Source organism: Nansenia antarctica (assembly GCF_963989245.1).
Source record: "Nansenia antarctica genome assembly, chromosome: 9".
Classification (NCBI taxonomy): Eukaryota; Metazoa; Chordata; class Actinopteri; order Argentiniformes; family Microstomatidae; genus Nansenia; species Nansenia antarctica.
The window spans coordinates 19648365-19749870 of NC_137679.1; the positions used below are offsets into that span (position 1 = coordinate 19648365).

General features: G+C 40.8%; 3 protein-coding genes and 1 long non-coding RNA gene across 5 annotated transcripts; 1 reads left to right on the forward strand and 3 right to left on the reverse strand.

Annotated features, from left to right (window-relative positions):
* Positions 1–22575: 22575 nt before the first annotated feature.
* rgma (repulsive guidance molecule BMP co-receptor a) lies at positions 22576–29567 on the forward strand (the record flags this gene model as incomplete). Its single annotated transcript, XM_080539602.1, has 4 exons — positions 22576–22691; positions 22871–22986; positions 25999–26516; positions 28866–29567. The coding sequence occupies 4 exons, from the start codon at positions 22576–22578 to the stop codon at positions 29565–29567; spliced, it is 1452 nt and encodes a 483-aa protein (XP_080395728.1).
* Positions 29568–33052: 3485 nt separating this feature from the next.
* Positions 33053–60439, reverse strand: chd2 (chromodomain helicase DNA binding protein 2). Of its 2 annotated transcripts, XM_080539045.1 has the most exons (38): positions 60360–60439; positions 55961–56195; positions 55369–55455; positions 54894–54955; positions 54045–54179; positions 53383–53568; positions 51272–51411; positions 50615–50840; positions 50432–50532; positions 50208–50249; positions 49927–50102; positions 49646–49770; positions 49281–49497; positions 49079–49168; positions 48790–48980; positions 48370–48558; positions 48093–48252; positions 46972–47124; positions 45335–45406; positions 43017–43166; positions 42657–42808; positions 42455–42551; positions 41882–41977; positions 41009–41182; positions 39906–40075; positions 39778–39819; positions 39481–39620; positions 39212–39350; positions 38886–39036; positions 38615–38737; positions 38167–38289; positions 37678–37818; positions 37312–37425; positions 36668–36846; positions 36057–36156; positions 35756–35945; positions 35395–35644; positions 33053–35249 (listed from the first exon to the last, which is right to left on the reverse strand). In XM_080539045.1, exons 1-38 carry the CDS (start codon positions 60419–60421, stop codon positions 34955–34957), a joined length of 5475 nt encoding a protein of 1824 aa, XP_080395171.1. In that variant the 5' UTR covers positions 60422–60439; the 3' UTR covers positions 33053–34954. The 2 variants fall into 2 exon arrangements, with proteins under 2 accessions (XP_080395171.1, XP_080395172.1); XM_080539046.1 differs by lacking the exon at positions 50208–50249.
* A 1334-nt stretch (positions 60440–61773) lies between these two features.
* On the reverse strand, positions 61774–69276 carry LOC308165729. Its single transcript, XR_013937674.1, has 5 exons — positions 69121–69276; positions 67470–67533; positions 67244–67303; positions 65053–65107; positions 61774–62454 (listed from the first exon to the last, which is right to left on the reverse strand). It is a non-coding gene; the product is annotated as an uncharacterized lncRNA (long non-coding RNA).
* An 11146-nt stretch (positions 69277–80422) lies between these two features.
* Positions 80423–99063, reverse strand: st8sia2 (ST8 alpha-N-acetyl-neuraminide alpha-2,8-sialyltransferase 2; the record flags this gene model as incomplete). The annotated part of the gene is made up of 6 exons (XM_080538999.1): positions 80423–80708; positions 88320–88613; positions 90164–90421; positions 90506–90649; positions 91170–91226; positions 98966–99063. 6 exons carry the CDS (start codon positions 99061–99063, stop codon positions 80423–80425), a joined length of 1137 nt encoding a protein of 378 aa, XP_080395125.1.
* Positions 99064–101506: the final 2443 nt, after the last annotated feature.

A 101506-nucleotide genomic window follows, 5' to 3' on the forward strand; every position in this document is an offset into this window, starting at 1 on the left:
ACAGAAGGTAAAGTAAAGACACAATATTGACTAACTGAGGGAGTGTGATCTCTACACCTACACTTGTAGGAGTCACCAGCAACTCTTTACTTTGATGTTTTTACAATTTCCCTCTCTCTCTCTCTCTCTCTCTCTCTCTCTCTCTCTCTCTCTCTCTCTCTCTCTCTCTCTCTCTCTCTCTCTCTCTCTCTCTCTCTCTCTCTCTCTCTCAAGGTTCTCTACACATCCCCTCCAGGTTTGGTGCCTGTGATGCAATACAAATTCAGCAGACAGAAGGAGGTCAGAGTTGAAACTTAAGCCCACAACTGTGAGGCACTGCTTCAGTTGGTTCAAACCTGTTAGGCTGTTTTGAATCTGTGATTCAAATGCCTTGATGCATCCAGTCATAAAATAAAAAATATATGGCAAACATTTACTCGAAAGTCGAAACTGAAACTGACACACTCATCAGAGTATATAGGCCATGCCATGGGCTATTGTGTTGTGTGTTGATGTATTCCTATCCCTCCTCAACCGGTATTACCATACCTCCGTGGTGTTGTAGATATCCTCCTTGTAACCTAAGATTCCATACCTGCCACAGTGTTGCTGCTGTGCAAAAGGTATTGAGCATGCCGGGGCTTGTTTCTTCAGTCTCCCATTCTGATACATACAAAGGTAGTGCTCATCCAGGCTTTGTGTTCAGGATTAAGAGAGCAGATATTCTGAAACCACAAAGAGTGCCACACTCAAATCACTGCTTCCGTTTTTTCCCCCCATACACTCTCACATTTACAGCCATTGCCTAAGTACTCTATTAGCACGGACATTATGACACACACCTACACACACCAAACTAGTCTGAGATCTGATAATGACAATGTTTAAAGTAGATACTGTATGGTGCAACCATTTACAACATAAGATCCCATGAAACTGTTATCAGAATCAGAATCGCTGAAGAGAGTTTACAAGAGTAAAATTATTTGGCTTTGGTTCGTCAACATTGACATTGCAGCATTCAGATACAAAAAAACACAATAATAATACAATAATAAGTAACGTAAGTAAGTACAAAAGTAACCATACATTGATAAGTAATAAAGTAATGGATTTTACAGTGGCTTCAATAGTGCAAAAATGCTGAACAGAGTACGATGCTATGAAATGCAATATAATACAATACAGTACTGTATATGTAGTAAATGAGTCCAATAGGGGTAGGAAAAGGACGCTTTGATTGGGGCTTTGTCTTGTTGGCATTGAGGGCGAGGTTATTGACCTGGCTGTACTGAGCCAGGGTCCATCACTTCTCTAGGCTATCTTGTTGCCGTTGCTGATCAGGCCAATCCCTGTCGCGTTGTCTGTGAACTTGATCACCGTGTTGGAGCAGTGAGTGGCCACGCAGTCGTGGGTATAGTGTTCATTTCGTTGAACGAACATTGTAACTAAATATATGCCTCAATGATCATTTTTAAATGTTTCCTTTTTCCAAATTCCAATCGTGCATGCATGTACCGGTATCATCTTTTATCTTGCAAAATCTAATCTAAGCAGAGCTGTGCATCCTTGTCATTGGTTGAATGCTGACCTGGTGTCCTAGCCCTCTCCCAAGCGAGAAAACAGTAGATAAAAGATAACTGTGTGTGTGTCTGTGTGTGTGTGTGTGTGTGTGTGTGTGTGTGTGTGTGTGTGTGTGTGTGTGTGTGTGTGTGTGTGTGTGTGTGTATTTTGGTGCTTCTCCACTACCGTCTGTACCAGAACTCGTGCGCCCGATTCGATTGCTTTCTCCACTGCCAACTGGGCCGTACCGGGCCGTAGTACCCTACCCGTACTGATTTTAGCTACCCTTCCTGACTCGGAGCGAAAGGTACTATCCGTGCTACGATGTGATGCTGCAGACCGTTGATTGGTTTGATTGATAAGTGACGCATCATACAGCTGGTGTTTACAATGGTCTGAGAGCCTTGAGACCAAAAGCTCACAATAAACATAGTTTTTTGCACAGATTTTAGTATGCAAACGCTGCTTTTTTGCACTCTATTTGATACTCTTCAGCTGCAGAACCCCAGCTAAGTCTGATCACGGATGAGCGGTGGTATTTTCACTATAATGGGAATTTACATGGTGAAATGCATTCTTAGACATGACTATGTCGTCATGATTACAAAGATGCCACTTGAAATGCAGTAAACCCAGGTTTATTTGTCTTACACACACGTTCACCTAGTATTTGACTGCCTGTAGCTTGCTGTAGCAAGCCCACGATATGTTATTGCTCATAAATATTTATTTTAATCCTGTTCTTTCTCCAACTGCTAAAACCACAATATAGTAAGCTAGTTACTTTAGCTAGCTAAAGATATTGGCCCCCCAAATCATTTTACAACTTCTTTAGCAATTATGTTACAACTGTTTCAGTTGAACCCCGCTGGCCTAAGTGGAAAACAAACGTCAGATCAGATATATACACAGGTTATTTCGATAAACTGGCCACATTTTGGGAATATGGTTACTTTCTCGCCTGAAAACATATTAAAACTTCATAAAATGTTTGTAAAGCCAAAATGACGGCTTTTAGCCAAAATCCCCGCTGCCGGCCGGTGCGAAAGGCATTCTGGGAGACAGGTCTGTTGTGTATAATGGAGAAGCGTTTTTGAAAATACGGTACAGGTAAGATACAAATGTCCTGTACCATCCCGGTCTGGTCAATGGAGAAGCGTCTCTCGAGAGGAAGAGGGGGATGGGGGGGATGAGTGTGTGTGTGGGGGTGGGGGGGGGTGGTGAGAGGGGTAACTAAGTTTAAGTGTTGAAGACCCCACTCACTATAACATTTTATGTTAAATAATAAAATTATGTTAACATTTTTAGGATAAAAAAACGAAATATTTCGAAATATTTTTAACATCATTTTATTATTTAACATAATTTTAACATAAGTTATGTTATAATTTGTCAGCAATGTTCAAACTCAGCTTGTTTTCGATTCACTGTATCGTCTGCCGTCCTGCATGGCACTAGGTGAGTAGGTGGGTCTCTTGTGAACAAAGTGACGTTTTAGGACTGTTCAATGTTTATGTGCTTTTAGCATGTTCATATTCAATCAGCTGGTTGTGATGTGATAAACACATGCAGCTGTTAGATGTTATGTACTTTGTTGTTAGCTGCTAGCTAGCTAGCAAGCACCATGGGGCAGTCTGTTTTGATGTAGAGCAATTTTCTCTGTTATTTAGTTTTAAGTGTACCAACATTCAAATACGCATATCTTCTTAAACCATTTTTGGATTTCAATGTATGACACATCATTTGAAAAAGCTTACAATCTCATAATATGTAAACTGAAATAACCTTGCCAACCTGGGAAACAAAACAACAGCTCCTGTCACATATATTGCCACACTTTACTTTCAATTCAGCAGAATTAAAGCAACATTCCACACTATCTGTGCAATATCCATAAAGGACAACACAGCAGTATCATATCGATGGGAGGGTACAGATGTCCAGCTAAGGTAAGGATATTACACACATAAAAGTGTTAACAGAGTGAAATTTAACAACTTGCATCCAATACCTGTATTAACCTAGTTGAATTAATTTGAATATAAAACATCAACTATAAAGCAGGGAGCCCCAGTGACAACTTCGTAGCTAAGACTAAGACTAGACTAAAATGTGTTTCTGTTGACTAAAACTAAGAAGGTAACTAAATGTGATTACAACTAATGTGCATTTTCATCTAAAGACTAGCCTTGGGGGGCTCCTGTGCTGATGGTCAGAGGGGCGGTGGTCTTAGAGCCTATCTTCACCACTTATGGTCAGACTTACGGGACGTCCAGGACCCATTTGCATAGGCTGGAGTCAATGCCTAGGTCCCTGAGCTTGCTGTTAAGTCTGGAGGGGACTATGGTGCTAAATGTAGTCTACAAACAGCCTCCTCCATAGGAGTTTCAAGGTGGGCGAGGGCTGAGTGGTCATTTTGATAATCTACATTGTGAGGAATACAAAAAACATATAATTGTCTCTGTCTCTGGGTTTGATCAGCATGTTCTCCAGCCACAGAACAGTACACGTCATCAAGTCCAATCAGTCCTAAACACTTAACACCACAACCTAGAAGACCATGAGACTAGGACTAAAGGCAGCTCTGGGGAGGATTAAAGGCTTGTTCCCTCCAGGTTACTGAGGGAGCAGGTTGTTGCATTTCACATCGCAAAGATCTAACTATTTTGTGTGGAATCTTGTTTCCCAAAATATCTAGCCCAGCTTTTGGCAGGAAGGAGCCGTTTCCCATTGTTTTGCTAGAGCAGTTTTCACACTTTATCTTATTGGTGGTCTACCTAAAAGAAAATGTCCAACATGAAGTACTAACAAAATTAATGCCATATGATTCGCAAGCACAGTTGTGTCTGTTTGGTTAATACCCTAATACTACTGATTCTCATGTTCTTTTATCCAAAATGCCTGTTTGCAAAAACAACATTCTAAATTGTTTTAGAAATACGACCATTTTGAATATCTTTTCTTGACCTTATTTTCAACTTGAGGATTTGATGTGCGTCTGGGAGACCTGACAAAACAAACTATTCAAGAGAACAGATTCAATCTATTGGGTTTAACCACGGCATGAAACCACTGCTGATGGTGGTGGGGGACTGTTGCTTTTGCTGCACACATGACTGTCATTTTAATGAATTATGTTCAATGTGTAAGCCAAATAAACTATTCTCTCAAAGGTTTTGCTTTGCTTTCAATTTTGTCAATGAAAGCAAGAAGAATACAGATGTAAGGATGTTAGCAGCTCTGTAGGTAGAAGCATGGCTTGTCTGTGCTCATCTCTGGATCCTCAACTCTCTCTCTCTCTCTTTCTCTCTGTCTTGTTCACTCTCCCTTCCCCTCCATTCTGTCTGTATCCATCTCACTCTTTCCTCTGACGCTCTCTTTTTATTTGAGCTGTTTGCCTCTGTGGTTCCAATTGGATGCCCTTAAAGAATTTATTTTACTCTCTCCATTGTGCTAAAACTACACTGGTTGACAGTTGCCTCACTGAAACTGAGGGCTTCAGTTCTTTGTTAGCCTGATGTATTCTGTCAGAGGATTTGCAGGTGCAAATCGGAGGACTTTGTAAATGAATAGAAAACATAGGGCGGGGGAGGTGTGTGTGTGTGTGTCGAGAGAGAGAGAAAAAACATCTAAATCTTCTAAATAAACAATCAAAATTCAAGATTGAGACAATCCCCAAAACAGAGGCAATCAAGTCTTGGCATGTACAGTAGGGATGGGTATTTTTACTGCTTAATGCTAGCGGAGTTAAAGACTAACAGCCAAACTTTCAGCAGTTAATATTTTCTCATTAGGTCTTTATTGGGAAAAGTAAAACAGATGTATTAGTCATAGGTTAAAAATGTGACAAGCAAGTGCATGAACTTGCATGAAGATGAGGGAATTTAGCACAAAGAGGGCAGACAATACTGCTGAGAGCAAAGGTTTGGAGGCCCCAATTCTTCAACAGCTCACTCAGTATCTTCTTCTGATTTAACACAAGAAAAACAGCCAACACCTTTATTCAATATTGATATAGATGCAACAAGCGGCAAGTATGGGCAGATACCCTGAGTGTCTCTTGCTGTAGAAGTCTTGGCTCTGGGATCTGACAGGAATTGAGTTTCTTATCTAAAACTGCTGTGTGATTTCAAATTTCCTCTGTGTGGGCTGTGCTGACTGAAATCTCTGGATTTATTTTCAGAGCTCCACACTGAGGGATATTGGCAGTAGTGTCAATGTGTCACAAATGCAGCTGTACACACACACGCACACACAAACACACACACTCACACACAGGTAAAATCTCAGCAGAATTACTCTCAAATGGTTTGCATACCAGCAGAACCCTTCTGCTTTCTCCCTGTTCTTCTTCCTGTAGCTTTGTATGTATACATCCACATGTCTGCATGTGTGTGTGTGTGTGTGTGTGTGTGTGTGTGTGTGTCCAATGCAACTAGGCCTTCATTGTATTCGTTCATTACTGACTCGCCTGGTCGAATAAAGGTTAGATAAATAGAATAGATGAATAAAAACTCTGCTGAGAAGTGTTTAAGCATTCTTTCTCCTGTCAGGGGTGTGGGAGGGGGACAGCCATGTGAGGTTTTGCCAAATGGGGTAAAGGTGGGTCTAGGAGAGGAGACATTGAGTTTAGATCGAGGCACTGGACTGCTGAAATAGTAGAATACACTGCAAATATACAGCTGGGATCACTGGTGCAGATCACTTTACTGTGAAAAAGAGACTGATCGCACCAGGAAGGCAAATGAACATGTGTCAGCCATCTGGAGAACTCACCCAAAACACAGTGCATCCTCCAAGCTGAGACAAAGGAGTCATTTTACTTAGTGAAAAGATCTTGACTTCTTGACTTTTTCGGAATAGTCAGCTGCACAATTTCCAAGCTGTTATTTTCCTTTCAGTGACTATACTCTACAATACTCTATAATATACTCTACAATCTGCGTGGAATTGGGTTTAGTTACATAATGGTGTTCTTCTTGTTCTGCTTTGCCTTACAATACAAAGGTCTTACATGGGCTGAGAATATTAGTGTTTAGACTGGCATTCTGTATTGGCTCTCAGGAAACAAATGATGGCCAGACACTTGTTTCTTAAAAAATAAAAGTGGCTCCTATAAGCGGTTTGTCATACTGTCGAATTTTTATTGGCCAAGGGGTTGTCTCTCCCACACTTTGCTTTGATTGGCCAATGAGGTGAAACAGGGATACTCTGAGTATTGTTTCCAATAGGACTGGCAGGGAGCTTTATCCACAGTGACAGAGAACCCTATATTCCAGTTAACACATTACACTTGTAGCTTCCATATCACTCAAGGGAAAACAAAAGCATGTGCACATCTGCTAATGTCATCTGAGTTGTATATATGTTTTTTTATTTTTTATTTATTTTTACCAGGGACAGAGTTCGATAAATGTTTTTACCAGTCAAGTATACAAGTAGATATATAACTCACAATACATTGCATGTACATAGTATGCCTAATACGTTGCACATATTTGGACATACTGTACAATGGAACATGAGGGGAATGAAAGACGACAAACACTTTCTCTTTTCTCACAGTGTACAGTCAGATAAAGGAGAATGGTGCGGCTGGGTATCTGGTGACGGCATATACCATGTTTAATTAAAGTTCCTGGTGAGAGGACCAGACTGCATGTTGAGACAAGGAAGATAATGGCAGCACGGCCTGAAGGTAAATATGAGTCACTGGTATTATTTTGTCATTGGAAGTTATATTGGGCTTGAGCCTCCTTCTGTTTCACAACTTTTGGCTGAAACAGTTTTACTGAAGGCCTGTCTGTCTGTATCAGGTGCTGCCGCGGTGTCACAAATATCTGTCGAAAACACATCAGCAGCTTTCACCATCATTCCTCTCTACCACCTGACTAAACACTGGCCTCAGTCTCCTGTCCCTCATATCAGTCATTATTGGACTGGTGCAGCCAGGCCGCAGGACTTTGAAACCATAGGATACGCCCACCACTGATTCTCATGAACCTAATTACATCTTAACTGTGACCCTGGCCCTGGAGAAAGCTGAATAACAAATCATCTTTGTGTACACGTACAGGTAGCTTGTTCCAATTCATCCTATTGTAATGGCTGAGTTGGAACAATTAATTAGTATCATCTTACAGAAAATGATCAATAACAGCCTCATTTAGCCCAGAGGAGAGATCTGTTGTCTCAGAGGACTGGGGATATCTGTAAGTCATGTTCCTGTAATCAGCTGTCCGTGGACTCTTTAATTAATCTGGACTCTTTAATTAATCTGGACCTGAGCACTGACATTTCCATGGTTCATTAGGGAGCTACAACATCCTTTATGGAGACAGAGTGGACGACACGGGTGCAGTGGGAAATGAACATGTATCACGGAGGGTTCCATCACATCCCTGTCTGGATAACAATACCTGCAGTCTTTCTAAATGGGATATACAGCTACTCCACCATACTGAGCTGATAGCACATGTCTTAATGAGTTTTAAATTAATCTGCTCTTCCAGCCACTGCACCATTCTACACTCCACTGGATTTAAGAAGATTATAAATATTTCAGTATGTAAATGATCTGGTTCCAAGATCTTAGACTTGCAAATTAATTTCCTTCTATTGACTAAGAGTAGAATTTCGCTCTACAGCAATTGACCCATGATATTAGCTTCAAGCTGAGTTAAATGATTTCACATCTACTGTGAAAGTGTACTGGTTAAAGGGCATGTGTGTAAGAATTGTAAGTTGCTTGATACAAGTATAAGAAATTAGAATATAAAGTATACCTTTTAGAATACATTTGTTAAGAGGCATCTGAATATTATCCCTGTGAATATTGAGATTAATAACATTGTGCATTCAGCTGACGAAAACATAGATTTGAAAGTAGGGATGTGTATAACTAAACATTTTCATGGTTGAATAATCGGTGGGTGGTATGAACGAATAATCGATTTTTCATTGTGTGCCAACATTCACAAAAGCAGCCATGGACCATCGGCAATGGCAACCATCTTAAACACACACAAAAAAACTTGAACTGTGAAAAGTATACTGTTTTCTGGTATTAATCTTCATGAATTTCGTCTTCTGAATACTTAAATTAGGCTAATATAACAATAATTGTAATGGAACCGTGTACTCTGGCTCTATGTATGCCATTAATTTTCGAAACCCCCTCCCCTGCTTTACTAATGGGCAGCATATCTTTAGCCACCATGTTGGCAATTAAGGCAGTCGTTTTTTCGTTGCGGCTTCTGTCACACTTGCGAGCTTGAATAAATGTTGCCATGCTTGATTGGGTTGGTCCATCACCTTCGTTTACTTTGACAGTTGGATGCAACTTTTTGAAATGTGATAGCATCGTTGACGTGGAGCCATGGTAAAATAATTTTGTTCCACATATCCCACACTGGACACGATTGTCTACTATTTTCTTGAAGTGTGCCCAGGCGGAGCTTTTGCAGGACTTCGACATTGTTAGCCTATTCCAACAGAATGCACTCTGTAAACTAACTAGAATACACAATGCGCAGTTAAATGATGTCAGACTCTCGCCCTGTTCCTCACTCAATAGTGTTACTGAACTATATTAATATTTATGCTTGTGTATTGTGTATATTGTTTTTGGGAAACAATGGGGTGGAAAATTTACGGTCCAAATGTTACAAATCGGCTTTGACCCTGGGGAACCAATTTGAAACCTAACCCTATTTGAAAGTCCACATTAAGGGGTAACATCCACACTGGCTAGTCTAAAGAATGAGATCAGTTTTTGGATGCAGGAGGCTCTGCCTCTCTCATTTACTTTGTAAGATGTCAACCTTGTGAGGTTATGAGTTCCCATATCATCATGAATGCCTCCCCACCAGGGTTCTGCATCGTAATGTCTGTGTGATGAAACATTGGAAGGCGTCTGTTCTATCTGAGGATTCAGAGTCGCCCTAGTAATTACACAAATACGATTTCAAAGCCCCGTTCTCCACTATTGCCAGAGCATGAAAGCTGCAAAAATGATTTGGGGTTGCCGATAATTGGCTTGCAGCTGCAATAACTTTAGCACTGGCTGCAGCCATTGTGACAGGATGCCACAAAAGGAAGGGCAAGACTTAGCCCCTGCAGCTGTGCACACAGCACAGCACTACAGGACCCTGGTAAAGTTCAACAGCCAAGGAGGAGAAACAAAGAAATAGACAGGCTCTGAAGAATTTCAGACCTATTGCTTATTTTCCATTGCCGGATTCCCAGATGTGGGTGGCTATAAAGGCAAATAAAAACAAATTGTTACAGGTTTACAGATTGAGGATGACACTGGAATTGATCTGCATTCCCTAGGTGCTTGTATCCTCGAGAGATGTGTTACAGCCTCATCACTCTGTATTTCCATTAGAGAGTGGATAGCTGTAGCTGAAGCATCAGAGAAGGCTGTGTGTTTTGAATAAGCCTTACAAACACATGGAGAACACTTTGGTCTCGCTTGTTAATGATTCTGCACACTTACAGCCCAGACGGCAATCACATAAAGAGACGGAACGGGTTGAAACGCTTTCAAACATAATGCATTATTCAGGCCCAGTGCTGTGATTTCAACAAAACAGTACAACATTTTCCACATTGAACATGAAAGTTTGGTCTAAATGTATAGCTTTTTCTTTTGGAGGGTATTTTGATGTGCATTATTGAAAGCATGGAGAAACACTGTTTACATGTGATTCTGAATATACACCAGGAACTCATATCCTTTGACTGGATGCAGTGACCAAAACAAGATGGTTTCTGTTTACGTAGTCTGTATTGCACAGTACTGTCACACCAGAGACAAATAGTTATCATTGCATCTTTCACCCTTTTGTATCATTTGTTTAATGTGTATCAACATTTGGGAGCTTGAGATATACATTTTGAAAAAATGCTAAATCTTTAATGGAAATACAAGCTGTTTCTATGACAACAAAGCCAAAGATGGGCATGGTGTACATTTCTGTGTTAACTTACATGAGTGTCTTCCCCTGTCAGGAGCAGAACATATTAATGTAATTTGTTATTTTCATGAATATGACAATAATGATGATGTTATGTGTACAGTAATATGTGAGGGTTAAAAAGTCCTCAAGTAGGGCATGGTAATTTTTTCACTTTTTTTCAGATTATGAAAGTGTAGATTGTAAGCTTTCAAATGATGTGTTATACATTGAAATCAGTTGAAGAAGATATGCTTATTTGAATGTTGGTACACCTCAAACCAAACAGCGGAGAAACGCGTTCTGAATCAAAACACATGGAAAACAGCTGCTAGCCCTAAAAAGGAACATTGATACGAACATCTAACTGCATGTTTAGCACATCACAACATGCTGATAGAACATGAATATGCTAAAAACCAGCCTGGTCTCACACGGCAGACGTCAGAATTCGACGTTTTCCATCGCATCCAAACGTCGAATTCCGACGTGAGCTCGTTTGAAAGCGCAGGGGTGCGCCTGTTATGTGCGCCTGTCGGGGCTTCTCTCGGGATTATTCCATTTTGAATTACATTTGCATTAATTAGTTAGGCCACATTTTGAGATACAACCAACGGAGAGGGTTAGGGTTACTTTTACTTTAGGCCTAACCCTAACCCTAACCCTAACCTTAACCCTAACCCTAACCCTAACCTTAACCCTAACCCTAACCCTAACCTTAACCCTAACCCTAAATGTGGCCTAACTAATTAATGCAAGTGCAATTCAAAATGGAATAATCCCGAGAGAAGCCCCGACAGGCGCACATAGCAGGCGCACCCCTGCGAGCTACACGTCGGAATTCGACGTTTGGAGTCTGCCGTGTGAGACCAGGTTGTAAAAACACATAACTACACATAATTAGGTGATCACACAGTCCTTGCTTTTGAACACGTGCTAAAACGTACGTTTGTTTACAAGCCATGTATCACTTATCCAGTAGCCAGGGGCAGACAAGACAGTGAATCCAATTCACAAATTATAAGTATTTAGTGATCCTAAGACTGTTGTTTGTTATTTCAAGTGGGCTCTTCAACTTTCGTAATATGCAAAAAAACAGAACACCATGTCAGATGATTGTTTTCCCCTTCTGACTATATCATTGTGAAACATGATTTTTAAAACTGGTTTAAAAGGGGCAGAACCACTAGCCTTCTCCCACCTCAAAAACATTGCCAGACTCCAACCGTCGTTCTCTGAATGTGGCCGAAACCCTCGTCCATGCCTTCGTCACCTCCCGCCTGGACTATTGCAATGGAGTCCTGTTTGGGGTACCCAGCAAAGCCCTGGACAGGCTCCAGTATGTGCAGAACTCAGCTGCTCGGGTTCTCATCCACACCAAGCCCTGGCAGCACATCACTCCCACCCTCATTCACCTCCACTGGCTTCCGGTCAAGTCACGCATCTTGTACAAAATCCTCCTCCTCACTTACAAATCCCTCCATGCCCGCGCCCCCCATTACCTATCTGACCTTCTTGGCCAACATACCCCATCCCGGAACCTGCAATCCTCAGACATGTGGATCCTCAGACATGTAGATGCTTTCCACCTCCCGGACCAACCTACAAACCTTTGGGGATAGAGCCTTCAGTGTGGCAGCCCCCACCCTTTGGAACTCTCCCCACAGTGATCCGCAACGCCCCTACCCTGGACACCTTCAAATCAGCCCTCAAAACCCACCTGTTCACCAAGGCCTTTTATTTGGCCCCTAGTTTAGTTTTTGGCATTGTCTCTGTGTTTTCTATTTTTGTCTGTCTGACTGTCTTTCTGTACATTTGTAAAGTGTCCTAGGGTTCCTTAAGAGGTACTATATAAATGTAAGATATTATTAGTGTTCCTACTACTACGTAGTAGTGGGAACAGTATTGTTATTGGTGGTTTACTTCTTCTTATTCTTTTCCTGGCTTTGGTCAAATAACTCAAAAAGTCCATGACCAAAAATGCTATGAATTTGCATGCCACAACTAGAGAGCAGCAGTAACTATGGTAGAAAGAATGACCATGATTAGACCATAAGTGGCGCTATAATAACAAAAAGTAAATAATTAACTTCAGAAAGCTGGCATTTCCACATGTGTCTTTCCTCATGGGGAACAAATTTGCCTCAAGAACCCCTTAAGTCTGCCATGATGGATTTTTCTGCAGGTGGAAATAAGAATTCACTTAAAATCAACACAGTCAGATTGGTCAGAAATTGTATATGAACATGCCGTGGTGCACGTCTTTCTCTAGGGTGTCAAAGGATAAGAGATCCATTTAAAGATATCTGAGAAAATGATATGAAAAGAAAAAAAATTGGCCCAGAATTTTCAAGTGCTCAGAGAATTTGCCCTGCTGCGTCAATATTTATGGCAGTCGACAGGCTGATAGAGGGCACTACAATGTGTTACTATGTTGAAGCATTTGAAGATATCTAAAAAAAACATTTTTGACATTTTCAATGTTTTACATTTTTGAAATGTTCGACACGTCTGTGACTGTGACGTAATGACGCTTCATTTGACGTGGGCACAACACGTGCCCACCCTCCTCCCCTCCTCCATCTTTTATTAATACGAGGGGACAGAGGTCACATGTCGCAATTAGCTAGCTATATTTTCTGTCCAACCTTTTCAATTTGAACCCGAGCGCAGAGAGGAGGACAGCAGAGAAGACATTACACAAAATGTCGATCAAAATGAAGATGATCCGAGAGGTGAGGAGGCGCGAGTGGGACATAATCGCTGGTGTCTGTGCAGCAACTGTCAACCAATGCCAACCGAGATGGAGAGTGTAAACAAACTTGTTGTAAAGAGCACAGATTTCTGTCCACAACTGTTCAAAGCAAGTTGACGTTATCAAACTATCGTTTTATGATAAAGTGTAGTCTTCTTACCTGTGAGCTCTTTCATTTAGCGGTGGTCGATTAACACTAGAAGAGCCGTGAGGGGTCATGGTGACCCCTGTGAGTAAAAAAAAAATCTATCTTTGCACTCGATCAAATTTCAGGGCCCTCCTTTCATGACTTTTCCTAGATATGTGGGTTCTACCACCCAGTATCCTTACATTTTCAAAATCACATCAGGATACGCTAGTATCTCTGTGTGTAAATAGCAGATTTACATTCTAAAAAGGGGGTCTATTTGACTAAGGCAGCTCTACTAGTAGGTAAAAAAGGCACGGCTGTTCTAGTGTTAAATGACTCCAATGCATCTTCGGAAAAGTGACGAGAACAAAGACGCGCATCTTTATGCAGTTGGATTCATCCACATGCATTTTCCCCACTGCTTTCTCCTCTTTTCTTCTCTCACTAACCTTGTCATTGCCTCTATGCTGTATATATTGATTCCATTCAGCTTAACATTATATATCCTTCACAAATAGCCTACACAGACAACTTTACTCTGGTTCATATCACTTAACATACTCTATAAATATATTGAAAACATATACCTCCCATGTCTGATTAACAATGCATCTTGGATCTACAAGGTGTTACCATGTTGAAGCATTTCTAGATATCTCAAAAAACAGGCCTTTGAAATTTGACCATTTTGGCTAAAGGCTAAGGCTAATGCTAATATAACACTTTAAAACTCATCTTCTCATGACCGCTTTACCTGATTCAGTCAGATGGGGGTGGCATACTATGCTAGGCTTGCAGAATATAGTGTAAGCACATTATATGTAGTGAAATGCTTGACATAAACTATACAACATGGTCATTAACTGGGGAAGGTTAATCCACAATGCATTTTCGTATTTATGCTTAGTGTATATTGTCATCATAGCATAGTAGCCTATGTATATCACACCATAATTAGGTGACCTTACAGGCCCGTGGTCCTAGGGTACTTCATAATATCATAGCTTATATACTATCATGAGTTCAACTTGGCCCATATTAGGTGAGTGGTCTACCCCTCTGTCTGTAGGTCTACCCCCTATCTGTCAATCTACAACCTGTCTGTAGGTCTACCCTGTGTCTGTCAATCTCACCTCATTTATGGTTATGGGGGCATATCTGTAGGAACACGCCCCATTGCCCATTGTTATTATTATTATTATATAACCAAAAGAGTTCACAAATGTATTTGTTTTGTAAATGGGCAGAACTTGGTGTATCCACAGTATTGACTCAGACAGCATCTAAGAGCCATTCCAAAATGTATGCCAGGTGGGAGCCCATCTACACATGAACTTTTCTACATCTTTTGAAATATCAGCTTCTGCCCTCATGCACATGCAAATGGTTGCAGAGCTGGTGTGTTGTTCCCTATATACACTTGCTATAGTGCAATGTTTTAACAAATCTTATCAGATTATTTCAATGGCCATTCTGTTCACTGCAATGACTATACATTTGTTCCTCATGGTCATTTAACTTGACGTGTAATCTCAGTCTGATCATCTCTATTTGGGGGCTAATTATACTTGCAGTCTATACACATCCGCTCCAGTTTGGAGCATGACTAGAATTAAACAGTGTGCATAATTCTCACAGGATCAGGCGCTGGGCTTTTGAAAAAAGATTCACCTTCCCGCTTTGACTGAGAAAAGGTTTTCAATAATGAGGGTTTAAGCATTCTAGCCCATTCCTCTGTGTGTATAGTATCTGCCAATGTACAACCTTCCTGCATTCACATTGTTACTGACTACATCTGAGCAATTCCATGTAGTGTCTGAACTCTACATATCACCAGCAAATGGATCTTTTGAATTCGCTCTCACACCACATCATGAATGACAATTATGCTAGACACCCACCCCTCATTTTAGATGTCATTCATGTATATATGCTTGATATCTTTGAGTCCAATCGTATTTGTGTTTCTACATCAGCTGTGAAGACATTGATCGTAGACCTGTACCTCTAATACATAATGTATATCTAATCATGCATTAATTCAATCTTTGCACACCATATCATTATGTATTTACACACTGTAAAGGGGTCCGGGTCAACCTTGCAATTAAATTATATTCCGCTTGGTATTCAGCTTGGTGGAATATGCACACCTCCTCCCACATCAGCCTATTCACATCTACTTCCGCAAAGCAAGTTTGTTTTCAGTATGCAAGCATTTCATCCCTGTCTAACAGTCATGCCTGTATTACCACTTCTGTCAATTCTGACTGGTAACATTTCTGATTTCTTGTTTGACTCATAACATTAGGCATTATGAGTTTGACTCATGGACAAAAAGACAAATAGGTACACTGCAAAGCATTGTCAGTGTTGATGGCTAAAGCACAAAACAGATGGTGCCTCACTAACTCTTATGGCAATGGCCTCTTTGTACAAATCCTGTTGGTGAATGCTGCATTTGGAAAGCTGCCTCCATCACCTCTACAGTATGTCCCTGTCCTGACACCATGATAGAGATGTTAGCTCAGATGTCAGCTTTGGGAAAAGTTGACCAGTGAAACCAGCGCCTGGTGCTGGTGCAATGTTTCATCTGTCAACTGAATGAATGACTACATTTTCTATTTTCCCCAGTATTGATAGAACATTAGATAATAATAATAATAATAATAATAATAATAATAATAGAGACATTATATATCAATTCATGTGAATGAATGAATGGACTTTATTGTCATTGCTACAGTACAGGTACCAAACAACGAAATTTAGGAGGGGTGGCTCCCCTGGTGTTAGGAAAGGGGAAAAAAAACACTTTTAGAAAAAGAAAAAAATCACAAGAAGGTAAGGAGCTGGTTTACATAAATAGAGGCTATGTACACAATCCACTGTACTATACTGCACAGATAGTCAACTAGGGTTGTCATATTGCACAATAGTATTTTTTCACGTTATTTAAAGTGTCACAGTTTGCAGGCTTGAAATGTACATGTTTGTGCCTCAGCACTACACCTGATTTTTTCAGTCCAGCAGCTGCCATACAATCCGTCCAGACTGTCCAGGGCCCCGAACTTAGGTCTTTGCTGTGTTCAGGGCCTGGACGGCCCTGTGGTAGATGTGTTATGGTTATGGTGTGTGAAGGTGAAACATCATCAGGTTTATTCATAGGTGTAGAGCACCATTTTATTGTTGTGCCTCATTTGTGAACAGAATAAACCTAAATAATTGCCATCACCTGTCAACAGATGCTGTGGATTAAATTTATGAATTTTCCATGAAATCCACAGGAGAAGGGATTATCTCATTACATGCTGTGTGAAAGAGAGATAAATGAACATTTATTTCAGTTGGCACAGCAATCACAGGAGGTGGTGTGCTTCTCAGACAGTCCTGACAAATTCGTCTGCTGCATGTCTGCAAAATGTTGTGGCATTTAGCAGATATTGTGACAACTCCCTGATTCACTATTGGCACCTAATTGTCATGACAGGTTATAAAACAGGTGAGTACAAGCCTTAGCACAATGACATCGTGCTAGATATGTGGGAGTTTGTATTGCATTAATTGTAATTGGTGAAATTAATACTGTTACTGTTCTGCATGGATTTGCTTTCCCATGCACACAAATCACAACCTGGAATGTCCCCCAAGCAAAAACAGAGCTAGGGTTGAGAATGTAAACAGACCTGTATCCAAACAGAGGCTGTCATCATAGGTTTGGTTTTATGAGAGGTAATGATCAGCAGATTAAATTAGTATTGCCTTTAAAGGGCCTGGTTTATTGTCATACACAATTATTTCTTATTAAGTCTAGTGAAAAATACTGTAACTCCTCATTCAGGGAGACATTTATATTCTACAATATGTTCTCAGTCACTTGTCACTTTCAACTTTCAAAACAAACTCAGATATACCCTGTCCTCGCAGCTGTCCTTTGGCTGATAGGAAGGTGGTTACTCTTTCCTGTAGTGCTCTCTTATGGCTCATACATCCTTTTTCACTCATAATGGGAAGAGGAAACATTCACTTAATAATGGCACTGAATTAATTATCCTGGTTTTTTAAACTGTCACCAGTATTAATTTATCTCTCATTGTCCATTTTATGACCCTAGTTTATTCTGCATTAATGATTATCAGCTACAGCCAAGGTGACATTCATGAACAAATGTTTTCTTAAAGATATGATTTACAGAGCTGTAACAACATCTATGATTAGTATATGATTATGTTGTAACCCATTCATCCTTTTGTGCTGTTATGTTGTCTGAGTTAGAAATGCAACAAAACACAACTCGTGCATTTTCTTCATGGACATTTGAGGGATATTTTTTAGGAATTGCAATTAGCCATTAGAAGGAGGATGTATAGGAAACACCATTAAATACACTCTATTATCAGGGATAATCAGCCACATACACTCTTATCAGGGATATTAGTCATAGGAAAAGATAGAACATGGCTTGTTTATCATGGTCTCACAGGGTCATAGATTAATTGAATAAACATTAGAGGACGTCTACTAGAAAGTATACAACCACTTGCTTCCTTACCCTGTTTTACATTGACAAATTGGAAAGTAAATGGTTTTGCCTGTATCAGAAACTCAGCATCTCTTGTAATTATTATGATTATTATTATTAATAATAATAATCATAATAATAATAATAATAGGAATATTCTGATCCATAGCCGTTTCAGCCTCAGAAAATCACATTTTCACCCTCAGTTTCTATTTCACTAGCTGGAGCTCTATGTGGGCCTGCTCTATGACATTCCTCCTGTCAGAGTTCAGTGGTAAAGGACAATTAAAGGAACTCACAGGGAGCCAAAGGCTCAACTTAACTGATCCTTTCTCTCATTGGTAATAGATAATAGTTACATGGCTGATTGTACCTGATTAGTACTACAACAACGGCTGTTGAAATGCAACAAGATTGACATCTTTATATCATCAACAAACAGTGTGTCTATCTATTATTATAAGTAAATTATTCAACAGTTCAAAATGCCATACTGGTGTCAACTGACTTCTGTTAACTGACCACACTGCTGCAGCAAGGCAGCCCCTCCACCAGCTGCGTTTGAGACAGGGGGCCAACATCCGGCACTTCTAAAGCCATTCTCTTCACACTGGGGTGGCAGCCTTTCATGTGTGAGCTGCTATATCAATGTAAAAATGCTGCTCCTCAATGGCCATTAGTGAAAGGCGGACCTTAGGTGTAACTGCAAATCACTGTGTGTTGCTATGTTCCCAGTATAGGTAAGGTTCGGATTGATGAATGTCATAGACAAATAAAGACTGTGATATCTATGGTGGCCTGTCTGTCTGTCTAGAAGCAATGCATAATCCTAGTCTAACATGCTCAAAATGTGTCTATAAAACCACATGAAGATTATAGTTCCTGTAACAGACATAGTGATTTATGCCCAGTACTGTTCCCAGAAACATCACTGTTTCTGCTGCCAGACTGCTGCATTGTGTGCTGTCCAGTTGAACTGGAAGAGGCGAGTGGAAAGGACAAACATCCCCAACACCCCCTGACTCAGTTAAATACAGTGGTTTGACTGCAATCACTTGTTTGATGGATTTTCCTGGTCAGAGCTGAAGGCTGAGGCAGTGAGCCATTTCTCTTCAGAGGGATGGGGGCTGTCCTTGTAATGGCTCGCTAGCAGGGGGTGGTAGTTTCCTTGAGTTTGATCCTAAAACACAGGTGCAGCCCAATGGTTCCATTTGGTGTCCCCCTCTGTATTTGAATCTTGTATACATGTTTGACTTCCTTATCTAATATTGGCTATTTATTCCAAACTAATTTGCTAATCACCATATGCATCTCCATGATGACATTTCAGGTCATTGCAGTCTCTCTTTCAATCCAAGCTTAAGACAGAGTTACTGTTAATGTAGGCTTTGATTAAAGAACTGTAAGCCAACTGCAATAGTATCTTCACCACTATAATGATAATATAATAACATAATTATACAGTAGTACTCGAGCAGCCAAATGGGAGGAACAAATTGTGGAGGAGGAGCATTCATCTTTTTTTATAAAGTAGTTTATTAAAATTAGTTGCAGGCAGCAGCTGTGAATAATATTTGGATTGTCATTTCCACCCCATACATTCCCCCGATTGTCTGAAACGGCGTGTGGGATTGAAGAGGGGTCCCAGCGGCGTCATGCAGAGCCGATCATTGTCTCTCTCACACTTTCTAACTAGCCATCTCACAACACAGAGGCGAGGAAAGGGGCCAGCTCTATCAGCAGTCCATGCAGAGCAGCAGCGGTGCCCTGAGGGCTCTTCCTCCCACCGTCAACTAAAACCAGCATTAGTGCAGGAATACAAACGCAAGGATGAGAACAGTTGGAGTTACAATGTATTCCTATTTTTCTTGATATGGTCATTTATTTCGAATGAATACAGTCTTATAGGTAACTGAATAAAGCAAAGGAAAGTGGCAGTGGCGGGGGTTCAGTGCGTTGATGAGACCAGGTAGCCTACTACACCATCTCAACTACTATCAGCGAATTATCGTGTTACTTTCATTTCTCACTCCTTATCTGAGACACCATCGAAGGAAACCATGCATGGAAGGACGCATTTGCCACCAAGTTAAACAACAGTGTTTGCGTTTACATTTGGATTATTGTACCACACTACACGTCTTTTGGCAAGATTTGGGAGGACGTCGTCTGCCCCTGGTCCTTGCGCTTTCCTCCGGTTCCGCAGCTCGACTGGAGCCACGTCGGAGAGCCCCATGCAGCCGCGAAGGTTGGTGCTGTTCTTGATATGATAAGGTGGACAATTATAGTGAGGGCTTAGATCTCGTTATTTATATATATATTTTTAAATGTAGCTTTTTTGAAAGTAGCTTTAGCCTTTCATGTTTTGTCAGTGGCATTATATTATCAAGCCTTTTGCTTTTGGTAATTCATGTTGTGTCGATTGCCCTCCTCTCCCCTAATTAAGTGTATGGGCAATAGACAATTAGTAAAAAAATAAAAAATATGTAAAAAATGATTTATTTTGTTGTGGTACAAGTACATTTTTGTTACAGCAACAACCAATTGCTTACAATATGACATTTGCAGAGGAAGTCTAGACTGAAAATATATTTTAGCCTCTTTTGATTAACATATGTTATTTAATGTTGTATTAATTTGATATGGCGTCACAGCAATACTTTGGATAAACATTTGGTCATTTCATTTACATGTTGATTAGCCCATCTGGCCATGCCTAGAATAGCTTAATGACTTACAATATAATTTTCTAGGCTTATACTCTTTCATCCATTTGCTTCTTTCAAACCAAATCCTCATCATGCAAATTACTCTAATAAGGTCTAACACTCAATAGCAACTTTAAACAGAAAGACATATTAGTAGGCCTATAGCCAATGAATACATACATTATTATATGTATTGAAAGACAGGCTACAGCATTACTGTGAGGTAAAGGACATGGGGAATTAGGAGGACCCAATATTGATGGTCGACTGTTGTAACACTGTAATTTCAACAGAGGCAATGAATAGGTCAGTGCACAACTTGCATATCTAATGATCAACTTGTCCCTAGAACCATTCTAATGCCATGTGCGTTTGTCATGATGTGAGGTTTCAGAGTTGATAGAAGCGCCATCTGTTGGAAAAGCGGAAAAAATCCGATGACCGGCGTAAAAATGGTCTGATGAGCTATCTCCCCAAAATATGAAAACGGTTGGCAGTGGGAACGCACATGTACGCTATACATATAAAGTATATTTTCATGTCATGTGGGCGACTATGAAAATGCCTACATGTGTCAAGGCGTGGTTTGTTATCGGGTCTCATTGAGGTGCAGTGATGCATCAAATCCATTACGTAGCCTAGATGGTATAAATCTGACAGCCACCTTTATTGCCGGACAAACAGTGTGATCTATCAAAACCTCGGTCAAATACTCTAAATTAGTCTTATTTGAGTTTGCCATTTTGGGACTATTCCATTGGTGCGAACTAAATCAAGTGCAGTTCAGATAGGCTATTTTAAAGTATTTTACATTTTACAGTATTTGACCCAGAGATCAACATTTTTTACATACAGAAAGCATAGCTAGATTAAGTCAAATGATTATGAATGGCACCCTCTTAACCCAACTTTCTTCAGTGTATCAGGGCAGCATCTAGAACGTAATTGGTGTTGTAAGTGATTCAACAGGTGGCTGATTCTGAAGATTTGTAGAAATTAGTCAGACTGCAATTAGTAGCCTATAGGCTATAGGCTACAACAGCAAATTAAACACACAATATATTTAATTCAGGATCCTGGTATTGAATGGTCTTAACAATATTCTGGTCCGAAATATAGCCTTAAAGACCCTTAGAGATAAATGTCTCAATAGGTTCTCTTGCTGTCACAATTTTCTGAAGAGGTCTCATGTTACTGAAATAAGTAGCCAACTTAATGTTTTTGCCAATTCAAACAACAATAAATTGTTTTGGTATTTGGATAATCTGATATCTACCAGTGTGTCATGAAAATGTCATTCAGAGAGCATTAAACCACTGAAATATATAAGACAGGGTTTATTTTACACACTAAAAACACATTCGTTCTCTGTTGATATGAGTGTCTTATGACTATGTATTAACCATTTGTCTGGAGAATGGATTAGAAATCAGTCTACCCTTCCATGAAACTAATGTCATGCACATTATGCTATCATCTCATATTAATCCTGAGATTAGAGGCTAGGCCTACCATTCATCCATGCGAGTCAGTTGAAATATTGGCAAATAAAGGCTATAGAACAATCGTCACCATATTAACATAATCAGATATCAGCCATTGAGTCATGGGTATGTATAGCTGTTATACAGGTAGCCTATTTCCTAATAAGCAGATACAAACTCGAGGGAGACAGTGTGTTGTTGACACAAGACAAATGTTATACACTATTTACACGCCTACATATCATAGGCCTATTCTTGTTCTCGAGACATTGAAGGCTATCTTTTGCGCAGTAATGTTTAGTCGTCCCATAATGTTGCAGTAAAACAGTTTTAGGTTATTATAATGTCGCTCAACGTGACTTCTACGATGAACAAGTCTGCACATTGAGGTGTAATTTGAAACTGGGAAGGGGCCGAAGGCTGGGACGGCGTCTCCTCATTGGTCCAGTCAGCCGTACACGGCTGACTGGACCAATGAGGAGACGCCGTCCCAGCCTTCGGCCCCCCCACTGCACCTTCTCCCCGACACTCCCTACATGGAAGATCGATTGCCACTTTTCACTGTTTGCTGAGGAATTCCAAGTGCCTAAGTAGGAAAGCCGAAGTAACCTCGGGACTTCGAAACAAGCCTCCTTTTTTTTTAGGACATGACTACATTCCGAGCTCCAGACCAGACCGTAGATTTTTATATTTCGCGTAGTTGAAACAAGGAGTAATGATTCAAGATAATCTGCAAATTTTTATCTCTCCTACGCCTTGATTTGACCAGGGAGAGGAGAGAAGCGCGACCCCGAGCTGGATGGATGGTTATGGGGAAAGGAGCAGGACCTTCGGCGCTGGAAGTCGGCAAGCTCCTCGTTGTGTTTCTTTCCCTCTTTCCCTCTGGTAAGATTTATTTATTTATTCGGGAATCCATATCATGATTGTTATTCACAACCTTGTGTTTACACTCGACTGACTGTTCCACACTGATGGCAATGCAGCAGGATTGGTCTGAACTAGTTCATTTACTTGACACATTGTTACTAAATGCCATGTTTACCATCCAGTACAGCTGCAAGAAGTTCTCATCTATATCGTGACGTTAGAATTATAAGGTTCTATCTCCATTTTTGTCAAAATCGAGTTTTTTTTTACATAATCTGATCCATTCGGTGTTTATTAATGCCTGTGTGGTGTTATTTTTTAAAATGTTGACATTTTTGAGTTAGTAATTCATAAAATACAAAGGTTCCATCTCACAAAACATAATGGAATGTAAAAACGTTGACGCTCAATATCTCTGAACGCCCCTAAACGGAGATAGAACCTTATAATTCTAAACTCACGATATATTGTTGGTTTTGACTGCAGGCTTTTTGCAAGGTTCTACATAAATCCGCTCATGGTTTTATTCTTATATATCGATTTTTTTGAGCAAGACAGAAACATGAAGTCTGTGAAAGTATGTGAAACATTCGAGAATTCCATCTGAAGTGTCCCAGATAGACCTGTGGAATGGTGTTTCGGTGAAAACACACTTTAGGGTTTTGGTATCGTGCAAACTGCTGCTTTGTAGGGGCTTATTCTTTTTACTTCGTCATTACTGTTGATTTAATAGGCTATAGCATAACATCTGAGTGGTTTTCCTCTCCTCCATTCAACCATTCTACTACTCAGCTCGGCTCATGTTGGGCTCTGAGCCCCGTGGTCGTGTTGTGTTTGGGGGAGGGTGGGCATTGTCGACGCGCGGATTAATTCACCTTCTCTCAAGTTTCTCCTACTTAAGGCCAACTTGTTTACTTTTTTTTTTCGTGAATCTACCCGTGTTATGTCGGACATAAACATGTAATGCCATGAAAGATGCATATAGTGTAATTGTAGTCTTCACATCTAAACATGTTGAAAGAACAATGAACAACAATCTAACCATGCATTCGACCCAGCATCAAGTTAAGATAACATTGTTGACAATCGTCTGGTAAATTCTCCCCCTTTATTGATATAGCTTATAGATATATTCAGACATATCTCAAGGACCAACTCATACTAACTCAATTTGCACATTTGCTGACCCTCATCGGTTTCTCTTTCAATCCACTTACCGCCCAACAAGAAGTGATAATGCATAGTTGTTGACGTTTATTCAAGATTAAGATTAGTTTACTGCCATATCAGATGGGTGTTAAATACCTTTTGTTGCTGGTAGGCGGGAGTAGTGTGTGGGGGTTGGAAGGAATGGTTATGGTAGTCATCAGTAGGCAATTATTCAACTGAAAGTGTGACTTCAAATTGTTGACTTGAAGTCAATAAAATGTTTGGGGGAGCTTTTCACTTGCATGATGCTCTGCAAAAGGTATCCAAGCCATATGCAATGCAATGTTGAATGTAGCTTGTTGTGGTGTTACGTGGATTTATGTGTTATCCATTTCAATTAAATCCTTTCAGGTTATTCCTTAACATCTGCTTCAGCTATTAACCTACATTCTGAACAGCAAAACACATGACTATCATGCAAATTAAATGTGTCAGTGGCATGATGTTAAGAAAGAGATCAATTAAAGAAGAATTGCCATTAACATATGGAGGCACAGTGTATGAAAGGCGGTTAAGGTTAAGGGTTCAACTAGTATTTGCTCTGAATTAGGCCCACATTTATTGTTTCCTATACCCCCCATGCCATCCCACCAGAGAGCAACTTTTATTTCAGGTCATGTAATTTAAGTCCTGGGGAATGCCTATTGGAAATTACGTTACTCTTTGATTACAGCCTTGTGCATTGAACAGGTGGATATCTTATATCCAGTTTGACCTGTGGAATGGTGAGACCTCTCTTCTGTTCCGCCCTCTGGTCCTGAAGCCAGTCTCTTTCTGGAGATCCTGTTCCTTTTAAGGGAGCCGTCAGGGCTGCAAGCTCCCCCCCACCACAAACCCACTGCTGATGAAACTCAACCTAATCCCTTTACACAGGGCTAATTTATGACTGCTGGTCTCTTCTCAATGGCAAATTACATTGTCTTCATTCAGGACCGTAAGACTACCCCCTCCTATATTCGCTCATACAAACTTTGACCCCCCTCAACAAGAGCTGGATTCTTTCAGGAATGATTTAAAGGGGAGGTCTCTGACACCCCTGGTGTGCTTTTTAAGTGTCCTCTCTGGCTATTTAGCTATGAAACAGGAGGGTATAAATACAAACATTAGGTAAACATTAGGTTTGAATCTATGTCATTGACCCCTCTCATTAGCTTCTTCTCATGCTTATATTGGTGTTAACCATAATTAGGCCTATGTCCTGATTTCACTTTTAGTTTCACGCAAACTAAAAACACTCCACCACTGACTGTGAAGTTAAAAACATTTACTAAATGATTTGGTTATTACCATGTTACTACATAGGCATTAGAAAAACATATGGCCATATTTGGTTGTGTGAACTTATGCCGGTTCACTGAATCCTTTGTGTACAGTAAATCTCCCGTATGTGTTCCATGTGCTCTGTAAAACTGAGGCTGTATTCATCCAGTGTCATGAAATCTCAGAGCAGAATAGATTTTAATGAAGTGTGCATACACATGATGGAGTTGGCGTACTGCAACCTCTTGGAACCACATTCTTGGTGGAATTTTGGTTGCTTTGGTTGCTGTTGAACTCAGTTATTTAATGGAAATAAATGCTCAATTTGTCTCAAGGCACTAAAACAATGCTGCAAGACTTAACATTTCTGGATTATGTATTATGTAGGAATCTCAAAACACTGTATTTTTTCTTGCATAGGTTATTATTTTGTTTTTTTTTAACAAAAACAAGTCTCTACTGCTTAGTAGACGCTTATACCCCAATATACTGTAGAAGGACAGATATGATTAGTTTAGACACCATTTTGCCTGTTATTCTAATGTGGTCTCTTCTCCACAGTGAGTCTGCAGTGCAAGATCCTCAAGTGTAACTCTGAGTTTTGGGCCTCCACCTCAAGCTCTGGCCCAGAGGAGGAGTTCTGTACAGCACTGCGAGCATACAACAACTGTGTACGCAGGACTGCACGCACCTGCAGGGGCGACCTGGCCTACCACTCAGCCCAACATGGCATAGAGGACCTCATGAGCCAACACAACTGCTCCAAGGAAGGGCCTACAACCACACCCCGGGACCGCACGCCACCCCCCCCGCCGCCGCCACAGCTCCAGCCCGACAGCCAGGAGCGCTCTGATGGCCCAGAGGTGTGCCACTATGAGCGCAGCCTTCCCCGTCACGCATCTCCACCCAACTACACTCACTGTGGCTTCTTTGGAGACCCGCACCTCCGTACCTTCAGTGATGACTTTCAGACCTGCAAAGTGGAGGGAGCCTGGCCTCTCATACACAACAAATACCTGTCTGTCCAGGTGACCAACACCCCTGTCGTGCCTGGCTCCTCTGCTACAGCCACCACCAAGGTGAGAAGGGCCTCTATACATCTCTCTATTGAGTCATATTCATAATTTTATTGCACTGACTTTGAGATATTTACTAAAGTATGTTATTTGATCATAACTTCTCGTAAATCGGGTGTCAAGAGCTGTTATCTTAGACTATGGATATATTTCATATTCTAGATTTCATTGAGTCATTTCAAGTCAGTGGTAAAGCTTTAGATTGTGGATGATTTGTTTAAATACAAACCTTCTCTCTTGAAGCAATATGGGTTCATAAAGGTTCTATTGTGACAAATAGAATATAGGGGTATGCTTGTATGTTCCCTCTGACCAAAGTGTCTACTCGCTTTTCATTTAACCTTTTTTTTCCTCAGAGAATAGGAAAATATATTGGCTGGTTGTTTAGATTATAAGTGAACTGAATACGATTGGACTAAAGTTAAACCGGTGATTAATGTTCTTAATGCTCTTACATTAAGATATTTCTGTCATTTCATATGTTACACTGCCTGTTCCTTATTCTTGTGGTCAGACTAGTAAGAGCCGACTCTGGTTAATGTTTGGACCGGTGCCATAGCAGTTGAAGAGGCAATACACAGAACAATTGTTGAGATCTTGATAAGCTTTACAAATGATATGCCAGTATTATAACAGCAGTATAACATCAAACATTACCAGGCGGCTCCAGTCCTCTCATTTCTTTTTTTATTTAGTTTTATTTTGAGGACAGCCAAGACTAATGTTAGGCCCACTTTATGTGTAGCCGTCCATTCCATACCATTGTGTGTATCTGAGTTAGAAACTGTTGTTTTAACTAAGTGCTCAAGCCATGCAGGAAACTGCAGATATTTTCTCCACATTAGTTGGCCCTCATACCTCATAAATTATCATTGTTTTGTTTCACGGTACATTGGACAGCCTGGAGGACTGCCCCTGAAATGGCTTTCAGTAGAACTTAAGGTGAAACAAAGAAGCAGGAGCATTTGTAGTCTGCAAATTCGCTTATATTCTGTCTAGTCCATTTGGTTACGTTTTGGCAGTCAGGGCTATGTGGCCATAGACCTCCTTGCAGAGTATCATGGTTGCAGGGTATACAGAGAATTACAAGAGGACTTTGTCCTCAATCACATAAAGAGAGAGACCAATTTTCCATCATCAAGATCTACTAATGATGTACTATTTAGCATTCAGGTTTTTTTAAGGTCATGTTTCTTTTTTACACAGCTCTACTTGGAAGCAAATGAGACAGCTTTTTAAGTTATTCAGTCTGGACAAAGGGAAAACAAGGCAGCAGCCTATACCACCTGTACAAACAAAACTGCCCTGGTTGGTGATCGGCATTGCTGCAGCGCCACTTTCTATGGGCTCCTACTGCAGTACATAGATCTGCCTGGGGATAGGTTGATGAGACGTTTGTTTGTTTCCTTCTGCATCATTTTTACATTCACTGGAGAATTTCAAGCCTCAACAATGAACTCCAAAAATGTCATGGAAATGGACTTCAAAAGTTGTCTTCTGAACAACGGGGGGGGGGTCTTCTGTGGGACGGGAACGGTGTTGAGTCAAACACAAGACTGTTGAATATTGGGGAGTGGGCTGGGATGGCAGGCAGATGATTTGAGTAATAAGAGGGCATTTTTGGTGCTCCATTTTTGGTGTTCCCCCTCCCCCTCCCCCTGCACTCTGTCCACTCTGTTCTGAGATCACAGCCCCTCGGTTGTCCCGGGGTCACCGCTGTGACAACGGCTCACTGGCGTCCTAATGAAACCATGCAAGCGGAGAAGTGACCAGCCTTAGTTAATTAGCCACAGAGCACGCTCTCCCCTCCTGGCCCAATGCCACTCCCCGGAGCACAGTTCTGGGGTTCACAGGCAGGTTTTTCAGCACTATGAATGGATCGTCTTTGTGTCTGCAAACTGAAGCCTGATTTAACATGGCCTAGACCCGTGTTTTCTGAGGGCGTTTACTTTGGCCTCCCCCATGTTGAGCATAGCTGAAATGTGACACTTTAGTGGCGTGGTGGGGTAGATGGGTCTACATTACACAAACTAGTGGCGTTCTTAATGCCAAAGCACAAAGACTACCCTCAGTCATGTGTGTAGGACTACCACCATCCTTGGTCCACAGTAGAGGTTCCATACTGCTGATATTTAAGATAACATATTTTGTCTTATTTTGCATGCTTCATTTGTTCCCGGTTTATGTTCAGTGACTTCATTCATTTGCACTTTCATGCCTACCTTCTGTTTTCAGGCTATAACCATTATATATTGAAATTGTATTAATATACTTGAGACATGTCCTGTTGCTGACTGCTTATCTTCATCATCTCTTTTAATCGTCTCTCTCTCTCCCCCCCCCCCTGTAAAGCTGACAATCATCTTCAAGAACTTCCAGGAGTGTGTGGACCAGAAGATGTATCACGCAGAGACAGACGAGCTGCCCGCGGCGTTTGCTGATGGCTCAAAGAACGGCGGGGATCGCCACGGGGCCAACACGTTGCGCATCGTGGAGAAGGTGGCAGGGCAGCATGTAGAGATCCAGGCGCGCTACATCGGCACGACCATAGTGGTCCGGCAGGTGGGCCGCTACCTGACCTTTGCTGTGCGGATGCCAGAGGAAGTTGTAAACTCTGTGGAAGACCGTGACAACCAGGACCTGTATCTCTGCCTGCACGGCTGCCCCGCCAACCAGCGCATCGACTTCAGAACCTTCCGGGCCCGTGCAGCTGAGGGCCACACCCCAGTCAGGGGCAGGACGGTCACCACGGCCTACGGCTTTACCTACCAGTCCGCCATGGCCAAATGCAAAGAGCGTCTCCCGGTAGAGGACCTTTACTTCCATTCCTGCGTGTTTGACCTGCTATCCTCTGGGGACATCAATTTCACCATGGCTGCCTTCTACGCCTTCGAGGACGTGAAAATGCTCCATTCGAACAAGGACAAATATCACATTTTCGAAAGGGATGCGTTTGGCAACTCGGCGCCACGGGGGCCCGATTTGTTCTCGTTAGCCCTCGTCAACTGTCTCGCCGTCTTATTGTGGATCGAGTGTTGCTTTGTTCATCTATAGTCCGCTGCCAACTTCGTAATCATAATGATAGCTGTCAGTGGGTGTGAAACAGTGCTCTCGCTGTGTCGTACGTCAAGTCTGCTCACTCCACTGCTGTCCTCGGGGAGGTGGTGACCCGGCTAGCCAGCAGGGCTCTGCCTGGTCTATGCCTCTGAAGGGACAGAGTACCCCATGTGCAATCAAACTCATCCCAGCACATGGTCTCATTTTTGTGTTGTCTTCATGTGTTGAATTCCATTTAGTGAAGAGGTGAGCTCTCTCCGTGCTCCCACCTATCATTGCGTGTATTCAGCTGGTTTAAGGACTGGTCCCTTTGATGAAGAGAACAGTGGTGAGAGAGCCCAGCAGCCCCAGAGCCTTGGATATCCAGCTGGGATTAAATCCCACATTCCCACTGGGGCTGCATGCCTATGGGAAGCAGGACGAGATGATCTCTTGTAGAAAGAAGAGTTTGCTGATCTCCTCCTCTCATTGGTGCCAAGCCAGTGTAGCTCTCTGTGGCTCATGGGGCTGGGCTAGTGGACATGACAGAGGCTTTTGTTAACCTCTGGCTAGAAGGAGCTCCCTGTTTGATGAGCTTCCAGCTTTGGGAAAGCCTTTTTGGAGGAAGCACTCGGCCAAAAGGATGTCAGAGCAGCGAGTCTAGTTGTCTGCTGTGGAGATTAATAGGTCACATTGTCAGGACCTTTGTAAGACGTGTGTGTGTGTGTGTGTGTGTGTGTGTGCGTGTGTGTGTGTGTGTGTGCGCGTGTGCCTGTGTGCGCACGTGTGCACGTGTGCGCGTGTGCATGTGTGCGCGCGCACTTGCGTATGTCCACCTCTGTGTTTAATTGTGTGTGCCAGAATATGCTTAGTTGTGTGTGTGTCTATGTGTGTGTTTTCCTCAGAAGTGCAAGAAACTTTCCTTAGGAGAAATATTTCCTAATGTCTTTATATTGCACCCAAGGTTCCAATACAGAACCGACATGGTGGTCTAGGGTCAGTTGGAACACCCTCTGCCTGCCAAGTGGTTGCTCTTAAGTGAACTGGCAGATATAAAAAAAAGAAAAAAAAGCTAAAACTAATATTTCACTCCTTTCATCTGTCAATCATAGTGTCAAAAAAGAGTCCCACTCCACTCCAAATAGTGGTATTTTAATCATAGAAAGTGCTTATTATGATAAATGTATTTCTGCATTTAAGAATGTAAATGCTTATAAGAAAAACAGCCCTTAATGCTTATAAGAAAAACAAACTTAAGGGCACACAGAATGCAGAAAAAAAAACAATAACGTTTACAGAGTACGTCTCATGTATTAGTTTACTGATCAACCAACCAACTTTCACTCTGCATCATGGCTAAAAAGGGATGTCTACAGGTCCTTGGTGAATGTTTTTTATACCAGTCTACATCTAGGCTGTAAAGGTGAAGATACTATCTGTTCATTTAGCTAGATAGAGGTGTACTCACCCAAACTACTCTGTTGGTCATGCTTACAAAAGGGGTGTTGACATGGCTATGCTGTAGGGAACGTATGGCTTGCATCTGTCTGTAGACCTGTGAATTTACGGCTTAAACCTTTTGCCAACGAACATGCCCTGGTGCCAACAATTTCCCAACAGCTGAATTTTCTCCTTGCTCTCACTCTCTCTCTCTCTCTCTCTCTCTCTCTCTCTCTCTCTCTCTCTCTCTCTCTCTCTCTCTCTCTCTCTCTCTCTCTCTCTCTCTCTCTCTCTGTGTGGACTTTTGTGATTCACTTTAAGTATTTGGACTTCTGATTGTGTATTATGCTGGGAAGGTGCTAACTTGTGGACTTCTTCAGAGCAGAATGGCAAAGAAGCTGCCACTTTCTGTTCAGGTATTTTCCCCTTTGGCATTACCACAGTGACAGCACCCCTTTGTCCGTATAGTAGTTTCACCATCACATTGTTTGTGCTCAACAATAATTTAATTAACTAGGAAGCCTGCGAGGAGGCTGAGGCTAGGTTAACAAAGTACTAGTACTTCTAATGCTTCTTTGTTTCTGGAACAGAAAAGGCAGAAACCTGGAAGGATATAACATTGCCAGCCAATTTGCAGAACCCCTTTACTTAGCAGGGTTTCTATTTGAACTATTTCATCCTGCTAGAATATTTATGTTTTTATCTTAGTAGTCCCTTCGCACTCATCTATTTCTACAGCTTAATAAGGACTCTGCTCAGTACCATAAATATTACTTCTGGGGCAAAGATTTAAGGTAATATATCCCTACACTGAAGTATTTGGCAGGCCTAACTACTGCTATTGGAGCATGTACTGGTGCAGTTTGTTTGTAGTCTGGCAAAAAGATTATCAAATGAACTAAAATGATTGTAACATTGAATCTTGTGTTTATAGATGTAATTTGTATTGTGAGTTTGATATATGGTTCTACATGTGTAATGTGAGATTGTATATATGTTTGTGAGCTGTTGAGTTGGTGAAATATTGTACTTTATCTGTTGTGTTGAATTTATCACTACAGTTTTGTATATGAGAAAGGGTTTGGTGAATGTGATCTTTTTATTTAAAAAGATTTTTGTAAAAATGTGAACATCACAAAACTGCATATTCCAAAGCATAAGGATCATTGCCCAGTCCTCATCTATCAATGACATTAGGTTCAGAGCATTCTGCTTGCTCTGGGCCATAGTACGGTAGTTACAGTAATCTGGATTACATCCAGTCATATCTAAAAAGGGAATACAGGAAAGTATTGGTTTTTTGGTGTTCATGTTTTTGATTTTGAAGCACTTTATGTTTTCTTTTCACTTAGCTCTTACTTGGTTTGAACTTGATTGTGAATAGAGGTTGTCAGACTTGTACTGGTAGAAAATATGGAATAAAAACAGAAAGATCAAACTGTGTTTGTATGTAGGACAAAAGCGGTGCCACACAACACCTGTTTATACTGTAAATTATTTATTGAATAAAAGTTGTGTCTTGTTAATAGTGAGGATGTTTTCTCTTGTGATAACCTCTTACTCATTGTGACATTGTAACACTATCGGATCAAGAGCATTAAAAAAATCAGGACTCCTCTTGGTTCAGCTTCTGATACATTTAGCTAGACTGCCACCTAGTGTAACCAACGTGAAATGAGAGGAATCACCTCATAGTAGATGGATTTAAACGTGGCTTGCTGAACTTTGACAACATCAGTGGATTTATGGATGATTTATAAGTGGTATGCGAATAGTGAGGTTCATATATGTTGTTATGACTTCTAAAGGCTGTGTAGTCATGTCCAACCTAGTGATTATCATTCACCGCTAAATATGCTCAAATCAGACAATGGTTCAGGCCCAATCGCATGTCATGTCATGTCAGAAATGATCTTTTCTAATGTCGCAGTGGATAAACTGAATGACAGACCTCTAAATGCATTAGGTGGGTGAATAAACAATGGACATGTTTCATAATGTAGGAAAGTTTAATACATTTATGTCTATTAACATATTTACAGTACATTTCATGTGAAGAGTGGCTTTGTCACAAATATAAATTATTCAGGCTTGTTTTCAAGAACACACATCCAGGAACTGTAGAGTGGGTAATGGTAAGGAAGTAAGTTGTTGATGTCTTGTAACACATTTTCCATTGTAAAAGGACATTATACACAGATTAATCTGTGTAATGCCGTTTCTCATTTTCCCAAGATTGTTTTGGGCGAGTTGCAGAAACACAAAAATTACAAACAGAAAAATAATTTTGTTCCCACCACTGGTCAATGATCAAGTGTAGCATTCAACCATTGACTGAGCACTCTCGATAAAACATGACTGTTTGTTTAATACTGCAACATCTCTGTAGTAGCATACAGTTATGTCCATGAAGCCATTTACAGTATGAAAATATACACAGAAATAAGGCACAAATGGAGAAGCATACCAGTAACACCATGAAACCATAGGAACCAGAGCAGGGCCAATCTCTGGTTTGGCACTGAAACAGACTGACCAATAACAGCATGGCACTGAAACAGACTGACCAATAACAGCATGGCACTGAAACAGACTGACCAATAACAGCATGTCACTGAAACAGACTGACCAATAACAGCATGTCACTGAAACAGACTGACCAATAACAGCATGTCACTGAAACAGACTGACCAATAACAGCATGTCACCAACCATATCCATAAACACCCAAATCCCTTCAAAATCTAACAGCATTTACACAATTGTCACTGTGATTCAAACATATAACCAAACTATAGAAGATGAGAGAAAAAAGTTGAAAGAATATTCAGAAACTTCTTTCCAATACTTACAAGTGGAACCAGTAGTTGTACTTAGTCCAATGTAAGATGCAAAAGTACTATTCAGACAGAGACCCTCAGAAATTCATTTGAAATGGCTCATTCGTAACACACCTAAAAATAAACATGATTATGGATAGCTTAAACAGTCAGTGTTCTGAATCTTTGCACAGGAAGTTGCAAGCATTAAATACTGGGTAAAAGGTATTCCTTTTCATTAGGTTCTTAACCTACCTGCAGGTAAGTGGTTATTATAAACAAAGAGCAAGGATTGTAATGGTGAATGTCTTCAATCACAGACTATGATTATTAATACTAATGAGAAATACTCATTTACTAAAACCTTTTAAATAGTATGTTGTTGGAATAGGTACTGGCTTGACTTACCTACAATTGCACTTTGATTTAGAAAGAATGATGCAATCCCATATTGATTAAGGGAAAAGTGCATCTGTTTTAATGTAATGATACCGTCAAATGATAGTTGCACACAACCAGGTCAGGATAAAGATTCATACAGATTTGAAGGTGTGGATGACATCATGATACACATTCTATTGTACAGAAATATTTCAAATGACTTTTTCTTTTTACAAAGCTAAACACAAAAAGCAACATCAATGTTGTGGTTCCTTTGAGAATAATCCCATACATTTACCATTCAAAAGGCCAAATACTTGAGGCACTTTTTATGTTTCAAGATCAGTCATCATTACAATTCAGGCTTCGTTACCTTAATTCTCAGAGAATAGTCCATGGGACTAACCATCTTTAGGCATTCCACAGACTCAGTCTAAACATTGACAGATCACCTGTCATTTCAACTAAAGAGATACATGTTTTTTTTAGTGTGATAAACGCCAGGATGCTGAACTCTTTGCTACACTTGTGATGGGCACAGACACAGTTCATTACCACAGTCACACCTGGGAGAAGGGCGTGGGAGTTTGAGTTTGCTGGTAAACAGGTTAGAATATTTGTCAACTCCCTTTTGAACTGCGAGGGTATGACTGGCTGAGCAGCGGCTCCAGACGGCCCAGTGTCCTTCAGCAGCATGTTATTTTCCCCACTGTGTCTCCAGACACAATACACTAAGCCCAGTGTCTTGGCCTGTGCAGGCAGGCTTCATGTCTTCTTGTTGTTCCAGTTGGGATCCGCCCCAGCTTTCTGCTCTGCGGGTCTCTCAGGTGGCGAGCGTGAGTCCTGGGGGGACTTCTGAGCCTGCGGGGAGCGTGGGTCCAGCAGGGGGGCGGGTTTGTTGTCAGGGTAAGGGGGGCGGTAGTGCTCTGGCCGCTCTGGCCCCGCTGCGCCTTGGGGCCTGTGCTCTGGGTTCCTCCTGAAGTCTTGGGGATGGCGGAACTCGTCTCGTCTCCTCGTCTCATCCTCGTCTCCTCCCCGTCTTCTCTTTGGGTCTGGGTGTCTGGACAGAAAGGGAGAGAAAGGGATTTAGTTGAACAAAGCCTACTAGTAGCCCTGTAGTGCTTTAGCGTTATTATATCTATCACCAATTCCAAGACTGAGTAATACAAATCGATACTATTCTGTTGGCTTGATTTGCTTCTCACCTGTCATAGTAGGCTCGGTGGCCCCTGTGGTCCCGGTCGTTGTCATACTGGTCATACGGCCTTTTCCGAGGGGAGCTGCTGCTGCGGTAACTACCAGAGCTGCGGTAGGAGTCTCTTTCGGGACGGCGATCACCGTAGTGATGCTCCTTATACCGATGAGCATCATAGGGATGATGACGCTCGCCTTGCCAAGACTGTATGCTATTCCCAGGATAGTTGTATTTACGATCTCTCTGCCAATCTCCTCGATCTGTGAGTAGAGGTATAGTACAATAAGCCATCTGAGAAACTGTATGTCATGTGCTCCGACCTGATGCATCTCCAACGGTAACAAGGCACTTCTGTACAGAAAGAATCTTACCATCGTTTCCAAAGTGCCTTTTGTTGGACTGGTTGTAGGGTTCTCTGTGGTGTCCGTGGGGGCTTGTCTGAGAGGGGTGTGGCATGCCTGGGTGAGACTTGGAGGAAGGGGAATCTCGGCTGGATCCGGAGGCCTCTGGTCTGAAAGACTTTTTTCTGCTAGAGGAGTCATCCTTCTTCCTATCTTCCTTCTGTAAAATTCACAGGGCAATGGAAGGGGTAAGCATAGCACAAAAAGATAAATTCCTTTCGTCTGCCCATATTTCGATATAGGCCAATCTCGAAGCAAGAGACCAGCTCACCTCCTCCTCTTGTGACCTCTTCTTTTGTGCCATCTTGTACAGCTTGTGAAGCTTCCTTGCACTGAACTCTGTAAACTTAGACACAAAGATCCAGAGGTTCCTGCCAAACAAAGGAGGATGTTGATGAGTCAGAGCATAAGGTCACCATGGCAATTAGTTGCAGAAATAACAAATATATTGACCTAAAAAATTTCTGCGAAACTGATTTGTCTCATACAGGGTTCCTACAAGTTTCAACAAGTCACATTTAAGACCTTTTTAGACCTTTTTTAGACCTCTTTGGATGTGATTTTAGACCTAATAGTTTTTTGTCATCCTGCCGTAGCTTCGTTCGCCAATAATTTCTTCGGGGGCAGCGAATTGGCATTTTTTTGGTTCCAGATTGATTAATTTCCACGTAAATAGCAGGACAATCTAAATTTTCAGACCTAGCACCTCATCTTTTAGACCTTAGCACCTCATCTTTTAGACCTAATAACTGAAACTTAAGACCTTTTTAGGCCTTGTAGGTCGGAATGCTGGATTTGAGACTTTAAGGCTTTTTAAGACCAGCGCGGGAACCCTGTCATATTCAAACCTTCAGCGTACACAAACATATGCTGAGGACTTACCGACGCCATGTTTTGACATGCTCTGGGTCGCTGTAGGCTTTGAGGCACTCTGTGATGCGGTCTCCAATCTTCAGCAGACAGGTGCGTGTGTGTTGGAGCTGCTCCTGGACTGACAGGCCCTCGTCAGGCTTATCCAGCTGCTTCAGGGCCTTTTTCACCGGCCTCATGCGCTCCTTACACTGGACACACACACACACAGCTTGCTCAGCTATGCAAACCATGAGCAATGAGCTTTAACTACCCTCTGATGAAACACTGCACTCATAATGTTCGACAGGTGAGATGGAGGAAACATCTTGGTGATGTATGAAGTGAATACTTTCCCTATTCTGTACTATATAATAATAATAATAATAATAATAATAATACATTGGACTTATATAGCGCTTTTCTAGACACTCAAAGATGCTTTACAAACTGAAAAGACTGAGTAGTAATGATAAAAAGAAACAAAAGATAAGTAAAAGAAAGTATAGGGGTCTAATTAATTTTTAGATTACTAATCTAAGTCTAAGTGTCTCTGTATAGCTACTGCAATTAGGCTACACCTGGATTTCGGGCGGAGAAGCGGCGAACAAGCAACGCCAGTGAGTGAGTATCAGTGAGTGCCTGGCTTGGCCAATGACGGGGTGTAGTTAACTCACCACGCTGAAGGTCTCCGGGTCCAGCTCATCGTCCTCCTCTCCGATGGGAACAGGGTCACTCCCAGCAGTAATGTGCACTGGCCCCTGGGGCTTCTTCCCTTTGGCTCCTTTAGCCTGAGAGGCAACAAAAACAACTTGAAAAATGTTGTACACAAACACCTACACACTGATACTCTATTCACCCCAGTGATCCAGGAACAATCTGATAACATAATCTTTACATCAATCTTCCACGTATGTCCATTAACAATAACAAAGACAAAGCAAGAAGTTCCCCACCAATTGTTCAGGAACAGGAAAGGTTAGTAAATGTGAAATTGTATATGACTGTAGCACAATACGTAAAGATCACGACAGCAAACACACCTTTTCTTTTTTTGGCTTGGGACGCTTTTTGTCTTTGTCTCCTTCCTTTTCTTTTTTAGGAGTTCCCTGTTTCTCTTTGTTCTCTTTGTTATCCTTTTTCTTCTGTCTCTTCTTAGTGGGAGTTTTGTCTGTCCCATCATCCTGTTGATTACGAAAAAACAGATATAAATAAGTAAACCAGTTGGTGACGACTAAAGACTTTGCTCCGCTCTGCAGTAAATCAAATCAAATGTTATTCGTCACATACAGCCATAAATTATATAGTGAAATGATTTGGAATCTTGCTCTAAAAGTACACTGTAACTCAAAAGGCAGATTGCATTTGATTTACTGATCATCCCATGACCTCATATTTGTTTGTTCTGGTTTGTCTTATTTTCTTTGTTGCCTGTTTGCTTTTTGAAAAAATGAAAAATGTTAATAAATAAATCTAAATAAATAAAAAGCAGATTGCAGATGGGGACTGATGGGTGTTTTGAGGTGACTTACCCTCACCTCCCCTTCCTCTGAGGGGTTGTCTGACAGGCGGGGGGAGGAGATGTCATTGCCCAGCTCATCTTTGGGGGCCTTGTTCTCTTTCTTCACCCGAGGCTTCCTCTTCTTCACTTTGGTCTGGAGGAGGAGAGAAAGGAAAGAAATGTAAAAAAATAAAATAATGTTAAGGGATGAACAAATGTCAAATGGATTTTCTCATGATGCATCAATAGCCCATACGCACTATTAGGTATGACTTCTCTACTACACAGTGTTTCCCATACATAAACGAGACAGTGGCGGGCTGCCATAGTCTAATTTGTCCAGCCATAGTCTCATACCAAATTAAAGAGACTAACGATACTGTATTTATATTTAATAAATAAGTGGTCCACCCGCCACAGCCTCACAAAGTTCTGTTGGAAACACTGACACAACAAGGCCCAACCAGATCTTTGCTCACCTCCTCCGATGTTTTAACACCGTCTTTACTGTCCAGTTCCTTCTTCAGCATCTTGAGAAGGTAGTCTGCTCTCGCCTGTAACTGCTTCCCTTGGGGTTTCTTGCTGGGGTCGTCAGGGAGAATCTATGCATAGAAAACAAACATGTTACCAGGGAGAATCTATGCATATAAAACACACATGTTACCAGCCGTCAATGTAACCCATGGTTTGATCTTAACAGAGGTGCACGGCTATAAGCAAAAACACGCTACAATCTGGTCTGATGTTTACCTTGTCAGCAAGTTTCAAGTCAGGGTCTGTCTTCATCAGGTCCCAGTTGCCATAGCCGTGCTCATAGACGCCCAGCAGAAGCTGAGTGTCGTCCTGCACATCCCACTCTACGTCAAAGTGAGGCACCTTCACCCTGCAGGTCAATTGGAACCTATGAAGAGATGTGGAGGAAAGGTTGTTAAACTCTTTAGTTAAACCATTTAGGAATCCCCATATCTCTACATCTATTCCCCTTATCTCTACATCTATTCCCCTTATCTCTACTTATTTTCTGTGGAATACGAGTCACGTCAGAGTCCTCAATTATACCAGCAGTGGTAGCTTACTTGTTTCTCTCAGCAGGATTGGCAGGCACTGCTTTGTGCAGTGGCTCAAACTCCTCTTCATGCTGGATGATAGATTTGGCGTTGACCTGCACTCCAGAGATCTTGATGTTAATTCCTCTGCGTTTCCCGGGACCTTTGGCTAAAAGAAGAGATGTGTATGATTAGAAACATGAGAACACTCTCATTCCAAGCTGTATTTACCTCCCAAAAGAGACTAGTGTGCACACGCACACACACACACACAGACGGACGCACACGCACACACACACCTTCACTGGGGTTCTCTCGGAGGTGCTCCTCATACTCCTGTACAGCTGTCACACAGCTGCTGTGCACCAGCTCTCCCAGTCTCATCAGGTCTGCTACAGATTTGTCCACCAGCTCAGAGTCCCTGGCGATGCACTCCAGCCTGGAAGCACAGAAACAGCCTTTAATTTGTGTGGCCTGGTGAACGAAACAAATGAATACATCGTTTTCTAGTTAGCCTAAGCTGTCCTAGATGCTATCTCGATCCTAAAACAACACGGTACTCAACAAAACAGACATTTCAAGAGAGTGATATGTACCTTTCGAGCGGAGCTCCAAATTTCTTATAAGCTTTGATGAACCTGATTAAAGCAAAGGACAGAACGTTAACCAAGTGTCAGTGAAACTTTCTCAAGTCTTCAGCGTGAGGACTGGTAGAAAGATGTACCTGCGGATCTCTGCGTCAGTGAAGCCTTCCACGTTGTTCTTGCGTGCTCTAGGTCTACCTCTCCTTTTTGGCCTCTTGTCATCGTCGCTGTCGTCTGTCTCGCTCTCCGAGCCTGAGGAACGGTGCTTTAGTTTGGCGCCGACATCACTGTCGCTGTCATTCGCTCTGGCCTAAGTAAGTAAGTAAAGCTTTATTTATATAGCACCTTTCATACAAGAAATGCAGCTCAAAGTGCTTTACAACAGGAATAAGAACATAAAGTGAATATAAAAACATATACAAGCATAGAATGAATATAAAAGCAGGGGAAAAGAAAAAAGAAAGGGTAAAGATAAAATACAATAAAAATGTATTTAAAAAAAGGAAAACAATGTACAACCTCTGCCTTAACGCTTAGTAACCGCTATCCATCTTATCATCAGCAGAATACCTTTCCCTATCCATTTCATCTCCCTGCCTTACACAGCCTTGAGACATGGGTAGCAATGCTCATTTTACTGCATGTTGTAGACCATGAGAAACTGCAATCCTTAACCATTTGATTGTCCTGCTGTAAGGGACACTTCCATATTTCATGAATTTAGATGACAGATGGATATTATGCTTGTGATACACTGCTGCAATCACAAGGGATTAAACACCGCCATTAAACCTAATGATTCATTAAGGAAGCTTCTCAGGCGGTAGATTAACAAAAACACACCCTGGAATCACAGTGGTTCCACCATCATTAAGACCACATTAGATATCGCTGTTGCAGAAAGCAGAAGAGAACGAAAGTTAGCGCTGAGCGTGCACACACACACACACGCACACACACACACACACACACACACACACACACACCATCTCTCTCACCTGTGTTTTCTCTTCACCCTCTTTTTTTCTAAGTTAATTAATTTTTTCTGAGTGGGGCAGTCCCAATTATGTTTCATTTTATTGGACAGATACAGTGAAGACAGACAGGAAAGTAAGGAGAAGAAGGGAGAGAGGGCATGTCAGCAGGACATGGGCCGGATTCGAACCCATGCCGACATGGGCATATGTGTGCACTGTAGACCGCGGTGCTAGACCACTGGACCACGCCAGGCCACTCTCCTCACCCTCTTGTTGGAGCTCCTGCTCCGAGGCAGCATGTAGATGTCATCCATCTCCTTCTGCTTCTGCTCCTCTTCCAGCTTGCGGCGCGTGTCCTCTGGGATGATATCGTCCCAGTCCCGCACAGTCCTCTCTGACAGCTCTGGAGTGCTCTCCTCCATGGTGGAGAAGTTGGCCACCTGCAGGAGGAACACACACACAGAGGACAGCTGTGGTGAGTAATGTCTGAGAGTAGGGTGGGAATCAGGGTAGTGATTGAGCACTTTGTAGCAGGGTTCCCACACCTTCTGAGGCATCAAATTCAAGCACCTTTCAAGGACTTTCAAGCCTCAATTCCCTCAAATTCAAGGACCCAACACGGCATAGTTTGAGACAGATCTAGATGAGAATTTATATACCGGTAATAGGAACTATCCGCTCACAGACAATTAAAAAGAGAGTCTTGAATGTGTGAACACTAGATTCTCTACCACAGCACAGCAAAACAATATATTGTGAAATATGTGTAAAGTTAAGCAATACAGAGACTTATTTACTAGTTCACAAGCTAAGTAAAACATTTTTGAATATAGAGAGAGAGAGAGAGAAAGAGAGAGAGAGAGAGAGAGAGAGAGAGAGAGAGAGAGAGAGAGAGAGAGAGAGAGGGGGGGGGGGGGGGAATTCAAGCACTTTCAATTACCCATGTCTATTTTCAAAAACTTTTAAGACCTTGATTTTTTTTTCCTCAAATTCACAAACTTTTAAGGATTTCAAGGACCCGTGGGAGCCCTGAATGTCTGAGAGTAGGGTGGGAATCAGGGTAGTGATTGAGCAGTTTGTAGGTATTACTACACACACTATAGAAAGGCATGGTGGAGAATGATGATCTCCCAAGGTACCTTGAACTGAGACAGAAGCTCATCTGTGGCACTTGATCCTCCTTGATCACTTTCTCTTGTCTCAGCCAGCCGCAGGATCTCATCAATATCCATCTCCTGCAAAAAAACATTCATCACAGGTCAATTACAAGGGCTCCTCCTGAGACATCTACTGCCCCATCTACTGCCCCCCAGCACTGCGTCTCCTGAAGACACCCACTTTTCCCCTTTACTGTGTCCCCTAAAACTTCTATTGCCCCCCTTGGACTGTTTCTCTGTTTCTCCAGTGTCTATATATATATATAAAAATAAAAAATAAAAAAGTCTAGGTTTAGAAGAAGGCGATAGAAGAAGGCGATAGAAGAAGGTTTTTCCTTCTATCAATGGCCCCGGGCCTGAGCTGGATTACTCTTCCTGCTACGACTGGTGGATTGATGATTCACTTGCTTAGTCAAATGTATTGATTGTAAGTCGCTTTGGAATAAGGCGTCTGCTAAATGCCAAAAATGTAAATGTAAATGTAAATGCAAACACTGACATTTTGCAAACATGGAAGTAGAAATATAAAGTTTAGACAACTCTTTTTTAGTTTACCTGTGGTTCAGATTCCTCTCCCTCTGCCTCTTTGAAAAGATCTTCTGCACCAAATTTCAGGATGGCAGTCAACTCATCTTTATTGAATGGATTTGAACTGTAAACAGTCATTTAGGTTAGGATAACAGCCCGAAGGACTTTTCAGCAGTCAAATAAAAACATCACCCAATGACTAACGGACTGAATGTTAAAGTCTCCTCACTTTGAATTTCCCGAGTTGCCAGTATCCAGCACAGTTCGACCAGTGGTGTCCATTCTCTGAATGACAAGATGGTCCAAAACCATCTTCTTCTTGGCTCTCTCAATAATGTCCTCCTCCACAGTTCCTTTTGTAACCAGTCGATAAATATTCACCTGTACAGCAAGACAGGGGAAAGGATATAAAACAACTTGTGCTGAACTGGTTTACACACATCACACAGTACCTCACAACTTCCATCCTGTGATTACAATGGAGGTCGAGTTACAAGAGTCACGGCACAAGCCTGCCCTCCAGAGTCTAGTGAGAGTCACGGCACAAGCCTGCCCTCCAGAGTCTAGTGAGAGTCTAGGCTGTAGTTACCTGCTTCTTCTGGCCAATCCGGTGAGCCCTAGCTTGTGCCTGCAGGTCATTCTGAGGGTTCCAGTCAGAGTCAAAGATGACCACGGTGTCTGCGGAGGCCAAGTTGATCCCCAGCCCACCAGCTCGCGTGGACAGCAGAAAACAGAAGTCCTGGAAATAGAAAGTGTGTTTTGACTTGGTTGGCATCTCAAAATGTCAGCATGTTTAGCATCAGCATTAAACATCATGGCAACTGTTAAGTAACACTAAATGCAAAATGTGACTCCATTCCCATAAATGAATGGTATCACTATCATTAAGTTATCGTGTATACAAACGAGAGGTCTGCAAGCCCGACGCCATGAGCAGATTAGGGCCGGGCTTGGGCCGATTATATCTGGTATAGATCGGGTTCGGGCCGGACCGGGCTCTGTGATCAGACACACGTAGCGTAGCGCTCCCGCCGTAAAAATAAAAAATAAAAATGTGAGTGTCATCAAGAATCAAGATGGAGAAGCTAAAACCTCAGCTAGCAAAGGCAGAGCTTTTGATAGTTTCCAATGTGTCTGGGAAAGCTGCATTGTGGAAGAATTTTGACACTTCATGTACAGTGCAGAAATTGCAATACTATCCTAGTTTACGGTTCATCCCTCTGCAACGTCATGTTGACCATGGATGCAGCATAGCTAATGGTAGCACAAGCCAACTTTCAATGCCCAACTTCTTCTCCAAACCATTGCCAGCTAACCTTTATATCCAAGCCAGCTAATGTTATATCGCAAGTCACCAAAAAGTGCGTGGATTTCTGTTGCAAGGACATCAGACCATATCTAACAGTGGCTGGACCAGGATTCACTAAGTTAGTACGGGAGCTAATTAACAAAGGAGCAACACATCAACAGTGGATGCCATCCTTTTCTTGCATAGCACCCGCAAATGAACACAGTGGAATAGGCTATATAACTAAACATAGTTTTGCCTGTGACTGTTATTGTCTTTGGATTTAGCCTGTTGGTGAAGATTTAAGAGAAATAGGCTATTTAATTCTTGTTGCTTATCTAACAGCGGAATTGTGAGTCTTGTTTAATTTCTATGGGTGTTTTCCGTGTAGGCCATGCTTGAATGACATATGTTTCAGTTTGTGGGCTTACTGTATGTATGTTATCTTATGTTACTGTATGATATGCCAACTTGCTGATAGGCTACAACAGTAAACATTAAAGTATATGCGAAAACTGCGCATGCTTATTGCTTAACTCTTCTGGTACATATTGGGAACTGGAGTCCTCATGTTGTTAATACATAACACCACACTGTAATTGTTGGCTATAAGCAGAAGAGAACATTTCTTATTTTAGTTTTGATACTCAGTCCAGTCCCCGGCAGTGTTGGCCTGTTGTGCCAAATACTCACTCCCTGCATATACTCACTCCTCTTTACGCTAATGCGTTCGCTTCCTTTCAATACAGCTTATTTAATTTACTTAAAATTTGTGCTTATATCATAGCACCATACCAGAACATCACAATGCACTATCGTATTGTAACAAACCAGTACGGAAAGGGCTCTGTCGGTTACCAAGAATCTAACCTAGAGAAATCAGCCAGGAATGTCCTAATATTACATAAATGTATTACTGTAAACGTATGTATTTAAGTGCTGTTGTAGATGTTATCGCCTACTAGTGCCATTCTGAGGTTAGCATTGCGATGTGTTCGTCTTAACGTTTACAAACAGAAATATACAATAATATATGATAAGTTGCTCCTCTTGTGTGAAGCGAATGCATTTAAGCACTCAGAAAGGAAGCGTTCATGCGGGTGGTGGATATGTGGCACAACAAGTGCATTATATTTTCAACTGAGTTCGTTCCTGTTTTGCCTGATTCATTCTCCATCGAGAGCGGAATTCTCTGTTTTTGTATTGTGCATTTTTTTTGTAGCCGCTACATTGTAGCATTTTGTTTGTGTGTGTGTGGACAGTGTGCGAGCGAGAGAGAGAGAGAGAGAGTGTGTATGTGGGTGTGTGCGAGCGACATGTGTCACCACAGCGTGAAAATAGGCTTCGGGCCCGGGTAGGGCTCGGGCTGGGGTAAATGCTCGTCGGGTCGGGTCGGACCGGGCCTGAATGCCACGGGCTTGGGCCGGACTAGGGCCAGACCTCTAATACAAACCCTTTCGCACAGGATAAAAACACCAACATTCCCATTTGGTGAAGTGTACGTCAACTTAGCTCTGACGCAGATTCAAAACGATAAATTACACCTCAATTATTAATGCTGCCAATGTCCAGACATGCAATGTGCAACACTGTATCAGCTAAAATATTGTCTTACATACCTCTGAGCCTTCAGCATTAAAGTGGTCAAGTGCTTGTTTTCGGATTTCTCCCTTTATGGAGCCGTCCAAACGCTGAGAAAGAGAGAAGTGGAGAGAGAGGGAAAGAGAGAGACAGAAGTGGAGAGAGAGGGAAAGAGAGAGACAGAAGTGGCGAGAGAGGGAAAGAGAGAGACAGAAGTGGAGAGAGAGGGAAAGAGAGAGACAGAAGTGGAGAGAGAGGGAAAGAGAGAGACAGGGAAAGAGAGAGAAAGAGGGGTGAGACCATGGAACCTCACCTGAACTCCCCCCTCAGAGATCCCACTTAGCAAGTACATACATGGTATTACACAACCCATCAGGCAACCACCATATTCTCACAGAGCACTACAAAGAGCCATGTCTACAGTGACTTACCCGTGCTACGACTCATGTCTGCAGACCACTGGTTGCCCTAGCTCTCTGGGAACCAGCCAGTCCTCATCAAAAAATAACTTGAGGACAGAAATAACCATATGTACTATCAGTCTGCCTGGGCATGAGCTATGCAGCAACACTGACACATGATCCTGTTAGCACCTGAGTCAACCCCAGCACTGCTCCAAAATCTAAACTGCTCCTTCACTGTAAACACTTTCACAAACAGTAAACCTTGAACAGAATATAAAAGACAGAATGTATATTCAGTGGGGGAATAAGTATTCAACACATCAAAATAATAATGTAATGTCCATTGCAGCTATTCACATGTAATTTAGCCCAGAGATTTGTATTAACTCAACAAAACTACACAGCTTAAGAAATGTTAACACTCCAATCTATTAAAACGTTATGTGTAATAAAGGGGAAAGACACAGGAACTACTGAACACGCCAAAAAAACAACAACTAATCTCTCAGTGATCAGGTGGGATTTTGGCCCACTCTTCACCACAGACAGTCTTTAAATCTGGAAGATTCCAGGGGGCCCACTGGTGAATCCTGATCTTCAGTTCCTTCGACATATTTTCTATTGGCGACTGACTAAGCCAGTCCAACACCTTTATTTTCTTACTCTTGATCCAACTGAGTCTCCTTTGCATTGTTTTGGATCGTTGTCCTGCTGGAAGATCTAGCCGTGTCTCATCCTCATCATCCTGGTGGATGGCAACAGATTCTTCTCAAGAATTTCCAGGTACATGGCTCCATTCATCACCCCTTCGATAATTTGGATTCCACCAGTGAAGAGTAACAGCCCCATACCATGATGCTTCCACCTCCGAACTTCACTGTCGGTATGGTATTTTTAGGATCATATGCAGAGCCATTTCTCTTCCAAACATGACGCAAGCATGTTGCTGAAAAGTTTGATTTTTGTCTTGTCTGACCACACTATATTCTTCCAATAACGGCTTCCGGGGTGATCGTGAATGGAGACTGTAGCGGTGAAGTGCATTGCCTACTGTTTTCTTTGTGACAACTGTACCCGCTGCTTCCAGGTCTTTCTGGAGCTCTGCTGGTCCTTGGCTCTTGAACTACTCTTCTGACTTGCTTTCTGACTGCTCAATCAGAAATCTTGCAAGGAGCTTGAGAATATGGGAGTATGGGAGAACACTATTAGATGTTTGGATATGCTGTTTATCCTTCACTGTGTGTGTCAAACCTGGGTGTGTCAAACCTTACCTGGAATGGGTAGCGCCTCATAGCCAGGTACTCAGCCAGGATGTCCAACATCCGTACCATCTGGGAGAAGATGAGGACTCGGTTGCCCCTCTCCCGGAGTCTGGTCAGCAGCTTGTCCATCAGCACCAGCTTCCCACTACCCCTCACCAAGCTCTGAAACACAAGGTCACAGAGGTCAACATTGGAAATAAACAGATCTTCTCCATCCTCAGCCAATAGCCGTTTTCCAACAGCACAGCCAGTGTGTGTCAAGACTAGAAGTGGCCAGGTAGTGCTCAAAGTCCTGTGCTTCGAGCCTAGTGAATAAGCCTGTTTTAATTTCTACAGTTGGGCTTTCTAGTCGCCCTGTACGATCTCTAGTTTGTTTACATTCTGCAGTTTGTAAGTAAGTAAGTAAGTAAGTAAGTAAGTAAAGCTTTATTTATATAGCACCTTTCATACAATAAATGCAGCTCAAAGTGCTTTACAACAGGAATAAGAACATAAAGTGAATAGAATGAATATAAAAGCAGGGGAAAACAGTAAAAAGAAAAGGTAAAGATAAAACACATTAAAGATAAATGTAAAAAAGGGAAACAATGTACAAACTCTGCTCGTTAATCTAACTTTCCATATCCCTTTCATCTCCCTACCACACTCTTTCTGTACTTCTCACTGGCTTTCCACCAGCACCACAAACATCCGTTTTTGGAAAAGGTCCGTCTCAGTCTCTGTGTACGTTCTCACTCTCTGTGTAAGGTGGCGAACCATGGTAACACTACAGTAGCAATACATTAAATTGGCACTTTATGACAATTGTATTTATAATAAAAGCGCTATTCAAATCCATTCCATTGTGTAGTTACAGCGAGCTAACTTGTATTATGCTTACCACCCACCACGTTCACTAGCTAACTAAAGCACTTGGTCCCACTCTCCCTCTGAACCACGCCTCTAGCCTTGTTTATCCTCATAAGGACCAGGGGGTATAGCCAGAGTTTTAATCACTGAATAGGCCTAGAGTAAGCCCTGTTGAAGCCTATGAGTGACTGTGGAAAAGCAATTGGCAAGCATGGCATAAGCCCCGCTGTGGAAAGCTGGCTATTGTTGTTGTCTGTGGTGAAGTGGGCTCCAAGTCATACCTGCAGGTGTTCCTGTGGAGTGTCACAGTCTTCCTCTGGCTGTTTGATGAGGAAACCATGGTTACAGCACTTCTTCAGCTCCATGACAATGTTCAGGAAACCAGAGGAGCTGCCTCGAGGGCCTTTGGTGAGGGCTCTGTAGTTCCTGGTGAGAATCCACCTGGTGACAGCCATGGTTCAATTGGAGGAGAAGAGTTCAGAAGCATTCAATACTGCTAAAACAGTACAAAACACAAGAGATGAATAGAAAAGAACAGCCACGTGGAAGAGAACACACTTGTAGAACTGCTTCTGCTGGGCAGACATGTCCACGCGGAGGATCTGTTCCACCTTGGCGGGCAGGGATTTCTCCACATCCTTTTTGACACGCCTCAAAAGGAAGGGCTCAAGGACTTTGTGGAGGCTCTGATAGCCGTTGTCTGTTCCTTTCCCATGCTCATTTTCAAAATCCTCCCAATGCTCAAACCTGCCGAGAAGGAGAGAAGCATTACGGTGGGTGAAGATATTACTATTGACATGAAGATGTTTCCTTACATGACGCAGTTTGGGTTTACAAACTGGATTTTGTTCTCTGAATACAATCAAAATGCTTTTCAATTGCACCACGGTAAATAAATGCAAACGTCAGGTTGTTCTTATCAAAGTTAGGATCTTCCAGCATCATGTCATGCTTCTGATATAGAGAGAGGAAACATACTTGTCAGGCATTAGGAAGTGCAGAAGTGACCACAGCTCTTTGAGGGAGTTCTGCAGTGGGGTCCCAGTGATGAGAAGTCTGTGGTTGGACCTGAAGTCCATCAGGCTCTTGTACAACAGGGAGTCGTCGTTCTTCAGCCTGTGAGCCTCGTCCACACCCAGGAAGGCCCAGTTGATGTTCCCTAAAACAGTCTACAGACAAAAGAAAATATTTAAGATTTTTTGCATTAAATCTACAAAATCTTAAACGCAAAAAACATCTTTAATCCAAAGAAATAGTGATGCCATACCTTGTCTTTCAGTACAATTTCATACGTGGTTAAAAGTGCATTGAACTTTATTCTTTTCGTCTGATGGTTCACCCATTCATAGTCGCGGATCTGTTAAAGACACAAGCAAAGCAGAGGGACATTCAGCTCCAGAGTTGCATTCAGAGAGGCAACAACAACAGGACATTTCTCTGGTTTTCTGTAGAAGCTTTATTTGGTGTACCGATTTCCTGCTCATGACGTCCCCCAGGTAGACCACCACATTCATGTCGGGGGCCCAGGTCTCAAACTCCCTCTGCCAGGAGGTGAGGGTGGACAGGGGCACGACCACCAGGAAGGGCCCGTAGAGCTGGTGCTGGTGGAACAAGTACGACAGGAAGGAGATGGTCTGGATGGTCTTCCCCAACCCCATCTCATCAGCAAGAATAACACTATTGCACCTAAAGGACACAGAGATTAAAAAGTTCAATATTTGCCAGCACTCATGCTGTCAATGTCTGCATAATGCCCAGTAATCTAAGACATAACACAGGTTGTGCTAGTAGATCCAACAAATTTGATGCTTGAAATCTTTTTCCTGATTTGTACCTGCACCACGAGTGAGCCAGCCAGTTCAGTCCATCTAACTGGTAATCTCTCAGTTGCAGGTTTTCATCACCAATGTAAGATGGCTGTGCTTTAAGTGCAGAAAATCTTGGCCTCTGTTTCAACACCTGAAATTGAAGTTAGACAAGCATAATTTATCATTATGTAGAAAACAATACTGTACACTGCACATCATTGGGTTCTTGTAAATTACGTGATATACTGTTGAGTTACATTATTGAGTTCAATTCAATCTATAAATCTGCTTAGGACCCCTTGCTCACTTTGCATTCTTTGGAGGGGATTGTTTTGCTGGAGTTCCTGCTGGTGAAGCTGTCTATACGGTGCTGGAACTTCTTCCCCAGCAAGGCTCCGTCCTCCCAGCTGCACTCTGAATAGGGCAGGCCCATCCACTTACACAGGTACTCTGGCTCGTTGGAGGACGATGCAGTCTTGTGAGCTGTTTTACAGATACAAATGTTTAGTGTTGCCTTTCATATCTAATGGTGCCCTTAGGGTGATGAGGAGGAGGAGGAGGAGGAGGAGAAGGATAGAAGGGACTTACATGGGAAATCAGAGGGCACCTGGGTCTTCCCTGTTTTTGTTGCTGTTAATGAGAAAGAAATCATTAGCCATCATTTAGTTTTGTAGTGATAAACACACAATTTTGCCAAACAAATAACAAGAATAGATTGTATTAAATGCCTGGTTCACATTAATTCCTCATAAAAAAAATACTAACACAATAAAGTAACACATGACAAGCTGTTCATATGTAAGCTTCCTTACCAATGACTCGCTCCAAAATTTGGAACTGCTTATTCAAGTCAATGGTTAACTCCTGCTGGCAGTGATAGTATTCTAAATCCTCAGGAGATGCTTTGTTAAACCTATGGAAGATAATCAGTGTAAATTAAATTGATTTAGTAAAGACTAAACACTTCCAAGGATATAAATGTTACAAACTCTCACCAGCAATTGAGTTCATCATTCTTTTTCTTGAAGTTCTCCACCTTCTTGAGTCCCTTGACTTTCTGCTGAGTGATTGAGTCGATGCTCTCCCAGGTGTTGTGGATGTAGGACCAACCTTTCCACTTGATGAGATAGTGGGTCTCTCCCTCATCCTTCTCAGGGTCAAAGTCTGCACCGGGGTCCCCATTTTCTTCCACGGCATACTGGGTAGTGGATGCTCCAGTAGCTAACATGGAAAAGCATACAACTCAGGAATACTGGCAAGAACATGAGTACTAGCACAGAAAGCCTCAAGAGACATCCTAACAAGGAGGGTGAAATCAGCACCTGGCCTGTCAAAGGCTCTGTAGACTCTCTCAGAACCTAAAGGAGTCATCAGTGTTTCCCATACATAGACGAGACTGTGGCAGGTCGCCGTAGTCTAATTTGTCCCGCCATAGTCTCATAACGAACCGAAAGTATTGTTGGCACTGTTTCGCTTGTGCTGTTGCGGAAAGTGTTCAAGCAGTTTCGTGCCCCAATCCCCCACTTGTCGACAATTTAATTCCTGGCCTTATATCTATATATAAATAGGTGGTCCACCCGCTACAGTCTCACAAAATCCTGTGGGGAAACACTGAGCCATAGATGGCAAATCCGTTAGTGGGAATGATTTACCTCCTTTTTTTCCAGTCCTGGTGTCCATAACTTTCTCAATGATCTCACTGTCATCATCCTGTATCTCCTCAGCTCCCTCCCCTGCCATCTCAATCAGGTCATCAGAGTCTGTCTCCAAGTCATTTTGGTCCTCCTTATAACTATAATCCAACAAAATGGTAATGGGAAAGGGATAGTCATGGTGTTGCTCTCGGTCATTGATTATGAACAGGGGTGCAAACTGGTGATGGCCCAAAAAGATGACAACATTTTGTTTTGCCTGAAAACAAAGAAAATGGGGGGGAAGATAGTGCTAGCACTAACAGCGCTACATGGATAGCCTAGCACTAGCGGTGGTAGATGGATAGCGCTAGCATTAAAAAGTATGAAAGTATACGTGTTCAATATTTACGATCAAAAGTCCTCTTGTGTGTGGGCGAAACTGACAACTTGCGAGTTCGATTGTGACGTGGAATGGAATGTAGCTAAATCAAGAAGCGAGTTGACTGACGCTTCTTCTTTTCGTTCTTCAGAACTTTATTTGCCCTGTCGCACGTGGCTGCCTCGTACAGGTCAGCGCAAGATTTCTGGCTTGGGGGACGAGACTCTAGACTGTCGTAGGACAGATCTTTATATGTGGTGTGCTGTATTGGGAATATCGGAGCACACCACACACAACACGATCAAAACTGTTCAATCCATGATTTTTTATCTTCATGTGTGGGGTCTCTCAGATAAAAAATCTGTTTAGATTTAGAAAATCTTTGTGTGTACCAGGCTTAAGGCCGATTTAAGCTTCTGCGTCGAATTTACGCGCGTCTACGCCGTAGCCTACGTAAGGGGTCTCCAAGTTTATAGTTCTACGTTGGTCCGCAAACCGCGGACCGCGTTGCGTTGGTCGGTGTACTCATAGCGGCATAATAGTGATCAAAAAATGTATTTTTGTTATGCTTGTTGTAAAGAAAATGTCTATAATGCATTGAAATGTCAGTAAACTAAGATAATACGATGGTTATCATAATTTTTCAAATGTTTATTAATAAGTAATTACAGAAAAAGTAAATGACATTTCTGTCATGGCTTCCGCATTTTGGCCGACGAGAGTCGGAATCTTGTCGGAATCATGTGCTACCAAGCGGACCAATCACAGAGCTTACGGTTGCATGGAAACTGACGCATACTTACATTTTTGGAGAGGTGCGCGTTAATCTACGCCGTAGGCTACGCGGGCCTACGCAAGCCTACGCCGTCGATTTTACGCAGGAGCGTAAACTGGGCTTTAACACTACATTGGACACAGTTGATGCTCCCAAAGCAGGGACGGACACAGAAGATATGGCAGGCGTTTGTTGTTGGTTTTTCACTTGGATTTTGTGTTTCTCTGACTGACCGTGCAATTCTAAAGCCTCTAATTCTATTCTAAACATTCCCCTCTACTGGTTTCAACAAAGCACTAAACAAGCTTTTCTCCAACCACGCAGTGTTAAACGTACACTTCCCCATAAAGTTACAAAAGTAAAGATTTTAAGACGTATGATGGAGACACGCTAGCAGAATAATTATTTTACCTCAGGCTAGCTGGGTTGCTAGCTGGGTGTTCTCTGAATTCTCACCGGGGGCTGCAAAGTTAATGATTATAGGTTCCATGTCAATTTATTTCCATATTAATTGTTGGGTTACTTTGCTACCCGGACATATTTAAACCCGATACAGAGAAGTTATGGCAACATAGAAGTAACTTCCTAATCCAATACATTTTTCAATACATGGCAGACTTTTTAAGACTGCTATCTGCCTGAAGCTGAAGGTTATTTCAACAGCAGCAGAATTTAGCAGACAGGAAGATGTTAGCTTGTGCATCATGTGACTTGGATGAGATATAGACCACACCACTTTTATTTTTTTCTTCTGATCTACCCGATTCAGGTGACCTATTTTGAGGTAAAAACGGCGAATGTCGCAGAAAGGTGACATGTTTGCACCCCTGATGAAAACATCACATTGACTTCTTTGATATTAACATATAAAGGCTGGCCATTATATTTCAGCAGGCATTGAGGGACTGAACTTTGATTAGAAATCAGCAACATCCTTCTGATTTCACATGCCATGAAAATGAAACAATTACATACCTGACTTTTGCAGCCCCTCTTCGTCGGGTTTGTCTCTTTGGGGTGTCTTCCTCCTCCTCCTCATCATCATCATCGTCTTCATCATCATCATCATCATCATCATCATCCACAGACGACTCTTGTTTCCTGGTTTTTCTTCCCTTCTGAGCTTGCTGTTTTTTAACTGGAGTTGATTTGGTTTGTGGTCTGTAAAATATCAAGTAAAATACACAAACATACAACTTCAACTCACTGCATTATACAGTATGTGACTGGTCTTTCTGTTGATGCTCTATGGTTGTGTAGTGGATAGTAATTACGTCTGACAGCCTAACTTGTGCCAATGGCCTTGAAACAGCTTTGAAACCTGCAATTTCACTAATGTTACTTACAATCAATGTTCGGTATTATAGGAATATATCAATACACAGTATGTCATCATTTTGTAGTATGAACCGTAACAAATTGTATTTGGTGTATCCTATTTAAATGATTTAAAATGTTCTTTTTTTGTGATCAATTTGTATTTGATTCTGATGACTGAGAGCTAAAATCAAACCCAGTCATCATATACTGGATATTAAACAAAGCCAAATGAGCATCACCAAACTGCAGATCTCACACACACAAGAAGAAACTTGACAGATCAGCTGTCTGAAGGCCAGGCTTCGCTACACCCTTACCTTCTGGCTGGAAGTCGTCTGGATCTAACTTTTTTCTCTTCCTGCTCACTGTCTGCACTGCTTGCATCCTCCTCCTGCTCATCATCATCACCACCATCATCATCATCTTCATCATCATCATCATCCCAGGTATTTCTTACAACACAGAAATACCACAAGTTCACCCTCTGTGCCCCATCATTGCTCTTCCTATTCCTTCACAACAGGAACTGGTCTTTGGGTTAACCCGATATGATCAGTGGTCTATACTTAACAAACTAAGATGAGAAGAACCACCTCTATCTCGCTGCCATGAACTCCTAAATGAGCCCCTTTAGCCAAGTTTTAGGACAGATAGCCACATACGAATGAACACAATGATAGGGACCACAGTGTTGACAAAACTACATACAACAATTCATGCAAATCACAAATGTACAACAAATGTATAAACAAATATAAGTAAATAAATTACATTCACTTAGATCCAGATTTTCATGCGGTACTATGGCTAGACTTTCATGATAGCAAGGACTGTAGTCCAAAAAAGTGAAGGCAAGTGCACAATTCTTAATGTAATGATGCAGATATCGATTGTAACTTATCTACTCATTAAGTCCTACTTACAGTTTTACTTTTACCAACCCATTTCAATTGGGTATAACATGAACACTGTCATATGATTAAAAGTGGTGTTACTATGACAAGCCTGACTTGCATGAGGGCAATTATTAGGGATATACAGTGATTTCACCACATGACCAGATGGATCTAAGTGCATAGGAATATTGAAAAGGTTAAAAAAGGGAAATTAACATGATATGACCTGAATAAACATACACTTATCATTGTGGCAATCTCAATACTTACTCTTTCTTCTTCGGTCGCAGAGTTTTTCTTTTAGGACTTTCACTTTCGGACTCACTGCTACCCTGCAAATGTACCGTATTGAGATTGATTACATTTCACTGGAGAGTTTGAGATACCTTGCCACCGGTGCTTCTGTATCACATCCACTAGATGGTGCAACTCAAGCATGTACAGTGGCAATCACTTTGAGGCAGACAATGACAAACTTCTTAACCATCTGATGTGTGAAATCCTTCCCCTGTAATTCAATCCTTATAGTCAAGTGCACTCAAATGCCACTGCAGGCATCTCCACAATCTCAGCAAACAATAGACGGTTAACACATCAAAATGGTCGTATGAAACTTTAAAAAATAAGCCAAGAAATTCTCACAGATCTTTCTATAAAGTCTTAATGTGAACACCATAAAGTCAGTGGTCTGCCAATGAACTTCTAAGGAGCATTGTTTCCCTATATTTCCTTTTGCATTTCTTACCCCAGCTCCAATATTCAGACGAGCAGGTTCTTGTCTACTGCGATTTGATCGCCTGACCCCATAGACATCTGGATGTTCTTCCCACATCTGTAATGAGAAATCAAGTGTAACCTTGAACGAAGGCATCTCTTTCTAAATGCATTTGTAGTAGCATCAATGCATTACAACTGTTGTGTAATTGACCAAATGTTATACTGTAAAAGACAGGTGTCCTCTTTTGGCTAAATCAAAATTAGCTGACAGCTACAGTAATACCAGGAACTAAATGACCTAAGGGAAAATAGGAGAGCAAACCTGCAGTAGATCACATCCTAAGCAGTCATTCATTACCCATTTAAAGAAAAAATTAACTTTTTATTGTGTATTTTGTGTTCTATAATTGCCAGATGACAAGAAACCACTACGTCTGGCAACCAAATAACCAAATAAATATATTTGGTATACCAACTACCAACTGTGATCTCCGAAGCCAAATAGTTTGGCCCTTCAATGAAAGGTACTGGTGTCAGCGAGCTTTAAAGTTGTTCTGGGTACTTTGAGTCCAATAGAATTACAATTTGGGGACAAAGAGTGCATGCCTTGCTTCATTTACCTTCTTCACATCTGCCAGATTGTCTTTCTTTTTAACTGGTTTGTCCTTGGTCTCCGCTGAAGCCCTCTGGGACTTGGACCCTGTGGATTCACTCTCAGACTCTGAGTGGCTGCCGGATTCGGAGGTGCTGTTTGACTCAGAGTGGTGGGATCTTCTCCTCTCACTGCCATGCTCACTTTCCGACTGACTCCCAGACTCTGACCCAGAGTGGTTTGATTCTTCTGTCGCCGAATTGCTAGTATCAAAAATATGTGGAATTTCAGTCTGAATAACATTTAAATAACTTCCTCTGTATCACCATTTTGTGAATTATATTTTCTCTGAATGTGTAATTGTCAAATGCTTAGTAAGCCTCAATAAATGTTAGTCTGACACATTATTGAAGGTGTACAGATAGTTTCCAAGGGTAAAACAACAACAATGTAAAAGTGAATAAACAAAAACAACAGAACATTTTAAAGTTTAACCAAAGGTCACCTTTTACAAAAGGGGACTACCTACATACAGAACTTCAAAGCCTTCATCAGTATGGAACCAGAGGGTTCATTACATAATACCTAGATTAACAAGTGTAATGATAAGCCCACTCTCTCCAATCGTTTAAACTTGTTTTTAAAACGATGGTCCACATAGACGCAGGACTATTTTGAGCCACAATAGATATATCAAGATATATCAGTAAATCAATATTCAATAGTTTTAGTTTAGTAAGAATAAGCAATAAAAAGTGCCATAATAGTAACTGTTGTAAAAAAATAAAAATAAAGTAGGGGGCGCCAAAGATCGGTAAACACTCCAGGGGTTGAAAGTGAATGTGCCACCAAGGTTCATTCAAGAACAATAGCTAAATGAATGAAGTAAGATACATTTAGATTTAGATATCAAATAAAGGACAATATAGTAGGCCTATCGGTAATATTCCAGTATTGCTGTCCACTGCTTTATTGGAATTTGGGACAAGACAATCCTGTAACTCATTCAATCACTTCAGTCTTATCATTGTGAGTGATCACACATGAATAAAAAAATTATATATTAATTACATTTTCAATAATGTACCTCTGAAAAGAAAAAACAAAACTTCACAAGAATTCTAAGATTTTTTTGTCAAAGTTAATAAATTTAATTAGAATTACAATGAAACCAGAACACATGTATCTATGCAACATTTATTTATTAAATTGTAATTCTTACACAATGTAAGCTCAGCACATTAAAGAAGGAGGTAAAACAGTTTGTGCCCTACTATAGCTTGTGGTGCTGATTGAGTGCATGCAGTACCCTGAACAGACAACAGGGGATACATGCCATGTGCCTTACAAAATAGCTCAGACTGCCTTAGATGGGTAAAGCAACAGCCTACTAGAGCTGAACCAAAAATACTTTTCACCTCCATTTGTTGAAATGACTTATTTGCTAAGCATCTTTGAAATAACTGTAAATGTTACTTATATAAGTTATGTTATTATATAATGCAGGAAGATTGTGACAATATTTCATAATGACTTAACACTTCAAGATACAGATCATAAAGAAAAAATAAATATTTTATTTGAATAGTGATTATGATTAAGTGATTGATGAATTCATCCAGCAACAAATGATCAGCCCTTTGCTGGTGCGAATGCAGCTCCTGCTGACCATGCAGGAAGCAGCTGTTCTCCACTGAGAGATTGGCTATACATGGGCGGGACACAAAACCTGTTCTCAATTACTACAGGCTGGTGCATTGCTAGGAGTAAAATGAGCCAATCACAGCTCTCAAAAAAGCCTCTGCCCTTGGAACTACTTCCTGTAGTTTTCAGTAGTTTTAATGCAGAAAGTCATACAAGCTTTGTTGCACAAACCAAGGGCCATTTTGTGACTTTGTAAGTGCAATTTAATGATAGAAAATGTAATGAAATGTCCACCTGTTCCAAGCACATCTCCAATGTGTTTTAAAAGTTATCCTTTACCAACAACACAGTGGTCAAAGGTGAAGTGATAAGATTCTGATTTTGCAGGATATACTTGTGTGATAAATGTGATAGGTTACTAAAATGGCTGCCATCAGTCCAAAAGCACTAACACAGCACAAGTGTGACCCCTTACACTTCATTATCAATTGAATTGTGGATTGATTATAGTTGTGTATTGTCGACATAAAGCTGCAATGCTGAAGGGAAACCACAATAGTTATGGGTAAATGTGTAAATAGATCATCATAGATATGAGTGGGCCACTGAGGTTAGCACTATGTGGCATCAATGACATTATCTAGTCACCTAGGACATTACCTTGTTACTACCTACATGTCACTTCTGACATCATGGGTTTCACCAAATATTGATACTTACCACCCCCAGTGTTAACCTATGATCTAAATATGATGGTTAGATGGGCTGTCATAGCTTATCATGTCCATTAAACTATGCAAGGAAAAACAATGACTTTCGTAGACATGACCATTTCTCCTGATGAGGTCCTTGAAAATATGTTAAACATCTTTATTGAAGAGGATGAAATGACATTGTTTGTGTTCCTTCTGTAACACTAACACAGAAATAATAAATGTGAACACATTGATTCAATTAGCTCACAAATTGGATTCTCTTCTTCCTAAAATATGCACTAGCTTACTTTATGTCATGCATTTGAAAGCATTGAATTTGTTTAAGCAGAGCTTTCCATACCTATGTCAGTATTTTTCTTTTAGTTTCACAAGGTTAAATTAACAGAATGAATCGGACTACAATAGCTAGGGCTTGGTGTGCAAAGGGCCCAAGTCACATGTTGGGGAAAAAATGGTTATACAGTGTAGCCTATATCAATAGAAAGATGCCTCAAGTGAGGAGCTAATTGAGATCCTTAACTGCATTGAAATAGTGCACAACCAATGACTCAATAATATAATACAACACAATCGTCTCAGAATCAACGTTTTGTTTTGGCTCTCCTGTAAAACTTGGAAAATGTCACTTAGGCCTTTTGTGGGCTAAACTTTCGCCATCTAGCTTCAACTACAAAAACAAGCACAGGTGATTTAGACCACTCAGTTCTGCAACTGATAATACCACCATGGCACTTAAAAGATAATCGATGGTACCAGAATCTGAAAAACGAATTAACCACTCCATATCAACCATGCTGCATGTTGAACCGGTAATAATGCTACAGCACAGTCAAAGCAAAATAAAAAGAACTGAACGTTTTTATGAGATCAATGATCGTTTATAAATTGTGAAATAAAATCAAGAGAATGTGGCAACCCTATGGATATAAGTTAATTGTGTATAAACTCAAACCAATTAGAGAAGTAAACAGCCACAGATTAAGCAAGGTCCTAGTCCGAAACATCATTAATGGAGTGTCTCCATTGAAAGTATGCTTTCATCCAGGACTAAGATTAATCTGTGTGTGGGAAACTGCCCCATGTTGGCATAGATGAACCTGTCAAAAGTTAGTCTTTATGCACCTGTGAATAGCACTTCAGAATACACAGAGACAGGTGCTTATTACAGAAACCTCTCAAAAATATATATGAGGTATGTTATGAACAATACATTAATTTTCACCATAACAAAGACAACTTTGCATCTAAAACATGTAAGAATGTTTATCTAGTATCTTATCTAGAATTATCTAGTATGAATGTCTATACTAAATTATTAGGTGACAAATGAGAATAGTACATTAGGACAATACATTCAGGAGGAAAGTTCAGAAGGCAGGCTAAAATTAAAGAAAGTGAACATTTAAGTCATTGTAGGGGATTGTAAGGCCTGCTATAAAACTGAGCCATGTTTGTTTAGGTATTGCAAAACATGTCAAATTAACGGGGCATCCTCAACTTAAGTTAGAAATATACACTGTCAAAATGTTAAATTAAGAAAAAACGAATAATACGTTCAACTTCTAGCACTTGGCCTAGTTGAACATGTAGTTCAAAAGTCACCACTGCCTATTAGAGAATTATTTATATGTTATCAGACCCATTTGCTTGACCTTAGTAAATTGATGTCTCAAAATGTTCAAAGTAGAATTAACGGTGTATAATAAAATGGTGCAATGCAGTACCGACTAATAAGACAAGGTCACAATACAATGTAATAATGATCATATTGTCACGATTGTAAACATGCATTTGTTCTTCAAGGAAAAAAACCATAGCTGTAGTTGCTATACAGATGGGTAAAGATGTATACATGGGCCTGAAACTTTAGTCTTTAGTGTGAGAAATACTAGGAAAATTAGGGTGTGGCTACTAAACAATACCAAGGTCATAGATATGAAACTGGTAGAAATCGTGTAAACTATGTTGCTACATGTCCACATGTGATCAACCACGCTTGTCAAGGTAAACAATCAAGACATGTTTCACAAAAAAAAAAAAAAAAAGTTAAAATATTGAAGATCGTACCTTGATGCATTGCTTTGAGTCGAACCTTCATCCTCTTGCTTTTTATTCTTATTCTTCATCATCGTTGTATCTTGAAAGCCTTTGATTTGATGACCTTATGTCCTGGTATTTGCTGTCAAAAGTTAGAAGAGGGATGAACTCATAAAAGTCCCATAAGATTGTGTTTTCTCTGAGGACAGTGAAAGCCTTAACGTTACGACATAAGAGGCAACAATATAATTTCGGACGATTTTACTAACGTTATGTATATTTAGAAATACATTAATGGTAAATATATGACAACTGCTGACATATTGAGTCAAAAATCGCAAGGGTTTAGAATATTTCAATGAGATCCACCGATCGAGCCACATGCATTAATTCTAACTGCGTCATCAGACAAAGAACTACTAAAGTATGATAATAAAATGAAAACCAATCGACTACAGGTACAATTAACTGTAAACATACCTACTCCATGTACAGGACGGTATAATGAAGTATTAGATTCTCATCCGCTATAGACTATTTAATACTAATGTAATGAAATTAAAACGAAATAATCGCAACAAAAAAGGTCAACTGAAATAAACATGTATAAAAAGATACTTTGTTTACAATAGGCTATTAAATCGTGAACTAAAGTGATAGTGAGACGAAAGGCTAAACCTCCTCAGAGAGCACACCAAAAATGGAGGCGAGCCATGGCTGCCAGACCCAGGCAGGGAAAACAACGACTCGCGCATACGCTCTGCAAAACGGCTCCTCACGACGCAAAAAAACCGACAAAAACGCAGAAAAGTCCTATATAGTATTCCCTACAATAATCGTTTTCGTTATTCTTCTAATATTATTAATAAATCGCCTCTCTTGTATGATTTCATGAAAAAGAAAAGGGCTGACTAAAGCCCTGTGAATTGTTCCCCTTCCCAAGGCTGATCCGCCATCTAGAGCTCCTTCCTAGCTCTGAAAGCTTTGCCTTTGATTGACGTTATTTCCATTTACCCCACACTCAGGTGATGTCCCAAAGTCCCACCCCCTTCATTTTATGAAAAAGGCAAACTTATATTCTATATTTTCTCATATGTTTCATCTAGAAAGCACAGTCTTATAATTGTAAGTATGATCCACCATTAGGAATAGATATAAAGAAGAGCTGACCTGAGCCAGCAATGTATTTCTAAATTATATTTTATAATCAGACCCATCATTTCCTGTTTAGACAGGAAATACAACAGTGGGAGCCATTTTAGAGGCATAGTGCCACTTGGACACCATTTCATTTATTCCCCAAAGCAGTTTGATATCTTTGAATAATGTGAAGATATGACATTTAGAATTTTAATTGGTTAGGTCATGGATAGAAGACAATGGTATGGATTAACCAGCTCTTGCCCTTTTCAGAACATCTGTACAACAGCCTCAAAATGACTTCAGTATTTCAATTAACACGTTAAATATTTTCAAATCACAAAAGTTGGATTTTGCAGTGTAAGACAATGAGTCAAGCAAAATATAGTAAACGTTGTAATGCTCAAAGTGTTCCGAGGGTAGACTTAATTGTGATTAATTACTATTAAATATGATCCGATGTAATAGTGTGTACATAGCACAAACCAATAAGGTACATTTAAAAAAATACATAATTAACTTGCTTTGATTAAATTGATAAAAAGCCAGTTATTTGAATTTAAACGTGAATTAAAAGTGATTATTATAGATCTATTTAGTATATTAGAGTTCTTAGGTTTCATATTGACGAATGGAAGAGTCTGAATAGTTCGTTATACATACATTTTATTGAACATCAATAACATTCGAATCAGAAAATTACAAAGGAAAAATACTGTGAAATTAAGTGCAATAACAATAGTAGCTAGGAAGTACAATATTCAAACATTTGAGTCGAAAGATTTGCCTGTACGTCCAAAGAACAGTCCATATACGTTTTAAAATTAATATCCAATTGAGTGATCTGATCCCGTAAAAAAAAAAAAAAAAATCCCCCCAAAAATCCAAGCAGTCAGCTTCTCAAAATTCCGATTATTCCCAAATCACAGCCGCCATCTTGATGACAGAGCAGTTGTCTCCACTTCACTGTCCAGCAGAAAGGCGTCTTAATAGAATTAAAAAAAGAAGAGAAGTGAGTCGTAAACCCAAATTGCATTACTTTTGAACCGTCAGTTCAAAGTTGCATGCTAAAATAACAATTCTGATGTTGAACAGCTAGCTTAAAAAAATAGTGAGAGACCAAGACGTTTTAACTGCTGTACTTTCCCAGGCTGGAATCCTAACTCGAGATCAGCGCACGTAACTCAAACATTCACATAACTCTTGCATTGATGTCAATGGGAAATGTGTGCAATGATGAGTGAGTTAAGTGTGCGGATCTTGAGTTAGGATTCCATCCTCAGTGCACTGTCAAAACCTTTTGAATCTAAAGGCCAATGCACACGGCGTGCGATTTTGTCGCACGACAACATTCGATTCTCAATTCAGACCACCGAAGTTAATTGGTGTGAATTGAGAATCGAATGTTGTTGTGCGACAATATCGCATCGCACGCCGTGTGCATTGTCTCATTCAAAACAACGGAATCGAATTCGGCGGTGCGACAAAATCGCACGCCGTGTGCATTGGCCTTAAGATACTAAATCCATACAATCGTCCAGATGGTTGTGTGTGCATTGTCAATTGCGCTACCATTGATAATCTAACTACACAGGATACATAAACAGATGCTTAAGCCAATCAAACACGAATGCAAGAATATGTAGAGACTAACATTTTACTGAATTGTACTAATGTTAATCACAATGTATGCATACCTATCTGTTCACATTTAGCCTCAACAAAAATCTATTCTGGTTTCAAAAATATTCAGATTCTCATGTTCGTGTTTTAACGATAAATTTGATTCAAATGAATACCATCATTCAGTGTGATAGAACCCTATTCACACCTAATAACACAACCATTCAAATAGCAACTGAGACAAAACAGGAAATACAAGACAATTACATACACACGTAGAGGATTAAAAATGGAATGTTCCGACATGTCTGTTAATCAAAATAAATCCTAATTCAGTATAGCCATTCCTTTCAGCGTGAACGTGTTGACATTAGAGAATTAGAAAACAAGATGTTTTCAACGTTTGATGAAAATTATGTTGATGGTTTTACAGTTACGTTTGGGTTATTGTATTGTTGAAATAGAATTGTACTGAGTCTACTCAAAAGTACATGAACTGTCCACAAGGGGGCTAACAAATCAAAGTGCATGTTGGCATGAGCCCAGTTCATAGTCATAGAAAATCTTTTCTCCGACATTTGTGTACAACTCTGCCATATCTGAAATACCGTAGCTTGGAAAGACACTAAACTACGACAGTTATCGATGCTGGCGACAAACTGCACAAACTATGAAACATCTATTCTCTTTGCATATCTCTCTCATGCCATCGACATGAGATTCTGCAATGAAAAAGTGCTAACATTTTTAAAATCACGTAGTCCTGAAAATTGTGAATTACGGAAGTACCAAGAAAATCAACGGAATGAAGAATACGAAAGAACCAAGACAAAATTAAGATCAGGTTCGAACCAAGACAAAATTAAGATCAGGTTCAACCCAAGACGTCAGTTGATGAACTGCAGTTGAATTCTAAGTAAGTAATAATTCTAAGGAGTATGTCCCTGCCAAATACACAAGTACAAGAGTACAAAAAACCCTTGACCAAATGATGTCAATTGGGCCTTCAGTTTGAGAAAGTAATCCTACAAGGAGCAGTGAGGACATGCAGAAATGCATTAGTAGAGGTGGGTTGGGTCAAATTAGTGTTATGGAAATTAGGGTCGTCCCCCGTCCCCCTTCACGTTTTGTTTCCGTTGACGGACAGCGATTACGAAAAGATGTCACGGAAAAGGGAAATTTAGTGCAATGTAGACAATGTATTCTGTCAGAATATGTAATCCATGCCATTAACCAAGAAGTAGGAACTAGAATAATAAAATACACTTGTTAAATGAGTGTGTGTGTGTGTGTGTGTGTGTAATATATATATATATATATATATATATATATATTACGCAAGAGATACGTAAGACGTATATATTACGTAAGAGAAAGTAGTTGTGAATGATCACACATGTTGGCCTTGCATACTATACGCCAAAGGCAAGAAAAGCATCCGGCCATAGTTGAAAGATGGAGGAGGAAAACTCCTGATCCAAGAGAAGCAAAGAATAAATGGAAACGTCCTTCTTCTTCCAGGGAAGTTATGGTCACACAAGGTGTGGGAAAAGACAAGGTTAAAGTTTTTGCAGGTGAAAAAATAAGATTTTGATCCAAAATGGCTTTGAATCGTTGCAGAATTAAGTTTCTTTTCATAGGTTTGAAGTAATGAGGATAATTAGTACCTTCTCGATGCACTTGCACATTCCTTTAAACAATATTCAAGGTAGGAGATGCATTCTTAGAGCTAGGTTGGTGTTCTGTTGGTCTAGTTAGTTAGTAGTTTAGCTCTAAATTATATAATATCACTGGCAACCCTACTGATTTTACCAATAGATAGCTCTGGGTTGTTAAGCACTCACATGCTTTGTAATACAACTCACTGCACAACAGAGCATGACACTGTTTAAACAATGTTATAACAGACATTTCAAGAAACATTCCATTTGTTACAGCACGAAACAATAACATGACTTACAGTGTTGTCTTCTTATTCCAACGTGGAATGGCACAAGTCTATCCATGTCTTGATTCTGTTTGGGATGAGAATAAATTAATAAAGACTGGACAACATTCAAGGAATAATATTGAAATAATACAAGTCCTATATATACATGTCCATCAAAATCCATATCCAATGCAGCTCATATACACACATTTGGTAGGGATTTGATGTAGAAATGGCCCAGAAAGATTTATCATTTCACCAATTCCTTCATCTAATTCAAACTACACAAGGTTACTAAGCTCTAGTTAACAGCTGCAATTCACCATCAAATACACACCAGACCAAGTTGTCTTAAAATAAATCATCATACCAGCCACTGTAGTGCCAATCCAAAATAACTTTCCCATTTTATTTACTATAAGCGTCATGATAACATCTCTGTTTTCGTTCGTATTCATTTCCTGTTCCTATTTGTTTGCTGTTAACATTCTGTAGACTATTTCCCGCCTTATCTTCAAATCCATCCCAGAAGCATAGAATTGGGGGAAATCCATCTGAACCTAGCAATTATCCGAGCAACTAAGAATGGGCACTAAGGTGAAAGAATTGTTCAACTTCAATGCATGACTATGGTCCTCTGTGACTCAGTTGTGTGTTCAATTCCCACTGGGACCATATATACTGAAAAATGTTCGCCAATTTAATGCAATGTTAGCTAATGTCCTCCCCTGACAACTTCTCCTTATATTAACCATTTAAAGTGTATGCCTAATTGTTCTGAAGGCCCAGAGTAAGAATTCGAATTAGTTAAAATAGGAGTCAATTATATTTATTATTAGTAGTAGTTCACCCCACTCCCACCCCTTCAGGTTCCCACGTTTGTTATTTTCTATTAATGCCACTCGTTTGAATGCTGTGTGTGTTCTGTTGTGAGACGTTGCCGTTTTTGTGTTGCTGGATAATTGTGCGAGTTTTGGTGAACGCACCCTAGAATGCTCTCGCGAGGAAATGTTTGGTGCTCCTGACGACGGCGAGTCTGTTGGTGGTTTCGTAACGGAGAAGAGGGTTAATTTCGGGACTCAAACGAGTGGCATTAATAGAAAATAACAAACTTGGGAACCTGAAGGGGTGGGAGTGGGGTGAACTACTAGTAATAATAAATATAATTGACTCCTATTTTAACTAATTCGAATTCTTACTCTGGGCCTTCAGAACACTAATGCTGCCTAACCCCTAACGAAGTAGTAAGTAGTTACGTTGCTAACATAATGCTTTGTGGAAATATGAATATTTCACACTATAGTAATGACAAGACGCTTAGCATCGCTAAGTATTTCAGTTTTTTAAATAATAATAATTATAATAATAAAAAAAAAAATATATATATATATAATAATTATAATAATTAAAAAACACGTCAATAACAATTCTTGGGAGGCCATTCGGTTGTTAAGTTGTTACGTGTTTCCGGGCCCAAAGTTGGCTGAGGCGCTCTCGAAATGCCGCAGTGCTGTGTCCCTTGTTGTATGAATAGATCTGAGTCTAAAAAACTATTGAACTGTCATTCTACTGCTTTAGTACACTGGTACTCTGGTCCGTGGAATTTTTTATTTGGACCCGGAAATTGCTGTCAGACTTAACAACCGAATTATAAATTGTGTTGGCCACGTCTGAACTGTTTTTTGTATTTTGTCTGTAACAAATCATTCAGCCCCTCTGAAATGTGGCACTGTAATACTCAATTAAAAAACAGACATACAATTTAATGTACTGCTAGCTAAGCATATTAAAGTCTTATGTCAGAACACGTATGTAATTGCTACACGGTAAAATTTGCAACTGTTTCTATTAGGAACATTGAAATGGCTAACTTCTGAAATGTAACAGGGATATCGCAAATCTTTCTCCATTAAACGGCTTGCTCTTTTATATACCCTCAAATACACTTCAATGTCCCTACGTCAATTAAAATCTGGTTTGTTTTCAGTGCTATTGTTATTCTACACTAATGTTTTCAAACCAATTGTTATAATTTACTACCCATATTTGTCAGCAGTTGGCGTAGCGTGTGATGACATCGATAAGTTCTAGAAGATATAGGTTTCCATACAGAAGCCTCAAATGATGTAATGTGATAAATCTATTTCACATTGGTGTACTAACATAAGTGTGATTGCAATCAATTTTCTCAGTCACATTGTATCGAGAACTTCATACTTACAATTATTGAGCATTCCTTTTCCTCAAGTCATCAATTCGGTGGACTGTCCAGATGACAAACCTTTAAGAGGTTGAAGACAAATGCAGAAAACAAATGTGAAAATGTGAAAACAGCACAACCTACTGGTAAGTATTAGATAGCAGTGAAGAGAATTATACGCAAATTAACCCATCGTTGCTCATTAATATTCACAACAAGCCATTACAAACTTGGTGGACAAACCTACCATTTTTCAAATTCAAGAACTTTCACATTCTTCTTTCACCCCATTCTTCAAACTTCAATCGTTTCTGAAACAAAATTAATAAAAGTAGTTAGTATAATATGTAAGTGTAACAAAATTCAACAGTAACCAATAGCCTACATGCCTATTTCATCACGTTGAATGCCATTAACAGACAGATCGCTGAGTAATTACTTTTATTTGATAATTTTTTAATATAAAGAGTCATCTGCCCACACTAAAAGGATGATACCAACACATATGGGAAGCCTATGGAAATACATATGTATTATACAAACGCAACTGATGTGCATTTACACATTTGGAATCCATACATGTTTAAAAAAAACTGTATATTCAAGATTAAATAAATCAAGTTGGTTGGTTGTTTATTTTACCAGATTTGTATGAAAATGGACACCAAGAATTGGATAGAAATGTTAAGTGAACACTAACATGACATTTTCAATTGGCTGATGACTATCCTAAAGATGTTCAATACTACTTTATGTAAAGATATGGTGTCTTAACACCGTGTTTAAAATAATTATACCAGGCAAAGAGCTTCAAATTACACTTTACTAATGTTAATACAGCATAAACTTAACTTAAAATATCCATTAACAGAGATGACATCTTCACTATATGGATATATTTATATAACCTGGGCTGTCAATGACCTTGGTATGCAGGGGGGATTTTCCTGAGAAAAAGGTGTATTTCTTAATTATTCACCTATCAATTATGTTTAAGTGATCATTTTGTGTTTGTTAAGTGTGAAATGATTCCTCCCAAATCACTACTTACTTTTAACTACAGGAATAATCAAATAAACTATTTATATAATTATTTCAGTGACTATTTCCATTCTGTACCACAAAGAGTTAAAAGCCAACACCCTATTCTGAATTTTCGCAAAATACTTAATATATGGTCTTCAAAACATTGCAGCTTAATTTGAACATGAACCTTCGATGTTATGTGCATGAATATGTAAACAGTCCAAAATATGTGTATTGTTTTCCATTTGTTATTATTATTTTCAACTAATGTTGAAATAAGCTGAAATATATCGTTTGGCATATTTGCACCTGGCTGGAGTTTTTTCGAATATTTTTCATCTTAACATTACAACTCAAGTAGATATCAATTGTAATAACTGAAATAAATTACTTTACCAAAAAAATCGAAATTCACTCTAATAATAAAATCTACAAAATCACAATATAGCTTCATGTTTTCTGATCTGTCTTGACCCAATCACCTCAACATTTGGTGTGAAAGAGTTTTATGGTGGAGAATTATGGTCATTTCCCTCAAAATTCAGACAAGGACATTTTGCTCTTTCAAGGACAAAGCGAATTTTAAATGCGTAGGTTCTTAAACTCGAAAGTGTAGCCTAGAATATGGTCGACTTTGTACTTGAACTAGGTTAACACTAAACACCAAATGTTTCTCTACTGATTTCACTAAGTTGCATTTCAACCACAAAAAGAATTACGTCGAAAAACAAATTCTGTCTTGGTTTGAGGAGGACCCACCATGGCCATTTTTTACAACAGACCGTCGAACCCTCGTTCTTTCCACCATATTGACACATCGACTCAACTCGAGTTTATAAGTAACAACTTATGTTTTTCGATCAGATTCTTACCGCTTTGTGCGAAAGGTGCTATCCCCTTTCATCTACACGCGCTCGTGTCGCATTTTCGGTCGATTTTCGTCGTTTTGACCGGGTCTTCTCCCGGACACTTCTGCGTGTCTCCACCATCCCGCGCTGGACGCTTTCCTCCTCTGTCTGTCCTCCTCTCTGGTTCAGCCTGTTATCCCAGGCAGTAGCTCTGCCCCCTCTCTTTCTCTCTCAACGTAAGCGCAGACAACTTCCTCTGAAAACACACCGGCATCCTGGGTAACAGAGCCCCTTCTCTCTGGTTTACATCATTACAGTGGAATCAAAATGCAACAATGCAGCTAGCTAATCATTATTCCTTGTTTGATCAAAGCTGATGGATACATACATAGTGACAATTATCATACATTCTCAAAACAATTCAAAGGGTTGTGATTGTTTTTGAATTAATATAAACTATACAGATATGTTTTAATCCAAATAACTATAGTATGTGTTTAAGAAGACCGAAATAGTGTTGTGAATATTAAACACACAGTATCGTTTTACTACTATTTCTGTTACATCCATAAAGATCATTATTAAATATATTAAACACTGTGTGTAGATATAACCCATACAAAATCTGCAGTGTGTGCTGAAGGATGTCTGAAATGAATTATTGCTGAACTATTGCTTGTCACCTAATTTGTATTCATATAATTGTTACAATGCTTGTACTGATAATACTTGATGTGACCAATAATGGAAAACAATGTACAAATCACGTGAACAATTGTCAATGAAGAATGACATGAGACCCAGCAGTGACGCTTCACAAGAAACAGCTACGAAGCGAGCGCCATTTTGAATGCTCAGCCAGCCCTCTAACTCTTGTACTCCACCCCCATCATCGACCAATCAGATGGGAGCTGGAACAGCTCTTGCTGTTTTGCAGTGGAAGATTTCCCAATAAAGATCCACAGCCTGGCAACCAAAAGACCTCATTCAAACAATTTACAATACAATCCCCCCTCCTTGAGGAAAGTAATTGATGTTTCCTGACTGTATAGGAAAAAGAAATATGGTGGATAAACTATACTAGAAGTACTGTAGATCAGTGATCACTCCCAAAAGAGGATATAAGAAGATATGCATGTTAATAGTATTGGAACAGGATCAGATACATATCACTGACTGCACTGGAAAAGCTAAATTGTGTACATACATTAGGCTACATTAGCCTTAGGATTGTACATTTTGATGGATAGAGAGGAAACATTTATATCATTTGAAAATGTTTTTAATGTTTGAAGTCCATACTGTAAGTTGCCCTACAGGGGTGAGGCTGTACCTGATTAGAGATGTTTTATCTACAGTATGTAAAACATAGTGGACTGCCTTAGGAATGATTTGATATGGAGGAATACACTCTGGATTTATTTATTTTTAATGTTACTTTTTTTCATTCTATAATACAGTAGAATATGGTGCATATGCAACAAGAGTGCTGTACAGTGTTTGATCATTGCAACTGCTACATTTCTTTTTATTCAAATGATGTTGTTGACAAGTGTTGATAGACACTGATAGAAGACTACGCCACTGCTGTCAGGTGCTGGTTTGGATGTACTGTATCCAGATAACATAACTGGATCTACTAGTTCTGTCATGATGTCTAATAGCTTGTTTTGATAAAACAAAATGAAGGAAATTATTTCCAGAATAGCATATTGTAGGTGATTTGACATGCACTATTTATTTTCTAGGGACGTCCAGTGACCTGATCTCGATGAGGGTCCAGAGTGAAATTCCAGTCCTTGCCACAACACCACCTAGCTGCCACTGTCAACTATGAAATAAAGTCTCCGAAAATTCCAGTGCCATGATTAATAAATGCTGCCATCTAGTGGGTACTGATAATGTCCATTTGTTCATGGTCTCATGTCATTTATGAGCTCTAAGAAATAACATTCAAATAAAGATGGAGAACACAATGGAATATTTTAACATTTTAAACATAGAACACAATGTATCCTTTATTTTTATTTTTTTCTACCTGCAACTCTCTGAAAGTCTTACCTCATGGTTCATCCCTGAATTCCAAATCAACCTCTAGGACTGAACTGTGGACAGATAAGCAAGATGACCAAAACACTGTACCACACCAAGGGGGAGCTATAACCATAATTGCTCAAACCTATCTAATCCTCTCACATCTACACACGTGCCTGGGGCTAGCCACTAGGACTTGATTTGTTTAGGTTGTTTGCCAACTCAAACATCTAGGCGTGAATCTCAGTAGTCTATAGTAGCCTTGCCTGCTCTCCTTCAATTGCACTGATCTAATAACATAGTTAGAACATAGTTATCAGATATAGTTATTAAGTGATGAAATCAATATGGTGGGGAGCCCACAAAACACACGAGGAGAGGATCATCTTTAGGCTATTGAGATGTACCCCATGTGTACGCATTCATTGGTAACATGTGACAAGTACTACTTTTCACATAAGGCTCATAAATGGATAAGGATAATAAATGTATAGTATTGGCATTGCTAAATCGGTGGGTATAGTGATAGCCTACATTTAAATATATTTCACTAATAATAACCAGCCTACATAAGGTGCCATTAGCCAATTTGTGAAAGCTCTGCACTGCTTGTTACGTGTTAAGTTTTCACATAGCTCCCTTCAATTCCATCACATTGAATGAATGAATGAATGAATGAATGAATGAATGAATGAATGAATGAATGGTCTTTATTGTCATTAATACAGTACAGGTACCATACAACGACATTTGGGAGGGGGGGGGCTCCCCTGGTGCTAGGATTTTTTTAAATAAATAAATAAATACATAATATTTTATAGCTATTATCATACTGATCAAGGTTTACGTTGATCTACGTATAATAATGTCATGTACAAAATAATAATTAAAAAAACATTTGCACTGCCCTCTTCAGCATCATGAACAGTGGCCTCCAGGGCTCTTCCGGCTGAAGATAATCCTCATCCCTCCCTGTTGTTAAACATTCCCAATGAAATCAGGAAGGGCTTGGAGGAGACGGAGCAGCGCGCATTGACAGAGAGACAGCCCGCTACAATCCAGGAAAGGTTGGACATTGGCTATAATATAAAGATGGATAATTACGCCGTTCTATGAAGTCTGATGATCAATGTCATTTGACGAGCGAAAGGGCAATAATATGAAATAGCCGACCTTTCAAAAAATAGCCAGCCTATCAAAATGTCACAGAGACGCTTTAAGGTTGTATCGCATATTTTGGGGGGCTTCGTTTAAGGATTTTGAAGAGAAGAACAATAGTATTTAACACAAGCATCTTTCTCATTTATTTAGCAGAATGGTGGCGTACAATTTCGTCTTCACCTTGGTTCTTGCCGTGGCCTGGGAAGTTATAGGTGAACGTCAAACACAAACTCTACCTTCACCCGTTGCAACGCAGCTTAATTCAACATCATCCATCCACGAAGAGGGTTCATCATTTAATAATGCCACAGATCACGCTACGACCACCGGATCGCGAATTTCTTCAATATTGGAACACCTTCCTGCTCTTAAAAACATTGTCATTTGTATCTGCGTGTTAACAGCTGTTCTCATCACATGCCTGGTCATCAAAGTGATAAGGTAGGCTGATTTGCAAATGAATAATATGTATATAAGCCTACAACACTATATAATACAAATATCATACTACAGGCCAACATTATTGTTCTTTGAAGTCTAGATGACGCTGTCGCATACATCTCCCATAGAGTCCAGTATGTGCGTCATTATTGATTCTATCTTAGGCGATTCTATCTGTGATGGGGGTTTGGCAAACAGGAGATGTCCTGGTGTTCTCTCTATTGCAGCAAAATACTGTGGCAAGTCATCAGTTAGCCCAGACATGACTGTAGCTTGAACTGGCTGAATGCTTTTGAAATAAGTAAACATGCTAAACACTTTGTCATGGTGTAGGTTATTATGGCCCCCCTCTCAACAGTTTCCACCAGTTGGAGAGTAGGCTTACTACTGTACATTCAGTCATGTCAGGTTTAAGTGTTACAGATATGCAGTAGGTCACACTTTACAAGTTACCCTTTTACCTGTGTATCAACTCTATAGTACTCATATATAATACTCAATGTAACACAATTGTCCAGTATGAACATGCTGCTGTTACATAGTATTAGGCCTGCATAGTGCTTGAGCAGTTAATGCAGAAGTTGAATAAGTTGTGTAGGTTCTTCCACTTGTGTAATAACACAAACTGTAACAACTTAAATACGACGTAATAACACAAAAAGTAAATATACCATGCAATTACTGAATTACCATGTAACAAGGAAACACAATATGCTACATTTACCACACACCTCTTGTCATTAATTGTCTGATTATTACAACCCTCTTTGCTTTGTCAGATCTGGAAGGAGAATCAGGAAAACTCGAAAGTATGACATAATCACAACACCTGCTGAACGAGTAGAAATGGCACCCCTGAATGAAGAGAATGAGGATGAAGAGGACTCGACCCTCTTTGATGTCAAATACAGGTACAGTCATTGGTGTTTGAGTGTCCAAACTTGTTTTCTTTGACATGAGTGTGCACAAGAGCAGACCCACAGGAGAGTCACCAACCTGTTTAGTTTCTATGTATATGTACTTCCTCGTGTATTTCCTTGTTGTGCCTTTTAGCAAACACTTCACTTGGGGTGATAATTGATAAACCCATTCAATTCAATTTGAGGGTATGTTTTGTTCCCCATGGAAGGGCAACTTCCTCTGTGGTATGTTTATAATGCAAAACACGTGCACTGAGGCCCCTCTTCATGCCATCTCATTTTTAAAACATAAGGACAAAATTAAATCAAACGGAAATGCGTCATATTGGCTTTTTGTGATTTTATTTAGTTGAAATTGTAAATTTAAACATTTTACAAGTTAGCAAGAATGTTTTTTTTGCCTTGGATGTTTAATCATTGCCGTGTGTGGAACAGCCACACACATGGCTCTTGCCTTAATTGCAAGATTTAGAACATGTTTGACATCTCGGTTTTAGACTGTCTGCTTTAATAAAAGGCTATATTTGCCTGTTATCACAGTGTGTGTTAACTCTATCACTTTATAACTGCAATTGCACAGGGTAATCTAGTTTAGTAGTGTGAATGATAGTCTTTGCTGTAGATTGAGAACTGCCAGTGGGATGGACCCAATATCCTCACTGTTACCCTCCCCCAACTGTGTGACATCGCTTAATCCTTACAATTGCATAATAAAGTAATACAAGGTGGCACATTTATTTCAGAGTAATGATTGGACATAATAAAGCATGCTCATAATCGTTCAATAACTAGAATTATCAATGATACAAGTTAAAGTTGGTCTCTGGACAACCTTGCTTTTTATCTGTAGAATAATTCCAAGTGTTTACATAAGGGTTTTCCCTTCCGCCCTTTCAATTGTTCTTCGACACAGACCAGTTTCCTGTGAGGAAGATGTGGCCTCCTGTTTACCTGACATTCAATACTTATAAAAAAACATGTGAAGCATTACTTCAAAACATTATTTCCTTCCACACCCAGTGGACAATATACAGTATATATATCTTTGATCAATTAAACTATGGTGCAAATGCAACTTCATATTAATCAAACATGATTTTAAGCACAAGAACAATCTATTCTTTACCTGTACCCCAGAGACCTGATCAATGGTTTTGATTCATTCTTTGATCACACAGTACTCATAACATTAAACCCTTTTACATCAAACTTGAGACTAGGATATTACTGATAAAACACTGCAGCAATGCCTGATTCTTAAGCAACATATTTTGCCGTGGCTAATTCAGTATTTTCACTTGTTTTGCAGGTGAATGCCAGGATTTAACTGGATAAACATTTTTTATCACACTATTTTCGCCAGTGGGAACACAAACCAGGGATTCCCTGATCAGTTCCGACATTCAGTGCTGCCAATTCCAGCGGAATCAACCATCTCATCCAATGTGTGGACAAGTCACATCCCTGGTTAAAGGACACGAGTGAGCTGTATGCCCAGTATTGTTCACTGGTTTATTGAATCTTCAGTCAGAAAGAACTTTGTCCCTGCCACTCCCCTTTGAATAGCTTCATAATTGCCAACAATAACAGGGTTGTGCTTAATTTTACATGTTGTGACCATTGTCTTAGGTACCTTCAAGGAATGGATTGACACCATAATCATATAGGGATCTTCCACTTATGTTAAAAATGTTGTTGGCTAACAAATCTATCAGAAAATGCCAATATCTTAAAACTATCCACACCACAAAAAGGCTGTGGTCTAGATTTCTAGAATGTATCTGATTGTGAACATACTGTGTTTACAATCCTTTTTGTCATATCACAAAAAGATAGAACGCTCCTTACTTGAGGAACATCGGCCATCTCATGAGACTGAAAGTGAGTGAATTGAGGCTACTGTAGCTTCTGTTAATGTTTAGATAGATAGATAGATAGATAGGTACTTAATTGATCGTCAGGGGGAAATTAAGGCTTTACAGCAGCTCACATCACCAAAAAATATAATAATATAATAAAATAGACATCTGAAACATTATATACAGTAAGAACTGTCCAGTATGGTTATATTATATTATTCAAGCTAAAATTAAATGGTTAAAGTTAATGTGATGGCTGCTGCTTAAAGGCAATCTTCTGGCCCTCTATACTTGTTCACTGTAATAGAAGACACATTCCACAGAGAAATGTTTATTTTATACATATGTATGGGTTGCACTCTATCAATCAAGAAATACTTTACTTTTACTAGTTTGGCACTGTGATTATTTATCAAATGTCAAATATTCAGTTATTATTTGACCAAATATTAACCATCCACTAACCACTAATTGTGCATATACTGTCTGAGACTTTCCATCCTCTTGGTTGGTACATATTTGATACTGTATGTGTTGAGAGACTCCTATTTTGCTGCTATCTCTATACTGGGGTTTGTTAAGTTTTGAATGGAAATGTTTGGTCAGAAGCACAACAAGCAGAGTGAAAAACAGGTCATAGGATCAGACTTTGTAGGGTTTTGAAAATAAGTATATCTTTCTCAAAGTAGGATATAGTTTAAAGATGATGCAAAAAACTTCTTTATTATAATACTTTATCTCTTTACAATGTTGAGACTTTAAAATAACCTTGCAAAATAGTTTCCAATTCCCAGTAAATGGGGAATTGGTGTGTTCACATAGTCAGTTACACACATACAGAGGCCCATTCAAAATGGCAACTCTAACCCAGGGATTTCCTGGTACTGTATGTGTAAGTCTCCAGTTACTCTGCAAACTGATGGAATGTGGAATTTCAGCTTTAATCAGAAGAGACATTGCTGTTGTGTGGTTTAGATATTTTCTCCAAGTAAGTAGCAAGTAAGCAATAAACATGGGCAGATTATTTTACTAACAAAACTGTGAGACAAAAAGATGATTTGGTCAAATGTAAGTGCGCCCATTTATTTTCTTCAGCGTATTTAAGAAAGTTGGAGCCTCCAAAACGAAAATACTGTCATTTAGGATAAAGGTCAATAACTAAAAGATATCATTATTCCATGCATAGATGATTTGGTCTAAACATGTCCTCTGGTAAAGCTCTATATTCTGTACAACCTTGTCATATCTTTAGGCAGTTTTGTTATCCAATAGTAAACATTCAAATACAAAGGTTCCATTTAAGCTACCTGATAGCGATATCTCTATGTAGGCAAATAATTCACATTCGACAACGTGACAATATGGAGTAGACTACATGTACATGAAGGCTAGCGGACAGTATAATTTTTACAGGGAATCAAGATTTTTATTCTGCGCCTCATTCACTAGATGTTCAATATGTATTCAATGCAAATATGTTGTATTCTTTTTCAAAATACAGTGTTTTCATTGTGTTCACCTTCATACAATGATGAGTGAAGAATGCACTCTTTTGATGGAAATCTTTGCCACATTGACAGAAGGCTACAGTGTGATTATGTAACCCTGTTGATTTGTTTAGCTGCATTTGTCAATTAGACATTTCAGCCTGAATACATGTATTACCAGATTTACAATAAGCTTGAGGTTTCCCAAGTTTATACTATAAACTACTGGAGATTACTTTTACTTTGATATTTTGTGTCATTTGATATCTATGATGCTTCAGTTTTCAATTAGTCAAAATACTGCAGTTTGGCATCTTGTTTCTCGTATTCTTATACCCAGAACATTCCCATCTTATAATTTCCTCTCCACTGTCAATTTGTCTTTACAATAACCTCTCCCAAAGGATGTTACTGCAAACATGTTTTAATCTTCAATACAGTCAGTGTTTGAATGTACAAGTAATTTATTTTTGTGCTTAACAATGTTCATTTGAGGCTTTTTTTAGAACTTTGATTTGAAATGAACCATCTGTTTAAGGCAACTTTTCCTCTGTTGTAAAGTCAATAAAAGTTGCCATGTACCTAATTATCCTCATCCCAAAAAAGCCTAAATGAGAATACCAATCTTGAATGCTGCTTTTGAAGAATATTGAAAGCATGTCTAAGCTTGGTTTCTGTCACAGAAAATGACATTGAAGCGTTAGTAAACTACCCACTGGCTGGCTCCATGGTTTTTCCATTCCTATAAAATATTAACCAAATAGTACTCTCTCTTGCTCACTTGTTGTTATCTTCCATCTTATGCTGTCCCCTTAAACAGACATATTCTTTTTCTGGACTTATGGTTTTACAGAATGATATCTATATGGACTTTTACATCACACTGAAATGTGACAAACTCCCACTTGGTCACTAGTCATTTTGTTTGTTGTGTGAGTTTCAAGGCAGAGTTGTTGACTACTTCTCACCCCTCTCTCTTCAGGTTTCTCACCTTGCACAAGCTTCCAGTCCTTCTTGTAACATACAGTTCTTCTACTACTACAGATGCATTAAAACAATTTCAAAGAAATACATTTTGTTTAGCAAAAAGGTGGGTATAGGCTACTGTAGACTTAAAGAGGTAAACCCTAACCCTAAAGATTAACATGACCTAATCATTAACACATTTTGCAGGATATGTGAACATCTCTTTAGAATGTGTCCTACAAGCTGTGACCCCAAGGCAATTTCAGGGCTAATTAGCTTAGCAGTATTGGTCACAGACTGTTTCTATTTTTGCAAAACACAGACATGCTTTTACAAACGAATGCTTTCATTACTCCGGATGGCCTGCTGACGTCTATAGTAAGACTATTTTTAACTTAATTGGCAACATAAGAAGAGCATCATGTAATTCAACAGAAGCATCCTGTAAAAACACCACTTTTTTGCAGACAGATCACATGGTTGAGAGCGCATGAGAGGGGGCTTATTTGACTGGAGTGCGCTACGAATATTTCAAATATTTCAACTAACTTTTGTTACTATGGCATGTTCCCACCGTGAAAACATTTTCTGTTTTGGATAATACTCTAGAGCACTAAACATCTTGGAAATCCTTAAAATAAAAAAATAAAAGGATTTCAATCTGAGGTCCCAGTTTTGTTTATAGATAATTAATTCCCTGCCTGAGTAATGACATTCACATTGACATGTTGAGGACAAATCTCCTGCTTTCAGTTATTTAGGACAAAACCTGTACAATGTTATAAACAAAACACTATAGCTCATTTTCACAGGAACAAGATTAGTATCTTAGCATGACCATATATTAAACAGTCGTCAAAAGAACCAGAACCTGACTTAACAGCACAATCCAATGTCAACTCAAGGTCAACAAACACACCTCTATTTGGAAATGGTCAAAAGAGAGAAATTCCAAAGAAGACAGTGTCAAGAGTTTGCTGAGTGAGTTTGCTGGTGGCTGACTGTGCTTGTGTAAACGATACTGTGTGACCAGCTGGGTGTGTTCCATAGTAGACTCTCTACTAGATAGGCCTAATTTGAATACCATTCAACATGTTGCTAGCAACTGCCTCAGATAGACAGCACACTCTAGGTAAACCAATCATATCAAATAGTCTGCCCTGGATGACCGGTTGATGTCTGCAAGATTTGTTGTGGCTTCTTCCCCAGAAAGTAGTCATTGAGACATCGCATCAGAGATGTAGTTAGGTAGACAACCTGTAAGTAAAACCATTTTGATTGGATTATTATTATTTTCTGATTTTTCAGCCCTTATTGACAGAACCCAAGGGATTTCTGCTTAAACCAATTCCTAAACTGATACATTTAGAAGTGACTAATATATTATGACTGTACACCAAAACCAAACAAAACAGAACAGTGACTGCAATACTGCATTTCCTGGGAACATCAAACCACCTTTCTTTACACAGGAAAGTCAAAACCAAACATTATTTTTCATTTAGTGCTTCCATCTTGTGGCTGAAACAGTGTATTGCAAGATGTGGTGAAACGTTAATACAAGTAAATTGCATTTATGGTACAATTCATGGAAATAATGACCAACATCAGGAAAACACTCCTAAATGGATGGTTTAGGTGAAATATCATCTTACCTTGAGTTGTCCCCTTAGGCCAGTAGTGAAAGCTTCTCCCGTTCACCATTCTCTACAATGCCACAAAGCACAGGTTAACAGTTAGCATCGCCCTCAACAATAGACAGGACTCTGATCGTAACCAACTCCTCAGAGACAGGTTTTGGCTAAACTAGGTACCGTCAGAATCCTGTTTATTGGAGAGGGTGCTGCTAACTGTTACCCTGTGCTGTGGCAGTAGAGAATGGAGAAGGGGAGAAGCTTTCACTACTGGCCTATGAGGACAACTCAAGTAAGATGTTATTTGAGCTCAACATACACTGAACCATCCTTTTACAAGTTTATTTCAATCACAATGCCCCTGGTGGAAATCTTTTTTAACTTCATAAGCACATTATTGTTACATAACAAGCTTTCAATTTGAAGGCAATTACCCAGTCAGACACATTTTCTATCCTTGCAGTGAAAAACCGGTTGATCAACTGCAATAAGGTACAAACAATATAAAATCAAACAAAAGTGTTTCTATCCTAGTTACAATTTGTCACTAGTTGCTATATGACAAAAGGTGGAAAGTCTCAAGGCTTCAATGCACAAGTGAGCCCAAACAAGACATGCAGTATACTTACTGTAGCCTAATTGAAATTTGATTCACAGCTTTAAAAAGTGCCCTGTTCAGAATCCTGTAAGAGCTCCATACAAGAAATATTTCCTCTTTTACAGTAGCTTAAGAGAGTATGTCTTACCAGACATCAATCAGAGGTATTTCCTTTAAATGTAGTGGTTTTATCCATGGATATAGTCTGTGCTGTGCTTTTCACACATTATGCTCCTGCATCACAAGTGCCAGTGTGGAGCCGCAGCGCCCCCTTTCCATGCAGTGCACTTAAGGTCCTGAATTCCAGTGGCATGGTGTGTGGACTGGCATGGGAGGTGTACTCGTAGGTAAGAGTATCATAGTAGTGGTATTTTACTGGCTTTCCCTGTGGGTCGTGAGGGAAAGGCCAAAATCCATACAGGTGTATTTCCTCACAGAAGCGAGTGGCCATGGTGTACATCAGCAGACCAGTGGTGGGCCTCTTGATCTGGACATTGTTAGTCAACCAATACCTGTTGAGGAAGACCAAATGGAGTAGGGAGAGAGTTAGAAAAGTCATTAACAGCATCTGCACTTGATGTTAGCGATGAAGTTTGTCCTCAAAACTATATTATATAGTATAGTATATTTCTATATAGTTCTATCAGCATGTTAAATGTTCCAAGTTCTATCAGCATGTTAAATGTGCAACAAGAGGAGAAAAAACACTGGATAAGGTATACACCAAATCAAAATCAAATCAAATTTTATTTGTATAGCGCATTTCTTACAAGATGCAACTCAATGCGCTTCACACAATGAAAATGTTCAGTCAATCAGTCAATCAATCAATCAATACTGACAGAGCCGCGAGTAGGCAAAAGTAAAAAAACCTGTATACTATGTAGCCAGGAAAAATTCCCTTGCAGCCCTCTACCAATAGAGCGACTACTAGCCAGTTTGCTTACCAGTACCCAGCGGTCCCCCAGGGGAGGCCAGGACCACCGGCACAAAGCAAGCAAGCAAGGGCAAAAAACCTGTACACCATGTATCCAGGAAAAATTCCTTGCATATTATCGGCGTACACACTGTCCATAAATTTTGTGTTGTATTTGCATCGTTCTGCATCCAGTATGGTCACAGGTCAAGCTTGCTTACAAGGCTAGACCGCTAGCTCATCTAGGCATGTCTGACCATGTGTCAATCCTCCTGATCCCAGCCTACACTACCACGAGGAAAAGTGCTCCCATCACCACTAAGACTGTCAGAACCTGGCCAGCAGGGTCCGCTCCACTGCAGATCTGCCTAAATGACACCTCATGGCAGGAATATGAGCATGAGGACCTGGAACAGTTCACGTCGTCGGTTCTGAACCACATAGTGAACTGCACCAACTCAGTCACCGTGGACAAACGGGTCCGGGTCTACCCCAACACGAAGCCATGGATGACTGGGAAGGTCCAAAAACTGATCAATGAGAGGGACAACGCCTTCTTCGCAGGGAAGGGCACACTGCTGTACAGCACCACCAGGGCTAACCTAAAGCGCGGCATCCGGGAGGCCAAGGCAGACCACAGAGAGAAGATTGAGGAATGCTTCCTGAGCAACGACTCCAGGCGGGTGTGGCAGGGGGTTCAGCACATGACAAACTTCAGAGCCAACAGGCTCACAGCCGCAGAGGACGACCCCCTGCTGGCGGAAAAGCTGAACTCCTTCTATGCCCGGTCCGACGAGGGGCGAACGGAGGTAACCACAACACAAACACAACTCTCTCCAGCTCTCAGCAGCCTCACCCTCACAGAGCATGAAGTGAGACGCGTGCTGAAGGCGGTGGACCCCAGGAAAGCCTCAGGGCCGGATGGCGTCCTGGGACGGGTGCTGAGGGACTGCGCCGACCAGCTGGCCGGGGTTTTCACCAACATCTTCAACCAGTCCCTGTCCCAGGCCACCATCCCACCCTGCCTGAAAACCTCAACTATCATCCCAGTCCCGAAGAAAAGCACGGTGAGCTGCCTAAACGACTACCGCCCGGTGGCACTCACACCAATCATCATGAAGTGCTTCGAGAAACTAGTCCGGGCCCACATAGTCACACGCCTCCCGCCCAACCTGGATCCATACCAGTTCGCCTACAGAGCCCACAGGTCCACAGAGGACGCCATCGCGACGACTCTCCACTCCACTCTATCCCACCTGGAGAGGGGAAACAGCTACGCGAGACTGCTCTTTGTGGACTTCAGCTCTGCCTTCAACACCATCCTTCCAGACAGGCTAGTGACCAAACTACTAGACCTGGGACTATCACACTCTATATGTGCATGGATCAAGGACTTCCTGTCCGACCGCCCCCAGAGGGTGCGGGTGGGCTCCCACACCTCCACAGCCCTCAGACTCAGCACTGGGTCCCCCCAGGGCTGCGTGCTAAGCCCCATCCTCTACAACCTCTACACCTACGACTTCACCCCCGTCCACCCCAGCAACTCCATCGTAAAGTTTGCAGACGACACCACCGTGGTGGGCTGCATCTCGGGGGGGACGAGGCGGCGTACAGGGATGAGGTAGAGCAGCTGAGCAAGCTGTGCAAGGTTAACAACCTGCTGCTGAACCAGTCAAAGACCCAGGAAATCATCGTGGACTTCAGGAGGAAAAAATCTGAGGTCCAGCCCCTGCTCATCCACGGAGAGAGCGTGGAGAGAGTCTCAACCCTCCGATTCCTGGGGGTGCACATACAGGATGACCTGACCTGGAAGAACAACACAGCAGCCATCATCAAGAAGGCACAACAGCGGCTCTACTTCCTGAGAGTCCTCAGGAAGGACCACAACAAGCAGGAGATACTGGTGGCCTTCTACCGCTGCGCAGTGGAGAGCATCCTCACCTACTGCATCTGCAACTGGTTCTCCAGCTGCACAGCCGCAGAGAGAAATGCGCTACAGAGAGTCGTGAGAACATCCCAGAAGATCACCGGCGCCCCCCTCCCCTCTCTGGAAGAGCTGTACAACACACGCTGCGCCTCAGGAAGGCCTCCAAGATCTCCAGAGACCCATCCCACCCTGGGTACGAACACTTTGCCCGGCTGCCCTCGAAAAGGCGGTACAGGACCATGGCCGCAAGGACAAACAGACTGAAGCTCAGCTTCTACCCCAGGGCCATCCAGGCCCTGAACACAGCAAAGACCTAGGTTCTGGGCCCTGGACAGTCTGGACGGATTGATGGCAGCTGCTGGATTGAAAAATCAGGTGTAGTGCTGAGGCACAAATGTGTACATTTCAAGCCTGCAAACTGCGACACTTTAAATGAATGTGCAATAACACTATGTGCAATATGACAACCCTAGTCGTTTTATCTGTACAGTATAGTAGTGGATAGTGTACATAGCCTTTATTTATGTAAACCAGCTCCTTTCCCTTCTTGTTTTTTTAGTTTTTTTTTCTTTCCTAGCACCAGGGGAGCCACCCCTCCCAAATTTCGTTGTTTGGTACCTGTACTATAGCAATGACAATAAAGACCATTCATTCATTCATTCATATTTGATGACTGTCTGTGCTTAAAAAACATAAAAGCGTAACCCATCACCTGAGAAATTAGAACTGTCAAAACAATATACACTGTTAAATTGTACCCTATTGTACGGTGGCCAAAAGGTAGACATGCAATTATCTGTCAGTACAACAATATTGAAAATACATCAAGCAATATGAACCAGACTGAGACACATACACTCTCACATACAAACACAATAAGGCTGGAAGCACTGTGAGGGTCATGTTCTTTGACTTCTCCAGTGCATTTAACACCATACAGCCCTTACTACTTCCGGATAAGCTGCTGAGGATGCAGGTGGACTCCCCTATTCTTTCCTGGAATACGGACTACCTGATCAACAGGCCACAGTTTGTACGGATGCAGCACTGGCGCCCCCCAGGGGACAGTTCTGGCTCCTTTTCTCTTCTCCCTCTCTACCTCGAACTTCAGGCACAACACGGACACTTGCCTCCTGCAGAAGTTCTCGGACCACTCTGCCATTGTAGGATGTGACATTGTAGGCCAGGAGACCGAGTACAGAGGACTGGTGGACAGTTTTGTTGAGTGGTGTGAGTAGAACCACCTGCTACACAACATCAGCAAGACAAAGGAGATGGTGGTGGACTTTAGGAGGACTAGTTTGCCCCTGTCTCCTATTTCCATCTAGGGAGAAGACATGGAGTTGGTCCAGAGCTATAAGTACCTGGGGGTGCACCTGGACAATAAACTGGACTGGTAACACAGACGTCCTGTACAAGAGGGGCCAGAGCCGGCTTTATTTCCTGAGGAGGCTCAGGGGCCTCGTTTATAAAGCTTTGTGTAGAATTGGCGTAAAAAGCTTGCGTACGTATGCAAAGCAAGATCATTTACGCACACCAACATTTGGATTTATAAAACGGTGCGCACGCAAGTGGAATTTGCGGTTTGTGACATTTGTGAAATTTGTGAAACTCTTCTTTAGTCTACCAGACCATATCTATGCGCCGGAACGGAATCAGTTATAAACGTAATTCGTCCTACTGTTCACCTTATTATTTATGATAACACATTTCATAACATCCAAGCATTGTTTAATAATGACAGATCCAAATATATATGATTCACGATTAAACTGTGCAACATATTTGAGGGGTTGTTTTGCAGAAACAGATATCTCCCTTTGTATTTATTATACTAAATCATGTTTTTTCTTTTAGATTAGATTAGATTCAACCTTCTTCTTCGGCGTATGGGTTGTTGTTCTTCCTCTCCACTCCACCAGGCTCGGGGCCGAGGGGCTACCCTTTTACCACCCCGAGACCTGGTTGAGGGGCTCACCCGGGCTATATTTCTGGACACCCCTCCAGAAGCCACGTCATCGTCTCGTCATCTAGTACCGACAGACCATGCATCCCGTTGGGTGGGTGGTACACCGGGCAATCCAGGATAATATGGTCTGCGGTTTGGTCCTCTGCGCCACACTCGCACGACGCATTTGGGGCCAAGCCCCATCTATGCATTGATGAGCGGAAACGCCCGACGCCGGTCCGGAGACGATTGAGCCTCACCCAGGATAGCCTTGGCAAGTCCATCCCGAGGGGCTCAGCGCCGGCGACTGGGATGTGGTCGCGGAGTTTGGAGGTGTTAGCCTCCCACTCCGCGCGCCACATATAATCCGCCCATCCTGCCGCACTGATGTTGAGATCTCTGCATTGCTGCCTTAGATCCTGTGCGGCAGGCACAAATGGGTGTCTCGACTTGAGACGCCGGGAGGGCTCCGCTGTTATAGTGAGCCTATCATGGAGCAGATGGTTATTAAGCTCCACGGCCCGGCAGGCGAGACGTGCTGTGGCTCCCATGCGGCGGAGGCCTGCGGGCTGGATGCCTGCTAGGATGGGAAGGTTGTCCACGGGGGTAGGACGCAGGCATCCTGTCACAATGCGCAAGGCTTCGTTTATAGGCGAGTCGATGAGGCGGGTGTGGGCACTGCGACACCATACTGGGGCGCAGTATTCACTAGTTGAATAAACGAGGGCTAGGGCTGCCGTGCGCAAGGTCCTTGCGCCGGCGCCCCAGCCCGAGCCAACCAGTCGCCTCATCAACGCCACACGAGCTGTTAACTTCTTGCGCAGTGACTCGAGGTGTCGGCGAAACGTGAGCGTCCTGTCCAATGTCACGCCGAGATAGATTGGCTCAGCGGAACATGGCAGGGGAGTTCCATCTAGGTGTACTCTAAGCTCACGTTTAGCCTCCCTGTTGTTAAGGTGGAAGGCAGCCGACACCGTCTTTGCCTCGCTAAGCTTCAATCTCCATTTCCGGAAGTATGCCACTAGTGTCTGCATGTCCTGGCTCAGAATCCCCTCCACAGACTGCCAATTTCCAGCAGAGTACACCACTGCGAGGTCGTCTGCGTAGGCGTACTTCCGCGAGAGTGTGTTGGGCAGGTCATAGGTGTAGATATTATAGAGGAGGGGGGCCAGGACCGATCCCTGAGGGACGCCGTTCTTAAGGCGTCGGAGCCTGCTTAGCTGTCCGCGACCGGTGGTGAGGGTAAAGCTGCGGTTACGGATGAGCTCCATGATCATTCTGACCATGTGCCTGTCCGGCAGCAGGCGGAGCAGCTTGCAGGAGAGGCCGCGATGCCATACGGTATCGTAGGCAGCCGTCAGGTCTATAAAGACGGCCCCGGCCTTCTTTTTTGCCGAAAAGCAATCCTCGATGTCTTGAGTCATAAGGGTGACTTGATCTACGGTCGACCTCCCGCGTCGGAACCCGGCCTGCTCACGTGGGAGCAGCGGGTCGACAATTGGTTCAATGCGGGCGTAGATGAGACGCTCGAGGATCTTGAAGGGGATGCATAGCAGAGAGATGGGACGGTAACTCTTAGGGTCCCCTTCAGGCTTATTCGGTTTAGGGATCGCAACAACTAGGGCTCTTCGCCAGATTTTGGGGATCTTGAGTTGGCGCAAACAGGAAGTGAGGAACGCTCTCAGCCAGGATTTCAAGGCGGGTGCGGCATGGAGAATAAGCTCCGGGCAGATGGAATCAGGCCCCGGAGCTTTCCCTGGCTTTAGATGCTGGAGGGCAGCAGCGAACTCCTCCGGGGTGAATTCACCGGAGATGTAGTAGATTCAACCTTATTGTCATAGACAAGGACTAAGACAAGGAAAGCAGTTCGTCATCTAACCAGATGCATTGTAGAATAGCCATGAATGTTTCAACTTTATTGTTACGTTACATTACACAAGTGTAAGAGAGTAACATTCTTAGGCTTCAGTTCCTGACATTGCAGCACAAGACATAAGTCAATAGGCATAATACAAGATAAAGGTGACAATATTACCGGTAAGACAGGATACACTAATGGTGCAACTAGTAATAATAGATAGTTCAGTAATAAAGTAGCTGTGCGCTTAAGGTTTTCATAGTATACATGGGGTGTGCTTGGGGATGATGGTCAATTGTCTACAGTGGGCTTGTTCATATTCTTCAATGTATGGACATTGGAATTATTGTCCCCAGCACTACCTTCATTATACTTGCTTTTATTTATTTTGTTTCTTTTTTATTACTTCTTGATCTTTTCAGTTTGTAAAGCATCTTTGAGTGTCTAGAAAAGCGCTATACAAGTCTAATGTATTATTCTTCTTCTTATTATTATTATAGTGCCCTAGTACCCTTCCTCTTAAATAGGATGAGCGCATTGAAGCCAATATCCATTAGAAACAACTGAACCCTCTGCATTCTTAGCTCTACAATGGCCACTCATCCTTGAATAAGCCCCTACCCTCCCTCTTTCACCTTTCACTCAGATCTGTGGGTGGATACAGAGGGGGTCTGGGGGGTCTGGTCTGGGTCTTGTATTAACAAAGCCCTATGTGGTCCCCTCAGTCACAGTCTGGCCAGTCAGGACCTCTCCCTGCTCTGAGATGGGCTGTTAGTAATCTAGCTATGCACCCTCTGGACTACCAGAAGGTCAATGTTGGAGGCAAAGGTTGATCTATTTAACCCTGTAAGGCCTCCTGTTGCAATATTACAACATCACATTTAGCTATCCCAACAAATAAATCTGTAAATGTTTTTTATTTTGATTTACATAGTCATAGCCTATTCTTTACCCTCACAATGGAGTATGGTTACAATTCTAAATGATTATTATCACAGCAAATAATCAGAGGCCTCCTACAACAACATCTGAAAGGTGATTTTCTATACCTGGGACTTACAGGGTTTAAAGGGCATCCGGTGCTCAGAGGACAGTTGCCTACAGATACGTAAGTATGCAGTTTGGCATACCGATTATTTATCAGGCATCTCTGTAAAAGGTCAGAGGCATGCACTGCATTTCTGAACAGTTATTGCCCTTTCAGAGAAACTCCAGGTTCATATGTCTACATTTATTAAAGAAAATACCTGTCCTGCTGTACCTGGCTCACTGTCCTCCTTTTGCAAACCCCAGTATAGAGAGAGGCACCTACTGCCTCTGGTGAGTAGCTTTAATGCTCAGTTTAAAAATAGCCAGGAACCTTCTGCTAGTGAGATTAGTGCCTGCCAAGCCCTGGATTGTGGAGCTCACAGGTGTACAAGCCAACTCAGTAGTGTGCCACAGTGTTAAAATGGGCTCCCCTGCAGTGTCTTACCCTCTGACAGCATGGAGAAGGCGCAAGGAGGGGAAGGCAGGGCGCACATTCACACTGTGCAGTAGTATGAGGCGGATGACCCACTCCACACGCTCCTCTCCTCCCTTGGCCATGAAGGCTGGGATCCACAGCACGCTGCCACAGAGACCACGGAGGCGCTGCAGGAAGCGCTCCCTCCACTCCTCATTGGCCAGGTCCTGGAAGGCCCTCTGCACCACTGAGGGGTTCATGGTCACCAGGTTGGTGCGCTGCCCCACATCCCCCGAAAACTCCTCCACTGGGGCCAGGTTACACCTGAGGAGAGACGGATACAATTACATCACACAGATATCACACTTACATTTTGGTAATTCTACATATACAATTCTAAAAACCAAAACATTCATGATCCTACCTATCCATGGACTCTAAAACCCCAAGCATTAACTCTACATCATCTAGGCCTTATACAAAAGCCATACAGTAGATCTACATGTCTTTATGGTTGGTCAGCTTTACATTATCCACATACTCAGTCAGCTAATAATAATAATACCACACACAGGTCAAAGGATGAACTGCAACTGAAAACCTGCCAACTGGATACAATGCTTAGGTCTGTTGTCAGAATAATGTGTCATGATATTCTCTAATGGGTTTTAGATTAATTTGAAACTACCAGTTTTACAATATTACACCAAGTGCGAAATTGCTTTGCATAGTAACATTAAAGACTTTATAAATCCCTGTATCCATTCAAGAAAGTTGGTCTATGAGAACCAGGATTAGATGGTTGGGCACTTCTTTGAGTCGTTATCTCCCTTCCCTCCCAGTTAACTGCCTGTTTTAAGCCTTGTCTTTCTATGCCATCCAAATCCAGACCTGTCCTGCCCTCGCCCTGCAGAGCAGCCTATCCGGCAGCGGTGGGGTGGTGGGGATTTGCAGGAGAGTGGTGGGGATTTAGACTTCTCAACAATGGAGGCATATGGCCCTGCATACAGTATATCCTAGGGACAGTAGGATATGACACAAAAGGCCCAGAATAACAGCAGGGCAGCAACTAACCTTGAATTAGGATTAGGATAGATTTGAAATTGGGGCAAAACTCCACCCCAGTTCCAGCAGAACAAATGTATCAGCAAACAATGCATAGTGCTTTGCTTTTAGATAGAAGGCCACACAAACCATCTTTTCCATCTACTTCATCACTATGCATAGCTGTACTTTGCTGCAACTGACTGACAAAGCTTTGAGAAGCAATAAATAACCCATTCAGGTGAACCTCTTTTGCTGACACACTAGAACATAGCACAGTTGACAGATGGTTTCAGACACCGAATTCTCCCCTGGTAAATGATTCTAGAAGACCCAGGAACGGCAGTGCTTAAGTTCTCTTAGCCGCTCATCATATTTCTGGTGGATAGCAGTAGGTATTCAATATGTCAAATATTTAATTGCTAAGTATTACTGCTCATCTCTAAAAGCTTCTACGGCAGTTCTGACAGCTATTTCAAAAGAGTGTAGAATATATTTTCCAGCGTATTGGTGCTGATCCTCAAGGTACGGTAGTTCTGTAATCTAAAGAGCTGTTAGCTTTAAAGTCGGACCAGTATCCTGACAGACTCAGTGCTTTTATTTTTTTAAACATCCCCTCAAACATCCCCTCATTATTCCAGTGCATCCATCAGCCGGTTCAGTTTAAAATAAAACCAAGAGAATATAACTGCTGTACAGTATTTCACTTTTATGGTGGTTTGGTTTTAACAGAAATGTCTGGAAAGACAATCAACACATTTGAGAACAAAGGTCCCCTTTTCCAAACCCCTGCACTTTTTCATTCAACAGCTGTTGAACAGAAACCTTACCTGATGACAAAATCATGAGAGTCTATGTCTGGCCCACAGCTGCTGTTCAACAGGATCCCAGAGTTCCCTACGATGGCACAGCGTCTGTGATGCTGGTTCTTCATGGGGGACACGGTGGGGAGCAGACGGTACAGGTTCTCTGAGATGTTTGTTGTGCTTTGACGGTCAAAGACGTAGTGGATGACATCTCCTCGTTTCAATGTGCCTTTCAGAATGGATATGTCCCTCTCTGGATCTAAGAACCTCAATATGTTCTTCCTATAGAGGGTACAATTATTAACTCATGAGGAACAGTGTGAGACCAATGCAGAGGGGGCGGGGGGGAGGGATACAGTACGGTACCTGATGAGGTTGGAGAGGGTTTTGTTGAAGGTCCAGGTATCTGGGGACAGCTTGGTCCTATTATGCAATCCTTGAGGAGGAGCAGGGCTTTTATCCTCACCTTCACTAACTAGAGCTGTGGGATCCACCCTCACAGCTACATTTCTGAATTTTGACAAAAGGGCATGAAGGATGTATCAGAATTAAACATGATTTTAATGCATGTGACAAGATGTGATCGTTCAACAAAGCAATTGGATTCAACAACATAGAGGCATTCTAATGATCTTTTGTTGTTGATAAATGATTCTCTCCCATCCCCCCCATTTCCATGCCTCATTAATGAGATTGGACTTATCTCCTGTATAGCCCTGGGGCAAATCTATGTTTTTATCACTAGAATATTATTTAAATATCACTGCGCATCACTTTCCCTGCAAATTGGCACTGTCATTATAGGCTCTAAAAAGGTAAAGATGAAAATCACATGAAGTTATTTAGATAATGTAATGAGATTATGATATGATCATGTACATCCGGCCTTTTAATTATTCTAGATGTCCGATGCTAGTTTAGGAAGGTAGCAAAGGCCAGAATTTCTGAATCGGTAAATATTACAAAACCAAAAGGCAATGGAAAGTAGGGTTAGAGCTGTCTTGTGGAAAGGTAAACCTTTGTGACGAACCTGTTGGGCTTGGGGATGAAGCTGTGAAAGTAGAATTGTCTTGAATCTCCAATATTCCTAGAACCAAGAAAATATCATCATAGGCCCCCTTGAAGAATCATTCTGAATATAGATAATAGGATAGAACATGCAGAAAGAGGTGGGCCCAAGAGTGTTGATAATGAAATGTCAGGCATGACATATAACTCAAGCTGTAGGAATGTGGTGTCTATACACAGATGGTGCGTTTAGATTAGCAGTAGGCTGAAGGAGAAGAGAATGCATCAAAATGCAGTCAGACCGTGAAAGCGAACAGCCATTACGTTGGCGTAGAAGTGTGGGTAAGGCTAGTCGTCTCATGAAAGAGACATGTGAGCATACCTGGCAATATCTTTCTTGATTCCAGGTACTGTTCTAATGTATACAAAAGGTGCTGACTACCGCTAATGTATGACATGGAGATGCGATGGTGCGCAGCCATTAACAGCCTGCGTACACTACAGGCAGCATGAAATGCATGATACGAGTCTGTGATGGTCATTCAATCTAGCCTACACCTGTCTATTTAATGGCTGACAAGCACCAGTTTGTTTGTAAGACTTGACAAAGGCTTCTGGCCGAAACTGTTGGCAATAAATATACACTTTTTGCATCTGGAACGAGAGTGTGCGGCTTCTACTTTATCCACAAGTCTGTGATGGAACAGAAACAGATTTTGATAATCATCCATCGCAGGCGTGCTCTGTGAACCATAAACTAGCACATAACCATGAGGTTGTGTCTTGACATCCCTCTGTGAAACCTGAAAAATGTGCAGGAAAATGGTGATGGATTCACTGTACATGTACACATACTTGGTAGGTAGAATATTCCCATGTACTTAGATGATGTAGGAGAACATCTGGCCTCGTATGGGTGCTAACAAGCTTAGAGTCAAGAATCTATCACCCTGCCCTGTAATACAGATGAGAAGGGCAGCGGAGAGGTTGTTGTGATACATGGGTAATAGTGAATAGTTGAGGTCACATAATGCTAGAATCCTGATCCAGGAGGCAAAAGTCATTTCATCCCTGCACTGAAGAAGGTGTAGGGGGATACTGAGAGGGTCTTCCTGATACACATATTGTAGGTCACATAGTCGTTTGGTGTTTGGATGGTTCTGTTTTTGGGAGGTTGATAGTCATGGGCTCCCTGCTTATGTTATTTTGTATTTTATGTTGTTTAATCTTCGGGAGCTATATAGAGGGAGGCATCCTATTCCTTCAAACTTAAATGTATTAGCATTTTCTTTAAACATCATTAAACCGACGTAAGTGTCCTGACTGAAACAAATCGACATTGATTGATTGCCGTCCTTGGGCTGCTAATACATCTAATAAACACTACAATATGGGCCTCAGGCAACAACCCCTCACTTGGATAGGGAAAGATGGGACAGGACAGGAGGGAAAATGGGTCAACTGAATCAGAAGGGAGCATATTTTCATATTTGCTAGTGAATTCAGGGTAATTGTAAATGTATGTTTTTTGTGGTGCATTGTGTAGTTGCACCACAAAAAAAGTGAAGTTGGTTTTAAAATTATTTCATTCTAACTGTATTACGTCTGAGCTCATGTTCATGTGTTTTGTTGGGGTGGTGTTTATGATATGACAGAACATTTTAAAGCTCTGGTGATTGAGGCCCTATTTACAACAAAAGCAAATAATCATTTATTATAGAAAATTGCTATTCAGAAGAAAAGGGTTCTAACTATGGAGAACACTTGCGCTTTACCAAGAAGCCACAAAGAACCCTGTTTTCCCAAAAGTTTTTTTTTTTGGGTGAAAAGGGTTCTATGTAGAACAAATAACCCTCAAAGAACCCTCTCCTCCAAAAAGGGTTCTTTGGATGAAAAAGGTTTTAGGTGGAGCCCTACCCCTCTGCCAAGAACCCTTTTGGAAGATTGTAGTAATGGTCTGTATGGAGAAGTTTAAATTATTCTCTAGATAACTTTGCCTATCTGTATAATTGCCCATCTGCAGACATTTCCAGATCTTGGGAATGAGGCATGGAATAATTTAAGTAGCGGTTCAAAAGGTTGAGCAGTAACGTAACGTTGAGTTCAGTCTTGGTAATGCATAGTAGCTTTGACATTTTGGAGGCTCATCCAGGATTGGACATTCCAGAATATTCATTGTGGAATTTGGAGATATTTCTGTGAAATTTTGTGACAACTGCTAATACATCAGCCATTGTGATACATTTAGGTCAGGTGTATCTTTAAACAAACGGAGTTACTACAGAGGGAGGTTTCATAATGTCTCAAAAAGTTCCAGTGATAGTCTGAGGTGATCAGATATATTGTAACATGAGATTGAGAAGGCTACGCCTAGACTGATTAATTTTTAAATTTGATTTAGAGTCCAGAGATTCCAAATCCTCAATTGGCTAAATTTGGCAATTCAGAAACTGCTACATTGTTAAGGAAAATGAAATAGACATCAGGAGTACCATTGTCAAGGAGGCAATCTGATACTATAGACCTTGTAAGCATCATATATCCCTGTGTGACAATAAGTCAGAGTAAACTCTCTGTCGTCCTAGATATGTGTGTTGTTGAATCTACCATGGTACCATAGGAACACAGATAATCAAGTTAAACAAACAGACAGATTCTAGTAGACCTGTGCAATGAAGCTATGACAAATGATGGTGGTGTATCCAAATGGATAGCCAGAATGTTAGGCAATAGATATAGGGATGCATGCTGGAGTAATCACATACATCTTACTACCACAAACAAATCTAGCATAAAATCAACAAATCCTATGTTCAACAGTGACAGTAGGCTCAGGAGAGATATACATCAGAAAAGGAAGATTCAATGGCTACTGTATTAGCAGCAATGGAGACGCCTAAAGATGACCTCCAGGCTAGAGGAAACCAAATAGTGTTGGGCATGAATTACGGCGAGAACAAACTCAAGAGTCTGTTGAAAGTGTCACCTACACAGGATAGACAAAGAAAGGAACCAAGCAAACAAAAAGACAAAAAAGCAGCATTGGGTTACATAATAAAAGGAAGTTCAGGCGAGATCAGCAGGGCCTGAGGAGAGGGTTAACCCTAACCCTGTTACAGACTCTAACCCTAACCCTATTACAGCTCCTCAAGTTGTGCAGGCTAACTTAGAATAAATAAACATTGACAGATCAAAATAGACTGATTCAAAATATGTCCAGAAGGGGGTAACAGAGGACCTTGGGAAATTAATTGATGGACAAACATGGCAATCAACATGACAAAAGAGAACAGAAATACTAAAACTAATTGACTATGTGATAGAACATATCAAAACAGGGAAACTGACGGAGATGAACATCCAGGGTGATTGGCAAATGGGGAAGTGTTTTTAATGGTTGTAGGGAATAAGTCCTGGGCAAACGATCCCCTGGGAAGGAGAGTGGTACCTCAGGATAAGAAGGGAACTTCTAACGGAGGTTCACAAAGTGACAGGTCACATGGCATGACTAATGTCATGAGCCATGCTAGGGAAAAGTACGCTTCTGGGAAGAGCTGGTCTCTACGATTCTAAAAAGTACAGTAGAATGGGAAACATTTACAGTATGACCATTGGCCAAGGCCATTCTAGCATGTACCTTCAGAGACCTAGAGATTCGATCGCACAATGGAAGCACTTTTAAAAACAAGAAATTGGATGATTACCTGTCAAAATTATTGATTGCTAGAATGTATTCACCTCCTATCACTCAGCTGCAAACTGTATAGCTGAACGAAAATGCTAAACTCTCAAGAGTTTAATTTGGATGTGGAGCAATGACAAAATATTGGTACAGAGGTTGGGATCAAATTATGGAAAACCTAAATTCTTATGACAATGATGGAAGTGGCAAATGTTTTCAGAAATAACATTAAAGACTGCACAGAAATGGAGTTAATGGAAGGAAGCTGAAATTCTAAGAGAAGTCGCAGATGCCGAAGAGGAGTCTAAAAATGGTCCGGAGAAGAAGAGGCCTGTCAGCTATGGAGCTTGGAGCTATAGAGAGAAGGAGCTTCTGGAATCTTCAGAAAGAAAACACCTTCAATGAGAAACACCTTCAAGGAAAACACCTTGAACAGAAAAAACAGTGGCTGAATATGATTTCTCTTTCGCTACAGCATCCTATTTGCTGGGTTTTGTGATAGAAACTGAAGAAAATATTTAAAAATGGTTAGAAACAATGACTGTACATAGACTAAAGATAAGAACGGCCCAGTCCTTGAATTGGGACTGGGCCGCTAAGGGAAAAAAAGGAAAGAAACAACTGAATAGATGGTTAAAAGAATCGGAAGACTGAGATTACTCAGGGACATAAATAGCGCTTTTTTAGACACTCAAAGACGCTTTACAAACTGAAAAGATCGAGTAGTAATAATAAAAAGAAACAAAAGATAAATAAAATAAAGTATAGGGGTCTAATTAATTTTTAGATTACTAATCTAAGTCTAAGGCCCAATCAAGGAGGAGCCATGGAAAACCCTAACCCTAACCCTAACCCTAAATGAGTAATGAATTGGGACGCCACTACGGCTACACGTGAACGCGCAAAACGGAGCGGAGGGGTGAAAACGGAGCCGGAGTGGTGAATTGGGATTCACCCTAAGTGTCTTTGTAGGACAATCTTCTCTGTATACTGCAATTACACCTAGATTTCGGGCGGAGAAGAGGCGAACAAGCAACGCCAGCATCCTCTCTCAACCGGCATTTTTTTAAAAGCTCAAATTTGTATCAAGGTTTTATGAAAGTCCTTGGTTATAATTTTTTGATTACTAAATCTAAATGTCTTTGTAGGACAATTTACTAGATAGGGTCTGTCCCAATAAAACAATACTAGCTGATGTGTTACTGTAACTAAAGAGATTAACCTAGTTAAAATTGGAGCATAAACACATATTAACCCTACAACTATGCTCCTGTTTGTAACTAGGTTAAGCATGACATGAAACAAAATGGCAACCAGGGCCTAATATGCCAGTAAAATGAGGTATAGTTGTAATACTTACCGAGAAGAGGGAGTGCGATTACAAGAACAGGCTGGTTGTGCACGTAAGCACAAAAAGAGATAGCTCCAATGGTACAATGATATAATTCATTCCACTCTTACTATGATCACAGACTGTTTCATACAATCGGATGCTGACATCCTCTTACCTATTTGCTGACATTTTTCCACAGTTTTCGTGGTATATTTGTGGTCCATAGGTTGTGAAGCTGGGAAAAGCTGTCAGCAAACACATACTGTAGTTAAGAGAACTTTGTCAGCATCCGCAGTGTCAAAGCGCCATCCATTGAATTTGGAGGCATTTGCTTGCAGGTAACATCATCAATTAAGAAAAGTTAGACAATACTTGTGGCAGCTATACCTGCCTAAACCATAGCACCCCTTCAACCCCTTCCTTGGCCTACCAGCCTGTTTGAGATTGCCGAGTTCACCAGTGCTTTCTTCTTTTTTTAATGATGGTAAAAACTGTTGATTTTGGTAAGGCTCCAAGGTTTTAGCTATGTTTCTGATATATTTTTCTGATATTTCAGCCTCATAATGGCTTCCTTGATGTCGATTTGGTCCTCATGTTGACAGACACCAAGCTGACACCAAAGGCAAATGCAGCCTAATCAACACTAGACAGCTCTCTTATAACTGCACGAACGATGTGATGGAACACACCTGAGTCTGACTAAGCAGAAACTGTCAAGCCAATTCTCCAGCTAGATAAAAATAGTTTGTTTTTGTGACAAACTGGCCGATTCGCATTTCATTACAACAAAGACTTTTTGATGATACAAATATGAACACTATATAAATGCCTATCAAGCTTGTCTTACCATTTCAATAACATACAGGAATATATGGGAATATCAATAATTAGTTATGTTACTTTTCCAATGCAATTCTCCATTGGAATTAACTTATTGTCAGAGCAATGCATACAGGTGTCATTAGCATTGACTTCTAAAGACACAACCAATAATGGTGAAATTTGTTGCATAATATATGTATGCATAGAATATAACATGTTCCTATTACGTTACACCAGTTTAAATGTAAATGTACATATAATGAGCAGTAGGAGTAAAACATTCAACATTGTAAAGCACCTGCACACTCTTGTACAGTTTATACACTTGGACTTATTTATTAGACTTTATCCAAAGTAATCTCAAACTGGTTTCATGAACATTGGTAGAATGGGAGATTGACAGCTTGAAAGTGCACCTGATCTGCAGGAATTGTGTGATGTATACTGAAAAATGTATATGTATGCAATGTAAGTCGCTTTGGATAAAAGCATCAGCTAAATAGCATATATGATGTCATCATGGACCAGAATCTTAAAGGAATGTTTCCAACATCTTGTGGAATCAATGCCGAGAAGAATTGAGGCTGTTTTGAGAACGAAGGGAGGCCCTACCCAGTATTACTATAGTGTTCTGTTTTACACTGCAATCTCACACATCGTATCACCAGGATAGCGGTTGAACACAGATGCGTATCAAACGTGATACACTGTGATCTCACACGCCATATCAGGAAGAGCAGTGCTTGAATACAGTTGCAGTAACAACACTTGTATCTATATCTTTTTATTAATTGTCTTATTATGTTGTTAAATGTTTATCTATTTATTTTTTATAGATTCTTGCCATTTAAAAAAATAAATAAATGTATCCTTCTTTTTCTGTATTTCTTTTAATGCTATATGTAAAGCACTTTGAATTGCCCCTGTTGTATGACATGTGCTATACAAATAAACTTGCCTTGCCATTCCTTGTTCCTAATAAAGTGTACAGTGAGTGTATGCCTAATGCCTGTATATTATTGTAAGTGTAGAGCTCTCCAAAATACAACAACAACAATAACATGATGTGTGTACTGTGGATGAGTGCAGCTGGCGTGATTATGCATTTTTAAAGCTCAAAGGTAATACAATATGGGACTGCTTCTAAAAGGGTGTACATGGTTTTGTGGAGCTTGAGATATGCACAATTGAGAAACACCTAAGAAATAAGAAGTAGCAGTTCACAAGGTTGAGCAGTAACATAACTTTGAGATGAGTCTTATTGCTAAAGGGGTAGTAGTGCAGCTTTGACATACACCAGATGTCTTCCACACAGATCTGTTATTTGTACAGTGTATCTTCCCAGCTTCAAGTGCTTTTGTGAAAGATAGAGGATTTATGCTGCAGGGCTCAATTATGTCTGGAGGAAGGCAAACTGTTCTTTTTGTCTTCAGTCTGTTGCTCTCTCAGTAACAAATCAAACAGTAATCTCCTTCCCGCACAGCCACCCACCAAACACCCTGCTACCATGACATGAATGGAGTTGGAGTGGAGACAGGATACACTGGAGAGTGGTACAAAACTAGAAGCTCAGGGGTGCCTCACAGCTCAGCTTGATGATGCTATTGATTCAAAGTTTGCTGTGAAAAGCAAATGTGGGCTTCCAATCCGTGGCCTGATTCTTATAAAACATACTGTATGTTCCAGACACAGACAGACAGACAGACATACAGACACACACACACACACACACACACACACACACACACACACACACACACACACACACATACACACACACACACACACACACACACACACACACACACACACACACACACACACACACACACACACACACACACACACACGCACACAACATCGTCTGAAGTTCTAAACTGAATGAGTGATCATTGTAGCCTACAAAACTATATTGGATTTTAATTAATGGTCAAATAGCACGTGTAGTGTACAGTGAAATGAATTATATCGGTATACTTACGCAATTTCTTCCTCCACTTCAGCAATATCAGCAATTATTAGAAATATGACCAGCAGTGTAACAATTCCGAACATCAATGTGCGTAATTCTAGCGACATGACTGAGACGGTTTCCTAACTATCTGGCAGCCAAGCCAACAATACAATACAGTCTTTAGTCGAAGCTCCACACACCAACACAATTAACTAAGTCTATATGGCATTACAGTACATAAACTATCGATCGCCGACGCTTATAGATTCAATGTTCATTGTGGGCAGTCAGAAGTGTGTCCGTCCAACTCCGGGGTAGATCGAACGCTTTTCTTGGTTCTCCATTCCAACCCTGCTACAGAGGCACTGTGTTCATTCTCACCTCTATTCCCCAGTCCAACTTTCAAAGCTTGTGCTACATTGGGACTGCGATGGGAGCAATGTGGACATCTTAAAGGTACAGTACGCCTTGCGATGGGAGCTTACCTAGTATGACTTCCCACTATGGTATGATAAAGGTATTGGGATAAAACAATTGTCACTTTAGGTACCTCAAATACATGTACAATAAGGTCTTCCCAAAGCAATTCATTATTGATAGACTGCAGTAGCCTACCTGTCCCAGCCCAGTACACCTTCACGCTCTGGTCACGAGGTCCAGGACTGTATAATACTGGATATGAATAGCATACCAGACATATAATGCCATATAAATCTGTCATTCCTGCTTTTGAGAAGTTCGGTTAGGTGAGAGAAAGCTTTACAAATTATACAATTTTGCATCATAAACACGATTTTATTGGGTGACCCTGTCATTATGATTGCATAATTGTTCATTTTGTCCTGTCAGTGTCTGTGCTAAATAACTGGCTTCACTCCAATCCATTATCAATGCAACCTTTCAATCTTCCACAGCATGGTTTGTCAGCCGGATGGATGAGTGATTGAGGACCGAAGCAAGTAGCTACTGTAGTCAAAATGAGGTTCTCAGATCATAAATATTTGCATACAAATGTTCACCCACTTTACTGGCTCAATGTAGTATTATTTTATTTTTTATTTTTTTACACAAGTCAGTATTGAATTCTGAAATGTGACATCAGAAAATCATTTCTGGATAAAACCTTTATACAGTAGGCTACAGTTCAGGTGATGCCTTAAAAAATCTGCCATCTTTTGCCCACAGAGTCTAAAATCACTTCCAAATAACAACACCCTCCCTAATAATAATATAACCCTACGAAATTGACTTGCTGTGTCAGACATTAGCTGTGTTTCTGTATGCATGAATAATTTCAAGAAGCAGCCATCTGAGACAGATAGGCAACAATTGGTGAATTCACTCCCCTAGAACAACACAATGGCCAATTGTAAACAAACCTAGGCATCACCTCTAGACACAACATTTTAGATAGCAGTTTTCAGGACCAAAATAGCGTTCATAAATGAAATATTTCATACAAGGGATCTCATTCCCTGATTGCTACCAATTAAACATCATCAGCATAAGTAATTTAGAACCATTATAAACTTGAATGTTATATACTGAAATATTGCATTGACCATACTAACTGTTCATGATGGTTTACATGGACTTTACCTCTTTATCTCTTATGAAGTACATATATTATAGATTGCAGTGACCCTATCATGTATTGGTTATATAACCTATACTGTTACTAATGTACAGTATAATGCATGTAAAAACCTGGAAAAAAACGTTTGGAAATGTGTTTGGTCGATTATTTCTCTGTTGTTACAATACTAATTGGCATTGTATTTTATATCGTTGGAAAGCCTGTTTATTTACCTTTACAATGATGTCCAACTTACATTTACATTTATATTTTTGGCATTTAGCAGACGCCTTACTCCAAAGCGACTTACAATGAATACATTTGACTAAGTAAGTGAATCATCAATCAACCAGTTGTAGCAGGAAAAGTAGCTCAGGCCAGCGGCCATTGGCAGTCATCATGCTAGCAAAATTATTATTATTATTTTAAATAGTAGACACACTGGATATACATTACAACTGCAAGGGGATACTAGAAATCTCAGGAGAAACAGTCGGGGAGGAAGCAGGTGTCTCTGGAGAAGAGGGTAGTCGATGTCTCAGGAGGAGCAGTTAACTTTACATCACAAAAGGATTACATCATTTCTCTCTGCACTGTATTTATACTTAATACTGTTGCAAGATTAAGGACCAAATCAATCGGCATGTGTAAAATGATCAATCACTCAAGCAGAATCCCGCAACCAGGTTGCTTCTCCAGCAGCAGTTACTTTGGTAATTGGCAGACTTCCAAACAGCATTTTTAGAGTGATCTGTTTGTTTGGATCAAAGTCAAGAGCAAGTGTTGGATGGAAACACATGTTTACAATTAAGAATAAAAGCATCCCTTTGGCTGAAAGTCCAGGGCTATTTTGTTGTCTCAGTCTGTGCCTGATATAAGGACTTAATACCAATGACCTCATCAGTGTAATGCAGAGTTACAGCTGTTTGATGTGGAGGGCATGATTAATAGTGAGCCCTCATTTTGGACAACATAACCGAGGGAAATGACAT

Coding starts and splice junctions, on each gene's coding strand:
- chd2 (XM_080539045.1), bottom strand. CDS start 60,421: ATGATGAAGAATAAGAATAAAAAGCAAGAGGATGAAGGTTCGACTCAA. Junction 49,169..49,280: donor ACGTCATGAGCAGGAAATCG/GTACACCAAATA, acceptor TGTCTTTAACAG/ATCCGCGACTATGAATGGGT. Junction 48,559..48,789: donor CACTTCCTAATGCCTGACAA/GTATGTTTCCTC, acceptor CCTTCTCGGCAG/GTTTGAGCATTGGGAGGATT.